At 44.4% G+C, this 121,896-nt stretch overlaps 3 protein-coding genes across 3 annotated transcripts; all 3 read left to right on the top strand.

The window, feature by feature from the left end:
- Positions 1–368: 368 nt before the first annotated feature.
- LOC146772762 (mas-related G protein-coupled receptor member H-like) lies at positions 369–53,957 on the top strand. The gene is made up of 2 exons (XM_085639726.1): positions 369–470; positions 52,946–53,957. The coding sequence occupies exons 1-2, from the start codon at positions 430–432 to the stop codon at positions 53,955–53,957; spliced, it is 1,053 nt and encodes a 350-aa protein (XP_085495852.1). The 5' UTR covers positions 369–429.
- On the top strand, positions 412–96,806 carry LOC146772760 (mas-related G protein-coupled receptor member H-like). Its single transcript, XM_085639727.1, has 3 exons — positions 412–470; positions 89,478–89,539; positions 91,398–96,806. Exon 3 carries the CDS (start codon positions 91,431–91,433, stop codon positions 92,415–92,417), a length of 987 nt encoding a protein of 328 aa, XP_085495853.1. The 5' UTR covers positions 412–470; positions 89,478–89,539; positions 91,398–91,430; the 3' UTR covers positions 92,418–96,806.
- LOC146772761 (mas-related G protein-coupled receptor member H-like) lies at positions 60,460–62,426 on the top strand. The gene has a single exon (XM_085637410.1). It carries the CDS (start codon positions 60,460–60,462, stop codon positions 61,465–61,467), a length of 1,008 nt encoding a protein of 335 aa, XP_085493536.1. The 3' UTR covers positions 61,468–62,426.
- Positions 96,807–121,896: the final 25,090 nt, after the last annotated feature.

Below are 121,896 nucleotides of genomic sequence, written 5' to 3'. Positions count from 1 at the left end.
ACAACATGTTTTGTGGGGTGTTCATGAAAATCTGTGACTGTCAAAAGATTTATCCTGGCCAACCTTTGAATTCCAAAATTGAGTAAACTGATAACCATGTGAGGTGGTAAATTGATGGATTTAGATTTGTACAATTTCATGCAAATTGGAGGCCAAGCCTGTGCAGTGCTGGCTGAACCAGCAGGGCCTTTTCTGGTGTCAAGGAAGCCCACTTAGGGACAGAGAAAGCATTCTGTATCTGTGGCAGTGCAGATGTTTATCAGATGGATGAAAGGAAGGAGTGTGCAGTGGCTGATGGAGGCTCTGACGACAATATCTCAGGGGGAGAGTCCTGCCCATACAATCACATCTCATCAGTGGCCCTGGAGAGTTAGTGCTTCGAGATCACCAGACCGACTGGACCAGGGTTCTCCGGTCACACCGAAGAGGATGGCCCAGCTCTCTTCAAGCGCGCCTCCGACCACTGAAGAGTAGGTCTATCCCTGCTGAGAAGAATTGAAGACTGGCTGTGTCCCCACTCTCTTTCTCCTGTCCTGAATCCCCCCAGCCGCTTTCTTTTCCACCTATTCCATTGTCCCTTTTCTTTTTTCATCTCCTTAACCCACTCATTTGTATTCCAACCTCTTCCTGCCTGTTCTGTCTCCATCTGTGTGTGCCTCCTACCCTACTTTCCCACCATCAGACTTTCTCTTTCACAACCCCCATACTGTAATTGTATTTGTAATTGCATTCATATGGCGTTTACAACCCCTGATGAGGCGTCAAAACGGTTTTCGACGAGTAGCACACTACTCCGGAACCCATTAAAGGATTAGTGGTAAATCAGTATAATGAAATATGAAATTAATTTGAGCTGTGGACATGTTAGTCTTTTATTTCAATTGAAAAAGGATAGTGGAGGGATGGAAGAGGGAAAGGTTTGCATTTGTATAGCGCTTCCTACCCCTGACGAGGCATCGAATCGCTTTTCGGCGAGTAGCACGCTACTCCGAAAGATTAGTGGCAAGTTAGTTTAGGAAAATATTAAATTTATTTGAGCGGTGGATATGCGAGTCTGTTATTTGGGTGGGAAAGGGAAGTGGAGGGATTCAAGAAGGAGGGATTTGCATTTATATAGTGCTTGGTGCTCCTGATGAGGCGTCAAATATTCAGCATTCTCCTTTTCTCTTTCACCCACACTCTGTTATTCAGCCTCCTCTAGACCCCCGCCCCATTCTTTCTCCAGCTCTGACACTCATGTTAACCTGTGTATAGTTTCTAGACGTTCCTCCTTCCTCTAAAATCCACTGCCTGTCCGCTCTTTCCTTTGTCTGTTTGATTTAGTTTCATTTTTTTTCTTCTAGATATTATTTCTGACCCCTCTGACTCTCTCCGTTAAGGCTCTGTGGGAGGGGCAGTCTGTGGGAACTGGGACACCCAGAGATGAGCCTGGGACCTGAGTGCAGCCTATATATAAACAGTCTTTGTAAATACCCCCAGCAGTGGATGTACAAAGTTTTATACTCTGAGGGGTGAAGGAAGATACCTGCGTGCGACTCACCTCAGACCCCAAACAGGTCTGAGTAGGAAAACAACAATAACTGGCGTCCATCGTAACTCCTGCAGCGGGGGAGGGGCCAAACAATGCAGGGGTGGATTCAGAGTTTGGTGGAGAGGGGCCCCCCTCGCAATGGAGCTGTAGTCCCTTCGCCACCAAACCCAGGGTCGGCCAGAGGCGCCCGGCAAAAAGTATGTTAAGGAAAGGCCTACTGCGGCCCCGTCGCCGACATACTCCTTCAGCAGCTTTTAGGAGTAGGCTGCCAGAGGTTTGCCATTCGCCTGCCCCCCCCCCCCCCCACACACACACACACACCTCCAATTTAGAGTGGAGGAATGGATGGTTTATTTGTCCTGCCCCTCACCGCCAGGAAAAAGCACCCATGGCTTGGGCTGGGATTAGTTTTTAATTTCTCCCGCTTTAGAAGTTTGCTTTTGAAAAATGTACAATTGTAAATGTTTGATGGGCGGCCGCCCTGTTTGACGAAGCCGTCCAACAAACTTTTACAACAGTGACAGGCCGTGGCGACCATTCCTGCCAGTGTTAAGAGATGCCCACTGGGCTGGCAGGCATTTCAAACGATGTCTGACAGGGTGACGTGGTGATTCACTCTGTCGCCCCACAGACATCATTCCATCCTCCAAAGTTTAGGCCCTTTGTCTTCTTGTACCGCGACTCCAGCGGAATACACAGCACTTAGCAGCAAATGACAACTTCGTACAAAAACTTGTCTTTACTCCGGGGATTTAGAAGAAATAGGTCAGCTGCGCCAATGCCACTGTGGTGCCAGGGTTAGATATCTCCCTGGTTTTAAGGATGTCATCATATCCCTAAAGTTGGGCAGATATGGTCCAGATGGAGGGTGTGAGTTCCTGGGTGACCGGCAGCCTGGGCCCTGTAGTGGGCAGAAAAGAAGGCGAGCTCGTGGCTGCGGCTCCTGATTTCGGGGCGCTCGGTAGCCAGCGGACGGGGTCTTTCCCCAAGAGGACTTGTGCCAGGGGGTTATGGCCCAAAAATTGTGCTTTGAGTTGACTAAGAAGCGTGCGTTCTCTGGAATTAGACTGATGGTCGGGCTTTGAGGGCTCTGAGGCAGTGCACAATGTGGAAAGGGAGACACGGCAACTGGCGTTTAACACTTCCTGCACAGTGCACTAATTGGGCCGGTACTCACCGGTACTGAGGGCCAGCACTTCCAAATTTTCTAGCCTTCAGTACCGGCACTTTCCTTTTGTCAGGGAGAGAACCGGTACCCTGATTGATGGCACGGCAGGCTCAGGTTCGGTATGTCCTCCAACACAGGGGATCTCGGCATCTCGCAATCGCACTGAGGGTCTGAAGTAGACTTTTGCAGGGACGCTGCTAAAGTCTAGAGGCGCCCCTTTGAATTTACCCACACTGCAGGGGTTTCAGAGAGCTTGCATCACGCTGTGATTAACAGTGCAGGGTCGACTCTAGGCAGACCCTGCACTGTTAATTAGGCGTGCAACGAGCATTCAGGTGAAAGAGCTTTAGCCACCCCCCTCCCCGTCAGGTGCGTGAAATGGCCTAGGCTGGGGCTGCGGTCAGTAATCCAGTCCCATTAAGAGGTATTGAACTGACCTTACAAAAGCGAGTGGCAGTGCAGCACAATCCTCCACCTTCCTCAAAGCCGGTTTTCTTTTCATGTTAGTTTTTTCTCAGCCCAGGAGCTGCTTCCCTTTGTGGGCGCCTCCAACACTAATGGCCGCATTTCCGTAACAGAGAGAGATCCATGGGTGTGAAGATAGCCCTGCCCAAAGAGCAATGAATAGCAGGGACCCTGCATCTCCAGGAATGAGCTCACATTACAACTGACAATGGGTCTGGTTGGGGGGAAACCGAGATGAACATAGAAGGAAGGGGGAGGGAGGAATGTAAAAAAGTGATGTGACAGGTGAAGTTAGGATTGACACTTTTGCAGATTAAAAATACCAGATATGTGTTCAGTTCTAAAATTGGAGCTTAGAAATGGCATTTTAACACAAATTTGTGTAAAGTAAAAAATCTGCTGTATTTCTTGTTAACTTTAATAAATATACATATATATATATATATATATATATATATATATATATATATATATATATATATATATATATATATGCGCAAACAGAAGTCTTTCACCACAGAACCACCAGGCAGGCAGCAACGAGGAAAAACCACGCAAGTCCCAGTCTTCTTTCGGCAAGTTTATTTAAAAAGGCAAGTTCACCAAATCTGACGCGTTTCGGGCGTCCGCCCTTGGTCACATATATATATATCGTGAAGAATTCCCAGATTCCAGCAGATAATTGGAGCAGGTACAGACCACCACACGCTGAGGTAGTTTTTAAAGCAGGTTTATTTCCTTAGTTAGGCAGTATGACGCGTTTCGGCCGCGTTGCCACGGCCTTGATCACATGACACCAAATCATCCATACAGTGTATATATAGTAAAATGTTGACTCCTCCCTCATATATAAACCAATGAGTTTGTGGCTTACTTGACAATAAATTTTCAGATTCACAGTTTGGGTGAGTATAGACATCGAAGAAATATTAAAAGTCAGAAACATATCTCATTCAACCATAGTGGTTGTTCAACTAAAATTCACCCTGACGTGAAATGTTAAGCTCACATATCCCATTTTAATTATCATTTATATGGGTCAATCAAAAAGGATCAACATATCACATTGTTAAAATCCTAAATAGATGAAGTCTTTTCATGCGGATCACCCTCTTCAACCTACTCTTATATAGCCTTATATTATACATAAATAACTTTCTTTTAGTGTGGATCATCCTATAGTACTAATAGTCTAGAAGTGTGTTATATGTCCTCTCTTTTCCCCTTGATAGAATTAGAGCTGCAAATTACATACTGGCATTAATGTGCACATGAGAATATAAATACATACAAAAATAAATATATAAATATATAAATATATGAATTTTATGTACACAATCAATAAAACCAGTTCAAATATCTAAAGTGCAGATGCATTAATCCAAATATTATATAGACATATTATAGATAAAGTGCAAGTGCATCAGTGCATTTATAAACAGGTGTGGCACATATCATTTAGTAGACAATTGCATGATCTAAGCATTATGTATATCTCTGGCCTCAATAGCCATACTACTAATAATGTCTCGTAGAGATAGCAGTATTAAAGATAAAGTGCAAGTGCATTAACGCAGAAATAAGCAACACATGTGCAAATAGCAAGTAGCATGATAGTATAGCAGCAAAAAATTAGGAGAGATCAAGGAAGGATACTAGACTAAACCGGACAAATTACACTATAATTGGAATCTCCTCACATGTTAGGGCTGTCCATTAAATAGTATCTATAATAGCAATTCAGAACATATCATCTCAACACAATGTCAGGATCAAGGATGAGGATTCAAACTAAATCCCAAAGGTAAATAGTATTGTGGAAAAGTATTATAAAAGAATATGTATTGTGTAAAACAATGTGCAGTGCAGAAATAAACAGAGTTGAATAGTGGGGTTGTTAGCAGAGTTTTCCTAGCATACAAAGGATAAAGTATTTGTTGTACAATCTGAAGTTTTTTTCAAAGGAAGGTATGCATATCCTCCCCTGTATTTAGGCCGTTAGGCATCTTTGTATCTAATAAAAGAATATATTGGGTTTCCAATTGCCTAAGGCGCTTCTCTCTATTTCCTCCTCTGTTCATTTTAGGCACTGCATCGATAACAAAATACTTTAAGTCATTCAAGTTGTTCTTGTGGACTAATTTAAAATGACGGGCAACTGGGTAGCTTGAATCCGAATTAACAATGGCCCTTAAATGCTGTAAATTTCTGACCGATGCCTGTAGTTTCGTGCTTCCAACATATTTTAAGTTGCACGAGCATTCAAGCACATAAACTGCATGGTCAGTTTTACACGTGAAAAAACCTTTAAGAGCAGTAGGGGTTAGATCAAATGCACCCATGACTTCATAAGTGTTTATGCCAAACTTGCACGCTCGGCAAGAACTGCATTTAAAGAACCCCTTCCGATTAGATAACCATGTGCTCTTATTAGTAACCTCTGGGCTAGTCCTAACTACGGCATCCCTCATTGAGGGTGCTCTCCTGAATGTGATTTGTGGTAGCTCAGGTACCAATTGGGACATAGTCAGGTCAGTTTTCACTATGGGCCAGTTTTTGTAGATCAGTTTTCTCAATTCCTTGTCTTGATTACTAAAGGTTGTAATGAATCTGATGCAACCAGGTTCGCTGTTTTCACTCTCATTAGTTGGGGTGGATTTCTTGGTGGTAGTTCTGGTTACTGATTTTAGATAATCAGCGCGGTTAGTATTGTTAGCTTTCACTAGTGCTGTTTCCAAATCAACTCTAGTATAACCGCGAGCTAAAAATCTTTTAAATGAGTCATTTTGACAATTTTGACAATCATAATCAGTACTACAAATGCGCTTAATGCGTAGGAACTCACCATATGGTATACTTTTAAGTAAATGATGTGGATGGGAGCTCTGCGCATGGAGCACTGAATTGCCCGCTGTGGTTTGCGGTGTATTTTAGTCTGTATGTTCTTTTCATGGATATATAGTTCAACATCAAGAAATTCAACGTGTTTAGTACTAATATGGGCCGTGAATTGCAAATTCACATCATTTATATTAATCAGTTTCACAAATTAATTTGCCGATTCAATTGACCCTTTCCAAATTATACAAATGTCGTCGATGAATCTCCACCATCGTACGACATGAGTCTGATATAATTCGTCATGTGTGCCTTTGAGGACATGCTCCTCCCACCAGCCCACGTGTAAACATGCGTAACTGGGGGAGAAGCATGCCCCCATAGCCACACCTTGTAGTTGCTGAAACACTTCTTGGTTGAACATAAAATAGTTGTTACATAGGCATAATTCTATCATACGTAGTAGCATACTATTATGTTGATAAAAAATGATCTCTCTTTTCTCTAAATAAAATTTGACTGCTTGTAAACCATCATTGTGCCGTATGCTTGTGCAGAGAGAACAAATATCCATGACAATGAAACAATAACCTTCTTGCCACACAGTCTCAGATATGTTAGCCAGAAAATGTCCCGTGTCCTTGATGTAGGATGGAAGTTCTTCCACAAAACCCCTCAAGAAAAAATCAACATATTTAGATATGTTCTCACATAAACTTTTTTGAGCTGAGATAATGGGTCTCCCAGGGATGGGCTCTTGTTGTTTGTGCACCTTAGGAATGAAATAAAGAACTGCAGTAGTTGGAAATTCTATTTTTAAGAAACTGTATTCATTTTTGTTCAATAATCCGTCCCTCTTCCATTGACCGAGTTCAGCATGGATGGATTCTTTTAACTTCTTGATGTCCATGAATGTTGCCTTTCTATAACATGATTCATTATCCAGATGGCGATAGGCCTCTTGTAGATAGTCTTTTCTAGACCACAGGACAACATTACCCCCCTTATCTGCTCTTGTTACAATGATTTCATTGTTATTTCGTAATTTCTTGATTAGGGAGGAATATTGTCGCTCTTGGTAGTTCTGATGTTTTACTGTCTTTTGAATCTTTCTGTTAAGTGTTTTGAGGTCTTGGGTGACACAGTCACTGAATGCATCCAATGCATCCTTAGGCATAAGTGGGATAAATGTAGATTTAGGACGAAATGGGCTGACAGCTGGTAAATTGCCTGTGGTGCCTAAATCTACAAGTTGTTGCTGAGTCGAATATGCCGAATCCTCTGAGTTTTCAGCAAGAGCATGGATGGTTTTCAAATGCATTACATCACCGGCAGTCAATCGAGATCCAGCCTTGTCAGAAGTCATGATTTTGGCAGCAGTACTGGAAGCTTTACTTAGCTTGAAGTGTTTTAGTAGTTTTAGTTTTTTTTATAAATTTGAAAACGTCGATTCTAGTTTGAACATATCTAAAGCGACTTCTCGGGCAAAATGACAGTCCTTTGGATAATATAGCAATCTCGGATTTGGTAAGTTCCATGTTTGGCAGGTTAATGACAGTATTATCCCTAGATGCGTCCTTATTCAGTTCCTCTTCTTTGTGTTTCTCCATTTTCCCCTGTTGTTTCCTCCTTTTGGCTTTCCGTCTTTGTTTTCTACTCTCATTTCTTCGTTTGGTTCTTTCCTGGATTGAGTAGTTTGCCGCAGCGTGTGGCGGCGATCTTCTACTAAAAAACCAAGTTCTTCAGATGGGGTAATATCAGTAGGAATGGGCATCAATCCTGTAGTGGACCCACTATCTGATGAACATACACTACTTGCCATTGAACTGGGGTCAGAGTCTAATTCTATATCACCAGGGGGACGTATAGTATTGGTGGAGGGTGCAGTTACTTTAGATGTTAAAGCTTGTCTTTTGACATTGTCAAACTTGCGTGCAAAAGTGAATATCCTTCCCGACTCATAATCTGCTTTGTCCCTGGCGAATTTGAATATTTTCCTTGCCTTTATTGATTCTTCATATTTTTGAAGTCTTGCATCAATTTCACCTCGACCCTTGGTAATAGTATCCTGTTGTTCGTGTGCTCCCAATATCAGATTTATATCGTCAATTTGCTTTAATATTGCCTCTCTGTCAATAGCAGCATATTTTATTAGTATTTTCACCATATTCATAGACGATTCAAGAGTGTTGGTTGCCCATTCCTCGAGCATCTGGGGGTTAGGGTTCTCAAAGGAGGGAGCTATAAGTATTCTTAGTCCGCGTGGTACTCTGCCCACTTCTCTATATTTTTCCAAGGAGCGTTTTTCCCACCATTTGTTAAGTTCTGTGCGTAAAAGTTTTTCTAATTTTTTGAGGAGTGATTTAGCATCCGTAGTACTAGTTGGATTAATGATGTTGGCAGCCCCTAATGTGGTGGTATCGCTGGGGAGGTTGTCAAAGAGGGTGTCCGCGGCAACCTCTCGATTTCTCATGGCGTCCGCCACTGACGACATTTTAAATATTCACCTTGCTTATGTTTGCAAATCTGTCCCACCTAGTATACGTAGGAGTATTGCAATGTTGTAATCAGCGCTGTCCTCGCACCCACAAATGTCCAAATATAAAGCTGAAGCACCTTGAAGTCAGATATGGCTTACCCTCACTGAACGCTGCAAAGTCCTTCAGAATCCTCCGACTCCTATGGGCATCCGCTGTTCAGGAGAGACCGCCGGAAACCGATCTCCACTTGCTTGCTCGTTCCTTCGGTGCGGGGGGCCGGATCCTTTCGTATCCCTTCCGGGTCAAACAAGATATCGCGAAGATATATATATATATATATTCACTGAAAAAACCATAGGTTTCACACACGTTATAGTTAGGAATTAGCATTTAAAAAACCTTGCAAATTCACTGAAAAAACCATAGGTTTCACACATGTTATAGTTAGCGGAAATTTTACTGATAAAAAACCAGTGAAATTGCCCCGTTATAGTTAGTGCTGGCAACTATAACTCACGCGACCGCAATCCTCTGCTGATGCTAATACTGTATTTAGACACTTATTTGCCCATGTCTTCTTCCATACATTTTTAGCTATACATATATTACAAATATTTTTTTTTCATAAAGACACATATGTCATCAGCAGAAGATTGCGGTCGCGTGAGTTATAGTTGCCAGCACTAACTATAACGGGGCAATTTCACTGGTTTTTTATCAGTAAAATTTCCGCTAACTATAACATGTGTGAAACCTATGGTTTTTTCAGTGAATTTGCAAGGTTTTTTAAATGCTAATTCCTAACTATAACGTGTGTGAAACCTATGGTTTTTTCAGTGAATTTGTACGGTTTTTTAAATGCTAAGTTACTTTACGCCATTCGAGGCGTGCGCGCCCACTTAACGCAGTTCGTTCCGTGCACGGTTTTTATCAACTTTAATAAGCCCTGTACATTTCGTGGCCTTCGGCCACCAAAAGCACAGGGGGTGGGGTCAATGTGGATAGTGTTTTTTTTATTTCGATTTTATAATTTCATGTTGCCAAAATTTAGTTTTTTTTACCTATTCATGACCCCTGTGCATTTGGTGGCCTTCGGCCACCAAAAGCACAGGGGGTGGGGTCAATGTGGATAGTGTTTTTTTTATTTCGATTTTATAATTTCATGTTGCCAAAATTTAGTTTTTTTCACATATTCATGACCCCTGTACATTTGAGGGCCTTCGACCACCAAAACCACAGGGGGTGGGGTAAGTGTGGATAGTGTTTTTTTTTTTTTTTTTTTTTAACGTACGCTTACGGTAAGCGTACGGTAAGCGTACTCGGCGAAATTGCCGAAAAAAAAATAAAACCGTTTTTGCTCTTGGGGGATGTTTGGGGACACCCTCAACATGACTATGTGGGAGGGAGTTGTCAAAACAGCCCCGTAACATGTTTTTGGCCATCATGTTTGATAAACAACACTCAGTGCGAGAGACAAAATGGCGGACGCCGCTTCCTGGTTTCGGCCGATTCGAATGTTTACTAAGATCTAAGAGCCAATCAGAATCGCGCTCGCGCACGCCACCGTACGCTTACGGTAAGCGTACGGTAAGCGTACCGTAAGCGGGCTCAGATATATATATTGATTTAAAGGCTATTTTCTCAGAATCTACTGAACAGATTTACACCAAACCTACAAAAGGCACTTCCTTGACCTAGGGACTACCTCTCTGCCAAATTTCTAGTAATTCTGTTCAGCCGTTCGGGCTGTAGCTCGTTCTAAAGGTCCTATGGAAAAATGCATGGGAAAAACGCGTTTTGGGACCCCCCTTTTATCTCAGCCCCCGCTTGACGAATCCCCCCAAGACTTTCAGGGTAGGAGCGGAGCGTAGCGCCCCACCTATTTTGAGAAATTCGCGAGGATTCATCGACCGGCGCCAAAGTTATTCAAAATAGAATGTTGAGGTTTTCCTATGGAAAAGGGGTCCTAACTATAACTACCTACTGGCGACCGCCAGTAGGTAATATATATATATATATATATATATATATATATATATATATATATATATATATATATATATGAAAAAATATCATCCTGTTTGGCTTTCATTTTGTGTAATGATTAAGCCTTTTTTGTTCACATAAACACATTTCTTGTGTTTTAATATGTGCTGCAACTTGCATAGAAGTAATTATGTATAATCATGGCTTGCCCTTAGCCCCATCCCTATCCCCGCCCACTTGCCACACCTCTAGCTCATTTTAATGAGTACCTGTACTTATTTTTTCCCATTTAAAGCACTGTTCCCACAAACAACACAATTTATGTGTAACAGGTGTTTGACGTCTCTACAATTTGGTGTTCCACCTGTAGATGGATGGCCTTCGTTATGTTATGTTATGACTTGTGTTATGTTATGTTATGCTATGCTATTCTATTCTATGTTATGCTATGCTATGCTATGTTATGTTATGCTGTGCTATGCTATGCTATGTTATGTTATGTTATGTTATGCTATGCTATTTTATGCTATGCTACGTTATGCTATGTTATGCTATGCTATGTTATGCTATGCTATCTATGCTATGTTATGCTATGCTAATCTATGCTATGTTACGCTATGCTATGTTAGGCTATGCTATGCTAAGCTAGTCTATGCTATGCTGTGTTATGTTATGTTATGCTATGTTATGCAATGCTATGTTAACTTGTGCTGTGCTAAGCTATGCTATTCTATGCTATGCTTTGTTCTGTTATGCATTGCTTTGCTGTGTTGTGTTATCCTATGTTATGCTATGCTATGCTATGTTATGTTGTGCTATGCTGTGTTATGCTATGCTATGTTATGGTATGCTATGTTATGTAATGCTATGCTATGTTATGCTATGCTATGCTATGCTATGTTATGCTAAGCTATGTTATGGTATGCTATGGTATGTTATGCTATGCTATGTTATGCTATGCTATTTCTATGCTATGCTATGTTATATTATGCTATTCTATGTCATGTTATGCTATACCATGTTATTTTATGCTATGCTCTATTATGTTATGTTATGTTATGCTATGCAATGTTATGTTATGCTATGTTATGTTATGTTGTGCTATGCTATGGTTTGTTATGTTATGCTATGCTATGTTATGCTATGCTCTGTTATGTTATACTATGCTATGTTATGTTATGCTATGTTGTGTTATGTTATGCTATGGTTTGTATGCTATGCTATGTTATGTTGTGCTATGGTATGTTATGCTATGCTATGTTATGCAATGCTATATTATGTTATGCTATGCTCTATTATGTTATGCTATGCTATGTTATTTTATGTTATGCTATGTTATGCTATCCAGTATTTATAAGGTGCAGCGTCACCATTGACTGTGCTAGTGACTAGTGTAGTCTGAGAAAGGATGGAGAATAAAGGTGTGTGAACGAGCCTGCTGCTTATACTGCTAGTTCTAATGTATTTTAGGAACAGGGGGTGGTGGAGGCAAGACAAAGACTGAGCGGGAGCGCGGTCCACTCAGCAGCTGCTCGACAGCTATAGCGCCTTCCACCACATCTGAGGTGGAGACAAGAAGTGCGGGGGAAGTGAAGCACGAGGCTCGTGGAAGGACTTTACTGGAAAAACCTGTTCACTGAACTCTGGTAAAGAAGGCCTGAGAGGCAGGTGAGAGCAGATTCCATAGATGCCACAAGGGCGGCGAGCGTAGGGATTGTGGGGCCTTTGCAGAGGCACCGCGAGGAATCATGGTCCCTGGTGCGAGCAAGAAAATGGCCTCTCCCACTGCTGTTGGGGTAGTAAGCGACAGCAATTATCTGGCTCCAATGGGCCATTCTGGGCTCCGGGTCCTGGTGTCACTGCACCTGCTGCACTGATGCTACTCACGCTCCTGAGACTGTGGCATGCTTCAAAGAGCCAGGGAAGATGCAAGTGGGGAGGGACAGGTTAAATATAACGCTTGGTTATGAGAGCCGAGAGGAAGAAGTGAAAATGGATGATTTAAGAAAAAGGAAGATGTGGCTTTGCGGCCAAAGCAGCCGCCTTTGAGCCTGGGGACTCAGTTTCGAATCTTGGCGTCAGCTCAACACCCTGTGATTCTGGGCAAATCACTTAGTCTCTGTATACCCGAAAAAACAAACTGTACCCTTCTGTAATGTAACTGGTGCACATGTAAAGTACTCTAATGCCTTCGGGTGGGGCACGATCTGTTTAACTGTGCAAAGAAAATAGGTATCTATTGTATTTTATTGTATTGTAATTGCATTTATATAGTATAGTGAAATAAGAAAGTAATTTGAGTGGTGGGTATGTTAGTCAGTTATTTGGATTGAGACGGGTTGGGGAGGGGTAGAAAAGGGAAAGGTTTGCATTTATATAGTGCTTGTAACCCTGATTGGGTGTTGAAGCGCTATATTGGCGAGTAGCACGCTACTCCAGAACCCATAAAGGATTCGTTTTTAAAATTAGTATAGTGAAATATGAAAATAGTTTGAGTGGTGGATGTGTCATTCAGTTGGATAGAGAAAGGTAGCGGAGGGATAGAAGAGGGAAAAAGGTTTGCATTTATATAATGCTTGCTTACCTTGAAACGCTTTTTTGTTGAGTAGCACGCTACTCTGGGACCCATAAAGGATTAGTGGTGAATTAGTATAGTGGAATATGACATTTGAGAAGTGAACATGTTAGTCTGTTATTTTGATTGAAAAGGATAGTGAAGGGATAGGAGAGTGAAGGATTTTGATTTAATTTTTTGGGAGGTCATAGCAGTAGGAGGAGGCTTTTGGATGAGTAAAAAGGGGTTGTGGAGGGGAAGAGTGAGAGGGAAGAATTTAGAAAGGTTTGTTTTGGGGATCGGTATAGTAAAAGAGGTGTCAGATGATGCAAGGAGGGGTAAAGTAAGGGAGAGTCTAGAAAGGGTTATTTTGGGGATCATAGTAGTGGTATGGGGTTTGGGATAACTGAGAGTGGGTGTAGAGGATATATTGATAGATGTATAGAGTGAGAAATAGGGTAGTGCATTGGAAAGAGTAGTAGCAAGAAGTTTGAGATGAGTCAGAAAGTTGGGTTAGAAGTTATATTGAGAGAAGTATAGGGTGAGAAATAGGGTAGTGCATTGGAAATGCTGAATTAGAAGAAAGTGATAAATATATAGATCCATAAGTATATTGAAAGTAAATAGATGCAAAAAGGAGGTAGGTATATGTAGATTAAAGATATTGATAGAGGTACAGGATGAAAAATAGGGTAATGCATTGGGTATGCTTTTCAGGAGGAAAGTAACAAACAGACAGATCCAAGTACATGGAAGGTACATAGATGCACAATGGAAGAAGTACATGTCGACCAAAGATGCACCAGATAAACTCCGGTTTTCAAGTGTTATTGTAGTTTATTATTATTATTATTTTTAACATAATTATTCTACATGTTTATACAAAGCAATACACAAAGATGGGTACATATCTATAGTAAAAATAAATGAATATATACAGAGGGATATGCTGTAAATTTCTGTTTGCGTGTGGTGCTTATGTGGGGAAGAGCCAATTCTTGAGCAGTTGTCTGAAGATAAGATGGCTGTCCGTGGATCTTATGTTGGGGGGTAAAGAGTTCCATAGTTTGGCTGCTTGAACAGAGAAGGATGTGCCATCCATGTTTTTTTCCTTGAATCTTGCGATTTTGAGACGAGGTGCCACTTTAGAGCTGGAGGTTCCTTTGTTGAATGTGTTTGGTGATTTTATTCCTGATGAAGAGCGATCCCATTCCATGTATTGCTTTGTGGGTGATACAAAGCAGCTTGAACGTGGATCTTCTGGCAACCGGTAACCCATGAAGGGCTTTCAAGGCAGGGGAGATGTGGTCTCGCGGTTTGATATGCAAGAGTAGTCTGGCAGCCGATTTCTGAATCTGTTGTAGGCTTTTCATGGTTATTAAAGGTGATCCGGGGTAGAGGCTATTGACGTAATCAAATTTGAACAGAACTAGGGAAATGGTAGCTTGGACCTTCTGTGGAAATCCCAAATGAGGGAAAATTTGTTGCAGTGTTTTTATAGTGACAAAGCTTGATCTTGCTAGTTTGTCCACTTGGGCATTCATCGACAGCTTGGAGTCCATGGTCATTCAGAGCTTTCTTACTTCCTTCGATACTTTAGGCGGTGATCCCAGTTCATCGGGCCACGCGGCAAGCAGGTCATAATGTTTCCAATCGCCACACATGAGTATTTCCGTTTTGGAAGCATTCAGTTTGAGATGGCTCCACGTCATCCATTGATCCATGGCTCTGAGACAATTGAAAATTGGGGGGTTTCCAATGTCTTTGGGGCATTCCAGTTGAAGGAGTATTTGTGTGTCATCTGCATAGTTATAGCACGTGAGGTGAAATTGATTGATCAGTACCGGTAATGACTTCATGTAGATGTTGAAAAGCATGGGTGAGATGTTAGAGCCTTGATGGACCCCTGCTTTTGTGGAGTACGGTTTGGATGAGAAAGTTGGGGTATGGATGACATTAGTTCTGTTTCGAAGGTAGGACGCGATCCAGGCTAGAGCAGTCCCCTCTATGCCGACTTCATAGAGTCTTTGTTTCAGAGTGTCATGGTCAACCGTGTCAAAGGCAGCCGAGAGGTCCAAGAGGAGAAGCGCAGCAACCCTGTTGCGGTCTACTGTGTTTTTCAGGTCATCCCAGACGGCAAGGAGGGCAGATTCTGTGCCTCTTCCCTGACGGAAACCTGTTTGGAAGTCTGAAAGTATGGCATTCTTTTCAATGAATTGTGACAGCTGGGCGAACGCTGCTCTTTCTATCAGTTTGCCCAGGAAATGTCTATTTGTAATGGGTCTGTAGTTGTCAGGGTTCAGCGGGTCCAAGTTTGTTTTCTTCAGTAAAGGGCATATGTGTGACTTTTTGAGTTCTTCTGGAAATATTCCGGTAGTTAAGGAATCGTTCATGATTCTTCTTACTGGAGTGGCAGCAGAGGTTGTTAACCCCTTCAGCGCGGCACGGATTGCCGCGCGGATTGCGCGGGCGGGGCCATGACAGAGCGGTTCCGTCATACGCACAGCGCAACCGACGCACATGACGGAACCGCTCCGTCACTCGCATCGATGTGGTTAAAAGAGTTGTCTTGAAAGTTTGTGGTGGACACGAGTCAGAAGGGCTGCTGGCAGGCCTGCTTGCTTTGACCAGGTCCATAAATTCACCGTGTGAGATGTGTTGGACGGAACGGAGAGGCTGGGTTAGATTATTCTTGGGTTGTTGTTTTGTCAAAGGGTTAGTGCTGGTGCTTTGTCTCTGTTTTAAGTATGAGTCCAACTTGTCTGTGTTGTCAGTGTAATGATTTGCCAGTTTGTCTGTGAAATCTTCAGTAATCGGATGAGTTCCTTCTTGGCAATTTGGTTTGCGAAATATATTGAGTATTTTATATAATTCTTTATTGGCACATTTAGCATTTTGAAATCTGTCTGAATAGTACCTTTTCTTAGCTTTTTTGATAGCTGACTTGTATAATCGGTTAATTTTCTGTAGGTGAAGTTTGTCTTGTTTGGCGTTTGTTTTGAGCCAGGCAGTTGCAGCTTTCTAATTTTTGTTTATGCCTTTGATCTCTATGTTTCTCCAAGGCGCTTTTTTTCTTATGTCTGTTGTGTGGTTTTGAGTGGTATCAGGATGTCAAAAGCTTCCTGTTGCCACTCATAGTTTTTGAACAAAATTTATTGTTTCCAGATTTGTACTAGATGTTAGTTGTATTTCTAAGCGTTTCAAATTGAGTTTGTTCCATGTTCGATAGGTGGATGGATGTAAGGTAGTTTTAGGTGAGACCCCTAGTGTTGTTTTATGTTGGAAAGCAAGGAAGTGGTGGTCTGACCATGTGACTGGAGTTATAGTTTGAAAGGCAACTAGTTCGGTATTAGCAAAAATGACATCTAGGATATGTCCAGCTATGTGTGTGGGTTTGTGGACAATCTGATGCAGGTTTAGTGTGTCTAGGTCAGTGATTATTGTTTTTGGATGGGTCATATTGGGTTTGTTAAACCAAATGTTGAGGTCACCCAGAAAGCATAGGTTGGAGTGTATTGTTATCAGGTTTGAAACTGTGTCTAGAAGTGCGTCTGTGAGGCTATGTATTGCCGGAGGAGCTCAGTGATGGTGAGATGGGTGTGCAAACAGTAGGAAAGCCCTTCTACCTGATGAATGGGGCAACTAAAAAAACAGAATAACGATTTTAGAGGTGAAATGTAGCAAAAGAGGTGCCGGTTAGTGGAGGCAGGGAGCTTGGGCTGGAGGCCGGTACCATTTGGCAGTTTTGTTGAACTTTTTTTTTGTAGCTCCTTTAACTGCGATCGGGGACGGCTGGTCTCCAAACCATTGGCGGCTGGCACAGGATCTGGAGTGGTGAGGCGAGAGGGTAAGGGCATGTACAAAATAGAAAAAGGCACTTACCTCCTCGTCACTCTTTCCCACGTCGTCTCTCCTCTCCGTCGGCCGAACTGAAGGCATCCAGGCTCCACTGAGCCAATCAAAATGCTGCAATGCAGCATTATGATTGGTCTGAGTGCATTAGCAGCTGCTACCCGACGGGGGTGGTGGGCTGGGAAGGTGGGGGAGCGGAATGTAATTTTAAAAAAAGACTTACGTTTACCTGCCGGACACTGACTCTCCTCTGTCTTCCGTCCTCTGTCCTCATCCTCTTCATATTCCTGTCCCGGCCGGCAGGAGGAAGCACCTGGGCACACAGGCTCCCCTGAGCCAATCCCAACTCTGCAATGCAGCATTGTGATTGGTTTGAGCGCCAGCGCTCAGACTGGAACAGGGAGCCTGTGCATGTTCCTGACCAGGCTGTGTAATGCAGCCTGGTAGGACCATGCAAAGTGTGCATGAACTGTTTGGTCGGCCCAAGAGAGCTGGCCAAACAGTTTGTGTGCACTTAGGAAGTGCACACCACTCCTCCCCTGTTCTGGCCAGCCTCGCCCCACCACTGACTGCAATAGGGAGAATAAAATGATAATAACAATACATTATTATTATTTTATTTTTCATTTTGAGCCGTGGGGCAATGCTCATTCGCCCCTGTCTGAGCGCCGTAGTTCGGCACTGAGACAGGGACTGGGAGCCTGGGCATGTTCTCCAGCCTGGGTGGAGAACATGCGAAGTGCGCATAACTGTTTGGCCAGCTGGAGACAGTCGGCCAAAGTGTCATGCACATGTGCACTTCAGTGTGCCTGCCACACCTCCCCTGATCTGTGAGCACAGCAGCCCGCCCGCCCCACATGTTGCCGCACTAGGAACAAATTAAATGATAATAACGTCAAGTTATTATCATTTTCTTTTTCCTTTCTTTCACTGCTGCAATGCAGTGGGGTGACTCTCCCCTGCCTTGGCGGAGGAGTCGTCACTGCTCCAAACAGCAACTCACAGATACCACGTGATGCAGATATTATGATGGTGTTGCGGGATGGGCAAAGGAATGGGACAAGAGAGCATGATGGATGGGAATGAAAGGGATGGAAGGCTAAGAGAAGGGCCAGGATTGGTCGAAGGATGGATGGATGTCAAGATGGTTGGAAAGGTGGATGTGGGATAGATGAGAGAAGGTTGGAATGGTGATGGATGGCTGGAAAGATAGAGGGAAGAAAGGATGTTAAGATGGATGGAAAGGTGTATGGATGGATGCATAGATGGATGGACAGGATGATGTGGGATGGATGAGAGAAGGTTGGAATGGTGATGGATGGCTGGAGGGCTAGAGGGGAGAAAGGATGGTAAGACTGATTGAAAGGTGGATGGATGGATGCAAAGATGGATGGAAAGGAGGATGTGGGATGGATGAGAGAAAGTTGGAATGGTGATGGATGGGTGCAGTGAAAGATAGATCAAACGAGGAGTGTATGGAAGCAGAGAAGAGTAGATGGATCAGTGGAGAGAATAGACAGATGAATGGAATTAAAGAAAGATGATTAGAAGAACAGATGGATGGATGGACCGAAGGAAGAAAGATGGTATGCACCGAAGGCCGGGTGGCTGGACGGAATGATGGGTGGGTGCAATTACATAAAGAAGGCTGGAAAGAAGAAAAAAGAAATACAAAGACAGAAACCAGGGCCAAGCGAAGGTATGAAAGAAGAAACAAAGACTGAAAGAAGGATTGAAGGAAGGAAGAAAAGTGTATCATTCTATTTGGGGGATGGGGAACAATTCCTTGGGGGGCTCGCCTCACTCGCTCTATGGCGCTGGGGATACAAATCACAGTGGGGAGCATTTTGTTTTTCTGGCTACCGCCTTGATCTAAGGGGAGCAGACAGACTGGTCATGGTACAACAGGGTACCAGAGCTGATGAAGGAGGTTGAAAAGAATGCAGGGAATAGGGAGTAAGGGAGGATATTAAATCTAATTAGTAAGGCATGGAGTACAGCGGATGACTTTACCACCTTTTTGCTAAAAAAGAGAACAATTAATAAATACAGTTTGTCGCCCACTTAATTTTCTATATTACTGGTAAGTGGCTCTACAAACTCCTCATAACTGGCCCTTTGGGCACAGGTTTTTGGGACAGTGCTGTGATGGAGTATCTTGAGGTGCTTACAGTTCTGAACTGGAGCTTGCTGTCCTGTTGGGAGGAGCAATGCGTTTTGTGACTGGCATGGACGCAACTCTCTAAGGGCCTTCTTAAGATTATTGGCTGTCCATTGGACCACCGTGGTTATGCTGGCAGTCCGTGGACCGCCAGACTGATGGTCCACCAGCCACATTCTGACTATGGCTGTCGGACCGCCACAGACCCACTGCTGCTGCCAGGGATCCATGTGCCCTGGTGGTCTCACAGCAGTGTGAGGCTAGTAATATGATGGCGTTGCCATTGCAGCACTGCCAAGCATCTTACTAGTTTCCTCACCGTCACACTTTTCATGGCAGTGAGACGGTCATTAAAAGTGTGGCAGTGTGGAAAGAACTGGCCCCCCTGTTACCTCATGGCCATGGGGTGCATGCAGGGGTGCAAATGTTGTGCCCCTCTGTATGCACGCACCCCTGTTCTTGCAGGGCATGGACTTGACCATCCATGTCCGGCAGGAACTGCCTTTGATGCTCCCATTGAGGTGCCTTTTTCATAGGCACAGCAGTGGGACCGTGTTAGACTTGGCATCTTTTGGCGTGTTTCCCTTGTCTTTTTGCTTTCTGATCTCCCGGTTTTGACTCTGTTTTTGCTGGTTTAGTGTCTCTGCTCATGTTCTCACTGCTGTCCAGTGTTAAAGTGCAAGTGCTCCTGTTGTAAATTATGTTATGGATTGGTGTTTCCGTGAATGGCATATTTGATTTACTGGTGAGGCCCTAGTAAAGTGCACTGAGAGTGCCAGGACTGGTAAATCAAATGCAACTAGTGCGCTTGCAGCACTGGTTGTGCCACCCACAGACGTAGCCCTGAAAAGGTAACTCAGACCTGCCACCGCAGAGTCTGTGCGCAGTTTGTAACTGCCATGTTGACCTGGCAAGTGCACCCGCTTACCAGGCCCCAACCTTCCCTTTTTAGGTCTCGACTAAGCCAGCATGCATGCACTGCTCTGCGAGGCATTTAGTAAGGGCTTTTGAACTCTGAACACATGCTCGTGCTTGAGTTCAGAGTTCAAAACAACAGAGGCCACCCGCCATTGACCTGTGCATGTATCTTTCTTGAAAAGACAGCACGCAATTGTTCCAAGGCGGGTGATTGTCCCGCCTTCTTTGTTCCCTGGCCTAGGGTGCTCGGGAGCAAGCATCAATGCCATCTGTTTCCAATTATTGCGTTCTCGTTAATTGGAAACAGATTGGGCTCGCATTTTTCCTTGTTGTTTTTTTACCTCTATGCACTTGCTCCGTAAAGTCTTGCCTTCCCTGCCCATGGAAGTGCGACGTACAGTTGTCCAAGTAACTGTTAAAACTCCTCAACAACTGCATCATTATATCAGGGTCATCCTTTGGAGTCATTATCTCACCTCCAACTTATTCAGAATCTATCATAATTTTGTGCAAACCTCGGAGCTCAGTAAAAGAACATTCAAAGTTTCGAGCCATGTGCTTTGCTGACAGAGGACCCCGTAATCAAGCTCCCACTGATATTAACGGCTGAAAATCTAGCTTTTGTGTAAGCGTTTTTCTTCCATTCCAGCGCCAGGACACATCCTTCTACGATATTGCAGCTATATAAATACTTTTAAAAAAGCAGTGTCCTCTGATTGGTTGAAGGCCGTGCTTTATTTCCACATCTCTTAAAGCTGCGAGCCCTTAAGAACAGATTAATTTCCTGTAGTAATTCCTATATAGAAATTGGTTGTTTGAATACCAGAGGGAAGCCGGGTCGGTCCACTCCTGTCAAGGAATTGCTGTCTAACTTAGCTGCAGAGCTTAACAGTTCCTTGGTGTGAGTCACACCAGCTCTCATGGATTCAAGGGAGTTGTGATGGGCACTGAGAACTCCACTTCACCCATGCATTTAAAATCCCACTGTGTACTGAGAAGTTCCCTGGGACCTGAATTGAGCTCTCTGAATGTAGTGCTCCGAGTCAGACAACGCATGGTGTCAGCTCAACCTCTTAAAGGGATGTGCATGGGTGCTTGTGTGGAATACCAAAGACACTTCAGACTGGTAATGGTGTTTGCTGAAAGAGGGTCCAAGGTGAACCTGGATGCCTAACGGTTTAAGTAAACTGAAAGAGCCGTTCTTTTCACAGAGAGGATTTTAGGTTTGTAAAAGAGAGTTAAACATTTACACCCCGCAGACTGATCACAAACTGCAAACAAATGAATGTATTGGTGAGCAGTGTAACCACTCACTGCGACATAGTTACACACCACATAATTACACTATACTCAATGCAACATAAATACACTCCACATACCGCTCAGTACCACATAATTACATGCCACATAATTACACTCTACTCAATGCAACTTAAATACACTCCACATAATATCACTCAGTGCCACATAATTACACGCCACATGATTACACTCTACTCAATGCAATATAAACTCCACATATTACCACTCAGTGCCACATAATTATATGCTACCTAATTACACTGCACTCAATGCAACATACACTCCAAATAAAACCACTCAGTGCCACATAATTACACGCCACATAATTACACTCTACTGAATGCAATATACACTCCGGATAATACCACTTAGTGCCACATAATTACATGCCACATAATTACACTCTACTCAATGCCACATAAATACACTCCACATAATACCACTCAGTGCCACATAATAACACGCCACATAATTACACCTTACTCAATGCAACATAAATACACTCCACATAACACCACTCAGTACTACAAAATTACACGTCACTTAATTACACTCTACTCAATGCAACATAAATACACTCCACATAATACCACACAGTGCCACATAATAACACACCACATAATTGCACTCTACTCAATGCAACATAAATACATGCCACATACCACCAATCAATATAAATGCACTCCATACCATGACACAATTTCACTAAGCATAATTTCACTCAACACCTCAGTTCAAGGCCATACAATTCAACTCCACACATTTCCAATACACACCACATAATTACACACCAAACAACATATTTCAACTCCACAATCCACAATGTACCTCCATTCCACACCATATAGTGGCACCACCTGAGCACCAAACATCACTCACCACCACCATTTTGCATCAGTGCACCACCTAAGCATCACCTAAACATCACCTAAGCATCACGTCAGTCTGCCCTCAGACTCTGGTATCTGTTGATTCTCCCCTAGTGTCTGTCCGTTGCTCGTGTTCTATTTAAATTACTGTTTTCCAACCTGCACTCACTCGTTATTTATGTCCTGCTCCCCCATAACAAAAAAAATTATAACAAACAAGCATGAGAACAGGCAGGAAGAAGTTGCCAACAGTGCAAGTACAAAAAAACCAGAAGACATCTTTTATGTTAAAACCTTTCTTTAATCAGATTGTTCAGTTGTACACTTTTTATTATAACTTTTCAACTTGATGCACAGCAGCCACAATGCTCTACAACATAGCCAAAAGTTCTGGATAAACACATAAGGTCCCAAAGGTGAGACCTATTGGCTATGCCAATGCTTGTTCTACATGTCAGTCACCCCTAAAGTAGGCCCAATGTACCCCTGTGTGCAGGGTGCTGTGTATGTTAAAGGTAGGACATGTACTGATGTGTGTGGCATGTCCTGGTGGTGAGTTACAGTGTATTTCGTTTTTTACCATTGCAAGGCTGCCTGTTCCCATAGGACAGAATGGGGAGTTTGTTTATAACATCTTATAAACTTAACTGCCCCTGGGACACAGAATGCTAAAATGCATATTTTAGTGAAGATGATTTTTACATTCTGTTTTTTAAAAGTAGGTGTTTTTCTGCTTAGCCATCCAGTGTGCCTCTGCTCCTGAGAGCCTGATGGGCCAGGGCTGGGCTGAATAGACCTGGGCTGCATTTAGAGTATTGTAAGAAGATTTCCTTGCACCTGAACGGGCCTGGTCTGCCTTGCACAATGCCGTCTCCCCCACCTGGAAGCTGCACCAGTGAGGACAGAACTGGGTTGGACTGGGTACAGACACTCTTTGCCTTCAGAGAAGAAAGGATTTGGTGGTATAAATATTCGGGCCCAGACCTCAGAACTTTAGAACTCTTTTGGACCAAGAAGACTGCCAAGAAGAAGAGCTGGAGAAGCTGTGAGGAGGGACTACCACTTTGCTGAGTGCTTTGCTCTGTTGGCCTGAAGTGCCTGCTTCTGTCTTGGGCAGTGAAAGGACTGTACTTGAACTTTCTGCAATCTCTTTTTGTGAGTTTCTCCAAGGACTTGAGGTAGAGCTTGCCCCCTGTTCAAGGAGTCTCAGGAACAGCAAAGACTTCAAGTTATTCTGCCCTCAGCACTGGGGACTGTGTGTTTTTTGCTGCAACAGAAGAAAAAGAAACCCAACGCCGTCTACGATGCCGCTGCCGACTCCGTATCCTGAAGGCACCGCAGAGGGCACCACTGCAATGCCGCACCGCAACCCTGGTCTCATCAACGATGCCTGCTGACGCCGCCATGGACCGGCTGCTTCCACCGCGACCTATAGGCACCGTATGCTCCACAACGCCTAGCTTCACATGGTCGCCCTGGTATCCCCAACGATGCAGCGTCACGCCACCATCGACGCCGCTGCTTGCACCGTGGTTTGAGGTCACTGCTCGTAAGTTACACAATGCACCCCCACATCCCACACTGCAGCCTTGGCCTACCGGCGCCGGCGCCATCGACTCCAGTTTGTCAGCCGCCGACAACGCTTCAGCAATGACGATGACGCTGCTTGCACAGTGACCTGCCAGCACCGCGACAAGCCCGGCATCACTTCGCACCTCAGCTCTGGTCTCACCGACCGTCACCGTGACCTGAGGGCACCGCACGCCGCACTGCTGCACTTCGTACATTGATTGGTGTTACCATGATTGGCTTGGTTGGCTTACTATTCAGACCCTAGTCTAGTGCACCGCGTGTGCCAAGGGCATGTAAGTTAACTGCTGCTGGTGGGCTTGCAGCACTGGTTGTGCCACCCACGAAAGCAGCTTGCAAAATGTGTCCCAGGCCTGCCACCGCAGAGCCTGCGTGCAGTCCCTGACTGCCATGTCGACTTGGCAAGGAAACCTACTTGCCAGTCTCTAAAACCTTCACTTTGCCACATTTCAGACACCTCCATGGTAGGCCCTAGGGCTGGGTGCATTGTGGGTAAAAGGTAGGTCATGCCCTGATGTGTGCGGCATGACCTAATAGTGAATTATAGCCATTTTCGTTTTTCACTATTGAAGGGCTACCTGCCTCCAATAGGCCAGAATGGGCAGACTGATTATTAACTCCATTATAATCTATCTGACTCAGGGAGCATGGTAGCAGGTCGAGTTTAGTATCCCTGAACTCAGAATTTAATAACACACCCTTTAGGATGGATGGTTTTTAAATTCTGTGTTTGAAAATAGCCCTTTTAGGAAGTGGCTATTTTCTTGTCCAACTATCCACCGGTTTCTGCTGGTTTGGTGTGTGTGTCAGGGGCTGGGTGGCTCCAGAGGTCTGAATGAGTCAGTGTGGGGTGAATGAGGCATCTACACTTAGAGTGGGGGAAGAGTAGTCCCTGATAGCCTGCCCTGCCTGACACAATGCTGGCTCCACCTCCTGCCGGGCGACTGATAGCCCTGCTCCTGCCAGTGACAATACTGGCTCCGCCTCCTGCTGGGCGGCTGAGGACCCTGCCCTGCTCAGTGAATAGGCCAGGTGCCTCTGCCTGGCAACACCCACAACAAACCTGAGATGTGGGGAATTTCCCTGCTTGGACAAAGGGAACAAAGCAGAAAAGGGGTATAAAAGAAGGACCCCTGAACCAAAGAACTCAGATCACTTCTGACAAGGAAACCTCTACCAAGGACAAGAAGCCTGCTGATCTAAGGACTTGCCTCCCCCTCCTGCAAGTGTGCTGTTTGCTGGGGTAAACCTGAAGCTGCTTCTTTATTTTTGCCAAGGGACAAGGAGAGAGGAACTTGGTGTGTACTCTCAAAAAGCTTGCTAGAAAATCTCCAAGGGCTGGAAGAGTGCCAGCCTCCTGTTGAAGTCACAGGGCCAAAGGACTTCACCCTCTACTGAATTGCTGGTTGCTGGAAAGTGTTATTTCCAGTGCACAGGGGAAATCTGCAGTCTCGACGCCGCCGATGCCGCCGAATCCAGCTCGACATCGTGAGTAACGGCTCCAGTGTTCCGAGCCTTCGACGCCGGCCGCCGGGCCCGATCGACGCCAGTAGCGACGCCAGGAGTAGTGAGTATCGGCTCCAGCTCCAAGTGACCCCGTCTTGACGCCGGTATCGACGCCGCTGAGTAGTGAGTATCGGCTCCAGCTCTAAGCGACCCCGTCTGGACGCCGTTGCTGATCGCATCGACTCAACGCCCTTCTCGACGCCGTGAGCGCTGCTCCGGCCCGACACCTCTCGACGCCGCTGCGGATCGACCCGAATCCGAGGCTCGATCGACGCCGACCTCGACGCCGACATCTCGACGCCGTGGATCATCGTTTTCTTCATTTCCAAAGGTACTGTGTTTGTGGGTTCTGTTGCAACTCCAGGCTCGACGTAGCGCTCCTCGCGGTCGACGCCGAACCTTGGGAATATCGTAAACTCAACGTCGTGTGACTCCTGTGGGGGTCACATTGTTGCCAATAACTGTGTTTCAGAAGACTACTTACTTTTGTTGCTAAAGAACTATTTCCTAAGAAGAAACTTTACCTGAACTATTATTTTTCCTTCCAAAGAGTATTTATTAAGATTGTGGTATATTTTTGTCGTTATTTGGTCTTGTGCTAAGCCTTATATAAAAATACTATTTTTATAATAACTCCTGTGTTGTGTCCATTTGTAGTGTATTCACTTTATTACTGTATGTGGTCATAAATGCTTAACACACTGCCTCTGAGATAAGCCTGTCTGCTCTGCCAAGCTACCAAGGAGGTAGCAGGGGTTATCTGAGTGTGTAATCCCCTTGCCCTGACTAGAGTTGGTGGGTCCCTATTTGTCAGAAGTGTATACCTCTGCCAACTAGAGACCGCCGGTTTTAACATTGGTGGTCAGCGGTGAGGATTGAACTTTGCATTTATGACTCATGTGCAGTGATTAGTGTACGCTACATAGTGAAAGCAGACCATAGCGCAGCCACAATCTGTTTTTGGTAGGATATTCTATTTTTGTTCTCCGCTTTCCTGGAGCTTATTTTTTTTAAACACTGCCAGTTTTGACCATGGAGAATGCCGGAGCTGCTACACCTGCTGAGATTGTTGTGGAGGAATTTGATAAGAAATTGATAAATAAGTACAAGTTAAAGGAGCTACAGCAATATTGCAAGCAGTTTAAAGTTCCTACCACAGGTCTCAGATTGAGAGACGACTTCCTCAAAGCACTGAAGGCCTGGTTAGAGGCCAGAAATCCCTCTGATCCGGGGGTGGTACCGGAAGAGGAAGAGGAAGTGGAAGAGCCCATGAATGGGCACGTGGCATCTCCCGGCAGCAGTGTGTCCTCTAAGAGCCTTTCTCCTGAAGAGTTGGAAGACAGGGAGAAGGAGAGGGAGTACACGTTAGAGATGGCAAAACTTAAATTAGGAGGGCAGTTGGAATTAGAGAATGCAAGAAGCAAAAGAGAAGCTGAAATGGAGAGCAAAAGATTAGATTTTGAAAGAGAGAAATTAGCGTTTGAACGTGAGAAGATGTTGAGGGAGATGGAGCTTAAAACTAAGAGTTTAGAGTTGAATCCCTCTGGTGGCAGCACTCCATCTGTGCCTGCAGAAAGTAGGTTTTATTTTCCCAAAGATGTGATAAAAGATTACAGTAGAAATGAGGATCTTGGTCAATGGTTTAAAGCATATGAGTTAGCATTGTTGGCCCATCGGGTCCCTGAGAAAGATTGGGGCGCGGGGTTGTGGTGTCGCTTTGCCAATGAAGGGAGAGATACCTTGTTGGGCATGCCTGCTGAGGATAGGATGTCTTATACTCATATGAAAGATGCTTTAATGTTGAGGTATGGCTTAACTCCAGAAAAGTACCGACAAGCCTTTAGAGAATGTAAGAAGTTGCCTGGTACTACGTGGGTTGAATATGTGTCCTTCTTTTGCAGAGCCATGGATGGTTGGGTAAAGGGTAGCAAGGTAGATAGTTATGATGCTCTTTATGATTTGTTTGCATGGGAGCACTTGTCTAATAACTGTTTTCCAGAGCTACGCCAGCACCTTATTGATAGCAAGATATTTAACCCTAGAAAACTTGCTGAGGAGGCAGACCGCTGGGTCAGTACCAGGGTCCACAAGGGTCCAGTGGGAGACTCAGCCAAGGGTGGGCAGGGTCCCCAGCAGAAGAGTGGGGGGGACAGGGGTAAACAGAGGGAGTTTCAGAAAGGGCCCCAAAGTAATCCCCAAGGGAACCAAGGGAAGGGTTCCCAGCCTCACCCTGTAAAGAAGCCAGAGATCCCGACAGGTAAACCTGTTCCCAGGGGCCCAATGACCTGCTACGTTTGTAAGCAGGTGGGACACCGTTATTATGATCCCCAGATTCGAATGCACCACCGCGTGCACCCCCCCGTCAGGTAGCGAATGTAGCCCTGGGAGGGAGCGAGATGGGTGCCCCCGGTGGGTGGGGTCCCGCAGAAATGTCCCTGGTCTCTTTAGGAGACGTAGAAATGGTCCCTCCAACCCCTCTGCCTAGTAACACTAAGAAATATAGGCAGTGGGTGACCATTAATGGCCATAGGGTGGAAGCTCTCAGAGACACCGGAGCAAGTGTGACAGCTGTCAAGTGTCACTTGGTGTCCAGAGAGCAGGTGGTCCCTCATGCATTCTACCCCGTTGTAGCTGCTGACAACTCACAGAGTAAGTGTGAGGTAGCTCAAGTTCCTTTTGAGTGGGGGGGGGGGTCACAGGTACTCTTCAGGTTGCTGTGAGGCCCGCCATGCCTGTTGATTGTCTCCTGGGCAATGATTTGGAGGACTCCCCTTGGGCTAAGGTGGAGCGAAAAGCGCATCTGGAAATGTTGGGTCTGCCGGAGTGGGTGTGTGCGACCACCCGGTCATTGTCAGCTAGTAAGGGTGTTGATGGGGTCCCGGAGCCTGAAAGTATGGCCCAGGACCCAACCATGAAGAGAAGAGGCAGGGGGCGCGGGAAACCGTCCCCCATCGTTCCCACGGTCCAGGAGGGAGCAGACCCTGAGGGGGATGCCCTAGAACCTACAGGGGAACAAGTGGCTGAACTGGGAGACCTGCCCGAGCTGACCCATTGGCAGCAGGATGGTGGTCCCTCCAGGGAGGAATTTTGTGCTGAACAGAAAGTGTGCCCTTCTCTTGTGGGTATGAGGCAGCAGGCCTCAGCCCAAACGACAGGTGATCCGTCAGGATCACATTGGATTTACTGAGAGAACGACCTCCTGTATAGCGAGCCTAAGGCTGCTGAGCCTGGGTCAGCCCGTGTGCTGGTGGTACCCCAGCGCTTCAGAGCCTTCCTACTGGGGTTGGCTCATGACGTTCCGTTAGCTGGACATCTGGGGCAGGACAAGACCTATGACAGGCTTGTCACCCATTTTTATTGGCCCCAGATGAGAAGGGATTCAGGCATCCATTGAAGGACCTGCCAAACTTGCCAGGCAAGTGGGAAAAGTGGGCGGAAGCAGAAGGCTCCCCTCCAACCTTTTCCCGTAGTCAGTACCCCCTTTGAGCGAGTGGGGATTGACATTGTGGGGCCACTGGACCCCAAGACAGCCATGGGCAACAGGTTTATCCTGGTCTTGGTGGACCATGCCACCCGGTACCCGGAAGCCATCCCTCTCCGCACAGTGACGTCCCCCGTGGTGGGACGGGCACTGATGGGTGTTTTCTCCCGCATGGGGTTCCCCAGAGAGGTGGTGTCAGACCGGGGCACCAACTTCATTTCTAATTATATGAAGTCTCTGTGGAAGGAGTGTGGGGTAACCTACAAGTTTACCACTCCTTACCACCCTCAAGGTAATGGGCTGGTTGAGAGATTCAACCGGACCCTAAAAGGCATGATTATGGGTCTTGAAGAACCAATGAGGCGTAAATGGGACGTCCTCTTACCATGCCTGCTGTTTGCTTACCGTGAGGTGCCACAAAAGTCTCTTGGGTTCAGTCCATTTGAGCTTTTGTATGGACACCCGGTAAGAGGGCCTTTGAGTCTGGTCAAAGAAGGCTGGGAGCAATCTCCCAGGAAACCTCCCCAGGATGTATATAGTTACATGCTGGCCTTTAGGAACCAGACTCGGCGCTTCAGAGATCTTGCTCAGGCAAATCTGGAGGCCAGCCAGGAAGAGATGAAGCGGTGGTACGACCAGAATGCCACTCTGGTTGAGCTTCAACCTGGTCAGAAAGTTTGGGTCATGGCACCTGTAGAACCTTGTGCGCTCAAGGACAGGTGGACTGGACCATTTGAGGTTGTGGAGAAAAAGAGCAATGTCACCTACTTGGTGGACTTGAAGTCTCCCAGGAACCCCTTGAGGGTCCTGCATGTCAACCAATTAAAGCCCCACTTAGAAAGGTCCGAAGTGGGCATGCTCCTAGCCACAGATGCTGGAATGGAGGAGGAGAGTGAGCCTCTTCCTGACCTCCTGTGTGCAAAGGAGCAAGATGGGTCAGTGGATGGTGTTGTCCTCTCTGACACACTGGCCCCTGAGCAGCAGCAAGATTGTCGCCAGCTGCTGGGACAATTCCCTGATCTGTTCTCCTTAATCCCTGGTGTCACTCAGTGGTGTGTCCACGATGTGGACACCGGGGACAGCACTCCTATGAGGCACAAGGCCTACCGGGTGACTGACAAGGTCAGAGCATACATCAAGGAGGAGGTCTCCAAGATGTTTGCCCTAGGGGTGGTTGAGTCCTCTAGCAGTCCTTGGGCCAGCCCAGTGGTCTTGGTCCCAAAGGCTGCAGCGCCTGGTGCTTCACCAGAACTTCGGTTCTGTGTGGATTACCGAGGACTCAATTCGGTCACCAAGACTGACGCGCACCCCATCCCCAGAGCTGATGAGCTCATAGATCGGTTAGGGGCTGCCCGGTACCTTAGTACGTTTGATCTAACGTCTGGGTACTGGCAGATCGCCAAGACCGATGGGGCAAAGGAGAGGTCTGCATTCTCCACACCAGATGGGCACTACCAATTCCGGGTTATGCCCTTTGGGATGAAGAATGCCCCTGCCACATTCCAGAGGTGGGTCAACCAGGTATTGGCTGGACTGGAGGATTTCAGCGCCGCCTACCTGGACGACATAGCAGTGTTCAGCGCCAGCTGGGAGGAACACTTGTGCCACCTCCAGGAAGTGTTGTTGGCCCTGCGCAGAGCAGGCCTCACAATCAAGGCCAGTAAGTGCCAGATTGGGCAGGGTTCAGTGGTGTACTTGGGGCACCAAGTAGGGAGCGGCAAGGTGGCCCCCCTGCAACCCAAGATAGATACCATCCTGGCTTGGGAACCGCCCAAAACCCAGACTCAGGTGAGAGCCTTCTTGGGTCTCACGGGTTACTACAGGAGGTTTGTCAAGGGGTATGGCAACATTGTGCACCCCTTGACCTCGCTGACTTCCAGGAAGCAGCCGAGACTTGTGATCTGGACTGACGCCTGTCAGAAAGCCTTTGACACCCTGAAAACTGCAATGTGTACAGCACCGGTCCTCCAGGCACCCAACTTTTCCAAAGAGTACATTGTCCAGACGGACACTTCAGAGCATGGTGTGGGGGCTGTTCTAGCACAGATAAATGAAGAGGGCCGAGACTTACCTGTAGCCTTCATCAGCCGGAGGTTACTTCCCAGGGAACAGAGGTGGAGTGCGATAGAGCGTGAGGCATTTGCTGTGGTCTGGGCGCTGAAGAAGCTAAGACCCTACCTGTTTGGGACTCACTTCCGGGTTCAGACAGACCACAGGCCCCTCAGATGGTTAATGCAGATGAGGGGTGAAAACCCAAAACTGTTGAAGTGGTCCATTTCCCTACAGGGGATGGACTTTACGGTGGAACACCGCCCTGGTACAGATCACGCCAATGCTGATGGTCTGTCCAGATTTTTCCGCCTTAGTGATGAGGACTCCTTGGGTGAAGGGTAGTTCTCCCCACATTTCAGCTGGAGGGGACACGTGTTAGACCTGGCATCATTGGCATGAGTCTCTCCTCCATTTTTTTCTGTTGGCCTCCGCTGTTTACGATGTTTTTGCTGGAATATTGCTTTGGGCACTGTGCCACTGCTGATCAGTGCCACAGTGCAAGTGCTCCCTATGTTAAATTGATACATTGATTGGTGTTACCATGATGTAGGACACAGAGAGTCCGCCTCCCCCGTTCAGATCTGAAGCCACCGAAGTCATCTGCGGCGTTCCTCAAGGCTCCTCGCTCAGTCCAACCCTCTTCAACGTCTACATGAGCCCCCTCGCAGACATCGCACGCCAGCACAACCTCAACATCATCTCCTACGCCGACGACACCCAGCTGATTCTCTCCCTCACCAACGACCCCGCCACCGCCAGAGCCAACCTTCACGAAGGGATGAAAGAAGTAGCCGAATGGATGAAGAACAGCCGCCTGAAACTGAACTCGGACAAGACGGAAGTCCTCATCCTGGTATCCTCACCCTCCGCCTGGGACGACTCCTGGTGGCCCCCCGCCCTAGGCAGCGCACCCAAACCAACAGACCACGCACGCAACCTGGGCTTCATCCTGGACTCCTCCCTCTCCATGACCAGACAAGTCAACGCCGTCTCCTCGTCGTGCTTCAACATCCTGCGCATGCTACGTAAGATCTTCCGGTGGATCCCCACCGAGACCAGGAAGACGGTCACCCAGGCCCTCGTCACCAGCCGTCTGGACTACGGCAACTCCCTCCACGCCGGAACCACCGCCAAACTCCAGAAGAGACTTCAGCAAATCCAGAACGCCTCAGCACGACTCATCCTGGACATCCCCCGTCGCATCCACATCTCCGGACACCTGAGAGACCTGCACTGGCTCCCGGTCAACAAGAGAATCACCTTCCGACTCCTCACCCACGCACACAAAGCCCTACACAACCAAGGCCCAGGATACCTCAACAGCCGCCTCAACTTCTACGCTCCCAAACGCCAACTTCGATCGACCGGCCACGCCCTCGCCGCCGTCCCCCGCATCCTAAGAGCCACCACAGGGGGACGGTCCTACCTCGCCGCCAAGACATGGAACTCCCTCCCGACCCACCTCCGCCTGACCCAGGACCACCTCGCCTTCAGGAAGCAACTCAAGACCTGGCTGTTCGAGCAGTAGCGGACCCCCCTCCCCCAGTGCCTTGAGACCCTCTGGGTGAGTAGTGCGCTATATAAATGCATTGATTGATTGATTGATTGATGATTGGCTTGGTTGGCTTACTGTTCAGACCCTAGTCTAGTGCACCACGTGTGCCAAGGGCATGTAAGTTAACTGCTGCAGGTGGGCTTGCAGCACTGGTTGTGCCACCCACGAAAGAAGCTTGCAAAATGTGTCCCAGGCCTGCCACCGCAGAGCCTGCGTGCAGTTCCTGACTGCCATGTCGACTTGGCAAGGAAACCTACTTGCCAGTCTCTAAAACCTTCACTTTGCCACATTTCAGACACCTCCATGGTAGGCCCTAGGGCTGGGTGCATTGTGGGTAAAAGGTAGGTCATGCCCTGATGTGTGCGGCATGACCTAATAGTGAATTACAGCCATTTTCGTTTTTCACTATTGAAGGGCTACCTGCCTCCAATAGGCCAGAATGGGCAGACTGATTATTAACTCCATTATAATCTATCTGACTCAGGGAGCATGGTAGCAGGTCGAGTTTAGTATCCCTGAACTCAGAATTTAATAACACACCCTTTAGGATGGATGGTTTTTAAATTCTGTGTTTGAAAATAGCCCTTTTAGGAAGTGGCTATTTTCTTGTTCAACTATCCACCGGTTTCTGCTGGTTTGGTGTGTGTGTCAGGGGCTGGGTGGCTCCAGAGGTCTGAATGAGTCAGTGTGGGGTGAATGAGGCATCTACACTTAGAGTGGGGAAAGAGTAGTCCCTGATAGCCTGCCCTGCCTGACACAATGCTTGCTCCACCTCCTGCCGGGCGACTGATAGCCCTGCCAGAGATAATACTGGCTCCGCCTCCTGCTGGGCGGCTGAGGACCCTGCCCTGCTCAGTGAATAGCCCAGGTGCCTCTGCCTGGCAACACCCACAACAAACCTGAGATGGGGGAATTTCCCTGCTTGGACAAAGGGAACAAAGCAGAAAAGGGGTATAAAAGAAGGACCCCTGAACCAAAGAACTCAGATCACTTCTGACAAGGAAACCTCTACCAAGGACAAGAAGCCTGCTGATCTAAGGACTTGCCTCCCCCTTCTGCCAGTGTGCTGTTTGCTGGGGGGAACCTGAAGCTGCTTTTTTATTTTTGCCAAGGGACAAGGAGAGAGGAACTTGGTGTGTACTCTCAAAAAGCTTGCTAGAAAATCTCCAAGAGCTGGAAGAGTGCCAGCCTCCTGTTGAAGTCACAGGGCCAAAGGACTTCACCCTCTACTGAATTGCTGGTTGCTGGAAAGTGTTATTTCCAGCGCACAGGGGAAATCTGCAGTCTCGACGCCGCCGACGCCGCCGAATCCAGCTCGACATCGTGAGTAACGGCTCCAGTGTTCCGAGCCTTCGACACCGGCCGCCGGGCCCGATCGACGCCAGTAGCGACGCCAGGAGTAGTGAGTATCGGCTCCAGCTCCAAGTGACCCCGTCTTGATGCCGGTATCGACGCCGCTGAGTAGTGAGTATCAGCTCCAGCTCTAAGCGACCCCGTCTCGACGCCGCTGCTGATCGCATCGACTCGACGCCCTTCTCGACGCCGTGAGCGCTGCTCCGGCCCGACACCTCTCGACGCCGCTGCGGATCGACCCGAATCCGAGGCACGATCGACGCCGACCTCGACGCCGACATCTCGACGCAGTAGATAATCGTTTTCTTCATTTCCAAAGGTACTGTGTTTGTGGGTTCTGTTGCAACTCCAGGCTCGACGTAGCGCTCCTCGCGGTCAACGCCGAACCTTGGGAATATCGTAAACTCGACGTCGTGTGACTCCTGTGGGGGTCACATTGTTGCCAATAACTGTGTTTCAGAAGACTACTTACTTTTGTTGCTAAAGAACTATTTCCTAAGAAGAAACTTTACCTGAACTATTATTTTTCCTTCCAAAGCGTATTTATTAAGATTGTGGTATATTTTTGTCGTTATTTGGTCTTGTGCTAAGCCTTATATAAAAATACTATTTTTATAATAACTCCTGTGTTGTGTCCATTTGTAGTGTATTCACTTTATTACTGTATGTGGTCATAAATGCTTAACACACTGCCTCTGAGATAAGCCTGTCTGCTCTGCCAAGCTACCAAGGGGGTAGCAGGGATTATCTGAGTGTGTAATCCCCTTGCCCTGACTAGAGTTGGTGGGTCCCTATTTGTCAGAAGTGTATACCTCTGCCAACTAGAGACCGCCGGTTCTAACACGTACCATGAAGATATATGTATCGTCAAGGTACTTATATATCTGGAGTTACATATAGTACAATTTTACCTACTCATAGGAAATGCCCTGCATGATATTCTTGTTCTCGATATTTTTGACACCATATTCTGTCCCACGACTTTGGTGTTTCAGATATTTTGTCCAAATACCCACATGGCCCACTAGGGGAACTGATTTTAACACGTATTAAGGAATTACAAGTAATAAGAGTTGCTTGCTTTACTAGCAATAGCGCTGAACCCATGGAAGGTTTTTTGGGCGGGATTTCAACTTTTGGGCCTTTCATATTTTGCCTATTTTTAGAGTCACATTTTGTCCTCTGCGTGCTGGTGGAGCGTGGCTTAGCAACTCAACGCGCTTTTAAGGAAATACGCTTGATGCATGCTCCACTCGCGTACAATGCACGCACTTCCACGCTGGTTATAAAAGTTGCAGGCTGGAGCGCTCTCTAAGAAGGCTCAAATCACTCCCAGAAGGCTTTTTCATAGTTCAATAGTATCACACCAGTCTTAGAAAGAAGCGTCAAATCAATATTTGATTAACATTGATCTAATTACTATACTATGCCTTGACTTTGTGCCTACACTGGATAATGGTACCATTTTGAAGTCGCTCGCATTTTGATCATTTTGAATAGTTGCTGACATTAGGGAATTAAGCAGACCCCCCAGGATTTTGCAAAATTTTTGGCCCAAAACCTCAAAATTTGAGGTATTTTTGCGGTGGGCAAAATATGTGCCCGCCACAAAAATCCTGCAGACTTGTGCTTTCAAATGGCCTGCAGGGTCCGCAGGGGGCACACAAAGGTATGAGGCGGCCTGCAGGCTAATTGCTCAGGAGGAGCTGCAGTGCATTTCAAAGGCAGGCGACAGAGGACTTTATCACCTCTGCTGCCTGCCTGTTGCTCACCCTCCCTTTAATGACTCAGTGGCAGCACAGAGCCAGTAAAGAGAGGGTGAACGCCCTATCTTATTATTTTTTACATATTTTGCGGGCCCTTTGTAAAAATTGTGGCATTTTTACAAAAGTGCAGTGGCAGCACAGAGCCAGTAAAGAGAGGGTGAACGCCAGTTTTAATGAATTTTATTTACATATTTTGCTGACACTAAAAATCACGGCATTTTTACAAAAGTGCTGATTTCGCAATTTTTGGGCAAATTGCAAAATCCTGTGGGGTCTGATTAAGGTAAACTACCTCGTTGCCATAGATAGCAACGGCAAAAAAAACAGTTATTCAATTGCATAGGTGATGTAGGTCAAGGTGTTTTTAACAATTTGACGGAATTAGAACCTTCCACAAAAAGCCTTGGTACCTCGGGTGTATATTCTTATGCTATGGCCAGAAAACAAAACACAAAGTACACTGAGGAAACAAGCCTACATTTGGAAGACATAACCTAACAGCACAGTCAAAAAACTTTTGGGGAGCATGTAGGTGAACTTTTAATTTTGAGTGGTATCTCCGTGTGAGGATGGCGGTGTATTATATGGTGTGGTTGTGTGACCTTACAGTGTAATACACTCATGAAACCGGCATGAGTCTAGTCAGGCTCGTTTTTTAAAGCCTCTAGCTCAGCCCTGGGTAGCTGGGTCTTGGATCAGCCAGGCTTAAACAAAGGAACACGTGCAAAGCATTCAGGCACACCAAACAACGGAATAAGAAAGTCATAACACACAAATGGAATCCAATGTCCCGCTGTGGTAGGGTTCTGAAACACAGAGAGGCAGGACGTACACACACAGCAGGGTATCACTGAGGTCAAAGCAGCGCATCTCCAAAGGGTATACAACATGCCTGCTGCATCCCTACTAGTGGCGGGTGATGCATGCCTTGCTAATTTGCAGATGGCCTCCGTTTCGAGTGAAGACAGCAATAGTTCGATACATGCATAACCAGGGAGGAGATAGTGGTTCATTTTTGTGATTTGAGCTTTGAAGATGGACAAAGCCCAGAGGGTGATGGTCTGCCAGGCGAGCTGTACCTAATAAGGTGGGCATTTTTGCTGACCACCTGTTGGAAGTCTATAAGGAGGTTTACAAGGGAGGACTGTTAGCCGAATTAATGAGGGGTGCTCATTGTTATGTTGCCTAAGTCGCACAAGGATGCTGGGTGGTAGACAGGGTGCAGGATCTTCCTCGATTTGGCCTTCCCTGCGAGGCAACTAGTGTTCGATGTCTCAGGATGAGGATTGCACAGGAGGAGGCGTCATTTGAACCTTCAAATATAGGCAGGGTGCTGGAGGGGCTCAAACCCGTGGTGAAGTTCTGGAACACCCTCTGGCTGTGCCTGATGGGCAAGCTGGCGTTGGTGATAATGATTGTACTGCAGCCCTGCCTGTATGTCTTTCAGGGGGCCATGTTCTGAATCCCTAAGAGGTATTTAGAAAAATTGGACAAGTTGGTTATCGAACTGTTATGGACTTTGGGGGAGAAGAAGGTAAGCCTGGCCACACTCAAGTGTCCTTGGAGGAAGGGGGGTGTGGAACTGCCATGCCTGTACCTATCCTACCTAGCTGCTCAATTGCGGCATGCGGTGTATTGGTTTGATGAAGGGGAGAATGGGGAGCAGAGGCTGCTGCAATGTACATGTCGAGGAGATCCCTTGCAAGAGCGCTTGAGGTCGGGGGCTGGGGTCCCAGGCTCTCTGCCGTTTGTGGTCAGGCTGGTGTGCAGAGCCTGGGAGAGGCAGGGCATCCAGGTATTCTGGAGGGTGCCTTATGTGCCAGACATGTGTATCTGGACACTGCGCCCATTCGTGCTCATAGTGTGGACAATGTCGTTGATAGATGGCGTCCTGGGGGTGTGACTCATTGCAGGACTCATACCCTAATAATTGGTTTATTACTCTGGCCAAAGCAATGGGATCATTGAGATTGGTGACCGGACAGTTTTTACAATTTGCCAAATCGCTGCGACGGGCCCGTGGGATATGTCCTTCCCTACCTGAGGTTCCACAGGTCTCGCGGGCGTTGGGGGCAATGCTGGGTATGGCTGGGGGTTGAAGACTCATCTCACATGTGCAGGGCACTGCAGAAAGACCTCCAGCTGCACGTCCTGTCAGTGCAAATTAGGTGACATGAAATTTTGGGAGCTCCTCGTTCAGAAATGGGAGGGCATACATGAGGGGGTGTCGGGGACCCTGACTATGTTGCATTCAATTTTAGACAGGACGTTTGTCCTCCTGTTGATGCTGTGCCTGGAATGGGGTGGATTTTGTACCTGTTTTTGGGATGTCCTGAGCTTGACACATACTGGCAGTCAATACTGGAGTCCTTGAATGTGGTGACGGGAAGGTCCGTTCCCAGGGATGTTAGACAGTGCCTGTTGGGGATCCTGGCTCGAAAGTTAAAAAAAACTTGTAACAAAATTCTCTTTTTGGAATTGGTGCTCGCTAAGCAGATGGTGGCATTAGTTGGTTGTCTACTGTCACCCAGAGAGTGGCTGACTGACTATGAGATATGGCTAAATGGGCAATGGCAGAGGAGTGCCATAAGTTAAAAAACACGCAGGGACAACAGGCTCTCGGATGACCTTTCAGGCCTGGGCAATAATGCTTGCCAAACTTCTGGAGCCCACGGACACCCTGCCCCTGTGAGCTATGGGGTAGAAACAGGGTGGGTGGACAAGATGCTGGTTTGGGGGGGTGTTCTGAGCTTAGAAAGCGTTACTTCTGTGTGTGATCGTGTAGGGTCATTTGTTCTGCATAATGCCATTTCATATTGTACTTCTGTATGCTATTGTAGAGCATGCTGGGGTGGGGGGGTTCTGGCTTTCTTCACAAATGGTGTACTAATGTGATAAGCTTGTCATACTTAAATGGCAATAAAAATGCATTAAAAAAATCCAACACAAATTTGTAAAAATTATTAAATTTTAAAGAATTTTTAGACACTAAAGTGGGCAAAAGTCACCAGAGATTGATGTAGATATAGATTTTCAAGTACAACATTAATCTCAGCTTTTTACTCAAAAGTGTAAACACACATTGGTAAATGTATAGTTTGAAAACTTTCTAAAACTTTTAAGGAGTTGTGTTCTACTACTCCGGTCTGAACTAGGCGACCAATACCAACATGGAAAAGTTCAGGGGAAGCCAATAACGAATATTAGGGCAGCTACCTGGTAACCAAAGACATCTCAAGTCCAGTTCCACTTCAATAGAGTGGTCTGGATGCTGAGGATTCAGTATGTTAAGGATGCTGTAGGGTGCGTTGCAGTCAATGGAGTCACCTGGGATTATTTTACAGTCCACAAATAAAGTGGTGTGATGAAGCAACTTTAGCCACAGAGGCAAATGTCGCACAAAGTCCTCTTTGGTCCAGCAGAAATCCAGTTAAGACTGGGCTACTCATCTCGGTAACAACTAGTGCAGCAGTTTCCTTTTGTGAGGTCTAGTGTCTTTATTTGTTGACCAATCTGCTCTCAGGTGACTGTCATGGATCCGGCAGACTTGGATGCAACTTATGAGCATTGAGGAGTGGTCTTCCTGGCTGCACATTAGCTGGCCGGAACAGGCTACTTCAGCTTTAGTTGCCCTGCTGCTGAAACAGGAAGTCTTCTGACTGAGTCTTGGAGTTTACCTTTGCTGTCTGGGGCTCTGGAACGACTGATCCATGAACCCGGCACCACAGGCAAAGTCCTCTCTTTGATAGCCCAAGAAGCAGCAGGTGCAGTCCCACGGTCGGTGCCGCCTCACTTGCAAGGTTCAGAGGTAAGCAGGGCAGTCCTTCTTCCGGATGTTTATGCATTCAGTTCCTGTGTTGTGTAGGTGTTTGTATGTGTGCTTGAGAAGTTTGAATTGACTGTGTTTGTGAATAGGCAGCCAGTGAAGTTTCCTGCGGTGCGGTGTGAAGTGGGTGCGGCTTAGAAAGTCACATATAAGTCTTCCGACTGTGTTCTGCATGGTGTGGAGTTTATGCAAGAGTTGTTTGGAGATTCCAGAATAGTAGTGCCGTCGTCCAGCCTGCAGGCGATAAGTGCTTGCGTGACAGTCTGGTGTTCTAATCAACCATTTGAAGATCTATAGCAGCATGCGTAGGATCTGGAAGCAGGAGTTGTATACTGGGTTGACTTTTGCTGTCATGTTGAGTTTGTTGTCTGGGATGATCCCTAGATTTCGTGCATGATCTGTGGGTATTGTACTAGCGCTGACATCCACCAGGTGCAGTCCCATGTGGTGGTCTTGTTGCTGAAGACCTGTACTTCCATCTTGTTGGAATTGAGCTTCAGGCAGTTGGTTTGCATCCAGTCTGCTACCGAGGTCATGCATTGCCTTTCATGATTCTGTATAAGATACCGTAATTGACTCCTTACTTTCCGAACTGATTGAGATGTGCATTTTTAAATTGTGAAAATCCGCAACTGAAGTCTGGAGGGGATCATTGATTTACTGCCCACCTGGCTCCAAGAAATACTTTTGCCAGATATTAACTGACCATATTGCACCCCACATTTTATCGTCTGACAAATTTCTACTATTGGGAGATTTTAACTACCTTGGCAAGAATACCATTGATCAAGGAGTATCCCAGCTTTGAGGTTATGTGGGACCCTAGGGCTCAAGAAAATAGTTACTAGCCCTACACATACAACAGGACATAACTTGGTTCTTATTTTCACAAATGTAGCTGATATGACAAGTGAACCACCTCTTCCAATTACATGGTCAGACCATCATCTCAATAAGTTCTGCATTCTACGCAATAACAATTCTGTAGAAACCAAGAAAGAGGTCATTAGCCTCCTTTGTTCTTGGAAGGTGGTCACTCCTACCTCCTTTTCAGAATATTTCTCAGTGGCTACTCTCATTATTTACAGACATTAAGTCCGCTATGGATGCCCATCATGAATCTCTAACAGCTACTTTGAATCAAATAGCCCCCTTTAAGACAGCACTGTCTCTTCTTTCTTCCCCCCAAAAAACAGGTCCCCTGGTATTCTAAAGCTCTGCGACAGGAAAAAGCATAATGTAAACGCCTAGAACGTCAGTGGCGGTCCACTAAATCTTCTGCGGATAAAGCAGCTTACCAGGTTATGCTCCATAGTTATCATAATAAGATCAGAGCAGCTCGGAAAACTTACATTACTTCTGCAATTACCCTAGAGTGCAACTCTGCATAGGAGCTTTACAAAAAGTTAAATAACTTTGTAAATCCTCATGCCTGTGTTACCACTGATCGGGCATCTTAGAATGTTTGTGATTCCCTAGCCGATTTTTCGGAAAATCAAATTAATACTATCTATAAGAGTTTTTCTGTAAGCCCAGAATACCAGATACAGCACAGGATCTGAGTCAACCTCACCCTGTTGACAAAGCTACCCTGGAGGCTTTTAAACCCTGTTCAATGAAGCAGGTGCAGCGGATGCTGACTCTGGCAAAACCAGGCTCCCTGTTAGACCTCTGCCCACCTCGGATGCCGTCTAGTCTATCTAGCTACTTGGCTCCTTCAGTAAAAACATTGTTTGATCTTTCACTAACTTCTGCTAAAGTGCCATCTGATTGGAAGTGTACACAAGTGTCTCCACTTCTCAAAAAGCCCTCTGCCAATCCTGAAGATCTCGTTAACTACAGACCCATCGTTCTACTATCTTTGCTTGCTAGAAGTTTCAACAGCCACATTGACGAACAACTAAAATCCTTCCTAGAAGAGCATAGGAACTTAAAAGCCTCACAATCAGGTTTTAGAGTGCAACACAGTACCAAGATGGCATTGGTGGCAGTCACTGACAACATCCGAGTCTCTCTTGATGTACGAACCCCAGCCATGTTGGCTTTATTGGACCTGTCTGCTGCATTTGAGATGGTCTCCCATCCCATCCCCATCCGCAGACTACATGAAGTTGATATCTATGGTAGCGTACTACTCTGGCTCCGGGACTTCCTTGACAACTGCACCCAACATGTCTGTTTGGGTCAATTTAAATCAAGAAAAATACTGTCTAATACAAGAGTCCCTCAATGCTCGTGCCTGAGCCCAACCCTATTTATCATTTATGTAGCACCTCGGGCACATGTTGTGAGATCCTGCTGTGTGGACATCGTGTCATATGCAGATAACTCTTAACTCCTCATCTCCTTTTGTCCTGACCCAGGTCTGGTGAGGGAAATTGCTGACTGGATTGTCAATAACTGTCTCCAATTAAATACCTAGAAATCTGAGATTGCGTTGTTTGGCAAAGTGCACGAGCTCTGGTCAGCTGACTGGTGGCCCTCTGATCTTGGGCCAACCCCCGCTCTCAAGCAAGTGGTGAAAAACATAGGAGTGAAATAAGAAGGACATGATCTACGAGAGACCAGGTCAATGCCACATGTAGAACTTGCTATGCCACAATGAGGCTGTTAAAAAAAGGATTTCCCTGGTTGCATTCCCCCTCTAGGCCAACCCTGGTCCAGGCACTCACAACTAGCCACATGGATTATGGGAATGCATTGCTGCTTGCAGCGAATGACACTTTGCTGGCTGAACTACAGGTTGTTCAGAATACTGCTACTTGGTTAATTTGAAATTTGCCATCTTGGTTGCCTTCGACTCTCATATTAAGAGAAGTGCTTTGATGCTTGACACACAAGGACCTGTATCAGACTCTCAGTCCATGTCCTGCTTTCAAAACTGAGTTACTATCTGCCTTCCAGACAGCAGGAGCGGCCCATGCAGGTAAGAGTGGTGGCACGATGGGCCAGGGTGGGGGGGACTTGACAGGTGACAATGAGGGAAAATGAAATAAATAATGAATTTTTTCTTTGCCCTTGCCTGTCAAGTCCTTCCCTCCACCGTGCCCCACCGCATTTACCTGCACGGGCGGGCCACTCCTCCCAGACAGATTAGATCTTCTAATAAAGCTTTTGTGCAGATCTCACGCATCTGTCCTGCCAGATTCGGCAGCAAAGCATTTTCCTATCTAGTTCCACATCATTGGAACAATCTCCCTCGCCACACCTGCACTTCAATCTCATGAATTTTAAGAAGATGCTCAAAACATGCTTGTTCTAGACAGTCCTTACTATGCATTTACAGCACCATGCCGAGATACTCCTTTGGGAGTGAGTCACGTGTGAAACTAAGGGCCCGATTCTGATGCAGTTAGAAAATCTTCCTGATCGAATCAGTTTGGAAATGGTTTCTGACCAACTTGGATCGGGAGTGTCTGACCGACCGAGTATGATGCATCCGGATGCTTCCAGGTACGATTTGGTTGGAGTCCCATTGACTTCTATGGGAGCATATGTTCCTAACCGCATCGTAATCTGGCCCTCGGTCAGGAAGACACGTTCTCGATCCGATTCGGAAAGAGCAAATGCCATTAGGATGCCTTCCTAACCGCATCGTAATCGGGCCCTAGGTGGGAATGCTTTCCCAACCGCATCGGAATCAGGCCCAAAGTACCTACAACATACCATACCATGCAGTTGGTGAAGTTGGTTCTCGTCGTTGTTCTCTTGTCCATCAGTGAGAGAATTCATTGGGTGTCTTTGGTGTATGAGATGACGGGATGTCTTGGGATCACATGATGTTGGCAAGCAGTGTCATGTATATGATGAAATAGGTGGGGCTGAGGGAAGATTCCTGTGGGAATCCGTGAATCACTTTCTTGACCTCTGTTTTGAAGGGTGGCAGCCTGACCATTCAGGCTCTTCTCATGAGGAAGGAAAAATCAATTTGATAACGGATTCTGGCATGACAATCTCATGGAGTGTCCTGATGAAGGTGCTGTGGGAGACAGTGTCGAAGGCCATAGTGAAGTCCAGCAAGATGAGGGACACTGTTTCTCTTCTGTCCAGATAATTTGAATGCTATCGGTGGCCATGATGAGTGTTGTTTCGGTGCCGTGGTACTTTCTGAATTCTGATTGAGTTTTATCTAGAAGATGGTGAAGTTAGATGTGGGTTGTAAATTGCTTGTTGATGGCCTTCTTAATCACTTTGGATGGGTCGGAAAAAGTTGGATAGGTTGTTGTAGAGTTGTTGGGAGGCAGTGATGTTGTTGAAAGTGGCTGAGGGTGAGGTAAAACCCTTGACGATCGAGGAGATCTTCTTGCAGCTGTTGGAGTTTCCTTCAATGTGGGCCACTAAAGATTTTTTCTTGGTATCTCTTGCAGCCTTGTAGGTAGTTCTGTCAGTGGTGTCATGGCTGTCTCTCCATTTCCTTTCTAGCTACTTATAGTGTTGTTTGGTGTCTTGGAGATATCTGTGTACCAGCTGGCCTGCTTGTTTGATATACTATGCTTGTTGGGCTTGATGGATTTGAGGGAGTATGATTAAATCTTGATCCTGTTGTTGAAGTTGTTGATGTCCTTGTCGATGTTGTCTGTGAAGCTAGGTTAATCCGTGCTGAAGGATCTAAGTCAGTCTTCTGTGATTTTGCTCACAGCTGCAGCTAGGAATGCTGAACCTGGTAGGGGTGTTGACTTGAGATGTGTTGAATTTTGATGCTTTCACTTGTGGTGAAGATGTCCAGTATGCTATACATATGGTAGTATGCACCATTGAAAGGCTACAATGCACTTCATGTTGATTGAAATATGTTGTGCAAAGAAACTGCATGGAAATGTTGTGGTCTTGGGTACGAGAAACCAAAAAAAGTTGACTGTGCAAAGGGATTATTGTGATGTACATGTATCTCTTTGGGTTTTATTTTGATTGCTTCTAAAAGACTTTTATGAAATGGTTGTGAATATGATATATTTTCTCTTTGTGTAGCTTACAAAATGTGAAGAAAGAGTACTCTAAAGGAGTTAGATCCTTTATGTGATTGTGTTAGGGAAATACATTTGCACCCTCCCAGGAGCAATAAAGGAAACACACCAGACACAGCAGTTGCTCAGAAACAAAACAAAATGTATGATTAGGTACAAATGCTTGCTGGCCAATGAGGAAGAAAGCGGTGCACACAATCGTGCTCTTGGTCTGCTTCTTCCCCGAGTGACTGGCCTTTGGGCTATCTATATGTATTCGTAATGCAATCGTACCAAAGCCGGAAAAAGACACTGTGCCAAACATGGCTAATAGAGAAATGCACGGGCACTGTGCCAAATATAATACAGACATAAAGGGTAAGCAAAAAATAACCAACTTGATAAGCAAACTACTGGGGAAGTCAGTAAAAGCAAAGTGCTGCTCTAAGTGGGCTGTTGAAGCTTGTCCAGGCATGGTCAAATTGGAAGCCTCGGCAGCTCCGGGCAGCTTGTTATGGTGAGGAGTGAGATAGTGCGGGTGAGAACTAAATCTAAGTACGATATCTATGTAGTGCATACATATGGAAATATATGGATATATATATAATTTTCCTCAACAATCCTCTCTTTAGGATATTTATATCCTACATTAGTGTACATAGATACACATTGATGAGATAATCATTCTTGAAATATAGACCAAAGGATATCCCAGTATTTAACGCATACTACTTCCTGCTGCATTATATCATAAGCCCGTGGTTGTAATACAGGCAGTATATAAATAATTGAGTGTCTAATAAATTTTGTTTGCACCTTGCAATGTATATTGCTACATTGTCCCCTAGTCACTGTTCTATAGCACTTTCTTTAAGTGTTAGTAATTTAAAGGCACGCAGTGTGCTGTCATCTGATTCTCCTCCTGGTCCATAGTCGTCTTGTTCAGCAGCGGTTTCACGGACCTGCCCTACGTTGTCCTCTTCAGTATATTGTTTTGTAGGTGCATATCATAACATTTGTTCAAGACTTCGTTTTGTGCTTCACTCAACAGAATCAGTTGGTGTCACCGTTCTGTGACACTTGGTGATGGGCCCTCAGTGTCGCCCTTAGGAATGATCTGGTCTGGCCTCTCCTTTTCTGGTGTGTTACGCAGCTCCTCTGGTGACAGGTGCTCATTAGTTACTGGTACCTCTGTCTGAGTCGCTGGTGGTGCAACTCTGCATCATGTTCCTTGAATGCATTGAGGGCATCTTTTGACCGTCTGTGGTCCAAACCACCTAGAACTAAGAGAAACATCTTTTATTTATCCTCTCCATGACCATATCTCCAGAGTTGTTTTTGATGGCTTCGCCATTATGGCATGCAGTACTAAAGGCAGAGCATCAGGCCATTTCAGGACTGTTGCATCAGTGGTCTTTACTCATCTATTTTTTATTTTGTTTTGGAGTTCATCCTCTCCACCGGGCCTGAACAATGGGGGTGGTATCGGATATGGAGTTTACACTCTATTCCCAAACACTCAGACATCTTTTGCACAACTGCAATAAAGCCTACCCTCATCTGCCGCTATTTATGCCCTGGGGAACCCCAATCCTGTGTATGCTATCTTTCATCAAGCATCACGCAACCATTGCTACATCAATCTTCCGTTCATGGAATCCATCCATCCATTTAGAAAACATATTAACGCACACTGGCAACTATTTCAATCTATTTACTGGGAAGCAAAACCTATCTGCAAGTTGATAAAAGGACCCTGTGGTACCAGCAAGTGATCATGTGTAGCAGGGGCCTACCTGCAAAATATTGGACCTAGAAAAGACATTGAGAGCAGACTTTCAATCAACTTTTGTAATAGCCTACCCTGCTCTGTACCTTGCGTCTATCAGTCTGCTGAAGGAACCTTGAGTGTACTACTCATTTTCTGCCTTTTCTAATGGTGTCTGCTTTGTAAATCTGGTCTTGGTGTAGTGCAATTATTTTCTACCTTGTCAACACAGTCAAGCTTAGGGATCTCATCAGAATATCCTATTGCAGGTAATTATGTTGTCAAGTTAACAAGTGGACATCTTTTTGTGATATTAGAGTTAGACAACAAGGTATCCTCATAACCTGTGTGCCTGTCGACCGAAAATGTTTGTGTTGCTGCAGATGACAACAACTGTCCCGAATGTGGCAGTTGTCCTCTCTGCCATCACTGCTGCCGATGCCCAGTCACAGCTGAAGGTAAAGTCACATAGTAGTATCCCAGGGGTCTTTTTCCAGCTATGTCAGCACACCATTTGCAATGCCATTTTGCTTTGACACATGGATATGAAAGAGCGGTTTGTATTCAGGTAGCCCCAATGCGGGCGCATTACAGAATGTCTCTTTCAGTTTCTTGAAACAAGTTGCAAGTTCATTAGTTCATGCAATGTTGTTGGGCGCATCTTTTAGCGTACATTTTCTTAACATGGCATCATAGGATCTGTACTCAGGGGTCCACTGGCGGCAGTAGTTCATCATCCCCAGGAAGGGCATCATTCCTTTCTCGGTGGACATAACGCAGGTAAGTCACCTCTTTTTACTGGTATTTTGACAATGAGGCTTTGTGTCCCCTCTCCTGGAGGTTGTTCAGCAGAGCTACGGGGTCTTTTTATAAAGTAGTATACCATGTGCCCAGGGCCTGCATATTGAATACTACTAGTGGGCTAGAAGCAGTGCTTGTGCCACCCACAGACGTAGCATTTCAAGCCTGTCTTAGGTCTGCCATTGCAGCCTGCGTGTGCAGTTTACTGCTACCTTGGCTTGGCATGTAAAACTACTTCCCAATCCTTAAACTCCCCTTTTACTGGCTACAAGTCACCCCTACAGTAGCTAATAGGGCAGGGGGCTGTGTAAATAAAAGCGGGGCATGTCCTTTTACGTTTTACATGTCCTGGTGGTGTCAAACAAACAAATTCGTTTTTCATACTGTGAGGCCTACTCCTCTTATATCGAGTGTCATTTTACTGATAAAGTTGGTTTCAACTTTACTATTTAAAAATGTAATTTCTAGAATGTAGGCATTTCTCTGCTCTTACAGCTCTATGTGTATGCAACCTAACTTTAATACATTTCTAGGCAGGGTGTCAGCTACACTTTATGACGTCCCTCTCTGTGTCCACAATAACAGACAAACTATTTCACATACTTAAGACAATTCATATCCTAACCTTGGTCTGCAGGGCTAGCTGGTGATACTTTTTAAAACTTTCTCTCCTGCCAGCTGTTTAAACAACTTCATAGTGGGAATACCATTGTGTCTTCCGAGTTCCACTCCAGTGAAAAGTGCTTTTTACTCACAATGTGCACTTGCACCCTGAAAGATAAACACAACAAAAGGTCTCCTGCAAGGAAAAAGAAAATGTTGGGCAGTGGCCAGAGAGAGGGAGAGAGAAAGAAATCTTGACATTTTCACATGTTACTCAAAAAAACACCGCTACATGCAAAAATGTAACAAAACATATATGTGCACATCATCATTTAGTCAATATATAATTTAAATACAGTTATTGATCAATAACTTTCTACATTTGTGCACATTTCAAAATAATTTCCCTCCGTCCCGGTGCAACCTGCCGATCAGATATTCCCCCCCCCCCCCCCCTATATTCCGGGAGGGTTTCTCCTACTAGGGTCCCCTGAGAAAAGAAAATCCCCTTCTGGCACCGGCTCTTCTGCGTGGGTTCTGATCCTCCATAGGGATCCGCCACTGCCAGTTTAATATTACTGACACAAAGTAACTTTAGTTACTCCTCAGTCCCACTTTTTCATTGCCAGCTATATTCTGAGCATTGAAGGGCCACGGCGGCAAGGCACCTTCACTTACCTGTAAGACATTTCACCCCATCAGAGTGTCACAGCAACATTTGTTAGGGCAATACTTTCCCTCCCAGGAGAAAATTAAGGAAACACACCAGACACAGCTGTCAGTCAGAAACAAATTCAAATGTATTTGTAGGTACAAATGCTTACTGGCCAGTAAGGAAGAGGTCAGTGCACACAATGGTGCTCTTCCCAGAGTGACTGGTCTTTGGGCTATATATATGCACGTGTAACACAATCCTAGCAGAAGCGGAAAAAGACACCATGCCAAACATGGCCAATAGAGCAATGCAGAGGCACTGTGTCATATATAATACAGACAAACAGTGTAAGCAAAAAATTAACAACTTAATTAGCAAACTAACAAGGAAGTCAGGAAAAGCGAAGTGCTGCTTTAAGTGGGCTCTGAACAGCTGTTGAAGCTGGTCCAGGTAAGGTCAAATTAGAAGCCTCTGCCGCTCCACGCAGCTTGTTACAAGGAGAAGTGAGATAGTTTGGGTGAGAACTATATCTAAGTATGATATCTATGTAGTGCATTCATATGGATATATGTGGATATATATATTTTTCCCCAACAGATATAAGGGTTTAATGTTTCACAATTTAGCCAAAAATAGTTATCAATGCCGGCATAACACTTGATATGCTTCAAAAAAGGCAACATTTTACATTTTGGAATTCAAAAAGGGGCTTTTAAGATAGCAGAGTGTGTGTGTATGTGTGTGTGTCTGCTGGTGTTGGGAAGGAATATGGAAAATCTTTTCTTTGACCATGACCATGTTTTTTGCAGTCTCATTTTGAAGGCACACCCCTGATTCCCAATGGTTTGTCCCTCGGTGTGTTCTTTGCCTGTCCCGTCCTACCCGTATGAAAGGTCACACCTGAAAAAGGGAAGACGCGATGCCCTCAGTGGATAAATATCTTCCATTCATGCACTAACTATGTTCCTCAACCCAATGCTCATGCATATCATACGTATCAGTGTAAGCTCTGTGTACAAAGTTGGCTTTCACTCCTAAGAGTCCAAATTAAAAACTTACCATTTCAGAGGATGGAGCCTTCTGTCCTACATCACGCAAGAGGGTGGAGGACAAGGGGTCTTCTGCGTCCCCACCCTTGTGGTTAACGAGTCAATGCGCAAGAACAAGCTGGTGCTAAGGAAATGTTGCTATGAATGCAGGCCCAGTTCAAGCTGCCCTTGGGCTGCTGGTCTGGCAGGCTTCACAATGCATTGGACGTGCTTGCGAATATGGGATCAGCATATTGGAGTAAGTCAGTTGCCTCTGTGCACTTAGCAAACTTCATACAGCAGATGTTATGTTATGTTATTAAGATTTATACAGCACACGAATACCAAGCGGTGTCTTGGCGCTAGCAGTCCAGAAAGCAGGCAGGTGAACTATGCATTAAATAGGGCTTTAGGGCTTTATGAAAGGATGTTAGAGATGGAAGATTATTGATGGAAAAGGGGAGGGCGTTCCAAAGTTTTGTATCACCCACAGGAAAGCTTCTACCGCCCCAGTTAGCCTTACTAATCTCTGAGAGAGCATCAATTTTGCCCCTTCAGACCTAAGACATCTGCTTGGGGAGTACCAGTTTAATGACCGATGCAAATGTGACTGCTTTTAGCCTAGATTCCATACATAATAGGAGTGGAGTGGTAACTGAAACTTCCATTAACATCGCTACAGAAAACGCAGCAGACTGAGATTATGAAGATAACAAAGATGTGCTGTGGTTACAGGTAAGTGCTACGCAAATAAATGATGGACAGAATGTTGACTAAATCATCCATTCACCCCCAGTCAAGAGATCTGGGTTAAATACATTGTTTTTTTGCTCACCATGCCACCCCAGTTTAGACCCAGCCATATGCAAATCTGTCTTGACCCTGTGCCTCATGGGAACAGTCCAGACCAAACTGCCAAGCCAGGTTCTCCCTGGACCCGAAATAAGCATCCTGGGACCGGTTTCTGGGTATTACCCTTCATCAGCCAGGCTAGCTTGAATCCAGTGGCACAGTGAGCAAGGGACCTACGTCTGGGCATACCCATCCCACTTAGGGTGAAAAGTGCTACTCAAACAAATGATGGACGGAATGCTGACTAAATCATACATTCACTCCAAGTCAAGTGATCTGGGTTAAATCCATCGTTCTTTTGCTCACCATGCCACCCCAGTTTAGACCCAGCCATATGCAAATCAGTCTTGACCCTATGCCTCATGGGAACAGTCCAGACTGAACTGACAAGCCAGGTCCTCCCTGGACCAGAAATAAGCATCCCGGGACTGGTTTCTGGGTAGACTGATTTGCGTATGGCTGGGTTCAAACTGGAATAACCTGGTGAGCAAAAAAACGATGGATTTAGGCCCAGATCTCTGTACTGGGGTGAATGCATGACATTGTTCTGCATTCTGTCCATCAATTGTTGTTTTTGCATTTGTCACCCCCAAGTGGGACGGGTATGCCCAGATGTGGGTCCCGTGCTCTGCATGTCACTGGAGTCAAGCTATCCTGGCTGAATAGGATGAAACCCCGAAACCGGTCCTAGGGTGCTTGTTACCAGTCCAGGGAGGGGCTGGACTGTTCCAATTGGGCACAGGGTCAAGACTGATTTGCATGTGGCTGGATTCAAACTGGAATGGCATGGTGAGCAAAAAAACGATGGATTTAGGCCCAGATCACTGTACTGGGGTGAATGTATGACATTGTTCTGCATTCTGTCCATCAATTGTTGTTTTTGCAGTGGTTACAGATAAAGCACCAACAGAGATCGTCTTTATGTCAGCATTAGATAGTCATGTCTGTATCATTTTTCTAAGCCGAATCCTGTGACCAGATTTCTGACTTAAAAAATTGAATTAAGTGGAGAATCAATCAATCAAATTAAGCTTTATTCGATTACTTGCAAACAAGAATCATAAAAGCATAAAAAATTTCAAACACATTTTTAAAAAACATCATTCATTTCGCAAACCTACTTGTATGATCATATTTAAAATCCAGATAAATCGATTTTGTCCGGCATCATAATCACATTACTTAGACTCAATAAAAATATTGCTCATGTCAAAATAGTTTTCCTACATATTAAACATTTCTTTAAAAATCTATAATAGCAGCAATAACAAATTCATTTTCTAATAATTGTAAGACCAGAAGTGCGGGACGACATTGTTTAAGACGAAGGGTTCTAAGTATCGGTAAAATGCATTTCTTTCTCTGCGTGGAATAAAATTTACTAAAGAACAATACATGTAGTGTCGACTGTGAGGATGTATCGTCACACCAACATTTACTCAGCGTTTTAGACCAATCATTCTGTTCTGGGCGAACTGATTATTCTGTGTATAAGATTTTGTCTGAAGTGCATTAACATTTATCTATCATAGTCCTTTATAATGATCCGTAAATAAGGCTGAATAGTAAAGGTGATCAACGTAAGTTGATGCGCCTGTACAGTTGTTTTAGTCATAATTGTACAAATTCCAGCTTCTTCTAGTAAACTCATGCAACTATCCGTAAGATCTTTTCCAGTTACAGTACTGAGGGTACTAGGGTCATCCTAATATTCCGGATGACCGAGATTACAGGCAAATTGTTTTATATAGTTCAGCCACTTTATGTGCTTCACCCCATCTAGCTTACAACAGTCCCCCATAACTTGGCGATTGAATAAAGTGTCTTCTGTGGTCCATATTCTGTGCCAAAGAAGAACTGGCTGAATTGTTATAATGTCCGACAAATATGGCATGCCTAACTCTGTGTGACAAATGTGTGTAGAAGTACTAGGTGGAACGGCCAACAAAAACCTAAGAAAAGAGTTCTCAGCCACATGCAAAAGGTTAATGTCGGCATGGCCCCAAATACCAGCACAGTAGGTAGTTACCGAAATGCATTTTGATTTATACATTTGCAGCATCTCTACTGGTGGCCGTTTTCCAAGTTTTCTACTAAAATTCGAGAGGGCTGCTAGTGTAAATAATAGTCTCCTGGTTTTTACGGCCTGAGTCCAGGTCCCCCGTTGATCTACAAAAATTTCCAGGTAAGAAAAGGATTTAGTACATTCAAACATTTTTGTATCTATATAAAAATCTCTGGTCTTATTACTGCCTGTCCCACATTTCATAATAAAAGTTTTAGTTATATTAACTGAAAGACCTAGATTACGCATCTAATTTACAAAACTTGAAATAACCCGCGTAGACCCAGCGGGTTGCATGCCATAAGGACCGCACCGTCTGCGTACATTAATGCAGGAATGGGGCGATTATTCACTAATGGTAGGTCTTGGCACTCCTTCTCTAACACCTGGCCCAGATCATTTATGTACAGGGTAAAGAGAAAGGGTGCCAGGACACAGCCTTGCCTCACGCCTCTCCTAATTCTAAATAATTTAGTGCACTTCCCCCTGCGCCATAGCGAACACTAGCTTTTGCCTCTTGATAAAGTTGTCTTAAAAAAAGTAAAAACAATTCTTCCACCCCCATTCTTTCTAAAATCTGCCAGAGCTTCTCATGTATCACACAATCAAAGGCAGAGGTTAGGTCCACGAATGATAAAAACAGCTTGCTCTTTTTTGCCTTTGTATACTTTTCTAAAAGAACAGCTAAGTTAAGACCTTGTTCCATCGTTCCCAGTCCTTTCCGAAAACCATACTAGAGAACACTAATTATGGAATTATTATCTGCCCATTCTTGTAATCGATTTAAAATAACTAATAATAAGTGTAGAATCATAAACCAGATTTATGAATTTGGTTCTCAGCGCATCACAATTTAGAGAAAGTGCATTGTACGTCAAAAGGGGATCATATTTGCCAGCAATGCTCCTAGTGCACCAACCAGATTCAAGCATGGGGTTTGCTGATCTCTGGTGTTATCTCTCTTCATATTTTTCCAGGTCAATGGAGATGACTGCAATGCATGGAGGTCCCAACATGGAAGATTATCCTACCGTCTTCATGATTACCCCAGATACAGAAGATTACTATGATATTGACTGGGAAATTGACTTCAATTATATATATTACTCTATCATGGCACTCCTGTCCATACCCGTGGTCATTTCTGTCTTTGGTCTGGCTGGGAATGGATTGGTCCTCTGGTTTTTGAGGTTTAGAAATTCTCGGAACTCCTTCACCATATACATCTTCAACCTGGCCATCGCAGATTGCATAGTTCTTGTCTTCCTGTCACTTTTGTGCATACTTTTCTTGATGCAAATGAATGGATTGATTGTTGGTGAAGTGCCTTATAGCAGTGTTTTACAAATAGGTTCTTTTGGGTATGGCACCAGCCAGGGCTTTCTTACCGCCATCAGTGTGGAAAGAGCTCTGTCTGTCCTTTACCCCATCTGGTACCGATGCCGCCGCCCCAAGCACCAGTCCACCATTGTTTGCATTATTGTATGGATTTTTTCATGCTTGATGTTAGCAGCAAATCTTTTGGTTGACGCAAAGTGTGAAGATTGCACAGAACTTGACATATTTGAGGCTGTGATACTTTTTTGTATCTTTCTACCCTTGATGCTTCTGTCGAACGTGTTGCTGCTTATCACTATCTGGAAGAATTCACAAAAGCGTCATCCACCAAGACCTTACATACTCATCCTCTCAACAGTTCTTGCATTCCTTGTCCTCTCTTCACCGTATGCTGTGTTTGATTTTCTTTCTCTCTTTATCAACCTCGATTTACAGGTCACCCAGGCTGTCATTTTCTTCTTCAGCTTCTGCATTAACAGCAGTCTCAACCCCATCATCTACTTTCTAGTTGGTGGCATCAGGCGACATGGGCGTAGGAGCTCTCTAAGGGGGGCCCTACGGAATGCATTCCAAGAAGAGACTGAATCCTTGCAGGATGATGATGGTGCCTCGTCCCCACGGCAGAGTTTCAGAACAAGCTCGTCACTTTAATCCAGATTATTTAGGAATTTAGTCCAAGGAATGACACATAAGAAATGTCTCAACCAGTTACTACTGTTCATGGTTAGGCATCCAAGCTCTCTGGGGCAGCAATATCTAATTATGAGTAATCATGGGCTACTGTGATCATTGCATAGCAATTTAGACTGCGCCTTAAAGGAGGCATTTGGGAAAGGATGTCACATACATCTCTGAACCCAAACAAACTTCATCAAACCAGAAAACATTCTAGAACCCCTGTTGTTCATGAGTATTAAAGATCACAGGACTAATACAAGACAACAATTAATTTTCTCTACACTTATTTTCCCTTCAAGGACTTGTGGGTTTGGAGAATTCTCTTTATTCATTAAACTATATCCTGATATCTGGACAGTGAGTCTACAGTTTGAAGTGTTCCAATAAAAAGAAGAAGGTATTTTTCTTGAAGGAAAATTTCAAATGTTTGCTCAAAGTTCCGTAAATGATTTACCAAATCATCAGAATCAAAATCATCAAATTCAGAAACTCTCGTAACCCCCTTCTGACATCACCTTCTTCAGTCTGCCACACCACTCCTCCCCTTGTAGTACACTGCTGAACTCAGATCTTTTTCCCATCTCTCTAACCAGGCAGATTTACATCTACAGACCAAACTCCTCCTGGACCCATGTTTCTTATAATGAGATCAGACAACCCATCCTGAGTGCATCTGGGCCCTTGGAGGCAGCTCCTAAAGTAGTCGCCCTCTCCAGTCAACTCTGAGTTACATTGTCCCTTCTTATGCACAATCGTGTACTAAAAGGCCACTTATTCAGACAGCCAAACTCCTCTAGCTGGGCATTCCACACCACCACCCGTAAGTGTTAATGATAATAGAATTGGCGGATTATGTCCATAGATCTGTATAGCTTGTCCTGCCTCTTCCTCTCTCCCTATACTCATCGGCAACCATCACCCCTTATCTTAATCAACAACCTCCTGATGATGCATCTTAAGTACCAGTATGTTTGTTATGTTCAACATTTTTGTTTGGAGACCTCCTTCAATAAACAAAATACATTTGCAAATGCATGTTTTGAAAAATCATTGTCTTCATTTGATGCAAAGCAAAAGGAATTGAAATTTGATAAGATTTTGAATTTTCTTCTACGTAAGTGGTAGAGGAAGGTAAAAGATGGTTGTTGGTGCCTGGCTGTTCAGCATTTGAAAAAGAATAAAAGTAATACAAACAATTATAATAAGGCTACTAACCATAATAATAAGACTAATAATACAGTATAAGAAGAGTTTGGGGCAAAATGAGTCCTACCTAAGTAATACGCCAATAAATTAAAAGTGGGCATAATCCCTGGTAGATATGGTACAGAGCTGTATTTTGCAACACAAAAACAGTCATAGCTAAACATAATACAAATCCCACAGCCAAATGCTAAAAATTAAGAAAAATGCAGTAGGAAAAATGACACCCAAATGAGAAAACTCAATTAACATGAGATCTGAATTTTTAAAGTTAGGGATTAATCCCCTTTTTTTTTTAGTGATATATGGCTTAAGTAGGACTCACACTATCCCAAGCTAATATCCCATTTTCTTATACTGTATTATTGTTATTGTGTTATTATTTAAAGGCACGCAGTGTGCTGTCATCTGATTCTCCTCCTGGTCCACAGTCGTCTTGTTCAGCAGCGGTTTCACGGACCTGCCCTGCGTTGTCCTCTTCAGTATATTGTTCTGCAGGTGCAGACCATCACCTCTGTTCAAGTCTTCGTTTTGTGCTTCACTCAACAGAATCAGTTGGTGTCACCGTTCTGTGACACTTGGTGATGGGCCCTCAGTGTCGCCCTTAGGAATGATCTGGTCTGGCCTCTCCTTTTCTGGTGTGTTTTGCAGCTCCTCTGGTGACAGGTGCTCATTAGTTACTGGTACCTCTGTCTCAGTCGCTGGTGGTGCAACGTTGCATCTTGTTCCTTGAATGCATTGAGGGCATCTTTTGACCGTCTGTGGTCCAAACTACCTAGAACTAAGAGAAACATCTTTTATTTATCCTCTCCATGACCATATCTCCAGAGTTGTTTTTGATGGCTTCGCCATTATGGCATGCAGTACTAACTAAAGGCAGAGCATCAGGCCATTTCAGGACTGTTGCATCAGTGGTCTTTACTCATCTATTTTTTATTTTGTTTTGGAGTTCATCCTCTCCACCGGGCCTGAACAGTGGGGGTGGTATGGGATATGGAGTTTACACTCTATTCCCAAACACTCAAACATCATTTGCACAACTGCAATAAAGCCTACCCTCATCTGCCACTATTTATGCCCTGGGGAACCCCAATCCTGAGTATGCTATCTTTCATCAAGCATCACGCAACCATTGCTACATCAATCTTCCTTGTTGGAAACACATCCATCCATTCAGAAATCGTATACACACACACCAGCAACTATTTCAATCCATTCAGTGGGAAGCAAAACATATCTGCAAGTTGATAAAGGGACCCTGTGGTACCAGCAAGTGATCATGTGTAGCAGCGGACCGACCTTTAGAATGTTGGACATAGAAAAGACATTGAGATAAGACTTTCAACTATTGTGTTATACTGTTGTAATGGCATACCCTGCTATGTACCTTGGGGCAGATCTACAAGGAAGTGATGTGTCTGCATATATGCATCAGTTTCCTTGCGTCAGCGCCGAATGTCCTTGCCCCACAATGGATGCGCTTTATTTATAGTACAGTGCTCCATGGCGCAAGGATTAACAGATGCGTCCGAAATTCTGATGCATCTGTTGGAGCAAAAGTGACACGTTGCTGGAGTTGCTCATGAAAGTGATGCAATTCCAGCAATGCTCCACAATAGATGGGGGGGTCCCATTCAAAAACCCCTGCATCTTTCCTTACGCCTGGTCTGAGCAGGTGTACGGATTTTGACACACTGAAGGCGTGCAGTGACACATTGAAATCTTGTAGATTTCACTGCGTCAGTTCTACATGGCTTTTTGCGGAGGAACGCCCACCCTGCATGCATTATACCTGACACAGGTATAATGTGACGCAGGGCTTTACAACGTGACGCATCTCCCTAGATGCATCACGTTGTAAATGGGCAGCAACATTGACGCCGTGGCTGCGTCACACTAGTGATGCAACGGCGGTGCAAAAGTCACGCAAGGGGCATGTAAATCTGCCCCTTTGTGCTTTTCAGTCTGCTGGAGGAACCCTTTGTGTACCACTCATAGTCTGCCTTTTCTAATGCTGTCTGCTGTAAATCTGGTCCTGGTGTGGTGCAATTTTTTTGTACGGTGTCAACATAGTCAAGCTTAGGGGTTTCATTAGAATATCCTATTGCAGGTAATACTACTGCCAAGCTAACAAATGGGCATCTTTTAAATGTGATATTAGAGTTAGACAACTAGGTAACCTCCTGACTGGTGCGCCTGGCGGCCAAAAAATGTTGTGTTGCTGCAGATGACAACACCAACTGTACCAAATGTGGCAGATAAACAATACAAGTATAGTTCAACACAATTGGAGCTGTCCTCTCTGCCATCACAGCTGCCAATGACCAGTCACTGCTGAAGGCAAAGTCCCATAGTAGTATGCCACAGGTATTTTTACAGCTGTGTCAGCACACCATTTACGGTGCCATTTTGCTTTGACACATGGAGATGGAAGAGCAGTGTGTGGTCAGGCAGCCCCAATGATGGCGCAGTGCACAGTGTTTCTTTCAGTTTCTTGAAACAGGTTGCAAGTTCATTAGTTCATACAATGCTGTTGGGCGCATCTTTTAGCGTACCTTGTCTGTAGATGGCATTGTAGCATCTGTCCTCAGGGATCCACTGGCGGCAGTAGTTCATCATCCCCAGGAAGGGCATCATTCCTTTCTCGGTGGACATAACGCAGGTAAGTCACCTCTTTTTACTGGCATTTTGACAATGAGGCTTTGTGTCCCCTCTCCTGGAGGTTGTTCAGCAGAGCTACAGTGTCTTTTTATAAAGTAGTATACCATGTGCCCAGGGCCTGCATATTGAATACTACTAGTGGGCTAGAAGCAGTGCTTGTGCCACCCACAGCCGTAGCATTTCAAACCTGTCTCAGGCCTGCCATTACAGCCTGCGTGTGCAGTTTAATACTGCTTTGACTTGGCATGTAAAACTACTTCCCAATCCTTACATTCCCATTTTACTACATATAAGTCACTCCTAAGGTATGCTCTAGGTAGGTAATGGGGCAGGGTGCTGTGTAAATAAAAGGTGGGGCATGTGCTTTTAAGTTTTCCATGTCCTGGTGTTGTCAAACATACAAATTTTGTTTTCATACTGTGAGGCCTACTCCTCTTATATTGAGTGTCATTTTACTGGTAAAGTTAGTTTTACCTTTATTATTGTATAAAGTCACTTCTAGATCGTAGGCATTTCTCTGGTCTTACAGATCTATGTTTCTGCAGCCTGTCTTCAATACACTTCTAATCAGCTACACTTTGTGCCGTCCCTCTCCCTGTCAACACTAGTGCACAAACTATTTTACATATTTAGAAGAATTCATATCCTTACCTTGATCTGCAGGGCTATCTGGTGATACTTTTTAAACCTCTCTCTCCTGCCAGCTGTTTAAACAACTTTCTAGTGGGCATACCATAGTTTCCTTAGAGTTCCACTCCCATCAAAGGTTCTTTTTACACACAATGTGCACTTGCACCCTGAAAGATAAAGACAACAAAAGGTCTCCTGCAAGTAAAAAGAAATGTTGGGCAGTGGACAGAGAGAGGGAGAAAAAAGAAAACAATCCCCTTCTGGCACAGGCTCTTCTGCATGAGTTCTGATCCTCCATAGGGATCCGCCACTGTCAGTTTAATATTACTGACATGAAGTGACTTTAGCTACTCCTCAGCCCCCTGTTTCATTGCCAGCTATAATCTGAGCATTGAAGGGCTGCGGCGGCAAGGCACCATCACTTACCTGTGTAACATTTCACGGTATCCGAGTCTCATGCCGCCATTTGTTAATGGAATACTTTTACACCCTCCAACGAGCAATGATGGAAACACACCAGACACAGCAGTTAGTGAGCAAAGAAAATGAAATGTATTTGTTGGTACAAATGCTAACTGGCCAGTAAGGAAGTCAGTGCACACAATGCTGCTCTCAGTCTGCTTATTCCCCGAGTGACTGGTCTTTGAGCCATATATGTGTTTGTAATACAATCCTAGAAAAACTGGAAAAGGACACAGTGCCAATCATGGCCAACAGAGAAATGCATAAGCACTGTGCCAAATATAATACAAACATACAGTGTAAGCAAAAAATTAACAACGTGATGAGCAAACTAACAAGGAAGTCAGGAAAAGCAAAATGCTGGTCTAAGTGGGCTCTGAACAGCTGTTGAAGCTTGTCCAGGTACAGACAAATTGGAAGCATCTGCAGCTCCACGCAGCTTGTTAAAATGAGAACCGAGACACAAAACAACATCAGGTGGTTGTGGGATTGAAACACATCTTTACTTATGCATGAGATTTATTTTACTCAATAATCATGATCTCAGTACCCCGGGATCAATAGGGGATCCTAGTTCAACCAGTATCAATATGGACGTATAAATTCATTTGTCTATAGAAACTATTGGAAGCCCATATTAGATACCTCTGGACCCTTTATACATTCTAGAACTAAGAGCACTTTCTGTGACTGTAATGCTCTGGTCTTGTAAAATCTTGGATTGGTGAAGATGCAATTTTAGCCTAGTTCATGTATAAATTTTGCGTTATCACAATGTATATTTGATTCATCTTTCCATATTTCATACGTTTTTCAAATATTTTTCACTTTATATCCATCGAGTTGAATGTGGATTGTCCTTTCGTACTAAACGTGAAAGTTTAAAAAACGTTTGTGTTCAATCATTACTAAAACAAATGTGAGGTAATGAATATTGAGTAAAAAGTACCTCAAGCATAAGTAAAGATGTGTTTAAATCTCACTACCACCTGATGTTGTTTTGAGTTTACAATTGTCTAAGGCCCAAGGTGGTTGTAGTTAACCCCTTCAGTGCCACGCCCTTTCCCCCTCCTGTGCCGGGCGTTGCATTAGTGGGTGGGGATCATGACGAGATAGTCTCGTCATGGGCACAGCGCAACCGTGCTCCATGACGAGACTATCTCGTCATGGGTACAGAAGAGGTTAAGGGCCAAACCCCCCAATTCACACAGTGGTTACAGGTAAAGCAGTAACAGAGATCATCTTTACATTCTTCATTAGATAGCCATGTACGTATCCTGTGACCAGATTTCATGTACTGATCCTGTGACCAGATTTCTGACCTAAAAAATTGAATTCAGTGCAGAATCATAAACCAGATTTATGAATTTGGTTCTCAGCGCATCACAATTTAGAGGAAGTGCATTGTACGTCAAAAGGGGGATCATATTTGCCAGCAATGCTCCTAGTGCACCAACCAGATGCAAGCATGGGGTTTGCTGATCTCTGGTGTTATCTCTCTTCATCTTTTTCCAGGTCAATGGAGATGACTGCAATGCATGGAGGTCCCAACATGGAAGATTATCCTACAGTCTTCATGATGACTCCAGATACAGAAGATTACTATGATAATGAGTGGGAAAGTGACTTTAATTATCTATATTTCACTTTTATGGCACTCCTGTCCATACCTTTGGTCATTTCTGTCTTTGGTCTGGCTGGGAATGGATTGGTCCTCTGGTTTTTGAGGTTTCGAAATTCTCGGAACTCCTTCACCATATACATCTTGAACCTGGCCATCGCAGATTGCATAGTTCTTGTCTTCCTGTCATTTTTTTGCATACTTTTCTTGATGCAAATGAATGGATTGATTGTTGGCGAAATTTTCAATATGGGTGTTTCCGAACTAGGTTCTTTTGGGTATGGCACCAGCCAGGGCTTTCTTACCGCCATCAGTGTGGAAAGAGCTCTGTCTGTCCTTTACCCCATCTGGTACCGATGCCGCCGCCCCAAGCACCAGTCCACCATTGTCTGCATTATTGTATGGATTTTTTCATGCTTGATGTTAGCAGCAAATCTTTTGGTTGACGCAAAATGTGAGGATTGCACAGAACTTGACATATTTGAGGCTGTTTTACATTTTTGCATCTTTTTACCCTTGATGCTTCTGTCAAACGTGTTGCTGCTAATCACTATCTGGAAGAATTCACAAAAGCGTCACCCACCAAGACCCTACATACTCATCCTCTCAACAGTTCTTGCATTCCTTGTCCTATCTTCACCGTATGCAGTGTTTGATTTTTTTTCTCTCTTTATCAACCTTGATGTACAAGTCTACCAGGCTGTCATTTTCTTCTACAGCTTCTGCATTAACAGCAGTCTCAACCCTATTATCTACTTTCTAGTTGGTGGCATCAGGCGACATGGGCGTAGGAGCTCTCTAAGGGGGGCCCTACGGAATGCATTCCAAGAAGAGACTGAACCCTTGCAGGATGATGATGGTGCCTCGTCACCGCGGCAGAGTTTCAGAACAAGCTCGTCACTTTAATCCAGATTACTTAGGAATCTTAGTCCAAGGAATGCCACATAAGAAATGTCTCAATCAGTTACTACTGTTCATAGTTGGGCATCCAAGCTCTCTGGGTCAGTAAAATCTAATTTTGAGTAATCATGGGCTACTGTGAACATTGCAAAGCAATTTAGACTGCGCCTTAAAGGAGGCATTTGGGAAATGATGTCACATACATCTCTGAACCCAAACAAACTTCATCAAACCAGACAACATTCTGGAACCCCTGTTGTTGGTGACTGTTGCAGATCGCAGAACTAACACAAGACAGCAATTCATTTTCTCTACACTTATGATCCCTTTAAGGACTTTTGGGTTTGAAGAATTCTCTTTATTCATATCCTGATATCTGGACTGTGGGTCTACAGTTTGAAGTGCTCCACTAAAAAGAAGAAAGTATTTTCCTTTTCAGAACTGAAATCATAAAATTCAGAACCTCTCTTAACACCCTTCTCACATCACCTTCTTCAGTCTCCCACACCACTCCCCACCCTTGTTGCACACGGCTGAACTCAGCTCTTTTTCCCATCTCACTAACTATGCAGGTTTCCATCCTCTGACAAAACCCATCCTGCACCCATGTTTCTTATAATGTCATCAGACAACCCATCCTGAGTGCATCTGGGCCCTTGGAGGCAGCTCCTAGAGTAGTCGCCCTCTCCAGTCAACTCTGAGTTACATTGTCCCTTCTTATGCACAATCGTGTACTAAAGGCCACTTATTCAGACAGCCAAACTCCTCTAGCTGGGCATTCCACACCACCACCCGTAAGTGTTAATGATAATAGAATTGGCGGATTATGTCCATAGATCTGTATAGCTTGTCCTGCCTCTTCCTCTCTCCCTTTACTCATCGGCAACCATCACCCCATATCTTAATCAACAACCTCCTCATGATGCATCTTAAGTACCAGTATGTTTGTTGTGTTCAACACTTTTGTTTGGAGGGTTCCTTTAGTAATAAAAAAAAATGCATTTACAACTGTATGTTTTGAAAAATCATTGTCTTCATTTGACGCACAGGAAAGCAATTTTACTTTGCGAAGATTTTGAATTTTCAGTTTTCTTCTAGGGAAGTGGTAGGAAGGTAAAAGATGGTTGTTGGTGCCTGGCTGTTCAGCATTTTGAAAAAGAATAAAAGTAATCAAAATAAAAATAATAATCATAATAATAAGATTAATAATACAGTGTAAGAAAATTGGTTTGGGGTACAATGAGTCCTACCTAAGTAATAAGTCAATAAATTGAAACTCGGCTTAATCCCTGGTAGATATTGCATAGAGCAGACAGGCCTGACTTGGGAAAATGTGCAAAGTATTTTGCAACACTAAAACAGTCAAAACTAAACATAATACAAACCACACAGCCGAATGCTAAAAATTAAGAATAATGTAGTAGTTGACAAAAATCAATTAACCTGAGATCTGAAAGTTTGGGATTAATCCCCATTTTTATTTATTGATTTATGATTTAGGTAGGACTCAAACTATCCCAAACTAATAACCCATGTTGTTATACTGTATTATTGTTATGATTCTTATTATTATTAACCCCTTAGCAGTTGAGCCTTCCCCCCCAGCTCTGACCCCTTTTTGGGCTATTTAGGGTAGTTCACGCTTAGTGCTCCATAACTTTATACCACATAAAGTATCCACTCCAAATATACGTCCTTTTCTTTCCAACATCCTGGGGAGTCTGAAGGTACCCAGGGTTAGTGGATTCCCCTGGAGGGAAATAAAACATTAGCCAAAAAATAGTTTGAGTTTGGCTTTTGGGGGAAAAATGGGGAAAAAAAGTTCTGCAGAAGAAAATGTCTGTTTTTTTCCCGCAAATGGCATCAAAAAAGGGTCCGTGGTGCAAAAAAATCATCATCTTCTTACCTTTCGAAAACAGGCAGACTTGAATCACAGTTTTGGTATTATAATGGGAGAGAGACCATTTTTCCTATTTTTTGTTCTTTCAACCGCCTTCCAGTTTGTGGTGGAAGCAGGTGTGAAACCCATGGTGGATCATGAAACGCTATACATTTCTCAAATCTAGACAAAAATGTGAATTCACCAAGGGGTCATTTGTGTAGATCCTGCAAGGATTTCCTATAAAAAGTTACAGTTGATATAAAATAAATATTGAAATTGAGTTAAAAAAACACCCATTTGTGTCTACGTTTTCATCTGTATATTCTTATTACTATGGCAGATTTTCAAAAGCAATATACTGTTATATCTGCTGGACCCATCTGGTTGTGGTGATGTATAGGGCTTGTAGGTTCCCTAAGAAACGATGTACCCAGACCCAATGACCAAGATGCACCTTTTCAATCGTTTTTCGTTGTGCACCAACAGTACAGCAATTTTACTGTAAATTATGAAGAATGGAAAAAGGTATGAAGGAAATCTCTGAATTTCTGAATTGTACACCAGATACTGAAATTAGGAGCAGTGGTTGTTTGTATATCTCTAATGTATTGGTACCCATACTTGCATATGTTTCTGTAAAATGTCTTCAATATTACACTTTCTTACATTTGAAAGGCACAAATGTAGAGCTATTCAATTGGTAATAAAAATGTTCTACTATTATGTAATCCCACATGTCGCCCAATAAAAATGGTACCCCACTTGTGTGGCTGGGCCTTGTGCCTGCCGCACAAAACACAACAAAACATGACCTAGGAGACATTATATTTCACCCTACAGAATGCATGTATTTTTTGCAAGATGGCTAGGTGTGAATTTTGGGCCCCAGCTCAGCTGGCACCTAGGAAAACCTACCAAACCAGCTCATCTTTAAAAACTAGACATCCAGGGTAGTTCGGGGTGGGGCGACTTGCATGGCTCTCATTAGGTTTTGTTACCCAGGATCCTGTGCAAAGCTCAAACTTTGCCTAAAAAACAAATCTTCTTTGCATTTCTTGGAGGGAAGGGAAAGGTCCTGAATCTGCAGGCAGCCACAAACTTTCTACCACCCAGCATTCCCCCAAGTCTCTTGAGAAAAACAGTGTCTCACTTGTTTGGGAAGGGCCAAGTGCCTTCAACTCGAAAGGGTGCCAAGTGCAATGTAGAAACATTACATTTTTTCACTGAAGAACACTGAGAGGGGAGGATGTGGCCTAACGGCTAGGGTGGTCGGCCTCAAATCTGGGGAACAGGGTTCGAGTCTCGGTAATGATGCTCAACATCATGCGATTCTGGGCAAATTACTTAATCTCCCCGTGCCTAACAAAAATGTATGTGTCCTTATGTTAAACAACTGGTGCTCATGTAAAGCGCTCTGAAACCTGATACCTTCGGGTCAAGATCACAGTATATAAAACTCTGAAATAAAATGTTTTTTACAATGCAGGTAGCTGTGGATTTTGGGTCCCAGCTCAGCTGGCACCTTGATAAACCTACCGAACCAGCAAATGTTGGAAAATTAGATACCCTGGGGAGTACAGAGAGGTGTGAATGCTGTGGTTCACCCAGCATTTTCTTACCCAGAATCTCCTGCAAACCTCAAATTTAGCTAAAAAGTCACATTTTCCTCACATTTCTGCATGGGACAGTTGTGGGAGGACCAGGCCAGCACAAATTTTCTACCACTCAGCATTTCCCCAGGTCTCCCAATAAAAATGCTACCTCAGTTGTGTGTGGGGGCCAAGTTCCCGTGAGAGGAAAGGGCCCAAAATGTATTGTGAAGATATCAAAATGATCTATGATAAAACAACCTGGTTTTGCAAGGGGGCATCTGCGTTTTGGTCCAGGGCTCGGCGGCCATCTAGGGAAACCTACCAAACCCAAACATTTCTGAAAACTAGACACATCGGGGAGTCCAGGGAGGTGTGGCTTGTATGGATCCCATAATGTTTTCTTACCCAGAATCCTCTACAAACCTCAAATGTTGCTATAAAGTCACATTTTCCTCAGATTTCTGTATGGGAAAGTTGTGAGAAAACTGGGCCGGCACAAATATCCTACCACCCAACATTCCCCCAGGTCTACCAATAAAAATGCTACCTCACGTGTTTGGGGAGGCCAAGTGCCTGCAACAGGGAAGGGCCAAAAACGTATTGTGGAGACACATCAAAGTAATCTATAACAAAACAACCTGGTTTTGCAAAGGGAGAACCTACGTTTTTGGTCCGGGGCAGAGCAGCCATCAAGGGAAACCTACTAAGCCCAGACATGTTCTGAAAACTAGACATCTGGCGGAGTTCAGGGAGGTGTGGCTTGTGTGGATTCTCCAACATTTTCTTAACCTGTAAACCTCAAATTTAGCTAAAAAGTCAAATTTTCTTCTCATTTCTGTTTGGGAATGTTGTGGGATCACCAGGCGGCACAAATTTCCAGCCACCCAGCATTCCCCTAGGTCTCCCAATAAAAATGCTACATCCCTTGTGTGGGTGGGCCAAGTACGCACAACAATGAAGGGCTAAAAATGTATCCAGGCGACAATGATAACTATGGCAGTTGTACTGAATAGTCCTGGGGTCGGCAACCATGTAGGGAAACACATCAAACCCAGACATTTCTGAAAAGTAGACACCAATGGGAGTCCAGGGAGGTGTTGGTTCTGTGGATTCCTCAACATTTTCTTACCCAGAATACCCTGCAGATGTGAAACATTGAATAAAAACACTCATTTTCCTTGCATTTCTGTGACGTAAACTACAGGAATGTGCCGGGATACACAAATTTGCTACCACCCAATGTTCCCCCATTTGTCCCACTTGTGTGTCGGATCAAGACAAGTGGGCCAGCAGGATTACAATCATACCTGTACCCTCTCAGTCATCAAGAACATTCCACTCTCAAAAACCGCCACAACCCCAGAAAACACCCTCCTCAACCTCAAGATTTGTTTCCAAATTCAATATCCCCCAACATTTCATTAACCTGAAGAACCACTATTCAGCAACCCTGTCAGCTATCAACTGAGGAAAATGGACTGATGGATCCACATCGAATCTGAGTGCCACCTTCTGAAACGAAAACCGACATTACCAGATTATCCAGACAGGTTTCTACCCCATTTGGGAGAGTGAAAATGGCTTGATTCTCATCTGTGATAATATGGAGAGAGCATGAGCAGAAAAAGAGTTGCAGCACTTGTACTTTCTAACCTGTCCCTCGCCTTTGACACTGTCCACCAGCACCAGACTTTCCTACTGAGACTATAGGAGTCTAGAATCAAAGAAGTTATCCTGAACTTGATCTCTTTCCACTTCTCTGACATGTATGGTATCATCTTGCTGTTCCCCATATACATCACCTCCTTTCAACAGTAATTCTAGTATATCTGAAGGATAAATCATCTGAACTTCCCCCTTGAATTCCTGCCACAGCACACTACCGGACCCTATCAGGTTTTTAAACCGAACTTGCCAATAATCGTTGAAAAAACGACTCGTGTGCCTTCGGCCTGTAGGTCCACTTAAGGGTCAATTTGCTTTATTTGGGCTTCCCTGGTTGCTCCAGGCATGCCCTGACTCCCCTTGCTGTGGTAAGTCTCCTGGCCCTTACTGGGCCAGATCGACACCAAATTTGACAATCTACATTATTTGCCACTGCCAAGGCTTGTTGGTGTTCCTGCCAGACACTGACCCCTCAGCACTCGACATCCTTTGTGGGAAAACTTGCCTCCAGCTCCTGGTCATCCTAGACGTCTCCGGTTCCTCGCAGCTGAAGAGTCAAGGTCACCGTCAACACACCTGAAGCACCCGACATCGGTGGGCATTCGTCTACCAAGCCCCTGGTCACTCCAAAGTGACCCAGACTCTGTCCCCTCTGCTTTCAGGTTCTTCTCATCTAGAATCTACCTTTGGATTCCACCAGACACTTTTCGTACTTTCCACAGCATTTCTTTGTCGACATCCATAGAGAACGACGAGGGTTTCCGACGCCACTTCGTGCCTATGCACCCGGCTCCTCTGGGATAGGTAACTCTGGTACAAAGGTATCCACAGGTGGGGTGGAGAGAAAGACAAGGGTTTCCGACGCCACTTCGTGGCTATGCACCCGGCTCCTCTGGGATAGGTAACTCTGGTACAAAGGTATCCACAGGTGGGGTGGCTCTCCAAACTTTGAAGTTCCAAGGCTTGTCTTCCTAATCTGCTGGGAAGGGTCCTTAATCTCTTATTTTCTAACCACGACTTTCTCATTGAATTGTACAGAGCACGCGGTCGTGTTCTCACACTGCACCTGTCCTCCGTGGGGTACCTGCTCACTCACCTTGGGTGGTTTCTTGGGGTCCCAGCGATTCTACACCTCCTAGACTACGTCTAGTCCAGAGTCGTGGTTTTGATACCACTTACTTAGTATATGGTTTGGTCTCCCCCTGGAGCCCACTGTGTATTGTCCTACCTACATTTGATGATTCTTTGCAACTGTATTGTTTGATTTGTGTTCTATCCTCGTGTAGAGGATACTAGAGAGTGTTATAGATAATAAATACATGTTTTTATAACTACTGTGTGGTTTTCCTTTCATTTAAACAATAGTATAAGGTTGCATTCTGGTAAAACAAGGTGCTTTACATTCCTTCAAGACTTAGCCTGAAGGCTGCTCTCCATAGCTACCACTAGGATAGCTTTCAATAAAGGTTATCTTTGACCTAATCACCATAAGGGTTGTTTGGACTGGTACAAGGTGTCCACTTTAACTAGTGGACAGTATATACCAGGCAAACTTCTCACATTGGTGCGCAGCGGTTGGGATTCAAGCCTGCATTGTTTTACCAGAAACATCTTTTGTATTGATTAACTGAAAAACCACTAGTATCTAGGAACATAGAATACTAGCTTAAGATAGTAAGTTCTACTGAACTTGGGGTTGGGTAAGTCAAGGGTCTAGCACAGCCTTTCTCCAACCTAAGAGAGTTTACATTTTACATTTTGAAGACTAGATAGCCAGGGGAATCCACAATGGAGTGACTTGTGTGGCTCTCACCAGGTTCTGTTACCCAGAATCCCTTGCAAACCTCAAACTTTGTAAAAAAAAACACATTTTCCTCACATTTCTGTGACGGAAAGTTCTCGAACCTACGTGGATGCACACAATTCTCCCCACCTCGCATTCCCAAAAGTCTCTTGATAAAAATGGTACCTCACTTGTGTGGGTAGGCCTAGTGCCCGCGACAGAAAAGGGGCCAAAACACAAGGTGGACACACCACATTTTTTACAGTAAAAGCAGTCTTTTTTTTTGCAAATTTTCTGGCTGTGGATTTTAAACGCTAGCTCAGACGGCACCTAGGGTAACCTAGCAAACCTATACATTTTTTAAAACTAGACACCCAGGAGAATCCAGGATGGGGTGACCTGTGTGGCTCTCAACAGGTTCTGTTACCCAGAATCCCTTGCAAACCTCAAACTTTGTACAAAAAACTAATTTTCCTCGCAATTATGTGCTAGAAAGTGAAAGAATCAGCATGGATCCACAAAATTCCACCAACCCCGCTTCCCCAAAGTCTCTCAATAAAACTGGTACCTCACTTGTGTGGGTAAGCCTAGTGCCCGTGACAGGAAACGGGCCAGAATGCAACATGGACACACCACATTTTTACAGTGAAAACTGACCCTTGTTTTGCAAAGTGCCTAGCTGTGAATTTTGAACTATAGCTCTGCCAGCCCGTACGGAAACCTAGCAAACCTATATATTTGTGAAGACTAGATACCTAGGGGAATCAAGGATGGGGTGACTCGCAACAGGCTCTGTTACCCAGAATCCCTTGCAAATCTCAAACTTCGTAAAAAAAAAAAATCCTCACATTTCGGGGATGGAAAGTTTTGGAATCTGCGTGGATCCACAAACTTCCACCCACCCCGCATTCTTCAAAGCCTCTGATGAAAATGGTACCTCACTTGTGTTGGTGGGCCAAGTGCCCGCGGCAGAGAAGGGCCCAAAACGTATTGTGAAGACATCAAAATTACCTATCACAAAACGACCTACTTCGGCGGCCATCATGGGGAACCTACAAAACCCACACATTTCTGAAAACTAGACACCCGGGGTGGTTCAGGGAGGTATGGTTTGTGTGGATCCCCCCAACGTTTTCCTTCCCGGAATCCCCGGCAAACCTCAAAGTTATCTGAAAAAAATCAAATTTTTCTCAAATTTCTGTGAGGTAAAGTTGTGGGATCGCCAGGTTGACAAAAATTTCCTACCACCCATTGTTCCCCCAGGTCTCCTGATAAAATGGTACTTCTCTCGTGTGGGTGGGCCAAGAACCCGCGACAGGCAAGGGCCCAAAACGTATTGTGGAGACATCAAAATGACCTAACAGGGAATAGCACAGCACAACAAAAAATCAAACAAAAGCAACATAACCATAATAAAAAACAACGCAAAACCCCAACAACATAGCAGGACAAGCTAGAAGCTTAAGACAACACAAACATACAACAGAACAACGTAGCACAAAAACACATTGGCACAGAAAAACATTATATGATGGCATAATCAACAGAGTAATAGCGCGACTAAACACAAGTACAGAAATGCTCTACACGACAATAAAACAATAGCACACATTTATCAAAGCCCAACAATGTGCTACGAAGGAACACAGCAAAACAAAACATAAGTGTAACCCTAACACACAACAATAACACCACACCACAGCTCTAGAAAACAAAAACACCACAAAACTAAGCATAACATTTACAAATTGGTGTGAGAGTGTTGTTTTGTGTTGATGTGCTGCTGTGTTATGTTCTTGTGTTGGTGTGTTATGTTGGTATGCTGCGTCATATTGGTGCGTTTTTGCATTGTTGAGTTGTGTTTTCATTGTGTTAATACTAAGTTCTATTTTGTTGGTGTGTTGTTTTGTGTTGTTTATTTGTTGTTGTCTTATTGTTATATAATTGTCTTGTGGTGGTGTATTATTGTGTAGTAGTTCTTTTATTGTGTTGTGTTGTAATAATGGATTTTAGTGTTGTGGTGTTTGTGTACCTCAAATGCAATCTGCCAGTTTTATTATGGACAAATAGTCATGTCCACTGTATATGCACCAAGCACTCTCTTCTTCACGGGAACTGGCCTTTATAACGCAGGCAGAGCCATGCATGCCTGTTTCCCCGCAAGCTTAACAACGCATGCCATAACCATGCATATGCCTTATCCACGCATATGTGTGGTTAAGGCAGTGCACGGTCTAGAGGCCGGTATGGGCGGGCCCAGGAGCATGAAGGACGCGTTGAAGCAAATGGGGCTGGGTCCAGGTTTTGGGGGGGTAGTGGGTTGTTTTTAAGGGTTGGGAGGTCGTTTTTAGGGCTCGCGGGTCGGGGTAGGCTTTTGGGCTGGGGGTCAGGTCGATTTTAAGGCTTGGGGGGTCGGTAGGGCTTAAGGCTCAGGGGGGTTCAGGGTAGTGTTTAGGGCTCGAGGGGGTTGGAGTAGTGTTTAGGGCTCGGGGTTGGGTAGTGTCTAGTGCTCAAGGGGGGGCTGGAGTAGTGTTTAGGGCTTGGGGGTTGTGGTCGTTTTTAGGGCTCAGTGGTGTTGGGTAGTTTTTAGTGCTCAAGGCGGGGGGCTGGGGTCTGATCTTTAGCACACATCCCTTTACCATGAAATTGTGAGGTAAAGGCATGTGTGGTAAAGGCTTACGTGGTAAAGGAATGTATTGTTTAGACGCATTTGTTGTTGGGGCCGTACAGTAGAGGCACCCAGCTGATACTCTCCCTCACCAAAGACCCAGCCACCGCCAAAACCAACCTCCAGGAAGGGATGAAAGACGTCGCAGAATAGATGAAGCTCAGTCGGTTGAAGCTGAACTCAGAAAAAACGGAAGTCCTCATCCTCGGACAATCTCCATCCGCCTGGGACGACTCCTGGTGGCCCACAGCACTGGGCACCGCACCGACACCCACGGACCACGCACGCAACCTGAGTTTCATCCTGGACTCCTCCCTCACAATGACCAAACAAGTCAACGCCGTCTCATCCTCTTGCTTCAACACCCTGCGCATGCTCCGAAAAATCTTCAGGTGGATCCCCACCGAAACCAGATAGACCGTCACCCAGGCCCTCGTCACCAGCCGACTGGACTACGGAAACGCGCTATACGCAGGAACCACTGCCAAACTTCAGAAACGACTCCAAAGCATCCTCGACATCCCTCGCCACAGCCACATATCCGCCCACCTGAGAAACCTGCACTGGCTCCCCGTCAGCAAGAGGATCACGTTCAGGCTCCTCACCCACACACACAAAGCTCTCCACGACATGGGCCCCGAATACCTCAACAGCCGCCTCTCGTTCTACACCCCAGCCCGTCAGCTCCGCTCCGCCAACCTCGCCCTCGCCACCGTCCCACGGATACGCAGAACCACCACCGCAGGAAGATCGTTCTCCTACCTGTCAGACAATACATGGAACTCCCTCCCCGCACACCTACAACTGACCCAGGACCATCTCACCTTCAGGAAACACCTCAGGACCTGGCTATTCCAGCAGTAGCAGCACCCCCCACCCCAGCGCCTTGAGACCCTCGCGGGTGAGTAGCGCGCTATATAAATGTACTGATTGATTGATTGATTGAGGCACACATGGTTTAGCTGTAGCACCTATAATATCTCCAGCAAGTAATGTTTTGTGATTGAGCCTTATCAGTGAAGTAAAAGTGACATCAGGGTTATTTGCAAGGAGGGTAAGGAGTAGAAATGTATCCCTGGCGGTGCAAACATGAGGTATTTATTTTTAAATCCTTTTTTTCTTGAGTTGTTTGTGCAATAAACACCATATTTGGAGACCTAGCCATCTGTTCTGTAGGAGTTGTGCTCAAATGCCCATGAATGGAAGTAGGGTTACTCCCACTGGAAGCTTCATAGTAATTTCCCTGACACTACATTCTCATCACTTCCTTCATCAGTTCTTACATCACTACTGGGGCTACCAGTTTTAGGGTGTTTATTTTTTAACTTTCCCGGTCTGTATTTATTCATACTTACTTATTTGCTAATTTTACTTGTATTTATCCATATTTATTATGTGTTTAGTGAAAAAAAGACGCTGCAACTTGTATATTCCCCCTTTTTATTTAACTGATAGGAGCACACTCACTCATGGATGCTTTATGGGTATTAGTGCTACATACACAACGCATCACGCATATGCAATAATTTAATTTGGAAATATTAGCTTTATAGCATAAGCATGTGTACACATGCAGCTATTTAAAGGTCCATTTGAAAACCACGCCCTTTCTTTAACTCTCCTATCCGTCTGTGTGGAATCATAGTAAGTGCGAGCTCAGGGGTAGGCGGGTATGTCCGGTGTCGTATTAAAGATTTTTGGACCGAGCAAGGTATATATTGAGGCCCCTGTTCATAACAAATTTGAATTTTATTACACACGCCTGTACTTTTTGTAGGCTGCAGGATGCTAAACAAATTTTCGGAAATGGGTTTCATACAGTAGCACTTGAAATATGCCTTACATAGGACCTCAAATATCCTTAGAATGAAAATAGGCAAAGAGGGACAGAGATAGAGGTAGGCAGACACAAGATGGGAGGTTCAGATGTGGACAGAGATAGAGGTGAGCTAGAGAGAGAGAAAAATTGTACTTGTCCAGGAGCCCCTTGGAAAGTGGAGGCCCTGGGCTATTGCCCACTTTACCCATTCCTTAAAATGTCTCTATCAGAACACCTTTCCCAAAACGCCTCAGTCACAGTCTCCTTTTAACTGTCCATATATCAAACAATAGCCCCAAAAAACTTCTAAAATCCATCCTGGGTGGATTAGGGGCTTTACCTGTGGTGGCACATGGTGTGGGTGTCTGTCTGAGGAAAGTGTCCGAGGTCAGGGATTGGTGCAAATTGGAATCAAAGTTGCCTGTTGAAATGGTTTGAAACAACCTCCTTCCAAGCGGTTGGATAGCGTTGCTGATTGGGGGATTCAAGCAAAAAGAGACAGGACCTTCTTGGGACGCGTACAGGTAATTGGTTGCCCCAATGCATTGAAGCTCACACAAGTTGTTGAGGTGCAGAAGACTTTGTTGAATGAGCTCCACACATATCTGAAGAAACAATAACATAGGCCCACATGCATCAAAGCAAAAACCGGTCGCAAACGGGTAGATTCTCAAAACCGGTATTTTTGCATTTGGGATGCATCATACCAAATGCAAAAATCGCAATTTAAGGAATCTCTCAATTGCGATTACTTAAATTGCATTTGCATTTAAGGAATCCCAAATTGAGATTCCTTAAATGCAATGCATTAAAGTTAAAAGAAAATAGCGATTTCGCTAATAGGGGAGCAAATTACCATGAAGTTGAACTTCATGGTAATTTGCAAAAACTTTGAAAAACACACTTTTGTGCATTTTTCAAAGTTTCATGTTGCGCACACACATGCCCTTAGGGCATGTGTGTGTGCAACATATGTGCACAGATCTATTTCAGGGGTGCAATAGGGTGTCATTTTGACACCCTTGCACCCTTGAAATTGCATGAGCTATTTGCGAGTACCTACTGGTACTAGCAAATTGCTCATGCAATCTCCAATTCATTCCTATGGGCCAGGAGGCCCATAGGAATGAATGGGACGGCATTCCTTAATTGCGACTCGCAATTTGCGACTCGCAATTAAGGAATGTGTAGGAATCTCTATTTTTATAGCGATTCCTACATGCATAGGCTTTTGCAATTCCTTCATTGCGATTCCTTAATTATCACAGTTAAGGAATCGCTAAAGTCTACGTTGATGCATGTGCCAGATAGTCACTCGCGGTGTTGAGATGCTTATGAGGGTTATGATGGTCGCCAGTGTGAGATCTTAGTAAGAACAGACCTGTCTTAAACATTGGTAGATATGTCCAGCATCTCCTTGATTAAAACAGCTCAACACCAATCTCCACTCAACTATGCATATTTCAAACAATAGCTCCCAGAAACAGTTCTGGAATCCATTCAGGTGACAGCACCTGCAGTGGAAGGGGGAGGGTTCAAGTGCACACACATCAACAGTCAGGGGAGTAATTGGTCTGGCAGGCATGACTGATAACATCTCTTGAGTGTCGTCCCTGCTGAGCTTGGAGCTATGCGGTACTTGTGATCTCTGAGGTGCTGGAGTCCCCATCACTGGGAAATTAGTGAATGTTGCCTTCTTCCCTGAATGTGTTAATGGCTGAGACATAGTGCCTTTTTGTGGCCTCCACCTCAGAATTCAAGAGTTTTTAAGGATGGCTTTATTTTGGGGGTCTCCGCCTCCAATCTTGACTCTGGACATTTACTTTTGACTTTACGTTTCTGCATCCCCCTTGATGGTGAGATTGGTGAATATCTTTTCCATGGGCTCCAGTTCTTGCTTAAACTTCAGAGCATCTGCTCTGCTGGTGGGTATTCATGCTGGTGTCTTTTGGTCCCTTCTGGCTCTTTCTCTAGGCTGCCCCCTTTGACTTTCTTGTCTCTCTTCTGACATTTTGTGGGTCACTAATGTGGCTGTATAATAATTCTTGGAATCTGTTTCTCTGGGCGCACAGGTTGAGCCCACTGCCTGTTGGCCTTGGGCTCTGTTGACTCCTGACTTTGGTCATCCCTCCTTTGTGCATTACTTTTTTGGCTTTGGTTGTCTACCTTGGTGGTCGATATATTCCCATCCTCCCTGCTTTAGTAGATCCGTGTGGAGTATGGACTGGAATGAGGAAGTGATGAAGAGAAGATATCTCAATTGCTTACAGTAATCCCATCACTCTAAATCTACTTCCTCATGCCCAGCTTTGATCACACACTACTGGGCTGATTTGTTAGTTGACTCTGGAGGCTTCTGAGTAGAGGTGACCCTTTATAGGCGCTCACGGAGTAGGTGGACTTTACATTTTTTTAAAGGTAGGTAGGGCAGTGCTTGCCTCTGAAGTGTGAACATATGGACTGGGCTGGGGAGGTACAATAGGAGTAATACGATTAAATAGTGGACAAACACAGTGTTTTGACGCCTACTAAATTAGACTTGACTATAGTAACATTCATCGGAGTGAATTCTCTCACCTTTATCAATATTGACCCACATGATGTATACCATTCAATTTCAGATATAGAGATGGCTTGTGAACTGTCATGTACTTTAAGAATCAACTAATCTTGACAAATGATTGCTCCACCCCAACAGATTTGCATCCTTTGAGCGGATTTTAGATTCTATTTGCCTGGCTCGGTTGAGGAGGATTGATACAGCTTGAACATGTCTGTTTGGTGGCATATGCGTATTCACTGTAGGCACTGAAGGGCACACATAGGGCGTTATTACTACCTCTAAAGAATTTAGATCATGAAACAATTTCAGCCGATGAAGAGTAAGATTTGCTAGCTGACTTCAATCACAGGCAAAGATCATGAAGAGATATAAATAGGTGAAAAAATTATCTTCTCGGAGTCCTAATATATCCAGAAAAATTCTGAGACTATTTTTCTTAAAAATAGTAAATTGTATCCGCACCAGCAGCAAGATGTAATTCTTTCATTAGCATTATTTTTAGCCAAGAGAGAAGTCGCAATACACTGGGGGAGTAAATACTCACTGACATTGAAAGGGTGGATGTTTAGCATGTTGTACTGCAATACTAACAGTGAATTATGCGCCCAGCTGCAACCCCCAGCTTCTAGGCCACTTGACATATGGCAACCCTTTAGATCTTACTTATTAGCATAAACACCGGTGAGCTCACAAACTGAACAGGGTTCCTCATAGGGGCATTCCATGGAATGAACTGTGGGGACAATCTCACTAAGTGTATATTACTGTTTGTTACTTACGGACTATTGTTTTAGCCATGGACTCAGGGCAGAAACATATGTATACAGTTTTGGCTGCTATGTACACATATGGACCTACATTGTATTGGTTGGTTTTAAGGAAAATATAAATAAAAGCTTTAAAAAAAAAAAAAAGATGTAATTCTCTCATAGGCATAAAACTCACTCACTCTTTCACCAGCCCATTAATTCATTCATTCACCCACTAGAACAAATGCATCCTCGGTCCAGAAACAATAGTCTTCTTGTGTCCGAAGTGCTATTTCCTCACTTCCAACGCAGTGTTAAGAAGAATGCTACTAGTGTACCATACATTAGGATAATGGCTGTGTTTGTTCATTTATGGCCTTATCTAATGTTCCTATTTATGGGTCAGATAAATCAGCAGTAGGACCTCAAGTACAAACGTGGAGGATGATTGACAGTCCTCCTCATCCTTGCAGAGATGGAGGAAAACGATGATTACAATGACTTTAATATCACAGACAGAGACAACAGTCACTAGGAGTACTATTGACCAAGACATTGCTGACCCTTCCAATCACAAGACTACTTTTTTTTCCATGATCTTGTTGGGAATGGAATGGTGATCTGGTTCTGGAGGTTTCGGATCTCTAGGGACGCTTTCATCACTAAAATCTTGCATCAGGCCATTTTTCTCATCCTCTTCATTATGTGGCAAATATTGCCAAAGGGGCAAGTACATTGTTATGTTGGGCTTCCGTAACGTATGGATTGTATGCTTTCTTTTCATTCATTCAGAAGCGCTATGACTGCTCAACACTACTTTGACAGGTTTAATCCGCTCCTGGTATAGGTTTTGCTCTTAATCCTGAAACGGGGATGCCCCAATAAAGTCTTTGGTGTCCTCTGAGTTAGTTTAATCTCACACACACTTTCCTCAACACTTTCTCATCCCTCACCACACCCTGCTCATCTACAAGCTTCAATATACCTCTATTTTGACACTAAAAGCATCCCTGAGCTCCTCCGTCTCAGTGAGGGTGTTGCAGCCTGCTTTGTGACCAGGTTCACACTGCGAGGAGGGTACCCTATGATGAAGCATGCCACCTTCGGGTGGGTGAGGGAAACCGTCCTATAAAGGGGACACTCCTGCACTCCTCTGCTATCTTCCCTTAGACCCAGGGGCATATTTGTGTTTCATGCCTTTGTCATAAGGGATTCGAACCCTGCTGGTCTTTAAATCTCCTCAGGCCCTCTTTTGTGCATCTCCTGCTGAACAAGACCACCATGGTCAAAAGAGTTGCAACCAAGGTGATCTTCTTACATGAAGAAATTCCAAATGATCAAAAACTGAAATTCCGAGTTGTTTCTGCAATGTTTAGAGAAGGAGACATGGTTTATTTGTAGACAAGAAAAGGGATACATGGCCCATAAATATGTCAATGAGCACACATTGGGACAAAAGTTTTAGACTCCTGAGTTGGAACATCAACGGACTTGGGACAAATTAAAACGTTGCATTGTCTTACAATACATCAAACGATATACCCCAGACGTTGTACTCCTTCAGGAATCACACCTGGTAGGCAATTCCTGTAATGCAATGAATAGACGGGGCTATAGGCTAGTGGCGCATGCCGGCTTCACCACAAGCTCCAGGGGTGTGGGTGTCATGCTCAAAAATATCTTTCCGTTATCTATACAGCACACCTGGATAGATGAGATGGGTCGATATGCAACGGTTTCTGGGCAGTGGGAGGGGAAAACACCCCCACTACTGGCAGCGTATGTCCCACCGGGTCTGCAGGGTCGCACGTTCAAAGATTTAGGTACCATCATGCTATTGTTACCAGAAGGCTACCTTGTCATGGGTGGAGACTTTTACTTAGTAGGGTCAGGATCACTCGACCAATATCCCACCAGAGAAATAGGTCCCTCCCATTGATGGCTCCCAGACTTCTTAGACGCTCTGGGTCTGGTGGACGCATGGAGGGTGTATCACCCTGACAGCATCCAGCATACCTTCCACTCAAGAGCGCACAATAGTGTTTCCCATATTGATTACCTTCTTGTTCCGGCATCTCAGATAGAGACCATTCGAGAAATCAGACACATGGCACAGCGTATCTCCAACCACTCCCCCATATGTGCAACATTGGTTCAGGATGAAAAAAGGGTAGGGAGGATTGCTCCAATCAACCCCTGGTATCTTCGTAACCCCGTGGTCAAAAAGCACTCTTACAAACCATCGATAATTACTTTCTGGAAAATGAAGGGTCAGTGCGCTCATCACAAACCATATGGGAAGCATTCAAAACAGTACTGAGGGGGCAGGCACTCTCACTCATTGCAGGAATGTGAAAGGAGAAAGTGAAAGATCTAAACCGCTTAGAGAACGAAATCCTCTGTATGTAGTAAGAGAATGGGGGAGCGTCAACACAGGAGAGTCTTCATGCCCTGAAGCTTAAAAGGGATGAATATAATTCCATTGCTACTGACATTGCCAAAACACTGGGCAGGGACAAAGACGTCAGATTATATGACTTGGGAGATAAGGCCGGGAAGTTGCTTGCCTGATTAGACAAGAAAGAACTGGCAAGTAGACTTGTACCAGAATTAACAGACGAGTCGGGTGCAACAATAACAGATCTGCAGGCAATCGCCAATGAGTTTGCTGAGCATTATCGATCTATATATCGATCAAGTTCCTCCCATTTGGAGGAAGACTCACAGGCCTCGCTTTCGGTTATACGGCTTCCTACTCTGTCCATAGAGGAGAAAAATGCATTGGATAGTGACTTTACGAATTATGAAGTCGCACAGGCGATAAGAAACCTCCAGTCAAGCAAAGCTTTGGGCCCTAACGACTTACCTATTGAGCTGTATAAGTTAAAGCCAGATAAAATTGCTCCGCATTTACGGGCCATATTTGAGTAGAGCTGAGAGATGGGACTGCTCCCTCTCTACCAGAGGGTAGCAACATTGGTTACTATACACAAAGAGGGCAAACCAAGGTCTCTGTGTTCATCATATCGGCCTATTTCCTTACTAAATGCCGAGCCAAAGGTGTTAGCTAAATTGTTTGTGAGTCGCCTGGCCCAAGTAATAAGAAATTTGGTGCACCCTGACCAGTCGGGCTTTATGCCCCATCGAAACACTGCGGTAAATCTGAGGAGATTGCAGGGTGTGCTGGTAAGATTGGACAAGCACAAGAAGCCGCAGCGGTGGTCTCGTTGAATGCTACGACGGCATTCGACCTGATCGAGTGGCCATACCTGTTTGCAGTTTTGACGAAGATGGACCCAGGTTGATTGAGTGGGTGCGGCTCCTTTACGCAGAACCCTTAGCTCAAGTAGCGGTCAACAATAAAAAGTCAGAGGTGTTTGAACTGGGCCGTGGGACTCGACAGAGCTGTCCACTGTCACCCTTACTCTTCGCCCTCTCTCTGGAGCCCCTGGTGGCATGGATCCACAGAGACCCAATAATTCTGAGGCTGAAGTAGACTGATACATGGCGAGGACCGCATATCTTTATATGCAGATGATATCCTTCTGTACCTTGCCTCCCCTAAGGAGTCGCTCCATAGGGTGTTCAACATATTCACAAACTTTGGGAAATATTGGGGGTACACAATCAATTGGATCTAGTCCTTAATGTACGTCCTCAGTGTAGATCCCTCCCCGCCAAGGGGATGTTCTATCCAGGTAGCAAAGGTCGGCTTCCAATACCTGGGAATTTTTATAATTGTAGCCCCAAAACCCGCTATGAGCGTAATCTACTCCTCCCCCACCCCCCGCAGAGGCTGAAGAGAGATGTCGCGAACTGGAGGGCACTCCCGCCCTCTATGCTGGGCAGAGCAGCGCTGTTCAAAATGAAGTTCCTGCCACGTTTTCTATATGCATTGCAGAACTTCCCGGATCTGGTCCCAGCGAGATACTTCAAAGAGATACAGGGCCTCCAAAGGGAATTGCTTTGGCATGGTAGACTCTGCATAACCTTGCATAAACTAGTTTTGAGTTGGTATGATGGGGGATCGGTCTCCCTAATGTTAAAAAATACTATTGGACGGTCCACCTAGCAGCTATTAATCACTCCACATACCGCTGCGGGGATGACCCGGGTTACAGAATGAATAAATGGCTACTGCCGGGGGGGTAATTACAATGCAGCCCTATATTCTAAACCCCAAAAGTTTCCCTTTACAGGACCAACCAAACACTCAGTGCAGGTATGGCATGCAGCAAACAGAAGCCTGGGGTGGGACCAGAAACTTACGCTAGCTACGCCTTTGTGGGATATGGAACAGCTAGGCACACTAAGGACCTTAAAGGGGTTTGACAAGTGGGATCAGATTGGGATCTCAAAGATTGGAGACCTATGGAAAAAGGGTGAGGTGGTCACATTTCCTTTTCTGAAACAGGAGTTCGATTTATCAAGCACAGAGTATTTCCGATATCTGCAGGTGTTCCATGAGCTCATGTCATGTCTACCGAAGGGTGCCTCTCCCCCAGAATCCTCGCCGCTTTAAGATAAATTGCTCGATGGATATCTGCCAACCGAAGGATTATCTCTGACGTACAAAAAATGTATTAATAATATGCCAGATCTTCTCAGATTGGTCAGGGAGCGCTGGGAGAGGGATGGGCTTGAGCTCGATGATGAGGAATGGCAAGAGGCAGTGGCCTCTACGTGGGAGGTCGCAATCTCCTCCAGACTATGCCTGATTCAGCTTAAAATCCTCCGCAGAGTCTATGTTTCTGGGTCCCGGCTCGTCAGTATGGGTAGGATTGCCGAAGGAATGTGCAAAAGGAGTTATGGCCAAGTAGATACCTTTATGCATATATTATGGGAATGTGGGCATGTCCAGAGTTACAGGGTGGGAATTCATAATCGTATCAGAGAGATCTTGGAACGCAACTTTAGACCTGAAGCTAAAAGGTGCCTTTTGAACGTTTGGGAACCCACAGACTTGAACAGCAAAGACAAAATGTGAGTCACATTGGGCCTAATGGTGGCAAAAAGGAACATAGCTCAGTTGTGGGGTGCCGGAGTATCACCTAAAGTTGACGCATGGAAAGCTGATATGGACTGGATATGGCCAGAGAATAAACCGTATATGTCGCACGGGAGTGCCCTAAAAATGGTCTTCTATATGGAACAAATAGAATGCCTATCAAGGCAATATCTGTGTCCCACCCATTATCCCCTCACAGGAAGAATCTGCTTCACCATAAACACTGTAATTCATCATTTATCATTTGTATAGTCCATGGTCAATGCTTATGTATGTGTATTTAACTTTGGCATTATCTCTCCTTTTCTGTAATCAGCAATGTTGATTCTCTATTGTTTAATAAAAAGAATTATTAAAAAAATAAAAAAATAAAAAGCTGAAATTATCAAAAATTGAAAACGTACTCCTCCCTTCTCGGGTATCCTAGTCGGCTCTTACACATCTGAATGCCTAACTCTCACACTATTCTATACTCAAATCTTTCTCCTCTACCTTTACAGAACTGATTTCCACTCTTAGCTCAGACAACACTTCCTACAGCGCACCCTAGTCTTTCAGTTCCACATCATAAGACACTTGGTATTCTCAAGGGTTTTAACATGTCTCTCTTCTCTCTTTACAAACTTACTTTAACATCTCTGAGCCAGAATGTTTCAAATCACCAATGGCCTTGCTCTTCATGACTGGAGACTTCCATCGGAAAGCCTCAACATGCAGGTGTGTACAAATTTGCTGTTTACAACCTCATGCTTTAACTACAACTACTAGATACACTACAAACCGATTGTCAAGGCGTGAAAATATCCTCCAATTATTATGGAGGAGATTTCTTAGTTACCAATATGAAATATTTGTGAAGACACATTACTGTTGGGTGGTGTGATCAATGGAGATGTATGTGTTTCTTTGGAAAAACCAGCAGTGGTATTAAATGTCAGAATTTCCTAGTCTTAATTTGATTATTTAAAGATTTTGCCATGGGCCCACCCACTATGCTGTTTGAGAATATATGCCTAAATTAAATGTGCAAATATTCTTTATTACTTCTATAAAACTACTCCTGCAAATGTGTTTTTTCATGTGAGAAAATCTACTACCAGAGTTGCGGAGCATTACTTAGATTGGGAGAATGCTGCACCATGTATTCACAGTGGACATACTTTATGGATAATAGACTCGTTATTGGCCTGGGCAGGAGTTAACCACTTTTAAGGAAGAATAGAACAACCTGAAAATTGGTGGACGAAATACAGCAAGGGGTTTCTGTACATGCAACATATTTTCCATTTTTTTTAAAACATTTGCAATAGCACAAATTTAATGCCATGTGTTGTACAGGGACAGCTGCACACAGGGATAGTACATGTAACAGGCATGCAAAAATACCTCCATATTGTAGGAAATAGAAATCCCCATAAAAATATCCATAAGTACAGCTTGAAAACTGCATCTAATTCAAGTTTCCGGTGTACTTCTGAAAACATTTGCAAATTCCTGCATTTTGTAAAGCTTCAACCATGCAAAGTCATTATGTATGTATTTGAGAATTGGATCTCAAGCGCCACGACACACCTCGCTCTTTGGAAAGACAAATTGGACAGGCCTCTAGTGTCAGAGAGGCTCTAGCGGGACAGAAAGAATATACACCATGCGTGGGAGTCCTGATTTCAGTGCTTAATTTGAGCCGGCGGTTTCCGGTGCTCGGTACCGGCACTTAAATGGCAGCACCGGCTCTTATGACAGTCTGCCTAACTAGAGATGAGCACAACAACAATTGTTTATTAATTGAATACACATTAACAATGACTAATAACTGCCACCCAAGCCATTCTTATAGTACTTTGGGGCTTGGGATAGCATGACTTGCCATACTTGTGTGATAGTTAGTAGTTAAGTTTCTATTGTCATTGGCAGTACTGGCAGGGGCAACGGATGATGCAAGCTGCAGGGGCCTCCTGATGAAGGCCCTGGCACTTATTTTTTTTACAAATTAAGCAATGCCTTATGTCTAACGGAAGGAAGGAAGGAAGAAGTGTTCCGCATCTGATAGAAGCTGGTACGCTGATATCGCTAAGTGGGCACCGTGCCACACTACTGATGAACTCACATCTCCTCCTCTCTGGGTTAGTGCTCACAGTACTTGACCAGAGCTCCTCGGAGTTACATTGCAATGTATGCTCCTACTCTCAACAAGATAATGATTCTACAATAAAAAGTGAGTAAATCTTTGTAATTTGTTATTACTGCCCTGTGTTTCATTCAGAGTCCGAAATCCCACCTCTCTTGCTCTTATCCTGAATCCTAACACTCTTACTCTCTCTCTTCTCCACCCCATTATCTGTTACTATCGCCAAGTTACGGTTCCACTCCTAGAGCTTTACATCCTCTTCATGTTTGATCCCTCTCCCTCTTTCTGTGTGTCTACCGGTCTCTGTCCCTTACTCCCAATGTCTCAGGGGCATATTATCAAGGAACGGCGTTAAAATTATCGCCGCTTTAGCGGCAGAAAACTGCCGCTAAAGCGGCGATAATGGGCTTGATAATATGCCCTTGAGAATTCCCATAGAAGCCCAGGTTCTGGTGTCAACATGGGCTTCTATTGGAATTCTCAAGGGCATATTATCAAGCCCATTATCGCCGCTTTAGCAGCAGTTTTCTGCCGCTAAAGCGGCGATAATTTTAACGCCGTCCTTGATAATATGCCCCCCAGTCTTTGAGATTCCTCATTCTCTTGCCCTCTCGCTTAGATCAAACAACTCTCTAATCGAAGTTTGATGATGACAAATAGCTCCCGTTTCCTAAACATGAGTGCAGGCGTGATCCAGCTGTGGAAACAGCTGCAGCTACCTTCACTTAATATGTGGTAGGGTAAATACTTGGATAGATGACCAAGAAATTCTATCCACGTTTCAAGCTGGCTTCCGCCCTCATGTCAGTACTATTGACCAAGTTTTTAGATTCATGATGATTTATTGGAATACTGTGGTTTTAACAGGGGGGGCTCTCTATGCTGCATTTATAGATCTAAAGTCAGCATTTGATTTGGTGCCCCGCTCTAAGCTGTGGGACTCAATTAAGGAAGTAGGGATGCCCCCTGCGATTTTAAATTTTATCATTAAACTTCATGAGTCTAACTATGCTCGGGTTCGGTGGGGTCGACGGGGAGAGATAACAGATCGCTTTCCTGTGACTAAGGGGGTACGGCAGGGCTGTGTTTTGGCCCCCACCCTCTTTTCTTTGTTTATAAATAATGTTATCTCATACTTCTCTGAATATCCATCTGATGCCCCTACTCTTGCTGGTGTGAGGGTTCCACTTTTAATGTTTGCAGACGATACTTTGATTTTATCTAAAACACAAACAGGTCTGCAACGAGCCCTCAATAGATTCACTATATTTTGCAATGACCATGAACTTATAGTTAATGTTGATAAGACTAAGTTCATGGTGCTGCATAAACACAAAAAATTGAAAGGCAGAGTAGTAATGAATGGTGCAACATTGGAACAAACTGACACTTTTACGTACTTGGGCATAACGATGAGTAAGAGGATGAATTGGAAGCCTCAGTTAGATTTGCTAACCCTTAGGCATAATCAGTTAGCAGGGGCCCTTTTAAAAGAGCACCGGCTGTCTTACACCAAACCGGTAGGTCCAGCACTTGCCATATACAATGGGAAAATCAGGGCTTCCATAATTTATGGTGCAGAACTTTGGGGCTTCGATAACCTAGGCCCCTTAGTCCTGGCCCAAAATAAGTTTTTGAGATCTTTGACTGGCCTTCCCCAATCATCCCCCCTCAAACCCCTATTTTTAGATCTGGGATGCACTTCCATTGAGGAGGCAGCGGGCTTTAGACCCCTCGCGTATTGAGACGGCTTTGGACAACCCCTGAGTTAGTACCATACGCCAAAGCAGTTAAGTACATCAGAGAAGCTGACATGTCTTCAAAAATTATTTGGCTGAAAAAAATCAAAAGCATGCTGGTCGATATGGGGCTCAGGCACTTGTGGGAGGACCCAGAAGGGAATCAGTTTCCGTCTAAAAATGATTTTAAATCTCTTTATTGGGTCTTAAGTCCCTGTCACTGGTGGATAGTGCATCCCTGACAGGCCTCTTTTTAGATCATAAGTATGAACACTGGTTTGAGGCCTATTGGGATGTCGATACGAGACCCGGTGACAGGAAACTGTATCACCAATTTAGAGTGGGTACCCTCCCCCTTAAAACTTTCACGGCAAAGTGGGGAGATGGAGACACAAAATGTACTGTGTGTACATCTCAGGATGAGTCCATACTCCATGTATTGTTTGTGTGCCCCGCGTATAAGGGTCCCCGTAATAAATGGATTAAGCCGATTTGCCGTAATATTGGCACAAGATCATCCCAAATAGCATTGCGTATTTTAAAGACAGATACAAGGGAACCTGTAGTCATAGCTATGGCAATAATTTTGAGCTGGGCATGGGCCCTTAGAAGAAGTAGTTTGGCTGCTAATGCAGGATCCATTTTGCATTAATGAAGTGAATAATATTATGCTGGATGATTCTCCTCTGATGGACATGTGGGAATACTGTCTTTTCTTTTATGTGGCTCACCTTTTTGATATAATTGTGCTTTGCAATGAATGTAAAATTTTTCCTTTTTAATCTCTTTTTTAATATAATTAATTAATCTTTTTTTTAATAATAATTGAATTCATAAAGTGTGGTTCACATGGTTTTATATAATGTTTTTATATGTGTCTCTTTTATGATTGAAAAATTGTCGAATAAAGAAATTGAACTGAATATGTGGTAGGGGAAGTTGTGGTCGATTTATGCGACGAAAACACTTACAGTAATTGTCTGTGATAGAGTTGTACAGTTTGACACTATCTGGCACCCTTTCAATACTTATGTGAGGAAACAACAAAATTCCCTAGGGGTGCCTATGATATGTTAAAGACTCTACGAGCTTCAAGGGTGTGAAAGATGCTTTCCTTGGTGGCAGGGAGCCAGTCACATCCAGGTTATTTATTTATTGGTATTTATTTAAAGTTTTGTATAGCGCAAACATGACCCTAGCGGGTATCAGAGCGCTTTACAAACAGGTTGTGGAAGACAAAGGAAAATAGTTGTGGGAGAAAAGCAAAGCAATCTACATCAGGAACACAAATGTTTGCAAAAGACATAGGTAGATAGTTGAGGGAGAAAAGTCAAGCAATATATATCAGGAACAAAAACGACATTTCCGTAGGCGAAAACGGGCCGTAACAGAAGTCAGGTAGTAGCTGAATCAGCAAAACAGGGTAGGCGACAAAAGGAGAAAAGCTTGTAGTTCAGTGCAGTGTTCATCAATATGGCTTTCACTTCCCTGTTGAAGGCCACTGTTGAGGGAATTAGTCTTGTTTCCACAGGTAGTGAGTTTCAGATTCCCGGGGCAATGCCAATAATCGGACAATAGGTTAACATGTCAGTATGCAGGAAGTTTCTTGTTTTGTGCTTAGGGCAGAGGTCTTCAAAACTTTCTAGAATCTGGTTCTCCTCATCATTGACAAACATCAACAACCATAATTGCCCCAAATTGCCACGGCAAATCGTTTTTACGGTGAGGAAATATTAAACAGTGTTTAGCAAACCAAAGGTTTGTGGGTAACTGTGGATCGGTGCCAGAGGCTTACCACACAGTTCAAACATTCGCAATGGTACTTTATTTTTCACAAACAAAAAAAACATAATTTGACAAAACGTATTTGGATGATAACACCATTTACAACTAATGTGATGTGTGTGCTTGTTTTTCTTCAGAGAAATGGTCAATCTGTGGTTGCATTTCATGAGTACCAGTTTAACACACAAATGTAGCAAAAAGGTGACCAATCTAGCTTTGCAAAGGGCCTTCTACTGCACGGCAACACATGTTGCTGCTTTTTAGAATCTTTTGAGCCGTTAGAGTAATAAAAAAATGTGGTCGTAAAAATCAGCAGATTATGTGGCAGATGATGGATTATGTGGCAAATGTGGAAAATCTATACTTATGCTAAAATCACCATGGCGGCACAATCGCATAATTCCAGGGGTCCTGGATATAATGGCTATTACAGCCATTATACCCAGGGGCCCTGGAATTATGCAATTGTTATGCATGGGTTGCAACTTTAGTGCACGGCACCCGAGGAGAACCATGCCATATTTCATGGGACGCAGGCAGCTTGGCTCTTACAGCTGCCTTTAACTGGAGGTTGCTGAACATCATTAATCGTAATTAAAACATACCATTTGCAATCATTAAGAATGCACTGTAAGGTCCAAGGAGGATACTTTCTTTAATTTCAGGGGAGGAGGTGATTCCTTAATCTTCCTTCATACTATTTTTCCAAAATGGTTTTATTTTTAACATTATGAACACAGATGCTTCTATTTTAGCAAAAACTGACTTCTGGTTACATGTGTTTGCTGCTGTTATTGACTGCAGTCAAGTTTGGGGGGCTAGAGGGCTTTGAGGGTATGAAAATGGGGACAGGGTCAAAGTTATAGCTAAAAACAAAATATTTTCTTTAACCATCAGATAGCTACATGTAAAATAATGGGCAGTTTAAATAAAAATAAATACATTTTGAGAAGTTGTTTCTCAGTGGAAATTGCACTATGGTACATTATGAAACCTCTATTAGTTAATGCACTGCAAAGGTCTGTGTGTAACCAGAGAGCCACAGAATTAAATCTTGGTTGGTGCAGTGGAGAATAGTGACTTGGGTATTTTTAGTGCTACAAGGTAAGAGCCTGTGACAGAAAGCACTGTGAATATGTTGTCATTATTTTACACTTGCATAACACACAGTAAAAGACAAACTGCTACAAAATGAGCAAAATGTTTTACAAAAAAATGGCGCTTCCAAGATATAGATTTCAGTAAATACCCAGTACATAATACAATTGTTTAAATAACTGTCCCTTCAACTCCCCCTCAGGGACAGTAAGCGCTATGTAAATACAATGACCATTAAAACCAAGCACTTTACAGCTTAGTTGTTAACTCTTTGCATACCACTCAAAAATAATAAATCTTTGTCATCACAAAGCTTCAAGGGATTGGATCGATCCCAAGTATCCTTTACATTTGCAGATTACCCTTTACATTTGCAGATTCCCCTTTACATTTGCAGATTACCCTTTACATTTGCAGATTAACCCTTTGTGCCTATTTGCGTTTCGTTCAGGCAAGCAGCACACAGCTCTCTGCCCCCTTTGACTTCACAGCACATAAGACTTCCTGAATGACACTCCAGCTGAAGCATTTTAACTATCAGAATTAACCGTCCAGGGTGGTTGTCTTTTTCACCTTTTTGATTAAAGGTAGAAGTGAGGCGAAGGAATGTGCACCCCCTTCCCATAACTCCACAGCCCCCATGGGGGTCGCGCCCCACAGATTGAAGACCTCTGGCTTAAGGGGGGTGGGCGGCGAGGGGTGTTGTCCTGGATGGTGATGATCAGTTGCACGTGTGCGAAGCTGTCCATTTGGAAAAATCACTATACTCTTACAATACCCGCTGTGGAACGTGGACATGCAGTGTATACCTAAATACCAATAAGTGTGTCTTTAACTCTTCAAAACTTAAAATAAAGTTATTTGAAAAAAAAAATAACTGCAGGTGCACTGATTACAACCACTAGCACAAATTAATCACTGCCAATAAATGTGTACCTAAACACCTAATATTCAGTATTTGTGTGCACAAAAGGAGGGGAATTTCTCACCTCCGTCTAGTGAAAAGCTTAATATCATATTGGTTTCACCTATATTTTGACCCTGCTAAATTAGAATTTCATCATGAATAACACTCATAAAGAGGTTTACCAATCAATTTCAGAGACTGATATGACTTGTGAATTATCATTCCCCTTCTGCATAGATTAATTTCTCCGTCATCTTCCCTACTCATGTAAGAGGGGTCCATTTTCTGGACATGGAAGAGAAAATACTATTTAGAAGTGACTGCAATAGGGCATTTTTATATGTATAAATGACATGGTCGGGAATATGTACAACTTTAAAGATCATCGTATACAATGTTCAGCAATGCAGATTTCTTAGTTTGCTTGTTTTATTGGTAAAGAAGTCAGAGCGATGTGGAGAGTTTTATAGAATTGAAAAATCAATGATGCAATTGAAAGGTGGACAATTAATGTCACTGAGAAAAATATTTGTATAAAATAAAAAACTATACAGTGTAAATTGCCTTCATCCTTAAATCTTCCTTGACCACTGAAAACCTTTGTGCCTCTCTCTTGTTGTCCTCCTACAGAGTTCAGTTATGAATATTGTCGTACCATATCAACAGAATATCAAATACTACATATTTTGAAGGTACGTGTAGATTTAATAGCTTTCACCTTGCTGTGAAATCATCTCACATTCACTCACTAGTTTACTCACTCTCTTAATCCCTTACTCACTCGCCTAATTGCAAGAATATATTCTTAATCCAGAAGAAAAATTGTTATGGAGTCTATTTTGTGGACAATGATACAAATGCTCTCTACTACACAGCTCCGGCGGGTTTAGTTTGGATGAGCCTGTAGCTAATGACATTGAATGGTGTGATGCATTTAGTACTAGGTGTGTAAATTCACTGCTCCATTTTGAACAATTTATAATATGTATTGCATAATGTTTTCAGATTTCTTTTAATAATTATTTAATACAGTTAATATTGGGATGCATATATGGGAAAAGGTCTAACTCTTGATCTGATAAAGAATACATAGAATTAAAAAATAATTCAACCAAACCTCTAGGTTAATATGAATGAACAAATGAGGCTAATGTAGGATCATTTAGGGAGATATAAATGAGGTATATTTCTCAGATTGAAGAAAACCAGATAGGTTCCTACTTGAAAAGTTGGGAATGAATGCTAAACCCGATTGAGGAACATCTTAAGTAAATATGGGTATGTTAACACTACTGTTGATTGGAGCACAATATTCCTTAATAGTGGAGGTTTCAAATGCTTTTGATGTCTTTTAAGGGCCATTGAAACCCTCCTGGGCATTCAATATTGTATAGTGTTGCTGTGGCTATCCTAGAGCCCTCAACTGTAAAAGGAATAAGTAAAAGGGTCATGTCTATGAAGCTCCCTAAAGCAGCTGATCCTGGTGGGACACCTGCATTTGCCTATAGGAGAAGCCATGAATGGTAGTCATTACAGTTGTGCAACTTTTATAGATGGATTGTGAAGAACGGTTTCATTCCCGATGCTTTGAACTGAGACAAGGTTAAAAAATGTTGAAGGCGTGATCTGGACAAAAAAATTGAAAAAAAGAAATTTAGCATAAAACTGAGCTTGCACAGTGGCTTGTAGGCTGTAAGTTCAAGAGAGTCACTCTCCTTCTGCCCCTTGTTCTGTTCAAAAATAGTTTGGGTAAATAACACAACATATCCACCGGTTTTGTGTGTGGGTTGTGTCGCTATAGCATACAGTTCAGCGGCCTGTCTAACAACGCATTAGTAAAGGCTTATAATGATACAGTTGTCTACTCATCTCATATCGAGTGGGATTATCAGGCTAAACCAGCACTTAACCTTCAATTTATTTGAGGGAAGGATCCTGAAATTTAACTTAGGGGTCCAATTGACTGCCATGGTTGGGGGTAATACATTAAAACTGGGTCCCCTTTCGATGGAGACTGTGGCTACAGACCACTGCAGTACCTACACAAGTTAAACATCCCAGAACCAAGGACAGCTGTGAACTTAGGCTCTAAAGCCCACTCTGAAAAGATTGTCTTAAGCTATTTTAACAATGGATGTGTTTCCTCTCTTACAGCTTATTGGATAAACATTAGTTCTGAGATTAGATATTCAAGAGGAGTTGGTATAAAACAGAGTATGTTTATTACCAGATTCTTGGAATCATACAGAGTTCTTTATGTTCCATATTTGAATATTTTAACATATGCTCTTGACTGGATGTTCTCTTTATTATTATAACTTGAATGTTGTGTGAAAGCAGGTTCTTTAAGGAAATCTTTATAGGCAGTTGGTCCTGTCGAATTAGAAATTCAATATTGACTAGCGTTGTATCTATTGATGCATTCCGCTTGTCTAGTTTGTTGTACTAATTTTATGGGGTTTCTGGTCAATAATTCTTAATATTACTTATACAGATGGATATGTGGTGTATTCACTCATCTCTGGCTTTTATCTGAAACTGTATTTACAGGTCAAAACAGCTGTAGATCCCAGAGGGCCGGAAATGGAGGATCATTTCACTGCCGCCCAGATTCCTGCAGAGATGGAGGATTACGATTATTTCAATAATTTTAATATCAGCGAAATAGACAGCAGTCATTTAGATTCAACAACTCTTGCCGCACTTTCCATCCCATTGGTTATTTCTTTCTTCGGTCTGATTTGGAATGGGATGATCGTCTGGTTCTTGTGCTTTAGGATGACAAGGAATGCCTTCACTACGTACATCTTGAATCTGGCCATCTCTGATTTCATATTTCTTCTCATTCTTTGCATTGTGTGCCAACTTGTTCTGCTGGATCTGCATGGACTGATCGACGAAGATCTTTCCTATGACATTCTGGTGGTACTGTCTTTGTTTGGGTATCAGAACAGCCAGTGTTTCCTTACTGCTATCAGCGTGGAGAGATCTCTGTCGGTCCTTTACCCCATATGGTACCGATGTCACCGTTCTAACCACCACACTAGCATTGTATGCATCATTCTATGGATCTTCTCTTGCTTAATGGTTGGAATAGATATTTTGGTTTGTGTTCAACACAGGATATGTAAAGAAATCAACATATTTCAGTCTGTTATATATTTTTGGGTCTTTCTACCCCTAATACTGCTGTCCAATGTGATCCTGATCATTACAATCTGGAAGAGGTCCCAGAGACGTCACACCCCAAGACCCTACATTCTCATCTTCGCCACAGTCCTTGCATTTCTTATCCTCTCTGCTCCATTCTCACTGATGATGTTCCTTGAAGCCATAAGTATTGTTCAAATGGAACAATCGCTAATTGTTATTTTCATTCAGTGCTTTTGCATTAACAGTTGCATCAATCCCATTATATACTTCCTAGTGGGCAACCTTCGGCATCATGGATGCAAGAGTGCTTTTAGGGGTGCTCTTCATAGAGCATTCCGAGAAGAACCAGCTTCATCAGAGGATGAAGAAAGTGTCTCTTTCCGATGCCAGAGTCTCAGAATGAGTTCTTCTGTTTAAGGCATCAACTGAAATATGAACAAATGATAAATTCAAGGGACCATTGCATCCATTCCGCACCAGCTGCATATCACCGGCTGACTCATTCTCCATGTTTTATTCACTAGGTTATATATATGCCAGAATTATCCAATGATGAGGGCGTACAGGTGACTGCGGCTAAAAGGGATCAATTTAAGCCAAAGCCAAAAACTGTGCACCTGTGTATTTCACCATATGTCATTATTTATGTGCTCTCATGCCTAGGGCCTTCTTAACAGAATTATAGGCAAGCGGGCAAAGCAGTGAAATGGGCCCTGCCTACACAACCACTCACAGGAATAACAAGCATTGAAAATGCAATAGGTCTCGCCCTCGTTTAAGTTAAAGCAATTCTGTTTGTAATTAGGTGGCTTTTTAGCTTTGCTTTTATTCATGTTCTTCAACATTTCATGTACATAACATGCATATGTATGCATATATGTATATGTATGCATGCATTTATATTTGTATTTAAATAGATATGCAGATGTATATATATGTTTATATATCCTTGTTACCACGTCGTGACTTCGGCAATCATCCGGACATCAGCAAACTAGGGACACGGACCTCAGTTAAGTGCAAATTTGATTTATTTAAAAGCAAACAGCCATAACGTTTCGGCTCCTCCGAGCCTTGCTCACATGACAAAGTACCTACAAATGAGTGCAGCTTTTAAAGTGACAAAACAAGTTAATTGAACATCACGTGGGAGACACAGTCAGTGAAACTGAAAATGTACTAAGTATTACATACAAGACCCGATGACATTATACAATGCTACGCACATAAAATAAGAGAAGCAAAATAGTATAGTCAGTACTGACAAATGTCTGGTAATCTCAAGAGTTGATCATTGAATTGTTAATGATATCAGACTGCTGTTGATCACAGAAAGTTATGTTATGTTATGTTACTGGGTATTTGTTGAGCGCGCGGCTACTCCCAAGAGTGTCCCGGCGCTGTGTGCTGCTGGGGAACCCATCCTGGCTTTCCCTGTGAGATGGTCCCTACTCTGCATCTCCAAGTTGAAGACAAGCATCCCCGGCGCTGATGGGGCCATAAGTGGAGATTAAGCAAGCTATTGCCCAGAGTTGCTGAGTGGGATCCATGGTTAGAGTAGGCACCGAGGCGAGAATTATCGTGTCCGCTGACCTTGGCCCAAGACCCTGCCGCGTCGGGAATCGAACCCTGGTCCCGGGCCGACTTCTGCTTCCGGGTCTGCCGCCTCTAACCAGTGAGCCACACCACTCCACCAGTGAGTGCAAAGTTAGCTGCCCGTATTACAATCAATGCCTGAATGCTCGGTCTGAAACCATATAATTCTTTTCACAATGACTAGTATACAACTCGGCTGACAGCTTACATATAGCAAAGTCCATATAAATATAATATGTATATTGGAACATATGATCAGTCAACCTCTCCCAACCATGAATAAATATAAAGTGCTAAGGTGAAAGATAAAAAGAAAATCAGATATTATCTTTAAAAACACGTGTCACATAAGACTAGACAGTTCAAGTATCAAAGTATACAATCCTGTGCATATTGCACTAATTAAAGCAAACCGAGGCTAAGCTAAAAGGAGATAGAGCTACCACAAATAGAAGCAAGGGTTTTTAATCCAATTCCCCCGTTGAATAATGGCTAGGGTTAAATGTGCGAAGAATGGAACAGGGACCATGCCTCCATGTGCAAAATCCTGCATACAGTACTGATACTAGAAATAAATAATAGTATAAATACATAAATATATAGAATGGATATCCATAAATAGAAGAATAAATAGGTGAAGAACAAATCAATAAAATATTGCATAATTCCAATTAACCTGAGGGAGTTAGTACCAAATAACAACCTCCCTTTAATAGCACCATTCTTCAATATTGAATATCATATATTCATTGAAATCAATACCATATAAAACCCAAAGTCATGTTATCACAATGTAAAACCTTGTTTGGCCAATATATGGGGAAAGGAGAGTAAAAAAACTATGTTCAGAGTGTTTTAAGTAACGTGTTGCAGAACAAGGACCACCTAAAATAACATTCAACCCAGACATGTGTGGAGATCCTCAGTGATATTCAAGCCCGCTGGAGACTTAGAGTCCAATTGAAGAATATATCGGGTCTCTAATCTACGCAAAATGGACTCTCTGTCACCGCCCCTCCTGCTAGGTGTGATAGCATCGATGACATAATACTTAAGGCCACTGTTATCACTGTTATGTGCTTCTCTAAAGTGTCTAGCAACTGGATTAGTATTATCCTGGTTGGAGATTGCACGGAAATGTTGCAATATGCGTTTGTGTGTGGCTAGCTTAGTGCTCCCTACATATCTAAGTCCGCAAGGGCATGTGAGCACATAAACTGCATATTCTGTTTTACAGGTTAACAGTTTGTTGATCTTGTGTTCCTACAGCTAAAGGGATCCACATAGGTCTTAGTATTAATCCCATGGAGACAAGCCTTACAAGTTTTACATTTGTAAAACCCACTATTAGTTTGTAACCAAGTAGTCTTATCGATCACTTTCGGGTTGGTATTAACCAAGCAGTCTCTCATTGACGGTGCCCTGCTGTGTGTAATCGATACCCTCAGTGGAAGCATGGGGCCAATAACAGGGTCACTGAGTACAATGGGCCAGTTACTATTGATGATCTTATGAAGACTAGAATGTTGTCCATTATAACCCATAATGATTATGAAGGGGTTAATTATATTCTCTTTGGCTCTTGCTAATTTGACATCCTGCTGCATCGGTAAATGAGCCGTGGTGGTGTTACGACCCAGTAACTCTTCTCTATTCATGCTCATGGATTTGGTAATTGCACTATCTATTGTATTCAAAGAATAACCTCTTTCTCTGAATCTCTATTTGCTCAGGGATTGTGCCATTTTAAGATCATCCTCATTGCTGCAAATCCTTCTGAGACGCAGCATTTCCATGTAAGGAATGCTGCTGATAAGATGGAGTGGATGTGCGCTGGTTGCGTGCAATGTAGAGTTACCTGCAGTTGACTTGCGATAAAGCCTAGTTTCAATGCTGCCATTGTGAATATAAACCTCTGTATCAAGATATGCTATGGTTGATTGACTTAAAGAGGCAGTAAAACGGAGATTAAGATCATTGTCATTTAACTCAATAATGAAATTAGCAGCTCCTTCACTAGTACCATTCCATATTACAAAGAGATCATCGATATAGCGTAGCCAGATAATCACATTCTCTTCAAAGTTCTTTGCATGTTTGTTTTTAAGAACCAGTTCTTCCCAACGTCCCATGTGCAGACAGGCGTAGCTAGGGAAAAAACTAGCCCCCATAGCTACGCCTCGCAACTGTCGATAAAGGAGATTGTACATAAAGTTATTATTCATAAGACAATGCTCCAACATCTCAACCAACATATCGTTATGGTCCTTGAACTGAGCAAATTTTTGCGAAAGGCAATAACAGATGGCCTGGATACCGTCCTCATGATTAATACTAGTGTATAAAGATGTCACATCCAATGCCAACATCCAATATTCTTTTTTCCAGGCCACATTCATGATTTTGCGTAAAAAATCCCCAGTGTCTTGTACATAAGAATCCAATGATTTGATAAAATCTTGTAGGAAGAAATCAATGTATTGCGAGGTTTTTTCATACATTCCGTTCCGCGCTGCAATGATAGGTCTACCTGGCGGATTGTCACGATGTTTATGTATTTTAGGAATGAAGTATATAGTGGGGATGACAGGATTGTCTTTTCTCATAAAGTTATATTCAGCATCCGAAATCAAGTTTTTTCTTTTCCAACATGCCAATTTGATATTAAATGCTTTATTGGATGCATTGATGGCCGCTGAGGTGGTTCGGATATAACATTCTCTATCATTAAGTTGTAGATAGGCTTCACGATCATAGTCATCCCTTGTCAAAAGTACAATATTTCCTCCTTTATCGCTTTGACGAACAATGACATTCTTTTCCAGCTTAAGTTTGCGCATGAGAGTCTCATATTGCTGAGTTTGGTGGTTATATTGACGTTGTTTTTTCTGAGTCTCTATGTGCAATTTTTTGATGCGGGCTGTCACATTTTCATGGAAGAATCCCGTGGCATGATGGGATTGAATGTGGAGGGAAGTCTAAATGGAGTTATCGGGGTAAATTGGTTAGTACCCTCAGTTCCAATAGTATTGATGATGTTGCCTGCTCCCTCCGTGTCCCATAGTTCTTGCATAGCCACTAATAATGGGACCTCAGATGGGGGAGTAGTCATGGTGGTACCTCCAATGTCTTGTGCACCTTGTTTAATGTTCTTCAATGCAAAGATTTTTTTTATATGTTTATATATGTATGTATATATATCCACATACATATATATAAATGCATATGCATATATATACATATTTATATATATATATGTGTGCATATGTGTGCACGTAGAGAGGTAGAGGTAGAGAGAGGTAAAGAGAGGTAGAGAGAGGTAGAGGTAGAGGGGTAGAGAGGTAGAGAGTTAGAGCTGGAGAGGTGGAGGTGGAGAGGTAGAGGTAGAGAGGTTGGGGTGGAGAGGTAGAGGTAGAGAGTTAGAAGTAGAGAGGTAGAGGTAGAGAGGGAGAGAGGGAGAGAGAGAGGGAGAGAGAGAGAGAGGTAGAGAGTAGAGAGTGAGTAGTAGAGAGTGCGTAGTAGAGAGTGAGTAGTAGACAGTGAGTAGTAGAGAGTGAGTAGTAGAGAATGAGCAGTAGAGAGAAATAGAGAGAGTAGTAGACAGTAAGTAGTAGAGAGTGAGTAGTAGAGAGTGAGTAGTAGAGAGTGAGTAGTAGAGAGTAGTAGAGAGTGAATAGTAGAGAGTGAGTAGTAGAGTGAGTAGGAGAGAGTAAAGAGTAGCAAAGATTGAGTAGTAGTGAGTGAGTAGTAGAGAGCAGTAGAGAATGAGTAGTAGAGAGTAATAGAGAGTGAGCAGTAGAGAGTCAGTAGTAGAGAGTCAGTAGCAGAGAGTAGTAGAGAGTGTGTAGTAGAAAGCAGCAGAGAGTGACTAGTAGAGAGTAGAATGTAGTAGACAGTGAGTAGTAGAGTGAGTAGTAGAGAAAGAGTAGTAGAGAGTAGTAGAGAGTGAGTAGTAGAGAGTAGTAGAGAGTAGTGGAGAGTGAGTAGTAGAGAGTAATAGAGAGTAGTAGAGAGTGAGTAGTAGAGAGCAGTAGAGAGTAAGTAGTAGAGAGTAGTAGAGAGTAGTGGAGAGTGAGTAGTAGAGAGTGAGTAGTAGAGAGTAGTAGAGAGTGAGTAGTAGAGAGCAGTAGAGAGTGAGTAGTAGAGAGTGAGTAGTAGAGAGTGAGTAGCAGAGAGTAGTGGAGAGTGTGTAGTAGAGAGCAGCATAGAGTGAGTAGTAGAGAGTAGAATGTAGTAGACAGTGAGTAGTAGAGTGAGTAGTAGAGAGAGAGTAGTAGAGAGTAGTAGAGAGTGAGTAGTAGAGAGTAGTGGAGAGTGAGTAGTAGAGAGTAATAGAGAGTAGTAGAGAGTGTGTAGTAGAGAGCAGTAGAGAGTAAGTAGTAGAGAGTAGTAGAGAGTAGTGGAGAGTGAGTAGTAGAGAGTGAGTAGTAGAGAGTAGTAGAGAGTGAGTAGTAGAGAGCAGTAGAGAGTGAGTAGTAGAGAGTGAGTAGTAAAGAGTGAGTAGTAGAGAGTAGTAGAGAGTGAGTAGTAGAGAGCAGTAGAGAGTGAGTAGTAGAGAGTGGAAAGTAGTAGAGTGTGAGTAGTAGAGTAGTAGAGAGTGAGTAGTAGAGAGTAGTAGAGAGTAGTAGTGAGTGAGTAGTAAGGGGTAGTAGAAAGTAGTAGGGGGAGTAGTAGAGAGTGAGTAGTAGAGAGTGAATAGTAGAGAGTGAGTAGTAGTGAGTGGATAGTAGAGAGTAGTAGTGTGTGAGAAGTAAGGGGTAGTAGAAATTAGTAGGGGGAGTAGTAGAGAGTGAGTAGTAGAGAGTGAGTAGTAGAGAGTGAGTAGTTGAGAGAGTAGTAGTGAGTGAGTAGTAGAGGTGTATATGAAAAAAGGTGATGTTGTTAAAATTGACTACTGGGATACTAGAAATATTTAATAGGCGCTATCCTAGTGTCAAACCTAAAAACAGTGTGTGTACAGTTCTCAACAAATAACTGTAAAAAGGCCAAATGGGTTGGCATGTCTACATGTTTCAGCCTGAGGATGCTATGATCCTGGCTTTCGTCAGGACCTTAAGAAAGGAAACGCTACTGCAAATAGTATCCCAGTAGTCAATTTTAACAATATCACCTTTTTGCACATACAACTGAGTCACTTGCACTGCAACCTTAATCCCATACTTAATTCCAAGGCAACTCATCTAGGGATTATTGTAACTCCCATTTTATACAACTCCTTGAAATATCTGCCAGCTCCCTTCAATAGCTGAGAAGGTTGTAGCGTACAGATACACTGGGGTTTGTAACCCAGTGGAATCCCAAATGATGAAGCATGCCACTCCGGTGGGTGATGGGATTCTATCCTCTTGATAAGGATTCCCCCGATTAATTCAGTTTGACCAGTTGTTTTTAGAGTATAACATATACCTTTTTTCAGACCAACAGTTTTTCTTGTGTTTTTTGAGGCTAAGGTAGGGGACTTAATCCTGTTTGGTCTTTAAACATTTTCCCTAGGACCCCTTTTTTGAATGACTTTGTGATATAGTTGGTCCAAGGAACCTATTTTACTATATAGTGCAGGTATGTCATATAGTTTGGAAGCCTGTGGCCCTGTCAAAACTAGAGCTGTCTGCTAAGTTGGTTGGAGCATTTTCACAGTAGTTGCCCCACCTCATTTAGAGGTTCATGGACAGCAAGTTTGGTTGTCTTTGTGAACCACAGATTTACGGTGATTATCTGGTCTACCAAACCCTTAAAACCTCCATACCCAGTCTGAACAGTTTGCTTGCAGAAGGAACTGCATGGATCACAAATATGGATAGGTGGATATAAATGGGGTCATACAAAGCACAGGGAGGACAACTAAATGAGATATTTTCTGTCTGTAGATGATTATTATCAACCTAATGACCATCGTACAATCACTGATCAACTTCTAACTTTCATCGTAAGTCACCACAACCACCCACATGAATATTCTAATCAAGATGTGTCTTAAAACTGATATTACACAGGGACATTGTTGGCTATGTATTGATGCTCAATAATAAAATGATATTAATACAATTAAAATGAAGACAATGTGTTCTAAAATGTTTTTGTAAGGTTTTTGTTGCATAATGTTTATTATTATCTTGGAAAAGCGCTGCATTTACAGCAATGCCAACATAAGGAATGAAATTATCTCTTTAATTGCTCATAATCATTTAAAAACATGTAAGGGTTCTTAGGCTGGTACCAGCAAATCACGTCATTGTTTGTTATTCACAACAATTTTAAAAACTTGCAATGTACATGTTCTCTAAGAAGTTGGGTCCTGAAAATCAACCATAACTTCCCCAAACGGATGAATACGCACTGATAAACTCCTTGGAGCTACCTCCATCAGCAGTTCCACATATAGTGAAGGTCAAACCACGATTATTCTGGCACAGCCTCAAACAGGCCCAGAGCTCTCAAATGGGTTGGCCACTCCCTCACCAAAGAGTTGAAATAAGAAATCAGTGGCTGACCATATTCTCAAAGGTTATGGTGTTTTACTATATATCATGGGTAAGCTTTTCTAGAGACATTGTTCACCATTCGTCTAGTATCTGTAAAGTCACATTGGAAAAGTGGGCCATTTTCAAGAATATTGCTATAAATTGTTTTGCCGCATCCATCATACGGAGGATCAAAGTGTTGCTCATCTTACCACCTGGCAAAGTGTTCACAGTGCCCATGTGCAGGATGATATAATGTGGACTTCCCACAATTGGAACCCCCCATCATGTTGTATATATGACTCAGCACTTCTTTTCAAGATATCTGAATTTTCACACACTCCCACCAGATATGTAACATTGTTCCCGCCTCAATATTATGTTGGCAACTTTTATCTGAAACATTTAGATATGTACAGTGTGGACTATGTGGTGTGACTTACCACCTTATTCTAGTTTTATATCCAGTTTTCCTAGCATGTAGGCATCTAAGGATTTTAGTCATAGTGTGCCAGCTTTTCCACTATTGCACATCTGGGAGATATTTCCTGAGCTCTGACTCGGATTGTTATCAGTATTTCTATTTTTTTTTAATTATCTCCATTGTTAAGAAACAAAACCTTGTGAGAATTTAAAGTGGGTCAATATTTTTTGAAATGCAGTGAGTTGTCTACCGGCTGTAACTCGCTATTTGGGTGAAGCGGCCAATGTCAGAACTGAAGGGACTGGAGCCTGTTCCATTCAGTCACTATAAAGGTTTCCTCACAGTCCATAAAGGATGTAACACTTTGTAACAAATGAAGGTCCCTTAGGGTAAAACACTACTCCTGCCTTCATCTCTCAAATGCTTTCCAATGTAGGGCTGTTGGAAAGCGATAGTTTAGGTGCAGCGAGTAAATGATGACCAAAAGGGTGTGAGGCTCTCGTCAAGTTCTACTGTGTTCCATATTTCAAGGGCTGTTTTTGTTATGTTGGAAATTTACAGGTAAAAGTGACTGTTCTTTTTATGTATGCATAGGCACCATAGAGGTTTACCAGCTTAATTCCCTTCCGTGTATATTCAATGCTTCTCCATCTCGCGAAAAGGCCACTCAACACTAATTCTCAAGTGAGCTGCATGGCAGCATTTTAATATATCTGGGCAGGCCAGTGCTGCTCTGTCATGTGGCTCAATAGATATTTACTTGACTATCACAAGTCCACACAAATGACTATTGTGCCCTCTTCATGGACTATATTTCACAGATTAGTATGGTGGTAGGAAACTTTGGAAAGAGGTAAAAAAGATATTGGCCTTGATTCACAAAGGTAAGTTACACTTTTGAAGAAGTTAGTACTTTCAGTATTGACAATCTCCAAATGTAAACTTACTTCAAAAGTGTAAGTTACATGTCCCCACCACAAGAGACTTGCTCTTGTGTGAGTAGATGGTATCCCACCATGAAACCCGCCCTAATCCCCTCTAACCCCTCCATAATCCTATCCACCGTAGTCATAAATCTGCCCCTTTCTCGCCCATATCCTTGTGTCCATCCCACATTTACTACTATAACCTATACTTACATGCGTGGAGACTCCACAGTTGGGGCGGACAACTCCATGCATATAAGTATAGGCGAAACTTTGTAATATGTTTTGTAGTAAGTTTTGTAGTAACGTTCTACAAAGTGCAGTCTATGAATCAGACTCCCCAGATTCATTTTAATAGCATTTTCCACCACCTTAATGATACATAAGAGTCCTGGTCATCTAGCCAAGTCAGACACAATATGTGCTTCAAGGTGAGCCAATTAAGTTTTGCGTCGGTGCTCAAGTTGTTGATGTCTAAATATTTAATGGTTGATATACTTGATTTTAACTACAGTGAATTTTTAGCCGTCAACCTGATCTGGATGGGCAAATTAATGTTAAGAATTTCATAATCTCAGTTAAACTCTAAAACTCTGTCAAACTGTTCAAAGGCATCCATTGCCGCAGAGAGGGTGCTGTCAGCAACTTTGAACTTCTGCGACTTTTAATATTTTTGGCCTATACTGCTACACACATTTTCTATTACCACTTTAGGCATTTCAGGCATACACGGTTGGGCCCACCAAGGCTCTCTCTTAGGTCCTCTGCTTATCTCTTTATACTCTGTGCACTTCCATCGTGATATGTGATCCTCCATTGACTTTTCTATTGCCTCTGTGTAGATGACCCTCCGTTAGTTCTCGCCTTTGCCTCTTACACAACCCATATGCCAAGAAAAGCTAAGACTGCTCATACTTATCAGATACTCAGTTGCACCTCATAATTCATCCCCAATCCATCCATACCTTTCTTTTGCCTACCTTCTCATAGCTATGCAATCTCCCTGCCCAGGCTTTCCTCTTGATCTTCTAATACTCCCCCCTGCAACTCTAGGGACAGCACGTGGCAAGAGTCCTTCATCACTTTTAATGCAAACAGGTTCCAGGAGCATAATGAAAATACTCTCATAGACTTTTTCTTTAAACTTTATAATAACCCTGGACGTAGTTTGCGTAGTAGCGCTAAGCGTAGCTACGCGAAGTGCTCTTCGCGCTACACGAGATACGCGTAGCACTACGCGAACTGCGTAGTGCGCTGTTCGCGATGATTGCACAGTGCCAGATGCTTGTCCGCACTGTGCAATCATTGAAAATGGTATCTTGCACAGTGCGAGCTGTCGTTTTCTGCCGCTCAAGTAGCTTTTTACTCGAGCGGCAGCTTTCTCAACGTGGACTGGTAGTTTCCCATCGCGAGCGGTCGCGAGCATACCCGACCACTCGCAATGAGAAACCTGACCTCCCCGCGTTGAGAATCTCGCCGGGAGGTTTTTTTCCACGCTCGCGATCGGCAACTTGATGTTGCTGATCGCGAACGAGAAAAAAGTCTCGCCGGGATGTCATTTTGCTCGCTCGCGGTCGCCAACTTGATGTTGAGGACCGCGAGCAAGCAAAAAATGCCAACTACGCTACGCTATGTGATTTTGCACTGTGCTAAGTGCAATTCGCATAGCGCGAAGTAGCACAAATTATGCAAACTTCGCGAGCGTAGCATAGTTGTCCGCCCAGGGTTACTTTATAACTTAACTGTAATTAGGTCTGGGGGAAGTTAGGCTACTCCCTTAGTGTAGTATTAGACTTCTGTAGAGTGCTTTCTTCCCCTAAGAAGGCCTGGCTTCTTTAGCCACAGGCTCTCTATAAACTGCCCTTGGACACTCACCCATATAATCTCAAAGATGACAGGCAGTATGCCCGGGATGGCAAGCACAAAGCTCAATACAAGCTACTCACCCTCATGCACAACGCTTTACATTTCCCAATACGTCCTTCCGTTCCAGTGAGTCACAAAAATTCAGACACGGATCAACCTATCCATAAGACCCTCATTTTGTTGGCTATGCACAAACAGGAAGTGTTCTCCTTAGTCCTGACTGACTAGTGACTAAAACTGCATAATGATTCTTCAGATGTTTACTCATGATCATTGCACTTAGGTTGCAGAATGAAAAACCAAGGGCATCCCTAGTTGCCTATGATCTTTGTTGCCTGGTCTTGAGATTCTGCCTCAGAAATTCGCTTGGTGAAGTTTGGTAAATAATCGCTGGACATGATCTAGTGGGCCATGCAGCGACTAGTAAATAGCACTGCGAACTGAATGGTAAGGAGTGAAAATATTGCTACAATTATTTTCGAGGAAATGTCTCAGTTACTAATTAGAAATATTTGTAGAGACACATTAATGTTAGTAGATTGGAATTCCAATAATGTTATTATTTATCAGAATATCTTGTTCTTAATTGTGTTATTTAATGTTTGTTGAAGACCAAGGGGCATCCACTATGCTGTTTGTGAACCACAAATATAATTTATTAATAGTGTAAACAAATTTTGTAATTTACAGATGGTGGTTTTGAAATTGCACAATTTTCACGTTCAAATCTTCTACCAGAGTCAAGTGGCATGACTTGCCAGGTGACAATTCCCTGTTAAGTTCTACAAAGTAGACACGCTTTCCATTTATTCCAAATTTCCCTATTGATCAGCATTCTCCAGTGATGAGTGTTCATGATTGACTGGGTCTAAAAGAGACCAATGTAGGCCAAACTCAATTATTGTTCACTTACAGATTTCACAAATTGTTATTATTTGTGCAAGTTCTGCCCCGGTTTCTAATCACTTTAACTCCATGGTCTAAAACATTCAAACCTAGAAGATATTTTGTCCTATATCGAGGAATGGAATATTTCAGAGAGGATACATAAAGTATTATTGTATTAAATATATTTTCTTTAAACATCTGAGTTTGATCAATACAGGAATTGTGTGTTTAAAAGTATCTCCAACTCCTCTCTAAAATATCACAGCAGTTCCAAGCCTTAAAAGCTCAGATAACATAAATTATACACATGTGTATTGTAAATAGCTCAAACTTGAGCAAATCTGATAGATTAATGCTGAGCTTCATGATTTTTGCTAGGTGTTCCTTTTTAGGCAGCAAACAACACTCTACCAAGGTTAGACAATTGCATCCCCATGGACACCTCTCACAGAGATTGAAAGGTGACATGGGTAAATGATGCAGCAATCAGGTGAACTGTGTAAGGCCCTCTAATTTCCCAATAGCCCATGTATTCTTCCTACCACTTCTCTTCCTCAGTCTGAGCACTAGAGAAAGTTAGCTGCTTTTGTGCTGAGCCTCCACAACATAAGAGAGATCTCTTGTGAGTGAATTCCAGTGGAAACATGGGACTGGAGGAGGTAAGAGGTCATGAATATATATTTGTGAAGCAACAGTAGGCAGGGGAGTTATTCTAAGGAGGTCACATTGCTGTTTAGTGGCAGGTCTTTTAAATGGCTCAGACGGCCCAGACCCTCTCAAAGTGAGAGTTATTTGCTAGGTTTGAGAAAAATTTTCACTGCTTTTGTTCTACATCATTTAGTGTTTCTGAAAGAGGAGGTTAGTAAAGTTTGCGAGTTTGAAAACAGCATATTTACACTGATTATCACCATCAGTTAAACCCTTGATGACCCACCAATGACTCTCAATGGAAAGCAGGATGAGGGGATTTCATCAGTGACAAATATGAGTAGGAATATCTAGATGAGGTCAAATAAATGATTTCTTTTCAGGCTGTAAATTAATTTCATCAACCCAAAGGCTCTCATAGAACCACTGATCAAATTCTGACTTTCCTCGTAAATCAGTACGAGCACCGGCATACACAACCGCGCGGTGCCTGCCACCTTGTGCATGGCAATGATGGGGGGGTACCATGGGTATCCCCCAGTGCAGCCACCCACTCCCCGGGGGCCCGCAATGGGCCCCCCGCGGTGATTTCCTGCATGCCTTTCCTTGGCGGAGTCTCTGCCATGGAAAGCATGCATCCTAATATGGATGCCACCATTACCTATTCCTTTTTCCGCCCAGCCGGCAATCCGACCAGCGGAAAAGCGGTGCCCTTCGCCATGCTAATATGACGGGGGTGAAGATGGGTCATTTGGCGTGCGGATCGCCAAGGCCGGGCCGGTGGTGGCAATCCGCCCGTGATCATAATGGGCCCCTTAATTTGGTTTCCATTTATTAACTCTAAATGTTTCCCACAAACCTACAACTCCAATAAATGTTCTTGAATTTAGACGGTATCATGTCTTTGTGTGAATGTTGATGGAATATGATTTGGGCTATGCCCTATGAGCCATAATGTTTGACAATATAATTGTGGTGGAGCAAATCTTTTACATTTGTGTAATGTTATTTTTAATATTGTATACAAGTCCATTTTTTTCAGCTGTTACAAGGTGTAAAACAGACATTTTATGAGATGCATTACCCTGATAGTGGATTTTAAAGATTCTGTAAATCAGAGTGCAGTCCCATGACCAATAAAGTTCCTTAGTAATTTGATCGTAATACCCATTTATAGTGCAGGTTGGTGGCATTTTGTTCCTGGGCTCAGATCACATAAGAATAAACTTTATTTGGTTCATATCATAGATAAACCATAAAAGCACAACATCTTAAAATGATGCATTGTTCCTCCACTAATGAGGGGCTATTCACAAAGGTAAATTACACATGTTTGTAAATTACATGTTAAATTTACTCATACACTTTTGAGTAACTATAGTACTTTTCGTTATTCAGAATATCTGAATGTAAAGTTACTGAAAAGTGCATACTTACATGCCTCCAATCCCCCCCCCCCCCCGAAAAAGAGTGGGAAATCAAATGTATTACTGCCCAAAAAACACCACTAGTAAGTGTAGCAAGACACATCTAAAAATAGTATCTATTTATTATTTAATTGTAAAATATTTACTAACCTTTTTTCAAAGTAAAAATTAATGTGACATTCATTTACAATGCAAATATAAAAAAATAATTTTAATTAAGTCTAGACATCATTTTTAGTATATATTAATGCAAAAATATTTTTTTACTTTAGATGGGAATTAATGTTTTAATTGAAACTAAAGAAAAATATTTTTTATTTAATTTAATAAGATTTAATTAAAAAAATAAGTTAATAGTGCTGTAGAATGTTTTTATTTTGTTCTAAATTTAAGATAAATATATACCGTAAATCTGCATTAATAGTATTCAAAAAATATTCCTATTAATTTTGTTCGAGTTAAATAAACTTTTTTTTACCCCTTTATTTACTACTTTAAATTTGGGAGACTCCCCAACCCTTCCTATACCCCTCTTTACTCTCCCCTTAACCTCTTCCGTGTAGCTGTAAGTATGCCACTTTTTTCAGCCACTTCCTCTGGTCGATCCCAAATTCACTACTTAGGGGCCGATTTCGATGCAATCATAAACGGCTCCGACTGTCGGTCCGAGCCGTTCTGACTGCATCGAAATTGGCTGTTCGGATTTCTTTCTGACCCACTCATTTTGATGGGGTTGGTCGGAAAGGAATGTGAACCAGATTTCCGAATGGCTTGCGATGAGCTTGGAGAGCCCTGCTGCTATCGGAAATCCTCCATCAATCCCTCCAGCGGCTTTTTCCAGACGAGGGATTATGATAGAGAATTCCCACACCCTTTCTGTGCCGGCCTTTCCGACACAGAAAGGCTGTGGGAATCGGACTTTGGGGGCCCACAGCAGGGCCCCCATGGGTGCAAGGATGCTCCGGATGGCGGCCTAAGGGGCACCTATGGTGGCCCCCTGTTGATCCCAGCACCTTGAGGTGCCTGCCACCGGGTGCAGGGATGAACTGCAACTCTGCTCTTTACAATGAGAGTATGCATTCCGTTCGGAATGCATGCTCCCTTTGTAAAGAATAGAATTCCGACCGAACAGTGGGGAATATGTACAAGGAAGTGGCGGAGCGTGTTGTTAGCCTTCCTGGTTCAATGACATGCTCCGCCACTTCTGAAACGCAAGGCTTCATCATATTTATAAGAATGTGGTGCAGCCTTGCGTTTCCCCCTGTGATTACGCATTTTTTAGCAACTTAGCGCCAATGCTGGAACCCTTGCACCAGAGTGCAAGGGTATCTGCGTGCAGGTGAGGATTTCTTTATGCTTAGGAAGGTGTACTAAATTGCACATAAACAATCCTAGTGATGCCATCCTGTCACTTTCATGCGTGCTGCTTCATGCAGCACACATGAAAGTGACAAATTGGAATTTTTGTTTAAGTTTGTTTATGTGCAGGATGGTACACCTTCCTACACATAAACAAACAATGGCATTTTGCTTTTTCCATGTCTGCTGCACAATGCAGCACACATGGGAAAAGCAAAAACAAGGAGAAATAAAGCATTTCTCCTCGTTTCGCCATGTTAAGACCAGGTTTTTATTGGTCTTAATTTTGGCGCTGCCTCCGATGTACGCCACCCTTGTACATAGGGGGCAGAGAATGAATGGGTGTTGCGGTGGAACGCCCTCCGCAGCACCCACTGCCCACCTCTTTGACGCTAACCATAGCATGAAAGGGGGCCTTATGTACAAGGCAGCGTTAAGCCACGCTAAGTGGCTTAACGCTCCCTTGTACATAAGGCAAGGCCCATATCGCCACGGGAACGTCATAAAAAGTGACGTTGCTGTGGCGATAGTGGCTTGTACATATGCCGCAGTGTTCGGTCGCATCCTACTTGTTGGGCTGGAACCGACGACAGGAGGTTGTTCAGTTCCGGTTCCCAAACGATGTCGGACGGACTCCGGTCTGTTGGATATCGGATCCGGGCCCTAAGAAGTAAACTTATATATGTGAGGATCTCTCCATAGGAAACACAGGAGATGTGGAGATGTGCACTTAGTGGATTGTGAACTGTATCGTTAAGGAGAACTGTCTACATGCTCATCCAATACTTGGCCTCTATGCAGAGCGCACAGAGCAATAGTCGCAGATGTGCCAAGTGGATTTATGGTTCTATTGGACACTAGAAGATAGAGATGGAGAGAAAGGAGATACAATGTGAGGCTTACTGATAAGAGAGATGTGAGGTAAAAGTTGTTACTGATTACTGCGTAAAGGGAGACTACAAAGTAAACTGACCTGACTAGTAGTGAAAAATCCCTGTAAACAAGCATTTGTAAAGCCAATAGATCTGGCTTGCTTTAGGTGTATGTACTCTTTGCTTTGTGATGATTTTGAATGCACTAACAGAAGACACAGGTGAGGGCATCCAAGTGCTGATCGGTTGGCATGCTGTGGGTCAAGCACAGATTTTTACCCAACAGTTTTTTCCCACCCTCAATTACGCAGAGCTTCTGCTGGGGAACAGCTATTTACGCTCCTTTGGCCACGCCCCTTTTAGAGCCCACTACCTCCAACTTTTCCATCCCATTTAAAGCACTTTATTTATACAGTATTATGGCTAAGGGAGAGCTGCCTGCAGGGCCGGACTGGCCGTAGCGGGCACCGGGCAATCCCCCGTGCGCCGCACGGGTGTGGGCCGGTTTCGGGCCCCTGGGGGCCGTTCTTGTTACAGGGCCGTTTTTGCAGCATAGCTGCAAATTCGGCCCTGTAACAAAATAGGCCGAAAACCGGCCCTGGCAAAGAGCTCGGCGGCACCCTCAAGCCCCGTGGGGAAGGGGGGGGGGGCAGCCGAGCACTTTGTAAGGCTGCCCGGGGGGGGTTGCGTAGCAACCCGCCCCTTGGAGGGCGGCCGCCTTAGTGCCACAGGAAGGCACAGGGGTGGGAGGTCGAGTCCCTGGGCTAGTCCAAGGGAGACCCCAGCAGATAGCTGCTTCCGGCGAGGGAGGGGAGGAGACAGGGGTACATATTCTGTCTCCGCCCCCTCCTCGTCCTCTTGTCCACTCGTTCGCCTTGCGTCGGGTTCCCGTGCAGCCTCAGCGCCTTCCTGGTCTCTCCTGGAGGCGAGGGTTCCATCCCACTTCTGACAAAATGGTGGTGAGTGCCTAGAAGCTTCCCCCCCATGCCTGGTCACCCCCGTCCGGTGCATCTTGGCGGGGCGGCCCGGTAAAGGCTGCTTGGCTGGGGGGGGGAACGGGGGGCGTTGCGGACGTTCTGAGGCCGCGCCGTGACCGGGTCACTATATCCCATTAATGGAGCGGGGGGGGGCCGAGCACGATTTGTCAAGGCTTTTCCTCGTTGGGCAGCATAGGTCCGTGAAGGCGGGTAGCAGTTGGGGTCGGTGGCGAGAGCCGCTTTCGTGGGTACTAAGAGGTAATAGGGTTGGGGAAAGGAATTGTCTTGTAAAGCGCTCCAATACCTTCGGGTCGAGTCCGCGCTATATAAATGTAATGGGGAGAGGAGTTGGCCTAACGGCTAGGACGCTCGACCTCGGACCTGGGAACTGGGTTCGAGTCTCGGCAATGACGCCGAACAGCCTGTGATTCCGGGCAAATCCATTAATCTCCCTGTGCCTAACAAAAGATGAACGTGTGTCAGCATGTAACGTAACTAGTGTTCAAGACATTTCACAAAGTTAAATCTTGACTTGCAATGTTGTTTTGCCGGGTCGCCAACTGTGGGAGAGGGTCCGGGGTCCGCGCCTTCGGGTGCATGCCTGGACCCACGCAGTCGAGTGGCGGCTAGCGGGCGAGGGGGTGCGCGAGCATGGGCGGGAAGGCTCCTTCCCGGCCGCGGTGGCCTCGGACCAACTTGTGCCCATCCCCCCCCCCCTTGAAGTATAGTTCTGGGGCATGAGTCGCGGAGTCTCGTGGAGGTAGAAGCGGTGCTCGTGTGTGGCGCTCGGATGCCTTCGGGTCGAGCAGGCGCCATTCAAATATGCGAGAAGAGGCTTTTTAGCTGTCTCAAGTCGGCGCCAGGAGTCTAGCGATTGGCGCGTATGGGGGACGCGGAGGGCAGCCTCCGCAGCAATTAGCCTGCGGCCCCCTCCACCCCGTTATGTGGGTAACCTAGCGCGCTGCGGGACACTCTCCAGGCGATTGGATGTGGCGGATGCTGTATAAATCAATGAATCCCGCAGTGCCAGACACAGTAAGAATGTATAATCGTGCAGTAACTCCCCACGTGACTGTGCAGCTTGATCGTTAGGACGTCTGATTGCCAATGAGAAGGTTGGGGGTTCGAGTCCCTTGTGTGGTCTGGCTCCTCTTGGTAAGTCTTGTGCCTGTGGTTGCAATGGATCTCACAGGGTGTGGGTTCAAGTCCCGCAAACGCAGGCAATGTGTCACAAGGTAAATAAATAAATAAACAATAATAAAAAATAAATAAAAAAAAGAAAAAAGGCAGGGCTACAGTTCCCCCCCGTGCCCCAAGTGGAGCGGATGACTGGTGCCGTCTCTTGCCCCCAACACTGAGAACGTCATCTTGCCCCGGGAGTGACCAGGAAATTTGTAGCGGCAGCCCGGTCCGTGGGCTGACTGGTGTTGTTCAAGTTGCTTTGGCAGGGGGGGGGCTTCCCCAGCCGTGAGTGCTGTCCTAGCCAGCACTTCCCCCACCTCCTTTCAATGGAGTGCGACCTTCAACCGGCCACTGCCTGGGGTGGCTGGCAAGGAGAGGGGGCAAGCCTCCCGGGCATAGTCACCCCCCGTCGTGCCTTAACGTCGGACTGAGGCTCGGCTAAGTTTTATGGGTTGCAAGGTTTATTTTGAGCACTGACATAAGAGAGCTAGAGGTGGACTTGTCAGCCGTTCTGTGGAGCGCAAACCGGACCGGATTCATGCCGGCCGCCTCCGTGCTGCACTGTCCATGCGCAGCCCTCGCTAGTCACTAGTGCTTCCAACTCTGTGTGTCCGCCACAGGGTCACCACTTTATTTATGCTGCGCCCGGAAGCACCGCAAACCTCGCCTCACCTCCAACTTGCCGCCTGGCTGTTAGCGTTTTGTGGCCATCCCAAGCGCTGTTCTTACCCCCTTCCCCTCAGCAGTGAGTTGGGCTCCAGGCAGGCGCCGATTTTTGAACGGGGTGGGGGGCTTTGCGTTGCCGCGAGCTTACCTCGGCTTGTATTGGTTGGGTGGCGCTCCATGTCGCTGTTGCGGTCTCCGGGCCGCGTTTGTGCTTCTGCGACCCTAAGTGCCGTGGCACACCAGGGCTTACTAGCGAGGCCGAACTCGATCAGCAGCCATCGTCATAAGAACTGAAGGCATTTAAGTAAAGGTGAAGTGACGGAGCCTTTGGCTAGAGTTACCGACTTTGGAGCTGAGGAACCGGGTTCGGGCCTCGGTGTCCTCTCAGCATCCAGTGATGATGGGCAAATCACTAAATCTCCACGCGCTCAACTTTAAAGCAACTTTTGCAAGGAATTATGTCGCTCTTCGTCCCGATTTCAAGGGTTGCTTATGTTCCCTCAGGCAGCCAACATCCATTGTCAAATACAACACACCGGCTGTGCTGTAATTTAAGATACTTTTGGGGCGGCACTATACTAACTGGTGTATGAAGGTTGCGGGCCTGGGGGGTTCTCTCGCATCTTCCTCTGATATATCTGGATGCAAGGAAGGAAACAGCAAGTTACGGTGCGGGGTCTGGTCGATTTTCACTCACAGGGTCGGGCTTTGACTCGCTTGCGCTTGGATAGCTTGTTGGGGTATCAATGGGCGTTGCTGGAGCCGGGTGGCATGCATGTCTGGTGTTTCCGACACACAATTTAGGGGCGACTCGGCCGTTAAGCGGAGGAGCCGGGTTTGAGCCCTGGTGGAGCATGCATTATGCGAGTCATCAATAGAAGTTATGGGTTGTTTCGAAATTTTAGGATAGTCCCCCGTTATACTGCCGCGGTACACAACCAGTACCCATTGACAGAGGTATTTAGTGCTACCCCAGGGGTTCGTCAGTTGTGGCATAAATCGAATCCGCTTAATTTCCTTGGTTCAGTTATCAGAGTTTTTTCCGTAGTCTTATTTTCTCAGAGAAAGATGTCCCAGCACACTTGAAATAGTTACTTTCATCTACCTTTCTTGGTTAGGCGGGTCCCCTGCGGTGCTTATAGCGGAGCTAGTATTATTGATAGTGCTTACTTACCCTTCTTTGGGTTCAAGAGAACTGGTGGCCTCGCAGCCAGAGCTGCGGGATTTTGGGCTGGGGAACCATGTCTGGGCCTCTCCTGGCGCACGCTGGTGTGTTCATTGGGCCTGTCGTGCCTACAGACTCTGATGTTATGCTGCCCCCCCCCCCGTATCTGGTGCATCCTGTTTCGATATTTCCTGCGTCACATCATTTACATTGGTATAATTGAGATGTTCCTCAATGCGCGTGAGTTTAACGCCATGAATGGTGTTCAGTCAAGTTTTTTTTCGGTGAGCAGAACACCTGGTAAAGGCGCGGTGTGCTGGTGGCTGGGCTGCTTGCCATAGTACTCGCCTGAGCATGCTGTGTAGCCCTGCAGATTAGTTAACTTAAACGATCCGTAAGCTTGCGCAGGGCTCCCTCCGCTCCGTTGGTGTCTTTATATTAGCCTTTCACTTTGGGTGCCCGGTAATTTAATGTGTGAGGCAGTGGAACCGAGACCGCAGTGTTTTGTTCATTGGTAACTGAGGCTGAGTGGCCTTGGCTTGTTCTTATTTGGTGGTCTGGGGCTCTGGGTGGAGCGCAAGAGCAAGGAGTGGGGGCGGCTAGCTCTCGGTTCTCGGCAACTGAGCTATAATGTGGCTTCTCACCTTATGCAAATAGAAGCACTGATTAGCAATAGATGGGCTTGTTGTAGGTAGTGCCTTTTGTAGTAAATATAGGGATGCAATGACACGTGCTCTGTATGTCATGTAACTGGAGCTCATGTTTTACGTTTCAACGAGGGTTGCTCGTTGTGCAGATCAACGGGGAATCACATTGTCCGTGGCAGGTATGAGGTACTTGCTGCATCATATACAATATTGGCGGTTAGCGCGCGCAAGTGAAAGTTTGCAATATTATTTACAAGCCAATAGGCGACTCATATACGATGTCTGCCATGGCAGAGCAGCACTCGCTTGGCCAGTTCCCTACGGGGAACATCAGGGTAATCGTTACCACTTTTAAACTTGGTCATGCCCCCTACGGCTCCGACAGGAGGGTAAGGGGCACTTCTCAGAAGGTAAGGGCAAAGGAAATGGAAAGCGATCTGGGTCCGAAGATTTATTCGGTCTCCTCGGTACTTTGGTTAGCTGGTATGCGTCAGTATTGGTTCAGTTGCATTGCAGTTTTCCACCCAGAGGGGGTGGAGACAGCCAGGTGCAGTGAACGCCAAGGGTTTGGATCCGGCCCCAGGATCTCACCTTGAGCCAGCTTGGATAGGGCATTGTAGCTTTGTGTCTGTTAGTCAGGCGCCGCGGGCCGTGTAATTCCCAGCTTCGTGCATTCCGGTGGCTTTAGAGGCAATACGTTTTTTTTTTCCTTTTCCAACTTAGACATCAGGGCCATGGCAGGGTCTTGGCCTACATTTTGTGTAATGTTCATACCAGCACTATTCTATGGTGGCTACAGAACTCCGGGGGAAATGTTATTCTAAGTACAGACACATTTCCAACCCCCCCCTGGTTTTACACCCGAGTTGCCTTTTCGTATGCGTGATTTGGTGGGCGTCACACTAGTGATAAGGGCCTGAATTTAGGGCTATGGTGGGGGGGACTCATTCCTTAGAATGTTTGGTTCATGTTTCACTCGGGTCCACATGGCGCAGGTGACTCGAGCAACAAAGGATAATTTGTAGTAAATATAGGGATGCAGCGACATGTGCTCAGGATGGCATGCAACTGATTACTCGTTGATCTGCACAACGAGCAACTAGCCCTGTGCTGATTGAGTGTTACCACTGTCATTAGTATTAAACACATCAGGTACTCGTTTGCACCCAACAATAGATACTCTAGGACGCATGTCCTCCATTACACACATCTCCAGACAGGACTGCCCCTCCCCCCCCCTACAATTCTTGTAGCAATAGGGGTCCAAATACTTTGGGGCTGGTAGGCTGGGACAGAGGTGGTGGCGAGCTCCCACACCATTCGTTAGGAGGATTTCATAGAGTCTTGGGGCAGGTCACAGGCCGCTTCCTCTCGCTGTGTTTGTTCGTCAAGGTGTGGTCGGGTCAAGTGACTGAGGAGAGCAATAATCGCATGGTATATCTGGGCATGAAGGAACTCCAGGCAAGAGGGTAGCGTAGGCAGATAGTGGTACTTATCGGGGACTGGAGGTTGGTCTCATGGCATGTCGCCATGCAAGGGGACCATGTACCTAGGTCACGTACATCAGGCAGTGACAGGTGAACTGGGACCAATTGTCCTAGAATATACAGAAGTGGTTCCCACCACGGTTGGTCAGTTGGGAAGCTGTCATCTTGATTCTCACTGGATACCCTTACTCCATCACGCCTATTGTAAGCTGAGGATGCCGGTTAACGCTGTTAGACCTGCTATTAGTTAGTACACTCACTGTTGTGCCTTGGCTCGGTTTGTCTTGCATCAGGGCCAGTTTGGGGTTACTGGCAAATTGTTTGCTCTAGGGCTGAAGCGGGCGCTTCCAGAACAGGGCAAGATTGTTTAGGCCAGGTAGCATGACAAAGGTCTTTTCGTCACTGGCAGAATGGTGCAGGCTGCGAAGTAGTGCCATTGCAGAACATAGATTTGTCAACATCCTGCTAGGAAATGATTAGCAGCAGGAAGGTATTGAACCTTGGTGAGCAATTGATTTTGGGTTCGTGCTCAACAGGAGCAAGGGAATTGCATTCTGTTCCATCAGGGTACGGGGACCGTCTATAGCACCAGATACTGTAAAGCTGCCATTCTCTCCCTGGGCTGGGGTGTCAATGTCATCCAACTTTGCAGCCAGACTGAGCAGGCAAAGGCATACTTGCGATGGTTTCACGGGCACTCAGCAGTAGAGTTAGATGTGTCATCATACCCCGGTATAACGTCAGTGATGAAACATAGGTTGTGGCTACTCACGACCAGGCACTCTAGGGCAGCTGGGGCAGGGGGTGTGCCAGTGCCAAGAGGGTGCGGGTTGCCTGGGTAGGGCTGCTGGCTTGGAGGGAGCACTACTCGGATCGCCACAAGGGCACGGTTTTGTTTCCTAGAAGGCTGAATTGATACTTTTATGGCATGGTGCCAGTTGCTTTAGTTATGCGCATGTTTCTTGGCAGTGTCAGAAACATTCAGAACGCAATGCTGATGGTTAGCCTGTTGTCATGCTGTTCAGAGGTAGTTTAGCTCAGGCATGGCCAAGCATGGGTTATAGGCCGGTGGTCTGCCCTGGGATTCGTGTTAACAGGCAGGTGAAGCAGCAGAACTTGGAGGGGCTTGGGTTTGACCTCTGGATACTAGGGCGGAGCCTGGTTGCTCACTTAGTAGCCTGCCCTTGAGTTCGACGAAACAGGTACCTTTGATGCGAGTATCGGTACCGGGTAACTTCTCCCGCCCTCCAGCACTGGCTGGCAGCTATGCAGGTTGTGGAAGTGGCCTTCCAACTGGGGCTTATGGTCCATATGATTAAGGGAAACACCGGGGTAACACTTTTGGGCTACAAATCAGCAGGAGAACAATTGGCTTTCCCAGTATTCAAATTGAGAAGAATTTTACACGTTGTTCTCCTCTGTGGTCACTCTGTCCTGTCTCTCCCTGGTATACTAGCAGAATTTTGGGAGGGTAAGGCTTTACATTTGGAGGTGACTTATGGAATACGATGGGCGTACTCCAACGGAGTGATAGAGGAAGTAAGGTGGGCTTGTCACTCTTACCTCCTCCCGCATTGGCACTGCCAGGCAGGAGTGTCTTGTCAAAGGGATTGTTCTTTAGCCATGCAAAGGCAACTTCGGACCTTCGCCTATTTTAGGTTTAAGGCCAGTTCAGTCAAATCCACGGGGGAGTTTAGAAAGGATGGGGGAACCTGTCCTGATGGTGCACGCTGGCCGCCGGCCCGGTTGGGCGTAGACTTGTTTGGCGGGACCTGGGAGAAGCCCGGTATCAGTATGCTGTAGGTATAAAAGGCCTACCGGGAGCCATGCGCAGAGCAAAGAGGTCTTGGCTTCATCAGGCATGGTCTTATACACGCCAAGTCCTCAGGGTGCCTGGAGGGAGATGGGGTGCACCTCTCTAGTTTAGGCATGCACCTTTTCCTACTAGATCTAAGGAATGCTTGGGCTGCAGCAGGTTGTAAGTAAACAGGTCTACCTTGGTGGGGGGCCCTGGTAGTGACGGTGGCCACTCCCAAGGCTGTGGAGGAGTTACAGGGCGATCCAGGGTCTGCACATACCAAGGGGTATATCATGCAGCAGCACCGCGGGGTGCTAAGCCAGGATACCCAAGGATGTTTAGCGTGTCCCCTGGAAGAACGACGGCGCCCCGTTAGCCGACAGGCGGTTGTGGGTCTGAGCAACCGGGGGCTGCCATGTATGCTCCGCCCACCCATCACGGGGGGCGTGTGAAGCAAGTGGACTGGTGGTCCACGGATGGGAGGGGTGGACCCTCCCAATATTTGGTATACACCAGTTGGCGTTGCCATGGTGACTCTAGGCTTATCAGACGGGCAAGCGGCATAGGGGCTGGCCTGCCCTGGGATCGCCCGTAAGATAACCCACCATGTTTGCATATTGGTTATGCTAATAAACCTGCAGCAATATTTCTCCACTTACATTAGTGTTGTGTGTTTTATTTATGTACTTATGTGTTTTGTGAAATCTGAAACCTTTTCTTCGGACGCTTCTTCAAGGAATCAGCAACTGAGCATGAGAAATGAATCAGAAACGTCCTTAATTGGTCATGAGATTTCTAACAACATCTATTCCGGCAGACGTTAAAAAACAGTTTGTAGATAAGGGGCGTGGGGGTGGTGATGGCCGTTTCCGAGCATTTTTATCTTAGGGGAAAAAAAAAATCCGTTGTCATCTCACCCACACAAGAATTTGTTACTCGCTTTCCGAAGACGAAAGCTATTTTACAAAAATAATGGACTTTGATGACGCTGACAAATGCCCGGAGACTGTAGTTATTGTCGCTGCACTGCTATTTGTCACGCACACTTTATCTGTTTCTATACAGACATGGACAAGCATTGGCAAAACCGCTGGGTCTCAGCTCTGCCAAGCTATTAGTTATGCTAAAGTTTTTGCCAATTGCGGATGCGCGGCTGGCAGCCTTGAAATGGGTTTGTACAAAAAAATGTATGCATTTGTGGTGATGCGTGTGCTTGTGTCATGACAGGGTTGACAAGTTTTTAACTTGCTATTTTTACACGACGAGGGCCAAAAATGGTAAATTATTATGTAAAACAGAAGAACCACGAAATGGGTGAAAGCAGCTTTGCAGCATTTAGCACTTAAAACAATTAAAAATAAAAAACACTACGTTCAGTGTGAGGAATAAGACTCACGATGGCGTTTCGGTAAGAAACAAATAAAATGGGGAGAGAGCAAAAAAATAAATGAACTTTGATGGAGTGCTTGAGTAAAATAAGACAAGCATTGGCAAAGCATATATTCCTGGCCTTTCTCAATGCTACCATACTGTTAGGAGCCACTGGATGTCACTCCCAAGTCAGATGAAACTGCTTGAAAAGTCTTTAAAATCACTGTACATGAAATGTTACACAAGACAATGAGGGATACAATTTATAAGGTGTAGGAATCACAAACCACCCATGCTTGCAGACATAATATGTTAAGTGTAAATAATGGGGAGAAAGAAAAAGTCAGGACATAAAACACAGTGGGATATTTCAGCGTACTGCGATAAATATCGCAGAGCACGCTTAGTGCGATTTTGTTTAACGCCGCGTATCGCAGTATTTTATTGCTAAGATATCGTGTTATTATCAACGCATATCTCCACGGCGATAATAAATCCTGCGATTGCGGCGAATTCCACGCACATCGCTGGAACTCCAGCGTAAAAACAGCAGCGATAAGCTAATCCGTGGTGATAGCAAGATGTGGACTCAGCCGTACAATCCACCTCCCATTATATGTATGGCTAAGTCAGAGATTTTGCGGACGTTAAATATCTGTGATAAAGGGTGCATAGCGCGATTTTTCATGTCGCTTCGTGGGCCTGCTGCAGGCTTGTTAATACCGCGAAGCCTCGTTAGCGACTATTTCCATGTTGTTTTGCTCCGGAACGCCTACTTTGCATGTCATTAGTGATGGCATGCAGGGCGATAATAAACCGGCAGCTAACTCATGGAAACTAGCGCTAACACGGGTTAGCGCGAGCTTGTAATTAAGGCGATAACAAAATACTGCATTAGCGGCACGAAAGTGTGGCTAACGCGGCGATATTGCCCTTGATAAAAAGCCCTAGTGATTGTTGTTGCCTAAACTAATAAAACTTTATTACCCTTTTTTGCAATCTTTAAATAACAGATTGAGAATAAAACAATATGACTCTAAACCCACGATTTACAGTTTGCACGCAGCTCCTTGGTGTTGGTAAATAGAACACTGCGCTATATAGGAAGACTTGCTATTTATGAACTGGAATTATCAAAATGATCTCGGTGTCAAAAGCAGTAGCCCACTTACTTATCAAAATAAAACACAAATCTGTCACCTGCATGTTACACGGTGTGTTTTCTAGCAGGGACAATAACCTCCTATACAACTTTGAGTCAAAGCTGTCACTGGACAAGACGCAGAACTCTCCCAGAGCTATGTTAACCCCCAGAGTTATGTGAACGCTAATATAATCCGCACAGAATTGCTGGGCACAGAATGATCTCTGCAGCAGGAGTCTTAAACCGGAAGTCATTGGAAAATGCATCCTCTTTATTATCAATTAAGTAATCTAGAACAGATTTACTGTCACATATGTCCTTGTTAGCAATTTCTTTGTAGCAGATTGTTTTTTTTAAATAATTTCATACGTTCACTGACAGGCTCAGCTTTTCAAACTCTGCTCCTCGTGAGTACACCTCCTTTATATAACACACCTTGACCCCTAATGTATGAGTTCCCGAAGTAAATGTCTTCCAATTCAAGCACTGAATTCGGTGGTAACTGGAAATTCTTGTTCTGAAAAAAATTCTAAATGTGGAGTTAAAACAGCAGAAATTCATCTGGTCGAAGACACTACGTGGCATATTCTCAAGGCCCCATCGCCACCACAACGTCATTTTCAGTGACGTTGTTGTGGCGATAGGGGCTTAGGCCCATTCACAAGAAAGCGGTTTAAAGCTGCCTTGTGAATAGGGCCCCCTTCACGATGTTTTTAGCACCAAAGTGGCGTGCGGTGGGCGTTGCACTGCAACACCCAATGAGTTTGACGCTACCTCCTATTCACAAGGGCAGAGTAAATAGGAGGTAGCGCCAAATTTAAGACCAGGAAAAATCTGGTCTCAAGGTGGCGAAACGAGGAGAAACGCTTTATTGCTCCTCGTTTTTGCTTTTTTCATGTGTGCTGCCTTGTGCAGCACACATGGATAAAGCAAAATGCCATGGTTTGTTTATGTACAGGAAGGTGTCCCTTCCTGTACACAAACAAAACTTTTTTTAAAATTCCGTTTTGCAACTTACATGTGTGCTGCATGAAGCAGCACACATTTACGTTACAAACTGGCATTTAAGGTTTGTTTATGTGCAGGAAGGGACACCTTCCTACACATAAACAAACCATGGCATTTTGCACTCTGGTGCAAGGGTGCCTGCGTTGGCGCTAAGTTGTGAAACTTAGTGCTATCGCAGGGGGTAATGCGTGGCTGCACCGTATCCTTGAGAATAGGGTGCAGCCTCGCCTTTCCAAAGTGGCGGAGAGAGGCGTTAAGCCAAGAAGGCTAACGCCTCTCTCTGCCTCTTCCTTGAGAATATGGCTCTACATTTTCTAAGTCAAAGCCTACCTGACAGTGCAGATGTCTGGTTTGCTAACAACATCATGTGGGCATTCTGACAGCATCCCTAGCAATGCATTGCACCCATTGCTGACCATTTGTGTTGTGTTTTGTAACTCACATTTGCTTGCTTTCTATTTGGTGGCTTTATTTGTTTTAGGCTTTCCAGCTTGAGTTCTTCCGTTCGGTGGAGCATGGCCAGTTTACTCTATCCTTCTGAGTGCTCGTTTTCTCTAACAGTCCTTTAAATCTTGTTCTTACCTTGTCACATTTGCTGTGCTTTCAAAGACAGAGATCAAATGTCAGGCTCTGTTTTTCGAGGGAGCTTGGTGTTTATTTTCCTTTCTCCCACTTCAAAGTGAGGGAATTTATGTGACAATCTTGCTGTGAAACGAAAGTCTGTTTTCTAACACACAACAATAGTGAACTGTGTTGATATTTCCGAATATAGCAGAATTAGGAAAGTACAAATTAAGTTTATTTGTGTTGTAATTCTGATGTGTGGATGAAATAAAAATTTGAATCTGATCAAAACACATTAATTCACTGGGGGCTGACATTTCCACACATTATCATTTGTGTGCAGTAAAACTGTACATCTTTGCAAATGTAATGGTCACTTCAATTAAAAATGTGTTCTTTTCTTAATGATAGAGCACTACCACACCATGCATACTCCACACTACGCTGCTACACTTTATAACAATCTACTCCACTCTATTTCCCTCCACTGTATGCCACACCACTTCCTTCTTTGACAGTCCACTCTGCAACATACCATCCCACTCTACGACTCTCCACATCACTCCACACTACGACACACCACTCCACTCTATGACAGGATACACCACTATATGACCCTCCACTCTAAGACACTCTTTGACAACAAATGCCACTCCATTCTACGCCACTCCATTCCCAGCCACTCCATTCCCAGCCACTCCATGCCACACTACACCACTCTGCACTACGCCCCTTCACTCTATGCCCCTCGTCTCTACACTCCTTCACTTCATGCCACTTACCCTCTCCACACCAATCCAATCTACCCCACTCCAGTCTACCCTATTCCACTCCACTCCAATCTACCCCACTCCACTCCACTCTACCTCACTCCATTCCAATCTACCCCACCCCATTCCAATCTACCCCAATCAACACCACTCTGATCCTCGGTCTAGGTCCACTCTCTCCCCGCAGCTCTGCTGTGCTGTCTCCTGCCGTACAGACCCGACCTCCTCCTGGTCCATTGTGTTTCCTGCATTTATTCCACCTCTGTTCCTTTCCTGCCTCCTTACTGCCGCTGCTCCCCCTGCGGGCCCTTCCTCCAGAATACCCCTGCTCCCGCCTCCCGCCTCCCATCCTCTCCTCCCTCCCCCCTCCCCTACTTAATGGTGGCCGCTGCAGGGCAGCGTGAGTAAGACCTCTGACCCTCAGTCTAGGTCCACTCTCTCCCCGCAACTCTGCTGTGCCGTCTCCTGCCATACAGACCCAGACCTCCTCCTGGGAGGTTCGAGGCTGCTGCCCGCTCCATCTGGTAACCGGACTGCCTTCAGCCTGATTCACGCCCTGCCGCCACCGTAACAGCGTTTTTCTTTCTGCCGCTCTATAATATCATTGTTATATTATTTTGCGCTGTTGTGCCACCTCTGTGATTGTGTCC

The sequence above is a fragment of the Triturus cristatus genome, chromosome 12 (assembly GCF_964204655.1).
Source record: "Triturus cristatus chromosome 12, aTriCri1.1, whole genome shotgun sequence".
Taxonomy (NCBI): domain Eukaryota; kingdom Metazoa; phylum Chordata; class Amphibia; order Caudata; family Salamandridae; genus Triturus; species Triturus cristatus.
This window is presented reverse-complemented; position numbering and strand designations above follow the sequence as displayed.

Bases quoted from the DNA above. Each gene is read 5' to 3' on its own strand.
- LOC146772762 (XM_085639726.1), top strand. From the start codon at position 430: ATGGCCCAGCTCTCTTCAAGCGCGCCTCCGACCACTGAAGA. The intron at 471-52,945 runs GTAGGTCTATCC...ATATTTTTCCAG, and splicing joins GCGCCTCCGACCACTGAAGA to GTCAATGGAGATGACTGCAA.
- LOC146772761 (XM_085637410.1), top strand. From the start codon at position 60,460: ATGGAGATGACTGCAATGCATGGAGGTCCCAACATGGAAGATTATCCT.
- LOC146772760 (XM_085639727.1), top strand. From the start codon at position 91,431: ATGGAGGATCATTTCACTGCCGCCCAGATTCCTGCAGAGATGGAGGAT.